The sequence below is a fragment of the Rhinolophus ferrumequinum genome, chromosome 20 (genome assembly GCF_004115265.2).
Source record: "Rhinolophus ferrumequinum isolate MPI-CBG mRhiFer1 chromosome 20, mRhiFer1_v1.p, whole genome shotgun sequence".
In the NCBI taxonomy this organism is placed as follows: domain Eukaryota; kingdom Metazoa; phylum Chordata; class Mammalia; order Chiroptera; family Rhinolophidae; genus Rhinolophus; species Rhinolophus ferrumequinum.
Window position 1 is genome coordinate 19,892,320 of NC_046303.1, and position 144,179 is coordinate 20,036,498.

General features: G+C 35.9%; 2 protein-coding genes across 8 annotated transcripts; both read left to right on the forward strand.

Moving 5' to 3' along the window:
• The first annotated feature begins 12,584 nt into the window (after window positions 1–12,584).
• Window positions 12,585–75,779, forward strand: TMEM196 (transmembrane protein 196). 6 transcript variants are annotated; one of them, XM_033088552.1, is made up of 5 exons: window positions 12,585–13,602; window positions 67,078–67,134; window positions 71,273–71,527; window positions 72,673–72,746; window positions 75,456–75,779. In XM_033088552.1, exons 1-5 carry the CDS (start codon window positions 13,438–13,440, stop codon window positions 75,460–75,462), a joined length of 558 nt encoding a protein of 185 aa, XP_032944443.1. In that variant the 5' UTR covers window positions 12,585–13,437; the 3' UTR covers window positions 75,463–75,779. The 6 variants fall into 6 exon arrangements, with proteins under 6 accessions (XP_032944443.1, XP_032944444.1, XP_032944445.1 ...); XM_033088553.1 differs by having other exon boundaries at window positions 12,585–13,584; XM_033088556.1 differs by lacking the exon at window positions 12,585–13,602 and adding an exon at window positions 63,078–63,137.
• A 13,511-nt stretch (window positions 75,780–89,290) lies between these two features.
• On the forward strand, window positions 89,291–101,823 carry POLR1F (RNA polymerase I subunit F). 2 transcript variants are annotated; one of them, XM_033088008.1, is made up of 5 exons: window positions 89,291–89,567; window positions 94,479–94,620; window positions 97,597–97,805; window positions 99,141–99,794; window positions 101,693–101,823. In XM_033088008.1, exons 1-4 carry the CDS (start codon window positions 89,314–89,316, stop codon window positions 99,565–99,567), a joined length of 1,032 nt encoding a protein of 343 aa, XP_032943899.1. In that variant the 5' UTR covers window positions 89,291–89,313; the 3' UTR covers window positions 99,568–99,794; window positions 101,693–101,823. The 2 variants fall into 2 exon arrangements, with proteins under 2 accessions (XP_032943899.1, XP_032943898.1); XM_033088007.1 differs by having other exon boundaries at window positions 99,141–99,563; window positions 101,693–101,821.
• The last annotated feature ends 42,356 nt before the right edge of the window (window positions 101,824–144,179 follow it).

Sequence of the window (144,179 nt, forward strand, 5' to 3'; positions counted from 1 at the left end):
TTTTAAATAATCTAGTCCCTGGCTACCTCTTCAATCTTATTTTCAACTACTTTCCCCCTAACTCACTAGGCACTAGCCTTTCCAGAAATACGCAGTGCTCCTTTCTGCCCATGTTACACTTTTCCTCAAGTTCTTCCTCAGGTTCATGCACCCATTTCATTTGGATCTCTCTGATCATGTATCACCTCCTGGACACTACGCAAAATACCCATCTATCACTTCATTCCCATACCTTGATTTAATTTACTTCACTATCTGAAATTGTATCATGTAATTATGTGTTCATTTGTTATTGTATGAATGCCCCACTGAATGTAAACTGCTTTAGGTCAGATATTCTTCCTTATGTATAGTGTATCACCAGTGGCTAGAATAGTCTCTGGTACATACTAAACATTCCATGAATGTTAGCTATTATTCCACTTTAATATTATCTCATGGATCAGCGTTATCTTGTCCTCCTGTTCAGAAAATGTTCCAGGTCTGAGACCATACATACAACCCCAAGTCCAGATCTGGTGTGTGGATGAGGATATACTAATTAGAATAATTCAGAAGAAAAATTAATTTAATCAGACTTGCTTTTGATAGTATGTGATATCTCTCTTCTTAACCCAAACCCCCCAAAATAAAGTTGGACCTACTTCTTTAAATCTTCTATTGTTATAAACAATGCAGCTGTCCAGATAATCAATAAACCTAGATTTCCATTTGCCATTGGCTATATAGAATTGAACTAAGAATCAGTCCTGAGTTACCAAAGAAATGTAAAAGCTATTTTTGTTCCTCAAAATTTTACTAACTGAAGATGCAGGGAATGAAATAAAATACTAATCTTATTTGTGTCACAGTGACCTGCAAAAGTGAACAGAACTTCTGGTTTTTCTTATTTACTCACAGCAATTGTCACATGTACTGAGAAAATATAACAGTGGCTGAACAGAAAGGGTTTCCTTTGAAATCTCAGAAACTCTATGCTTACTGAACCGCTGTGGCTTATGATCTACTGCAGTTATAGCCTAGCACTGGAGAAATCAATCCTTCTATATTATTGGTTTTTTTATATTCCTCATTGCAGAAGAATGCAGTTTTTTAAAGCTTCAAGATTGCTCATTTAAAAAAAATATATTTTTAAAACTTGTGATTTATTCCCCTGGCTTAACTTAAGCTTGGAATATTTAACATAGTACAACTTTAATTTCCAACTATTATCATTGTTAACTTAAATTTTAAAATTAAATTGGAATATAATAATGTTTTCTGGAGGTATTGATATCCATAGGTATTTTCTTATGAACACTAATTATCACTTTTAAATAATTATTTGCCAGTCCAATGGGAGAATTAACAACCAATTATGCTTTTTGTTTACTCCTGAGTCTGAACATTTTTAACATGTTAAATAAACATTTCTAATGTTTGGGGGGCTATGAAAATTGCCTGTTCACACATTGTGTCCTTTTCAATCAGGTCTTTTCCTTTCCAGTTTGAAATAGCTATTTATATGTGAAGAATAAAACTTTGTCATAAGTGCTTCACATTTTTCCAGGTTGTTATTTGCCTCTTTCATTTTATTTTTAAATGAATCAGTGAAGAAAGTGAAGAGATGAATCACCATGCTTATTTGATTTTGTAACTAAATATAAGTAGTTGAAGAAGTTGAAGTGGGGAAAGTCTTGAAAAAGAACATCTTATCTCAGTTTTTCATCAATTCTTTTAATTTTTTATATATTTGTTCGACATATTTATTAAGTGTTCAGTGAGTTTTTAAATTAGTGTCAACTCAAAATGGGAGAAATAGCACTGACATAATGAGACATATACAAAAGTCTCTAGAATATGTAAGATGAGTCCCTGGCCAAAACTTTAGTTGTAAGAGAGATGAACTGGACAGGAATCTCTTGAAACCAAAATTCTGATTATAACTACAAGTTCCACATTTGAAGGAAAATAAAAAGATAAAAACCATTAAATCTTGTGCTGGCCCAGAAACTACTCAGATAAGTATATATTTTGAGGGAAATGTAAAAAGTGGGCCACATACATGATGAAAAACCCTAGAGTGGCAGGAATCTGAAATACAGAGACAGAAAAGCAAGAGGCATAAATGAGTAGAGGCTTGTTAAAAATGCCAAAGACGATACAAGTGACATTTTTGGAAATGTTTAGAACAAGAATAAGGACAGAATAGGCCCACTGCTTGGGGGCATATAATGTAATTCTGGAAGGAATAGCGAATGCATTGGATGACAGAAAGGGGATTCAAAAAGATCTCAAAAGGAAAGAACAAATTGCTAAAGCTAACTAGATGAAATCAAATAGTGATAAATGAATAAACCTGCCCTTAGGTTAAAAAAAAAAAATCAGCTGTACAAGTACAAGATTGGGGAAATAGGAAAAATACTTTAGAGTTTTCATTGATTAAAAACTCAGTATGAATCAGTAGTTCTGAGTGTGGCCAAAAATGGCCACAATCATTATAAAGCACATTTACAAAAATATTTAATTACAGAGGTAATAATTCTGAGTACTTGGTCCTAATCAAAACACCCCTATTGTACTTTACACAGTTATATGAGTGTTTTTACTTTAGAGAAACAGGGACAAGTTAAAACTCACTAGTATCAATGAGTGGACCATTTTATACGATGTCTAAGGGACTTGGAAATTTCTCCTGTAAATGTTGGACTCCTCATGAGGCATGAAAATTATACAATATTTGAACAACTATGATAATAAAAATAGTTTTTACTTGTTCTCTGTTGTTACAAAAGATAGAATTGAGTGCAGTGGATGGAATTCACAAAATACAGATGTTGGTTTAACATTCAGACTTTTTTTTTTTGATGCAGTGTTTCTGGTCACTACAAGAATTGAAGAAGTCAGGAATGTTATACTTTAAATTTAAAGATAGGATGAAATCTCACAAAAGGGATTCTTATGGTGCTATCAACTCTACCATCCTATGCTGTTCTACTTGTCATATTTGTTAATGCAACCTAATAGCTTGTTCTCATCAATTTGTTTCTGAAATATTATATAAATACTCGTTAATATATAAATACTAGTTAATATATAAATACTAGTTAATCAATACATAGCAAAATAACTATGAAATACCTTAGCACTTATTTTTTAAAGTGTGCAAGAGAGTATCAGAAATCAGCAATGGGTGTGTAACCTGTCTTTTTCTAGTGTAAGTATTTGCACAGAACACTCCATTTCACTGAACCTCAATAGTCAGTCAGCTGATTCTTTTTAAGGTAGAAAGCAAGTCTCAGCAGATATTGTTATCCCTGGTTTATAGATTAGGACACTTGGTTAGTAAAGTTATTAATTTCTTCTATGGCTTTGCTGGGTTTTTTTTGCTTGTTTGTTTGGTTTTTGTTTTTTGTTTTTTTCCTCTGCTTGATCTACCAATTGGGTATTAAAAATCTCCAAATATAAGTATGGAATTTTCCATTTCTCTTTTAATTCTATTAGCTTTGGCCTCATAGGTTCTGACATTCTGTTAATAGGAGGTTCCACATTTATGATTGTTATATTTTTGTATTCATGAGTCTATTGCTCTAGAAAAAGTTATGCCAAAACTTAATGGCTTGAAGAAACATTGATTATCTCACAGTTTCTGGAGATCAGGTATCCAAGTGTGGATTAGGTGGGTCCTCTCCTGCAATCAGGTGTTAACGAGGTCTGCAGTCACTTCAAGGCTGTCTGGTAAAGATCTGTTCGCAAACTCACCTAGTACGTTATTGTTTGCAGTTCGCTCCCTCATACTGTTGTTGGACTGAGGGTGTCCATTCCTCATGGACTGTAGGTCTGAGGCTGCTCTCAGTTCCTTGTCTTGGCCTCCCAACATTTCAGCACGTTTTCTTAAAACATACAATCAGAGAAGGCAATAGAGATGACCATAACATGGGAGAGTCTTTCGTAATCTAATTGCAGAGATCACATCCGATCACTTTTACCAAATTCTATTAGTCAGAAGTGCTATATTTTGCCATGTATAAGGCGCTTCCATGTGTAATACACACCCATGTTTTTGGCCCAAACTTTTAGGGGAAAAAAAATCTTTTGCTTCAATTTTTTTAATTCAAATGATTTATTTGTTTACATTTAGGTAATCAGTTTTTTTGTATTATAAATTAATTTTAGCATTTATTTTTTAACATATTATGGTACAAGAAATTTTATGCAACTAATAATTATGAAACACAAATACAAGGCACAAGAAATTTTATGTACTGGTAACAAATTGATGATATTTATGCACTATAGAAGGCCAAGAACGCTTTGTCATTGCAAGTTCGTTGTAAGTTCAACAAAACTTATTATCATATTCCAGAAGATTATTTTGCTTACCAATATCGTTATTGATTTCTAGAGTTACACTTTTAACTCATAAGCATAAATAAAAGAATTTAAAACATTTATATAGATATGGAATTAGTACTACCCATGTATAATACACATCCTTATTTTTCCCTCACAAATTTGGGCAAAAAAGTGTGCATTATACACAGCAAAATACGGTAAGTCACTAGGTCTAGTACACACTCAATTATACAAGGATATGTACAAGGAATTATACAAGGATACCAGGAGGCAGAAATAATCATAGTTAGAAGCTAACTACCAGTCTATTTGTTTAATTAAATTTTTATTCTTTTATGTTCATTTCTATTTCTGGTAATAATTTTGTTTTGAAGTATATTTTACCTTTTATTAATATAGCCACTATTTGCATAAAATATTCTTTTTCTTCCATTCACCTTTAAGCTATATGTATTTTTATTTCAAGTGTGTTATCTTGTATACAACATATAGCTGAGTCTGTTTCCCTTCTATTCTTTCTGACAATCTTTGCATTTTAGTTGTAATGTTTATTTCATTAATGTTTAATACATTTAATTATAGGTACTGTTGTATATTTATGTGCCTTTCTTTTTTTTTTTTTTTTTTTTTTTTGGTTTGTTTTCTACTTGTTTCCTCTATGTTTTGTTCTGGTGTTTCTCCTTTCCTGCCTTTTAGTTAGATTTTAAAATATTTTTTAGAATTCCATTTAAGTTTTCTATTTAGCTTTTTAAATATATTTCTGTGCTTAGTTATATATTTTGCATTTTGTTTTTGTTACTTCAAATTACAATGCATCCTTAATTTTTCATAGTCCACTTATAGTCAATTATATATTACTTTATATAAATATAAAAGGCTTGCAAACATATAGGACTATATTTCTCATCCTTTATATTATGGTTTGTTTTATATATATATATATATATATATATATATATATATATATATATATATATATGGTTTGTTTTATATATATAGTAATCCTACAAGATGATGTTATGATTTTTGCTTTAAAGTTATATGAGGTCTGACAATTGAGTTCGTGAACTCATCCTAGAAAAAGTGCTACATGCCTCCTTGCTGAATATCACTATGGTCACCTTCAAAGTACTCCCCATTGGGAAGCTGTGCACCAATGCCAGTGCCTAGTCCACCATTCAAAGCAATTTTGGAATTGCCATCAAAGCCGTTGTTGTATTACACTTGATGTACTGAATGTCATCAAAATGCCTTCCTTTCAATATTTCCTTTATCTTTGGGTAAAGAAAGAAGTCATTGGAGGCCAGATCAGGTGAGTAGGAAGGGTATTCTAATACAGTTATTTGTTTACTGGCTAAAAACTCCCTCAGAGACAGTGCCATGTGAGCTGGTGCATTGTCATGATGCAAGAGCCATGAATTGTTGGCAAAAAGTTCAGGTCATCTAACTTTTTCATTCAGCCTTTTCAGCACTTTCAAATAGTAAACTTGGTTAACTGTTTGTCCTGTTGGTACAAATTCATAATGAATAATTCCTCTGCTACCAAAAAGGTTAGCACCATTGTTGCAACAAGTTCGCGAACTTAATTGTCAGACATTCTATAGTTTATAAACAAATTAAGAGGAAAAGGGGGAAAATGTCTTTTTTATTAACCCAGATATTGACTATTTTTGATATTTTTTGTTTCTTTCTTAAACTCTGGTTATCATTTTCTTCAGTTTGAAAAACTTGTGATTTCGAGTAGTTTGTATCTGAAGGAAATGAATTTTTTAGTCTTTATCTGAAAAGATCTTTATTATGCCTTTATTTTTAAAGAATATTTTAGCTCTATATAAAATGCTGGGTTGAATTTTTTAAGCCCTTAAAATACGTTATTCCACTGTCTTCTGCTTTCCATAGTTTCTGATGATAAGTCATTGATTCGAATACATAATATGCCATTTTTTCTCTATTGCATTTAAGAGATAATCTGTAGCTTCGGATTTTGACAGTTTAACTTTGCTTTGTTGTACCTTATTTGTAGCTTGTTTATTTTCTCTGCTTTGTGTTGATTTACTATCTCAAATACGTGAATTTTTCTCTTTCATAAGTTTGTAAAATTTTGGCCATTATATTTTCTAATAATTTTTTGTCTAATTATCTTTCTAATTCTTCTTCATCTATTCCAATTATATTTGATTATTTGATATCTCTTAACAGATCCCTGGACCTCCTTTCATTTTAAAAATATTTATCTTGTTTATTACAATTATTAATTTTTATTTATTTTTATTTTTTAAATTTTATTAAATTTATTATGGTGACATTGGTTAGAAAAATTATATAGGTTTCAAGTGTACATTTCTATAATACATCATCTATATATTGCATTGTGTGTTCACCATCCAGAGTCAGTTTTTCCATCACCATATACTTGACCCCCTTTTCCCTCTTCTACCATCCCTCCTCCCTTACCCTCTCGTAACAACTTAAACTGTTTTTTGTGTCAATAAGTTGTTGTTTCTTTATTTGTTTGTCTTGTTCATTTGTTGCTTTCAGTTTTTTTTTTTTTTGCTTTCAGTTTTATATCCCACATATAAGTGAAATCATAGGGTTCTTGACTTTATTGTTCTAGACAAAATAAGTCAGACAGAAAAAGCCAATTATTAAGTTTTATTGATCTATCTTCAAATTTACCCACTCTTTCCTTTGTCACATTGATTAAGCTAAGTCCTTACAGTATTTTTTTATTTCAAAAATTGTATTGTTTACTTCTAGAATTTCCATTTTTTTTTTAATCCTCACTAAAACTTCCCATTTATCTACTGAAAGAATATTCATTGGTCAAAAAAAAAAAAAACATTCCCCTGTAGTTTAGTGGGGATAATTATAATTACTGTCTTAAAATACTTACCTGTTAGTTCCAATATCTGGTTTATTTTGTAGTTGGACTGGCTTGACTTTTTTTTTTTTTTTGGTCACTTCAGAATATTCTCCAGTAGGCATTATATTTTTTTGATTTTGCTATTAATTTTCTTGACTCTGGTAGAACTGCAAACTCTGTTTCTTACATGGCAGTTCATGTCATGCATATCTTTGTCTGTTTGAAACTAGACCGAGAAAAAATATTGCTTACATTATGTATCATTATGATGCTCAGCATTCTTCTGTGTAGACCCAAGCTTCCTTCTGGCATATTTTAATTCTGCCTGAAGAATATTTATTTTAATATTTCTTATGTTGAAGATCTTTACTAAGCAAATTTACTAAGTAAATATTCTCAGCTTTTGCTGGTCTGAAAGAATCTGTTTTGCCTTCATTTTTAAGGTATTTTTGCTGGGTATATAATTCTAAGTTAATGGGGTGGGGAGGTTTGTTTTTAAAATTCCTTAGTTTAAAATGACATTCACTTGTCCTCTAGGATTGAATAATGTTAGATGAGAAGTCTAGAATTCTTGTCTGTTTTTCTCTGTACATAATGTGTCTTTTTTCCTCTGCCTTCTTTTCATTTTTAATTGCTACTATATTCCTGGTTTCCAGCAACCTGATTGTGATATGCTTTGCTGTGTTTCTCTTACTGGCAATTACTTATGTTTATTCTACATGCAGTTTATTGAGTTTCTTAGATATGTGGGTTTGTAATTTTCACCAAATTTGGAAAATAATTGGCCATTATTAATTCATATATTTTTATCCACCTCTTCTAGAACTTTATCTACCTCTTCTAGAACTTATATTGTCTCACTTGTTCAATTGTACTACAGGTCACTGAGTCACTGTACCTTTTTTTTTTAATCTTTTTTTCTGTATGGTTTAATTTGTATATTATTTTTCTCTCTCAAAAATTAATTTCTATTGTCCTATCTTAATGTTCACTGATCTTTTCTTCTTAATTGTCTAATCTATTAATCTCAGATGTATTATTTTTTATTTCAGATATATAAGGTCTGACAATTTCACGAACTTGTTGCAATGCTGTTGCTAACCTTTTTTGATATCAGAAGGAATATTCTTTATGAATATGTACCAACAGGACAAACAGTTAATGAAGTTTATTATTTGGGAGTGCTGGAAAGGCTGTGTGAGAAAGTTTTTGCCAAGAGTTCATGGCTCTTGCATCACATGGCACTGTCTATGAGGGAGTTTTTTGCCAGTAAACAAATAACTGTATTGGAACACCCTCCCTACTCACCTAGTCTGGCCCCAAAATGACTTCTTTCTTTACTCAAAGGTAAAGGAAATAATGAAAGGAAGACATTTTGATGACATTCAGGAAATCAAGTGTAATATGACGACAGCTCTGATGGCCATTCCAGAAAAAGAGTTCCAAAATTGCTTTGAAGGGTAAACTACGCACTGGCATCCATGCATAGCTTTCCAAGGGGGGTACTTCAAAGGTACCTGTGGTGATATTCAGCAATGAAGTAAGTAGCACTTTTTCTAGGGTGAGTACATGAACTTGAACATCTGACCTCATATAATTTTTCATCTATACAAATTATATTTTGTTCTGTTATATCTTCAATTTATATTCTTATTACAGTAATGTTTTTCTCTTCATCTTTGAACTATTTCTAATAGGTATAATAAAAGATTTAAAGTGTTAGCTAATTCCATCATTTCTAATAACTTAGTTATGGATCACATTTTCCTGCTTCTTTATATTTCAGTTGTTAATTGAATAGCATGTATTGTGAGTTTTGCATCGTTGAGTGATGGTTCTTGTCATCTTCTTAAAGATATGTTAGATTTTGTTAAGTTGCTTAAAGAACAGATACTGTGGAGGTCTGTTTTAATGCACTTTTAAGTCCGATATAGAGTTACCTTTACCCCAAACATAGTTTAGCCGCACTACTTATGTGTGCCAAACCTATGTTCTCTACTAAAGGCTGAGTGTTCAACGAGGACTCTTGTTGGCTATGTAAACATGAACATTTCCCAGACTTCTTGTAAGTTGCAGATTTTAGTTCTCAAATCATTCCATTTCGAGCCTTGTGCAGTTGCACCCTATGATTGTGTGGATTAGAATTTAACAACAAACGCAAGGGATCCCTATGGATAATTTTGGAGCTCTTTCTCCACTAAACACTCTTTTCTGTAGTACTCTTTCCTGAAAATGTTGTCTGTCTCAGCCTCCAAGAAACCTGCTATTTGTACCATAAACTCTGTAGGACCACTATTCTCTGCTTCATAGCCCTCTTCTTGTAACCCAGTTTGTTAAGTGCCTCTAAGTCAAAAGACCAGACCAGAAAACCTTGCTCGTTTCTCTTTTCCCAGGGGTTACAGTTCTGTGCTGCCTGTTGTACAGTATCTAAACACTATTTATTTAAATGTATTGCATATAGTAGGAGAGTAAGTCCAGTTCAATTTACTCCAGAATGGCCAGAAGTGGAAATACCCACACTCTTTATTAAAGAGTAGAAATCAATATGAAAGTATTTGATTTTTTTCATTATAAAAGCATTTGATTTTTATGTGTTTAAAATTCATTAATATTCAAGACATTTTAGACATAAATGGAAAATTGGAATAAATATAGTACTAGTTGCTATATTTTGTCTAATTTGGTGAAGCGCTGACATTACTTAGATATATTATCAATAGAAGATGAAAAAGTCAAAAGGTACTTTCATGTCTAGTTATCTCCGCTTCTTGATCTTTAAATTTAAAAAAAAATCCTCAAAATGTTGTTTTCCTTTTTCCCTTTTTTGGCTGAATCACATTATCAAACCCTAGCTAGGTCTTTAGATATAATCATTTCTAACCACACTGACAAGAGTACTGAAGTATTAAACAGACTTGTAGAACTTAAAAACTCCTAAATGGTTTGTAAAATTTTGTGATTTTTCTTTTCCTTAATGCTAGATTGGTCATTCAGTCCAGTGCCTTCACCAAATAAATTTAGTTTATAATAGCTCGAACACTTTAAACCAGATCTCAAAAGTAATCAGTTTAAAAGTTTGACTTTTTCAGTTATTAACCCTATACTAGTGATTGGATTATTTCACTAACTTACTTCATTATACTAAGACATTTGAATAGCTCTTTCAGAGTACAATGACTTAAAGAATATTAAACCCTCTAATTCTGGAGCCACTGGTATTTAGATAGCAACATACCTTATTTAATTTTTTCTTGATTTACTGTTTTATCCTGTAATTCCTTCTCTAACAAACAGTTTTAAGAGATATAGGATGCCAGTTTGAACCTATCTTTTGCTCTGATTTCCACAATGAAGAGTAAATGTTAGCTGCCCTTGTGTTTACTTTGTGGGATTCTTTACGACATTTAAAAGGTCATGCAATATATACTTTGTCTCCCAGAACAGGTAATGTAATATTCTTTTGAAAGTTTAACAACATTAATCTTCATGTTTTTAATTTCTTCTGTGGCTAATTATTGTTTTTATTTCATTCCTATAAATATTTCCATTTTAGTGTGACTTATTAGTAGTCATTGATACATGAAGATGAAAATGAATGTATTTGATTTCAGAAGTTTTAGATTTTTTTTACCAATAACTCAAGATCAATCAAGGTTGGTTATATTTGGGCATATTTTTAGGCTTTGAGGTATTTAAGTAAACATATTTCTTGCTATCACATTCAGAGATGAAAATTCAGCTATAATACATGATTTGCTCATTTCTTTCTCTCTGTGAAATTCATCTATTGTTAATAGTACTTCCATGTTCTCTACAAAATTAATTTCCCTTCCTATAAATTATATTCCTTCTTATATATCTGCATTAATCATTCTATTTTAACAATAACTATAGCTTGTTATTCTCTTGCTAATCAAGAAGAATTAAAAAAAATGTGGTGACTAAAAACAAACCAAAGTTAGGTAACATACATGCTTCTTGATTTCTACATGTAAATTAGATTACTTAGATGAATACTATATGATTTAAATAAAATAAACTATTCATTAAAGCCAAAAACTCTTTTTGAAGGGTGCTAATGATTGACTGCTTGGTGGACTGATTTTTCTAGAAGTAGAAAGTGAATCACTAATTATACAACAGAAATATTTGAGTTGCTCTCTAAATAGCACAACTGAAGACTCTTTAAAGCCTAATAACTTATGATTCTCCCTTCCTTGCTTTTTTTATTTTTAAGGGAAAAGGGCTCAATTTTTTTTTAAATGCAGAATATGAATATATCATAAGGAAAGTAAATTACAGTGTAGAATTAAATTTAAAATATGAAACAAGCCATGAATCAAATTTAAAAGAACTGAAACGGGAACTTCTGCAATCTCTTGCATGTCACTCAGCTTTAGTGTTTTTAGTATTGAGGCTTTAAAAAAAGAAGGTTCTAATCAGAAAGGTCATCGCCCTGCACTAGTCTGCATGTATGCAGAGGTCAAGAAGACCTGGCCTTGTATAATGTGCCCTAACTCTATCCTCCTTTCTTTTATTTTCCTTCAATCCATCTCTGAGGAGGCCAGTTTTTGAGAAATACAATCCATATCCCAAACACCTTCTCATTCCTTCACTTCCTGGGTCTTCTTGATGGAATACCTTGTGATTTTTCATGAGGTAAAACTCAGAGACATGAAAACAGGGTCCAGACAGCGACTTGCAGACTTCTAGTGTCCCATATGCATCAGACTACAACACAGAAATACCCAAGCCGAAGAAGGCCCCTGCTTTAATGATTCTGGAGAGGGTAGACTGTCATAAAGAATTTTGCAATGAGCCAGATTTTTTTAAAATAATGTCCTTTCCAATAGTACTTAAATGTACACCTCTTGAATTTGAGCGAGAACATACGGTCCCAGACGAGCTCGGTCTGGCAATGGATCCCAGAACGTGTAGTAGCGCTTCTAGAAAACAGCAAGGATCTGCTTGCTGGCTGGGGAAGGATCGCGGCCACATCCCCACAGAAGTGTCACCCCAGCCAATTGCGTCTTCCCCCAACCTCAGACAAGGAAGGTGACAGGTCGTGACAGGGGAGTGGACGCTCCTTACTAGCAGGCTTGAGTCTAGGTCTTCTAGAGAAGGGAGTTCCTTGGTGAGGGTTCTTCAGAGTCCTAGTGAATTTAGGAGTCTGGCCTTTCTCCATCCTCTGTGCTCTCTGCCTTGCTTTACCCACTGCGCCCCCACCCCCATCCCTCCAATACGCAGAAGAAAGTTTTACACAGAATGAGCCCAGCGTTGACGTAGGCACTGCTTCCCCTCCCATCTGGATAGAAGCCCAGAAGGAAGCGAGTGGGGGAGATGAGGAAGTGGGGGTCGCTTGAATCGCTGTGCTTAGGGTCCCGAGGCGGGGCCAATCCTTGGCCAGCCAAGAGTATTGGTTCTAGACCCACAAATAGATCAAGCTTTTCCCTCCCCCACCAGCCTCTTAAATCCCAATGAGGTCACTGCAATGAGAGAGAATCAGATCCAGAGAGAGGGGGAGGAAGAGGACGACGAGGAGGGAGAAGAAACCCAGACGGAAAAAGGCCATCAGACAAGGTCGCTTTTTCTGGCGACACAGCAACTGCGAGGAGCGTGGTGCTGAATATCATCCGCCCGCTCAGCCTGGGGACCGAGGGACGCGCAGAAGCACTTTGTGGTACCACGAAAACAAAGGAGAGGAGACGAGCGGGAGAGACAGAGGGAAAGAGACGCTCTGAGCAGATCCGCTTTGGATCTCCGGGAAGCAAAGCTCATCTGCTTGTCAAGGAAAGAAAGGGAAGCCTAAAAGGGACTGGGAGGTTAAAGAGGGAGCCGGGTTTCCCTGCGGAGCCTTGGGACGCGGCAGAACTCTGGACAGCGCCTCGCAAGCGGGACTCGGAGCTCAGCCGCTCCTCCAGGTTTCTAGCTCCTTCTTGAAAGCCCTGCTACTGGTGGACTCTCCTCTCCTGGTCTCTGACCACCGAACCCAGGGAAATCCTTCTACGAGCCCTGTCTGAACGTGCCAGGGGGTGGAGCGGCTCTTTTGCCTCTGGCTGGGTCAGGGAAGAGGGTCTCCGGTTCTGGAAATCCAGTCCTTGTGGATTAAACTTCACTGGTGAAGAAAGAAAAGTTTTGGGGTCTGGTAGGGGGCGGAAGGGGTACGGAGGATCGTGGAAGAAAGAAGGTGGATGGTTGGTTTCCCTCTCTGATCTGGAAGGAATGATGACCGAGGAAGGATGTGCTCCAGCGGCCAGATTATTGGGAGCCTCTTGCTGCTCTCTGCGCTGGAGATAGGGCTGGGGGTGTCCAGCGTGGCCGTGGGGGCGGTCAGCTTCAGCCTGGCCCTCCGACAGCACAAGCCGCAGCTCGGAGACTCGTCCCCGGTATGGAGCGGGGTGTGTGTACGTTGAGCCATTTCACTCTCTCTTTACCTCTGTAAGGTGATGGTCAGTGTGCCTGCGTTACTCACTCCCTCCCTTGGGGGGGGGGAATCATATATCTCCTCTGACTTGCATGTAGGTTCGTGTTGGCAGGCTATGCTTCTTGACACTGTTCTTTTATTTATTTAGTAGTTGTTTCCTGGTTATTTTTTTTTCTTACCTGGACTTACCACCAAATTAAATGCCTTTGTTTAAAGTTGGGGAGGAGGGCAGTTTTCACTAGCTGAATCTGCAAAAGACTGCCCAGGGGTGCTGACTGGTGGGTCACACCTGTCAAGGGAAGATTCACTTAGCTTCTGGTTTCTTTTACAAGGAAAATAAAAATGAGTGTTACATCATTTTCTTGTACCAGGAACAAGTAAAGATAGAGTTATGCATTTATTTCTGGGTAAGTAACAGTCCCCGAGGTACCCTAAGGGCAATACTAATATGCCAAAAAGAGAGAAGCGTGGTGTGTGAAAGGAGCGTTTTATCCCAGAAAACACTGCTCTTAACTTTCCCTTGCTAGCTTTCTGTACTTCACCTCTAAAAACTCTTTTGTAAGTTCTAGACAATTAGCTAAACAACAAATGATATAATATTTAGCAACATTGTTATTGGAGACTAACTCATCTCAAACAGGACCAAATGCTCAAAGAAAATGTCATCATTATCTCTGGGTCAGATGGCAGACCCAAAAAGCCTCTTCTTCATATACTTTAGGTGAATCTCCATGGAAGTCTTAAAGACCCATTTCTCCCACCAAGAATCAATAAAATAACTCAGCACTATTCCTAGTATGGGACTAATTGTGAAAATCAACTGTTCTTCTCCTTTAAGTTATATAGCTGCTATATCTTTCTGGGTCTCTAGCTTGATTATAATTTAATAGGATGTTATTCTATCTCTAACAACCAGTAGGTGTAATAAACAATCATGGCTTAATTACTTGAGTTTTAAGTTACTTAGAAAAACATGATTATGAGTTCAAGAAAAATCTTTCCAAAGTAATTCATTTTTTGAGGGAAATTCTAGCATTCCTAAAACTGGTATGATTCTCCTTTGGAAAATTAGTTTTTATACTTTAATTTTTCAAGTAATGTGCATGTTTTTAAATTGAAGAAGTTAGAGAAAAAAGAAAAATGGTGTTCAATCCTAATACTGAGCTCCTCCAAGAATTCTTGTTCTAAATTCAATAACAAGTTACTACCAACCTCTGAGTAAATTACCAATTTCTTTATCATGTAATTTTTATGAATGCCTTTAAATTTAAGTGTGAATGTCTAAAAGGCAAATCTTAAATCTGATTTTACATCTTAATATGTAGTAATGATTATTTTGAGATTTTTAGTTATTATTGTTATTATTGTTATTTAACAGAAATAGTCAGACTCTAAAACTTCAACCAGACAATTGTCAAAATGAAATGCAATATCAACACTTAAAGCAAGGGGAAGAAAATATGATCTTTTGAGGGCTTATGAGGAAGAAACCTAAAACACTTCTCAAATCACTTTCCCTCTGAAATTTAAGAGACTGAGTAAATAAACTTAGGTTTCTCTAAATAGTATTAAAGCATCCAGTTTGTCTTCAGGAAGTAAAAAATGGTTATATTTGACATAATATAAGAAAAATAAATGATTTTATCTTTCTTCGCAAAGTATTTACTATTTTCTCGATGAGTTGACATATGTGTATGTACAGAAAATGAAAATTTTGAATAAGCTCAGTGAAAAGCAAATAAAACAGTAATATATCTTGTTACTATCATAAAGCATTATTTTCATTTTAACTGGTTCTTTAGAGTGACCCGAATTCACCTATAATCCTTGACTAATAGCTTGAATTCTATTGTCTGATTCAGTAAAATCGAAAAATAAATGTGATGGAATGAACTGACTTGAAACTAGAATGCCCAAACAGTTGGTCACTTTTCTAATCTCAAGTTAAAAAAAAATCAAATTTGTGAAGAAATAAACATCCGAACATTATCACTGTTTATCAAATTATAGGCTTGTTACATTGATTTTTTTCAATTACTTTTCAGAGGTCATTTGTGATGCAGTTTGAATTATCTCTTAATTCTGTCAATAATGAAGTGATCAAACCAGTATTTATGGAGAGCTTACCACGTGCAAGGCATTTTAGTATTTAACACAAAGACTATTGAGTTGAACCAGAATGCCTCATAGAGGAAGCCAGATGGGTACATCACTAACTTTTATTAGTGGTGAGACATTAGAGTTTCACCTCAGACAGATAGAGGGGCAGATAAAGGGAAGGGGTTGGGGTGGTCAGCAAAACATCCATTGGAGAACTATAATTTTTCTCTTGATGTTGTAAGTTTATTTGGACTGGAATTAATGTATCACAGTGTTAAGTAATGTACCACAGTGTGAAATCTGGAGTCTACCTGGGTGCAAATCTCAGACCTGCCGTTTACTATCTGGATGACTAGCCAATGTTTTTTCATATATTGTAAAATAGGGTTATTAGAAGGCACAAATGAAATAGTGCTCTTAGTAAAAAGTACAGCATGTAGTCAGTACTGAATAAATGTGAGCAGCTAATGCTTTGTAGACAGACTGACAGTAAAGGACGTGAGAATGGAACGTCTTTTGGGCAGCATGGATGAGGACAAAAAACTGGGACAGAGTGGGTTGTGTTCCAGGAGGAATAGGCTCTTCTATATTTCTGGGGCTTAAGTGTGTGAGGGGGAGATAAGGGTGGAAAGAATGGATGGAGCTGGACCATGGGAGGTTGTATGCCAGTGCAAGGCAATAGATTTATTTCCTTATATTTTAATGATGATGATAATAATAATAATAATAATAATAATAATAATAATGCCAATTCTTACTTTCCAAAGATACTCCAGGGAGATGCAGAGGAAAAGTAGATAGAAAATTATTAATCTCTTTGGTATTTTATGAACACAAGATGGGATTTTATAATAATTAACCTGTCAGGGTAACCACAGTCTCTAATCAGAGTGTGTTTTGATTGGTGCCATGAAGGTTTTTTTCAACACAGTAGTATCGTTATTACAAGATTTCTGAACTAAGTTTTAGAATTCAATGGAAATAAAACTGTACTATGAAAAGGATTACTTCTTATATATGGACCCCAACATCATAAGCTTTTTATCTAGGCCAAAGGCACTAAGAATTCAAGCAACTATTTTGATATTTGGACCCAAACATACAAATGTTTTTAAAGGTAGCTTAAACATAAAATAGTACCAAGATAAATGGCTTAAAAATCCATGAGATGGGTGCTTATGAAGATTATTTCCAGTTACTGTTTCATAACCAGGCAAAGAGTGCTTCTGCAGTCAGTCTAAAACATGTGGGCATTTAGAAGGAAAAAAAATCATTTAACCATAGTATCATAGAGAAAGCTATAAGTGCCTTTATAGAATTTTTCTTCTTCTTGATTCTTTGTTACAGCAGATACAGTACCTTACTGAAAGCATAAAAGAAAAAAAAAAAGACATTACTCTTGCATAACAATGAATGAACCATTGAGTAAACTGCTTTGGAAAAGACATGGTCATGTGAAATATAATTGATGTGTAAGGTTTATTGACAGGAAGTTAAATAGACAGGGCTATGTTTCCAAGTTGCTGTGTGATAGCCACTTTTCTTAGCCTTCAGTGCATGCTTTATAATGGGAATGGACTGTGTTTAGTAGTACACAAATTCATGGATCCAAGAGAATTTTATTTTGTTACTCTAGGTTGACACTTGGATAGTGGTGTCCAGAACAACATCTGATTCTGAGTTGTATTTGATATTTACTATGCTAACTTCCATCCATGTATATCTGATAACCACCCTATAAATTAAATATATTAAAAGAACTTTTCTGAGCCTTATATGCCCCTCATATAAACATAGTCTTTTACAATATTTAAAATTTTTGTTATCTAAATCGTATAAAGTTTGACTAATATTTACTGCTTATTTTTCTGGAGCATACTTGATTTGTGTTTCTTGCCTTTATCTGCTTAATAAATCTGATAATTTAGGTGAGTGAATATTATAGCATAGTCAAGGCACGTACCTGTTATGTTGACTCCTGATTCACCATGGCAACAACTCAGCCAATTGTAAGATTGTATTAAAATTCACCTACTATACATTCTGATCCATACCACAGCAACATAAATGAGATGCTATATATAAATGGGAGTTGCTCCAAAGTATTATTTTTAATATTTAAATAGGTCTGATTCATTTAAGGAAAAACAAACAAACAAAACAATAAAGTAAACTTCAAATGTACAAAATTTGAAGCTCAGTTACTTCAAATGTACAAAATTTGAAGCTAGTGTGTCTATGACCAGGTAATATATCATTTTTCTCCAGTCAAAATACATAACATAAGGAATTCATATCCATTAGCATGAAATAAAAACACTGCCCCATCCTAAGAAAAAAAAATTACAAATGTACATTTATACTTCATTTTAAAATCATTTTACTTATGCAAGTAATTCATGAATACTCATTTCAAAGGGTTAAAAAGAAGGATCAAAACTGAAGTTCTCTTGCCTACCATATCTACAAAATTAGCCACCCTTGCAAACGTCATGCGTAATCTTGTAGATACTTCTCCATGCTTAAACAGTATTGTTTGAACATATAGGACAATTTTGATCAAGTTTCTGGATATAATAAAGACTATTCATGAACTCTGTAGAGCCAGGTAAAGAATCTCTTCCTTTTCTTATTCACTGTCTTATTTTCAAGTGCTACTTGTTACCTACTGGGGTTAGGACAATTAGATAATTGGCAATTCAATAAGTTAGACAAGCTGAATTACTGGGAAATGTAGTTACCAGTCAAGAAATCTTTAGTCACTTATTTGTTGACAATTTGCTAAATACAAACATAATCTGAATAAAGTCAAACTCTTTTATCTGGCTAGTTTTGCCTAAAATGTTCAAACTGGCTGTCTGCATTGGTTTAATTATTGGTCAAATCATCCAACCTGTGCTTTAAATATGGCCAAGCAATTTGACTTTTTTATACAGTCACTTAGCCCTCAGATAATATTTCATTTTATTGATAGATGGGGGACATAACATAGCCCAGTCATCCAACCTGAAATGCTTGTTTTTAAAATTAAATAAAAATTGGAATAGATTTTGGTGAGTGTATAAAGGAGAAAAAAATAACAATTTTATTTTCAAATGATGTTGGGTCATTCACTTGTGAAGTGAACAAACTTTCATTTTACTACTGCATAAATATATATATATATATATATATATATATATATATATATATATATATATCCTATTCAAATAGCGTTTCTATACCTAAATAAGCCCAGAGTTGTTCAAAATACTTGATTTTATTGTCTAAGTAATATAGTCAAATTACCAGGTGGTCACTGGTAATAGATGTTTATTTCAACGTGCTAAATGGACAATGCCAGAATAATTAATTGATAGTACATGCCAGAATAATTCATTGAAGACTCTCACTGATCATCTCTCCAGGAGAAAATGAGAGACACAGAGGGAGAGAGAGAAGAAACTGTGTGACTATTTTCTTCTGTGATGTTCAAAATCAGGCAGTCCTTCTCGTGAATGAAGAATATTTTATTCAAATTGAATGACACACCAGATTCATACATCTCACTCAGGAGAACTATGGCACTGGATAACTTATGTTTCTTCACTAAGTCAATGAGAGAAATATCAGCATCTTTTCATGGGTTGCTAGGAAGTTGCTGTGAAGTTAGGAAGACTATGATTACAAAGTGGTCAGAACCAAGACTGGCACAGAGTTAAGTGCTCCGTGAATGTTAGCTGCTCTTTTTCTCTACTGCCTTCATGCTGTTCCTTGACTGCCTGGAACCTACAACACACCAATGGTGTGCTGGTTCTCAACATTTTTTCAAAACAGCTGTACTCAACTATAGGTTGACTCATCCTTTTGTGTGTGTGTGTGTGTGTGTGTATGTCTAGTTAGCTTTTGACTTAATTCAGGTAAATACATTAGCAACTACAAAAATATACCAAAATATCTACATCAGAGAGGTCATGTAAATTATTCAGCTTAAAGCTGAATGGGGAATCAGCTGCAGCTATGAGACATCCCTCTTTGAAGTGGAAGGGTGATAGAAACTCTATCATAAAACTTTCAGTAATCAGATAATTAGACAATTATCTAAATTAGGCAATTCAAACTGTGGGGATATCATAACTACTATTTATATCAAAGTTCTCAAAAATATAAAACGATGTAAGTTTTTGTCATAAAATGAAAATAAAAGTACAAATTAATGTTTTTATTAACAATAAAGATACTTAATATCTTGGAGGTTGTATAATTTTGCTTAAACTATCCAAGTAGCTTTTGAATCGGTGTTTATTCCACACTGTATTATTAAACAGATGCATCAGTGAAGTATCTAGATTTCAACAATGATTATTTTTTAATTAAATTTTATTGGGGTGACAATTGTTAGTAAAGTTACATAGGTTTCAGGTGTACAATTCTGTAATACATCATCTATATATCAATGATTCTTATAATGTGAATTAGTTCCCATGATCTTTAGCACCTGTATTAAGAGTCCTGAGAAGCAATTTTAAGTTCCATTAGTTCATGTTCTATTATTAAATATTAGACAAAATTATGTAGTGAAGGCAAAAATAAAATATTAGTGGTTAAATAAATCACCTTGGGAGACATGTTGCCTAGAGCCCTTTATCCTGTAGAAATAATGCTAGACATGATTAATTGTTAACTATGATTCAGGTGCTTTTGTATACATTATTATTGCTAATTCTAACAATTTTGTGAAGGATGTAAAATTTTGTAAAGTTTATGTAGAAAAAAGAACTTACCAAGTGTCCACTGTTATTTCATCAGCTGAGCTGGTTTTTAAAGCCCAGGCAGTCTTGCTTCAAAATCTGTATTTTTTCTGTTGCATTGTGTGGAAATTTTTCATGAAAAAGCCATTCATTCACTGAGGCCTGACCTCATTATTTGCTCCCACTCTTGAGTATATGAGTCAGGCAGGAAGGTGTAAAGGCCAAGTCCTGATTGCTGTTTATATCTATTTTCCAGAAGATATTGGCACAGTCAACTGATCAACAAGCACAACTCCTATGTTCTCAGAAGAGTGTGAGATATTAGACTAAATTGTTCCTACCCTTAAAGTTTAAGCTTTAGCCTTGAAAAATAAAACTTATGCATCGCAATGATTGTTAAATATTATGAGGGCAAGTCAGGAAGGCACAAAACAATATATTTAAACATAGTTCAAAATGTGAGGTACCGTAAGGGGTCAAGGATGACTTCCTCATGGAGGGAGAACTTTATATCCAGGACATGGAGATCAGTCAGGTTTCCAGTGGGCAGAGAAGAGATGAACTAAGCAAAACGATTACCATGCGCAAAGCCATGGAAAGAATAAAAAAATGGAGGGTTTGTAGGGGATTGAGGAGACCAGGCTTGTTAAAGCAGACATGTTCACATAAAATCTGGTAAGTGAAGATCTACCTTATTTAAATAGGATAGGATCTGCTTCCAAAGGTTCTACAAGAATGACAAGACTAGTCTGCTCTTGATTCTCAATGATGAGCTCTGCTGGGCAGAACTTGATGATTAAGAGATGAAGGCAGCTGAGCCGGGTATTACTGCTACATTTCAAGGGAAAACACTAGCCCTAGGTTCCAAGACATGTATCCTGAATCAAAAGAAAGATTTGAGGGAAATCTTGTAACTTGAGGGAAGCACCAATCTCCCATCACAAACTTCAAGTAACTTTCCTGTTGATGGTGGATTTGTAAGATCATAAGTGCCTTTGTTCAATTATTCATACAGCTGCCTGACATATAAAAATAAGAGTCATTTATTTAATTGGAGGTGTCAGCATGACACAAAGAAATGAAAATTGGTTTTGGAGGTATTAAGACTTGGGTTCAAATTCTAGCTCTAGCATTTTCTAGTTTTTTGAGTGAGTGACATTATCTCGCTGAGCAATGAGTTAACTCATCTTTAAAATAGCAATACTCCTACCTATCTCATGGAGTTGTTCTAAAAATGAAACGTGATACTTACGTGAAGGGCTTAATAAATATTAGGTATTCAATAAGTGTGACTGGCCCACAACAATGACTACATGCCTTTGCCATATTTCTAGAAAATTCGTCTTCTGTACGTGGTTTCTATTTGTGTATTATAGACATTCTACTGTATGCATTTCTGGAGGGGAGCTTGTTGTAAGACCATTGATGAAATTGACCTTAGACGCAAGGCTTGGTAACATCTAAGTCATACATTCTGTTAGATAATATGTGCTTGGCATAACTGATTTTGAGCACTAACAGTTAATTGTGATTTAGTGTGCACGTCCAAGGGCCCCAGGAATATTTTCTAGGTCAATATTTGGATAAAGAGGTATAATATTGATTTACCAAATAGAGTTGTGTGCTTGATTTTTGGCTGGGCTTTGGAATTCTTAGTTCTTTCTCTACTTGTTTCCTGCCAATTATTTTCCTGCATGGGTCACTCTGAGGAATTAACATAATGATGACAATACTTACAACATTAATAATAACAGCAAAGGCCGCTTATATTTATAGTATATTACATAGCCTACGGATTCCAACAGCTTTTGCTATACCATTTATCTCAGCAGATGAGTTTCTTCACTCAGGGATGAGAACCCTAAAGGATTTAGGGTTTAGTGATTTAAGATTAGAAAGTGAAATCAGTAACAGGAGTAGGATAAAAATCTGAATCACCCGAAGAAAGAAAGAATGTGTGTGTGTGTGTGTGTGTGCGCGCGCGCGTGTCCATGCCTGCACTCATACATGTGTGGGGGAGATGAAGAGATAAGTAATTCTCCGGAGGATGTTGACAATTGTCATTGATATGCAATATCAGCTGCATTTGGGTTGTTAATGCCCTGACTTGGGCGCATGTTCACGATGCTGTGACTCTCTACTAGCAACAGCTTCTTTCCTCAACGGGCCTTCCAAAAACTGCCAGGGATGTTGACGGACACTCATTTGTGGTGTTGACAATTCTTGGGAAGATCACAACTTCTATTCTCTAGTCCCCTGGAGTCCCTGGCGATTTTCAGCTCTGTGAGGACAGGTCACAAATCATAGATTCAAAGCTGGCATGTACCCAAGGGTGTATTCCTTTTTCCTTTCCTCCTCATCAAATCCGTCTTCTATATTTTAAACACTGTTATATTTTCACCATGTATCAAATTGTGAGCATTATATTTAAATGTAGCTTAAATATATTAAAACATCTAAGTTGGATTTACTCATATATAATAAGAAGGAATCTTAAACATGAAAACATTTTTAAAAATCATGCAAATTGGGATAACCCTCATTAATGTAAAACTACCTTAAGTTATATAAAAATAGTTATTGAATTTTTATTATGAAATATAGCCTACAGAGGTCCTGTGTAATGTATAAAAAATGTTTAGGTTACTTTAATGAATAGAATGTTATTGACAACATTATATATACCTGGATGTTCAATGTTTGTTGCATCTTTCTTTGCTTCCTTCCAAAAGTACAAATCATTACCTTAAGTTTTTATATGTTTGAATTTTAAAATTCATTTATTTATTGTATTTAGCTACAATAACAAAAATTTGGACTCAGGGGATAAACTCTTCTGATTTTGTTACTGCTATCTAGGAGATAGTTTTATCTTGTTTTGTTTTAAGGACAACATGAATAATGACGATACCTAAGATTTATTTGGACAACTGACATTTAAATATACTGCAAATTCAAAGTCCCCCTTACCCAAATTCACAAGTTTAGTTATAATTTTCCTTGCTACCATTGGAGCAGAAACAGCTCTAACATCTAAAAGCCCATTTATTTAGCAAACTCAAAGTATTCAACAGATTATTTTTTTAAAAAAGAAAAACTATCACAAAGCAGAATTGGAACAAAACACAATGCATAATGCATTAAATACAAGAAAGACTGCATTACGTGAATATTGAGGTGGAGATGTGAAGGAATGGCATTCTGAAAATCAAGGCTGATTCTTTCTGCACAATGAAGGATTTGGGTATTAGGCCAGTGGAAAGTTTCTGAGATGTTTAGACATGGATTCTCCCTTGAGTGCTTTTGGTTTCATTTATTTGCTTGGTTGCCTCTTAGACCATGCTGTCTGTTAAGCGACCGAGATGGCCTGGTGCTAATCGAGAACTGCTTATCACATCAACATGTCTGTTGTGTATTTTATCATCTTGGTAGTTTATTTTTATGTGAAGGTTATTATATTTGTGAGAGGCCATGGCTCTATTGATAAAACTGTACATTAACCCTTTTCCAGTTGAACTTCTGAAAATTTTTACATTTTCTGAAGTGGAAGAAACATGGTACGTATATGGATCTATGTACCTTGCTTTATTTCGATGTTTTGTTTTGGGGTCGAAAATAAGAAATTGGTTCTAGCTTAAGGGAAAAAAGAACACTGCATAATTGGCAGAGTTTTCCAGGGACTAAGAAAAGAAAGAAATATAAGTAGAAAAGTGACTTCTTTTAAAGATAAACATTATGCTGAAATTGCAGAAGAAGGGCGAGAGGAGAAAGCGGAGACCATTCAGGGCATCTGTAAATCAAATCAAGGCAGATCAAATGCAAGGAGCCGAGTTATGAGATAGCACAGCTGAGGTACTGGGACCCCCCCACCACCACTACCAAGAGCTTAGGCTTATGAAGATGAGGTCAAATCAATGCTGAGACCAATGGCAGAGATACTTGATAGGCCTGACCTACCTTCCCTGTACTGGGTTGGGATGAGGCAAGAAGAGAATGACAGTGTGGTGTGGAGGAAGGACAATGGGAAATCTGGAAAATCAGGTTTCTGTTCCCGTTCTTATGAGCCAGATGTTCATTCCTCTCAGTTTTCTTTCCTATTAGATTTAGTCAACAAGTATTGATTCCACAGCTACAATCTATGCTTGGAGTTAGGGTTTGAGGCTCTAGCAGTGAATAAAATAATCATGATCCCTGCTCTACTGAAGTTTAATTTAAACAAGAATATAGACAATGAATAAATAATGCACAAATTAACAATAAGAGGCGGTGACATGTTAAACAGGAGAAATATAGGCTTATGAAGAAGATAACTGTTATTAATAATAAAAGAATCAGAAAAAAGCATCTCTAAGGAAGCAATATTTTCTAAAGGATGATGAGGCTTTACCCAGATGAACAGGGGGAAAAGCATTGTTTCAACCCGAGGGAACAGCATGGGTAAAGACCCTGAGATAGGAAAAGTTTGATTTGTTTGAGGAACTGAAAGAAGGCCACAGTGACTGGAATATGGCAAGTGAACAGGAGGAGTTAGATGCACTGGGTGAGGTGGAGAGACAGATGTGTGTGTGTGTGTGTGTGTGTGTGTGTGTGTGTGTGTGTGTATGGGGAGGAATCAATTAAGACACATATTACAAGGTTTTTATTTTCCCCGAATTATAATAGGAGCCATTTGAGGCTGCAATTTAGAAACATTTTGGAGTCAGACAAGTTAAGAAGTCAAAAGTCTAGTTAGGGGGCTACTGGGATGTATGATATAATGGTTACATGGATGAGAATGAAAGAATAAAATAAAAATTGAGGAATAGATAATTGAGGAACAGATAATTGAGACACAGAGACAGTAAGATTTGACAAGATGTCATTGTAAAGTATTAAGAATGAGTCTCAGATTTGTGGATTAAGCAATTGATATGATCCCACTTACTGTTTTGAGAATTAGATGATTAGAAAAGGAAAAGTCTGTGTGTGTGTGTGTGTGTGTGTGTGTGAGAGAGAGAGAGAGAGAGAGAGAGAGAGAGAGAGAGAGAGAGAACAGGGGTCACTGTAAGGTGGGCATAGATCATGGATCTATTTGTCATCTGTTAAGTTATTGGTGCCTGTGAGATATCCAAATGGAGAGATGCTGGGGACTGTTACATGAGTCTAGAGTTCAGAAGATAGGACTGTGCTGGAAACCTGAACACGGGAGTAGTTTATAAATACATTAAATACATGTAAAGGTATTTAAAGTCATGTGACTAGTTGAAACCACCCAAAACAAAGCCTTTAGTTGCTATAATATTTAGAAGCTGGATAATGATGCAGAGGTAGAAAAAAAAATGACTGAAAATTTGTGACCAGAGAAATATGTTAAAGACCAAGAGAGTATGGTATTAGAGAAGCCTAAAGGAGAGCTTTTCTATGTAAGGGAAGGACTAAAACATGGAAGTTACGGCTTACCTCAGCAGAAGCAGTTAAAGTAAAACAGTAGTGTATAAACCAGCCTGAGGTCTGCTAAAGAGAGAATGGAAATAGTTAAGTGGTGAAGGGAAAATGTGTAGAGAGATAGAACAGCTGCTACAAAAGGATTTGGGATCTATGAAGGTTTATATTTTTATTATTATTTTCATTTTATTTTTTTATCAATTACAGTTGACATTCAATATCATATTAGTTTCAGCTGTATACCACAGTGGTTAGACATTTATGTAACTTACAAAATTATCCCCCCAATATGATGGACATAAAGAGTATTATTCTAAGGGCAGTAAGTCAGACAGAGAAAGACAAATATCATATGATCTCAGTTACTTGTGGAAGGTTTTTATTTTTAAGAGATATTTTGGAACACTTTTGCATTCTGATGTAAATAATGGAGTAGAAAGGAAACTATAAATGAAGAGAAAGTCTTTGAGTAGACGAAGGGTGATTGAATTTAGAGCTGCAGTAGAGGTTTTGTTGATACATTTTATCATCATCAGTTGTAAAAGAGAGCGAGCAAGACAAATAGGAATGAAGATGCAGAGTTTGTGACACAGTGTTGAATGGTGGGAGAAGTCTCTGACGGCTTCTGTGTTTTCTGTCTAATCTGAGATCTGAGAATAGCTAAGGGTAAAAAATAGATAGAAGTTTGGTTTGAGGAGCCCTGAGAATGGCATTAAAATGTTTTCTCTCCCAGTTGTCTGACAATTATGATTCACACATATAAGCTGGATAGAGACATAGAAATAATTTATTCCAAATTCATCATTTCACAGATAAACAAACGGAAGCCCAGAAAAACTGCTGGATATAGAACCAGGAAAAGAGTCCAATTCTTAGTCCAACACTATTTCCACAGATGCCTCAAAATATTAAGTATCCTTAAAGTAAGTGCTCAACCAAAAGGAAAATGCAGTTATCTGGCGACTGCCCCAAACTGAACAAGAATAATCTGAAATTATTGGCACTGCTAAACTATTACGGAAACAGAATGAGCATTTTATTAGGTTGTTGGGGTTTCCTCCCAACTGGGAGTTTCCAAGAAACAGCTTTCTACAGAAATAGTGCTGTGTTTTTAGTGGTACTTTTTCAAAGCTACTGAGAAATTGAAGCTCATATTTAAAAGTGAGCAAATATTTCCAAAGCCACAAGAGCTAGTGATCGATTTAGGTAAATAAGTGAGTTTCCTTCAAGAAGCCTTTAAAAACAGATTCTAAATCTCATTGGTTAAGCTGTATACATTAGGAGAGTTTGGACAGGGAATATCAAAGTCCTGTAGCTCTGAATATTTTCTGTCTGTTTTCTTCTTTAACTCAAACATATAGGAATCAAAATGAACAGATTTAGTACATAACTTGCCTAAAGTGAGTAGAAGCGAATACATTTATATATAATATGACTTCATCTAACACTTTTTAAAATTTTCAGAATATTTTATAAAGATAGATACCTTTAAAGGACCACATTAAAGAAAAAGGTACTCTTTTCCATAAAAGTATCTTTGGCCATGGATATCGAAGAATGTACTTACTAGTGATAGACTGAGCTGAGTTTTCTATCATGACATTAAGAAATTAAAATATCATTATGAGAAATAAGCAGAATTCACCACCTTTGTATCCCAACCAATCTTCAAAATGGTCTTGTAGAGAGGATTTTATGAACTATTAAGTTGAAAGTATCTGCTGCACTAAAAGTTGGGCTACAAGTTTGGGAATCATTATACAATGAATTATTAGGAAACTAGAGCCCCAGAGAGTAAATAGAACTCACACAGCTGAAATTAGCCAATTTAGGACAGCATTGGATCTCTTGGTGGTAGGATATTGTGGAGGAAACTCGTTTTTCTTTGACTTGTGTCCATTAGGTATCATCTAGACTTACACAGTCAAATAGAGTAGCCACTCATGGCACTTGGAATGTGGCCGGTTTGATTTAGATGCATTGTAAGTACAAGATACACACTAATTTCAAGGACAGGGTATGGAAAACAAGGATGTAAAATATCTCGTTTTTAAAATATTGATTGCATACAGAAATGATTATCACTTGAATATATTTAGTTATAGTCAATAAATAAAATATATTATTAGAATTTTCACCTTTTTGTTTTTAAATGTCACTATTAGAAACACAAGGGTCCATATGTGCTTGCAATTGTGGCTTACATTAGATTTCTATTGGACAGCTCTCATCTAGATACACTTTTTAGCAAAAGAAATAATTAGCTGGTCAGGAAAATTGTCATGCTTTGTTTACCTAAGATATGAACAATAGATGAACAAAGGCTTTAAGACAATTTGAGTTTTAATGAACTAGGAAAGATGAATTAGCTTAGTTGGCAGGTAAAGACACAGAAATAGCTGAGTGTTACATACAGCATTTCCCCAAATGGACAACTAAGTTACCTGCTCCTGTGACCCAAGTCTTTCAACCTTTATTGTTTTAATTGTGAAGCCAGTCTCTGTGTGACTTTTTAAAAAGGGATTTTAAGTATCATTTTGCAAGTACCAAAAGTGTTTGGGAGAGGGGAGGAGAGGCTTTTTCCCATTTCTCTAACTAACCTGAAATTCATTCATTTATTTATCCGTTCAACAAATATTCACTGAACTTTTTTGTATATGCAAGGTCCTGCGTTAGTGCTAAAGTTTTGAAGATTTAAAAAAAGAAAACAAAACAGAGTCAAAACTTTTGTAATGAAAGGTATAAAGTAAATAATGAAAAATATGATCAATGCATAAAATGTGATCAATGCATCAGTGCTATAATAAACACGAGTATAATATATTTTGTTAGGTTCTGACTACTAATACATAGAGGAGTTGAAAAGAGCTTCACAAATAAAGTTAATATTTATACTGGATCTTCACATTTAAAAAGGATTTTCCAAATAGAAGGAGAAAATATTTATTGCCATCTGCCATGTCCCACAACCAAGGCTAAGCATTCTCACATGGGTTCCTCTTTTAAAATCTATAGTCATGTTATATTCATATTTGTCTCCTCATTCTTATAAAAGGAATGGAGAACATCATTTCATTATAAATGATATATTTAGTGTCAGAGAGCTGTCATATATATGTCAGAGTAGATACTGGAAAAATATCTCCAAAAAATGAGTGGGAAGAAATAGGGCCATTTAAATCAGTGATCAGAGAATGTCGGGGCAGAGAGGAACTTACAAATTCATCCAATCCAATTACCTCCTTTTGAAGAAGAAGCCCAGAGAATTCAATTGGCTTATCTCATGTAAGTAAATGCAAAGGAAGACTAAATGGGAGTTAGGGGTTCTGCTTTAAAGTGCAATACTGCTTTCTCAATAGTCCATTGCCACAGCCTTTTAGCCCATAACTATAAAAAACGATTCCATCAGAAACTGCACTTCGGTAACAGCACATGTCAAACCCTATTCATCATTTACTGCAAGCTGTCAGATTGTACAAGATTCCTTTCTGTATTCTACTATTTAGAATTGCAATTATATTATTGACAATTTTATGACATAATTTCCCCTTCTTTGAAATTCTGACGATTTTCCCTCTTCTATCCTTGCTTTCCTGAATATTTGTTCCTTTAACCGGACTGATTTTATTGAGATAGTTATGGTAATATAAAGCCTCAGAATATACAGGATCCTAGAGCTTCTAATTTGCCAAATAATTAATGGTCTAACTTTAAATGAAACACTTTGCTGAGAATTTGAAAACAGATAATACACTGGACTCTGAATCCAAGGTTTTTATAGCTGGTGGAGAAAACGATCTTGCAAACACAAACAGATGTTAAGCACTTGAATTCTTCTAAGTGCTTTACACCTGTTACATTATCTAATATTTGCAGCAATTCTATGAGGAATATATTCTTATGCATCTGATTAAAGAGAACACTGTGGTAACATAATTTAAGAAGTTTCTCAAAGTCACCCAGCTGGAAAATGATGAAACCATGATTCAAACCCAGACAATTTGACTCTTAATCTGTCACTCTTAATCACTAACTTCTACTACCTCCTACTAAATATAAAATAAATAAAAAATAGAGTGTGTGCTAATCCCATGGATGCGCAAAGGAAAGTGAAGAGGGAGACAGATGATTTCATGGAGGATGTGTGTTTGGGGACAAACTTGGAAAACTGAAGTAGGGATTGAAGGGAGGTGAGGAGAAAAAGACACTGAGGGCTGGTAGAGGTATGATTCATGGAGAGCTTGAGAATGGTAAAGAGAATGTTGGTTTCAGAACGCAGAATGCACAGAAAAAAGACAGCTTGAAGAGGTAGGCTTGACTTAACTGTGAGGAGCTTGAGTACTATACTATGGAATTTAAATTATATACTTTTTAAGAAATGAACACGTACTGAAAATGTTTTAAAGGTTTTGAGGATAACAGTAACATGAGTCAATGTATTTTAGGAATAATTACCTGGCCAGCAGTGTGGAGAATTAGAGCCAGGGGGATTATGTACATCTTTCATGTTAAAATTTTGAATTAGAATGAAGGTAACTCCAGTGGGAATGGAAATAAAATGGGTACATGTGAGAAACTTTATGGAAGCACATTCAACACGACGTGGTGGAAGCAGGCTACAGAAAATGAGGATGGTAGAGACTGGAAATTACAGCTGACTTTCTGCCTGTATTAAAGAGATTGAGAGAGTATACTGAGATCAGAAAAAACGATATGAAGGCATGTCTTAAGAGCAAAAAAACAAATTAAGTTTTGACAATTTGTGTCTCTTTGATTCGTTTATTCATGAAATATTCATGCATCAGTTATATAGCAGACATCGTGTTATGTACTGGGAATACAATAAAGAACAAGAAGATATTCTCTCTGCCTTCAAGACACAGTCTATGGTAGGGGAAAAAACATTAAACAAACAAGTTTACAAATAAGTATTTAATTACAATGCTACAAAGGAAAAAGAGTGCCATAAGAGCTTAAAATGGGAACTCAGTCCAGAAAGATAAGGAGGCCTTCCACGAAGAGGTAATATTTAGGTAATATTGACATCAGGAATAGGAGTTAGCCAGTCAAAGAAGAATATGACTATTTTAGGCTAAGGAAATAGCATATGCCAAGTCCTTGAAGTGGGAAGGATTTAATGAGTTTCACAAAGTTAAGAGAGAGATCAGGGAAGGCTGAGGCTGTAAAAGAAGGCAGATCATGAAACGTTTTATAGACCATGCAAAGATTTTGGATTTTTTTCCTTAAAAATAATAGAATAACATTGAAAGATTTGAAACATGGAAGTAACAAGTTCAAAAAAGAGTGGATTTGAGAAAGGCAGGTGTTAATTTGGAAGCTTTTGCGGTAGCACTGATGAGAGATGATAGTGGTTTGGAATAGAGTGGGAGCCCTGAAAGTGAACAGAAGCAGATCTATTTTAGCTATATTAAGGAAACAAAAAGGAGAATACTGTGTGGTTCACTGACTGCGGAACATGGAAGTAGGAAGGAGGTGTCAACAAGGAGTCCCAGATGTCAAGGATAAGAACTGAGTGGATGGCTGTGCTATTTCCAAAGTGAGAAACATTGGAGGAGAAAAACATTTTCTGGGAGAAGATGACAGTATTTTCAGGGGAATATTTTCACAATGTTTTCAGGGGAAGATGATCAGAACATTCTGAGTGTAAAGTATTTTGTGAGGCACCTCAGTGCCTTATTCTTCTAACTGGCTATAGTCTTAATTTTCACACTATGATCCCCAGTAGTTCTTAAGTCATACCATCACCATACCTAGGCCAGTAAAAAAGAGAGTCCACTTCGCTGACAGAGAACAACGTTTCTAGAATGTATTCTCTTTTCCTCTGACTAACCTTATTTGTGTCTGTTGTCATATCTGAAGCAATCACTGTGACAAAGAGGATAGGGCATCTTAATTAATTAAACCTTGTTTTCAGGGCCGCAGGAGATGGGAAGCACATGACTAATAGTAAGAAATAGATGGCTTCCTCAGCAGAAAAATGAGGTATAATATCCAGAAGATGGATAAATAAATTTTGAAGAGCAAAATAACAGCTTTCTACCATCAACCATAATAATTGCTACCATAGATGTGAATAAAAGAAAGATAAAAACAAACAGTTTGAGACATGGGGCTGTGGAGTATTGATGTGAAAAAGACAATTGGATTTATGTTTCTGAATTCAGAGAGAGAACAGTATTCCATATATAGATGTAAGAAGTTGTCGGCAGAAAAGCAACAGTTAAAGCCACAAAGAGCATAAAGAGAAAAAAGGGAACTTCTGAACTGAAGCTATACCAACTTATAACATGAGTAGGAAAAAAATAACCCAACAATAAGGACCAAGGAGTGATGGGCACAAAAGTGTCAGGGCGATCAGGTGAGTTCAGTGCCATGGAATCCAACAAGGCGTCTATTTCAAAAACAAAGGAATGGTCAATAGGTGTTCAATAATCTTTTTTTACTAAATTTATTGAGGAGACATTGGTTAGTAAAATTATATAGAATTCAAGTGTGCATTTCTCTAATACATGATCTATATGTCCCATTGTATGTTCACCACCCAGAGTCAGTTCTCTTTCAATCACCATATATTTGACCCTTTTACCCTCTTCTTCTATAACCCCTCCCACCACCCCACCCCACCCCCCGTAACCACTAAACTGTTGTCTGTCTATGAGTTTTTGTTTGCTTGTCTTCTTCATTTGATACTTTCAGTTTTATATCCCACATATCAATGAAGTCATATGGTTCTTGACTTTTTCTGTCTGACTTATTTCACTTGGCATGATAATCTCAAGATCCATCCACGTTGTTGCAAATGGCAGTATTTCATTTTTTCTTATGGCCGAGTAAAATTCCATTGTCTATATGTATCATATCTTCTTTATGCAATCATCTATCAAAGGACACGTTGGTTGTTTTCATGTTTGGGCCACTGTGAATAATGCTGCAATGAACAGAGGGGTATATATATCTTAAGAGATAAATGTTTTCAGATTTTTTTAGTAGATATCCAGAAGAGGGATTCTTAATTTTTTGAGGAAACTCCATACTCTTTTCTAAGTGGCTGTACCAGTTTACTTTCCCACCAGCAGTGTACGAGGTTTCCTTTTTCTCCACAACCTGTCTAACACTTGTTATGACTTGTCTTGTTGATAATTGCCATTCTAATGGGTGTAAGCTGGTATCTCATTGTTGTTTTGATTTGCATTTCCCTAAGAGGTAGTGAGGTTGAACATCTTTTCATATCTCTGTTGGCCATTTGTATGCCTTCTTGGGAGAAGTGTCTGTTCAGGTCCTTTTCCCATTTTTTAATTGGATTGTTTTGTTGTTGTTTTGATTTGTATGAGTTCTTTATATATTTCGAGTACTAGCCCCTCATCAGAGGTATTATTTGCAAAACCTTCTCCTGTTCATTTGGTTGCCTCTTTGTTTTATTGATGGTTTCTTTTGCTGTGCAGAAGCTTTTTAGTTTGATAAGTCCCATTTATTTATTTTTGCTTTAACATCACTAGCCTTTGAGGTCAAATTCATAAAATCCTCTTTGAACCCAAGGTCCATAAGTTCAGTATCTATGCTTTCTTGTATGTAATTTATTGTTTCAGGTCTTATGTTTAGATCTTTGATCCATTTTGAGTTAATTTTCGTATATGGTGACAGCAGTCTGGTTTCATTCTTTTGCATATGGTTTTCCAATTTTCCCAACACCGTTTATTGAAGAGGTTTTCTTTTCTTTATTGTATATTTTTGGCTCCTTTGCTGCACATTATCTGCCTATATATATGTGGCTTTATATCTGGGTTCTCAATTCTGTTCCATTGGTCTGTGGGTCTGTTTTTCGGCAAATACCATGCTGTTTTGATTATTGTCACTGTAGTATAAATTGAAGTCAGAGAGTATGACACTTCTGGCATTGTTATTTTTCTCAGGATTACTTTGGCTATTTGGGATCTTTTGTGATTCCATACAAATCTGATGATTTTTTGTTCTATCTCTTTTTTTAAAAAATGCCACTGGGGTTTTGATGCAGATTACATTAAGTGTATATGTTGCTTTGGGTAACATGGCCATTTTATGTATGTTGATTCTTACAATCTGTGAACATGGGATATGTTTTCATTTCTTTGTGTTGTCTTCAATTTCTTTTAATAATGTCTTGTAATTTTTAAGTGTATAGGTCCTTCATATCCTTTGCAAAATGTTCTCCTTTATTAAGTTTTTTCCTAAGTATTCTATTCTTTTTTTTTTTTTTTTTTTTTTTTTTTTTTTTTTTTCTTTTTTTTTTATTCTTTTTTATTTATTGGGGTGACAATTGTTAGTAGAATTACAAAGATTTCAGTTGTGCAATTCTGAATCACATCATCCATAAATCACACTGTGTGTTCACCACCCAGAGTCAGCTCCCCTTCCATCACCGTACATTTGATCCCCCTCACCCTCATCCCCCACCCCCAACCCCCTTACGCTCTGGTAACCACCAAATTACGTTCCCCAGATTAATTTTCAAACCCCGTGGCCATCCTGTGGTCACCGACTGCCCTCCAATCCCCTCACCTTCCCCCCCACCCCCCACTCCCCCCGCCCATCTAGCAACCCTCAGTTTTTCCTCATTGTCTCCCAAACAGTTTCTGATTAGTTCATTCACTTATTCTTTTCTTTAGAATCCGCAAATAAGTGAGATCATATGGAACTTATCTTTCTCTGTCTGACTTATTTCACTTAACATAATGCTCTCTAGATCCATCCATGTTGTTGCAAATGGTAAGATTTCTTTCTTCCTTATGGCTGCATAATACTCCATTGTATAAATGTACCACAGTTTCTTAATCCAGTCATCTACCGATGGGCATTTTGGTTGTTTCCATGTCTTAGCTATTGTGTATAGTGCTGCAATAAACATAGGAGTGCATAGAGATTTTTGAATTGAAGTTCTGGATTTCTCCGGATAGATACCTAGGAGTGGAATTACTGGATCATAAGGTAGTTCCATTTTCAGAATTTTGAGATACCTCCATACTGTTTTCCATAGCGGCTGCACCAGTCTGCAATCCCACCAACAGTGCACAAGCGTTCCCTTTTCTCCACATCCGCGCCAGCACTTGTTGTTTGTTGATTTATTGATGATAGCCATTCTGACTGGGGTGAGGTGGTATCTCATTGTGGTTTTTATTTGCATTTCTCTGATGGTTAGCGAGGTTGAGCATTTCTTCATATGTCTGTTTGCCATCTGTATGTCCTTTTCAGAAAAATGTCTCTTCAAGTCCTCTGCCCATTTTTTAATTGGATCGTTTGTTTTTTTGGAGTTGGGTTGAGTAAGTTTTCCATAGATTTGTGATATTAATCCCTTATCAGATATATCACTGGCAAATATCTTTTCCCATTCAGTAGGATCCCTTCTTGTTTTATTGATGGTTTCCTTTGCTGTGAAAAAACTTTTTAGTTTGATATAATCCCACATGTTTATTCTTTCTCTTAGTTCCCTCGCGCGAGGGTGTATATCAGTAAAAATCTTACTCCGGGTAATGTCTGAGAAGTTTCTTCCTATGTTTTCTTCTAGGTATTTTATGGTTTCAGACCTTACATTTAAGTCTTTAAGCCATTTTGAATTTATTTTTGTATATGGTGTAAGGAGGTGGTCCAACTTCATTTTTTGCATGTGTCTGTCCAGGTTTCCCAGCACCATTTATTGAATAGACTGTCATTACTCCATCGTACATTCTTGCTTCCATTGTCGTAGATTAAATGGCCATATAGGCGTGGATTTATTCTGGACTCTCTATTCTGTTCCATTGATCTATGTGTCTGTTTTTATGCCAGTACCATGCTGTTTTGATTACTGTAGCCTTGTAGTATAATCTGAAGTCAGGTATTGTTATACCTCCCACTTTGTTCTTATTTCTCAAGATTGCCTTTGCTATTCGGGGTCTTTTATGGTCCCATATAAATTTTAGGATTATATGTTCTATTTCTGTGAAAAACGACGTTGGCAGTTTGATAGGAATTGCATTGAATATGTATATTGCCTTAGGCAGTATGGACATTTTAACTATATTAATTCTTCCTATCCATGAACATGATATGTGTTTCCATCTATTTATATCTTCCTTCATTCCTTTCATCAGTGTCTTATAATTTTCTGAGTATAGATCTTTTACTTCTTTGGTTAAATTTATTCCCAGGTATTTTATAGTCTTTGGAGCGATTGTAAATGGGATTGTTTTTTTAATTTCTCCTTCTGATGTTTTATTATTGGTATATACAAATGCAACTGATTTCTCAATATTAATTTTGTATCCTGCCACTTTACTAAATTCATCTATCAGCTCTAATAGCTTCTTGGTGGAGTCTTTAGGGTTCTCTATATATAGTATCATATCATCTGCATACAATGATAACTTTACTTCCTCCTTACCAATCTGGATGCCTTTTATTTCTTTTTCTTGTCTGATTGCTGTGGCAAGAACTTCCAGAACTATGTTGAATAGAAGCGGAGATAATGGGCATCCTTGCCTTGTTCCTGATCTTAGGGGGAATGGTTTTAGCTTTTCCCCATTGAGTATGATGTTAGCTGTGGGTTTGTCATATATGGCCTTTATTATGTTGAGATAAGATCCCTCTATTCCCACTTTCTTAAGGGTTTTTATCATAAATGGCTGTTGGATTTTATCAAATGCTTTTTCTGCATCTATTGATATGATCATGTGATTTTTATTTTTCATTTTGTTAATGTGGTGTATCACATTAATAGATTTGCGGATGTTGAACCACCCCTGCATACCAGGAATGAATCCCACTTGATCGTGGTGAATGATCTTTTTAATGTATTGCTGAATTCTGTTTGCTAATATTTTGTTGAGGATTTTTGCATCTATGTTCATTAAAGATATCGGCCTGTAGTTTTCTTTTTTTGTGGTGTCTTTGTCTAATTTTGGGATCAGGGTGATAGTGGCTTCGTAAAAAGTGTTTGGGAGTCTTCCCTCCTTCTGGATTTTTTGGAAGAGCTTGAGGAGAATTGGTGATAATTCTTTTTTGAACGCTTTGTAAAATTCACCTGTAAAGCCATCTGGTCCAGGGCTTTTGTTTGTTGGGAGACTGTTGATTACTGATTCAATTTCCGTGGTGGTAATCAGTCTATTCAGGTTTTCTGTTTCTTCTTGAGTTAGCCTTGGAAGGTTGTACGCCTCTAGAAAATTGTCCATTTCTTCCAAATTGTCAAATTTGTTGGCATATAGTTGCTCATAGTAACTTCTTAAAACTCTTTGTATTTCTGCAGTGTCCGTTGTCACTTCTCCTCTTTCGTTTCTGATTTTATTAATTTGGGTCCTCTCTCTCTTTTTTTTAATGAGTCTGGCTAATGGTTTGTCGATTTTGTTTATCTTCTCTAAGAACCAACTCTTGGATTCATTGATCTTTTGTATTGTTTTTCTGGTTTCTATTTCATTTAATTCTGCTCTGATCTTTATTATCTCCTTCCTTGTGTTCCCTTTGGGCTTATTTTGCTGTTCTTTTTCCAGATCCCTTAAATGTGAAGATAAACTGTTGATTAGTGATGTTTCTTGTTTCTTTAGGTAGGCCTGCAAAGCTATGAATTTCCCTCTTAGGACTGCTTTCGCGGCATCCCAAAGATTTTGGGTCGTCGTGTTTTCATTTTCATTTATCTCGAAATATCTTTTGATTTCTTCCTTGATCTCCTGCTTGACCCATTCATTATTTAGTAATAAGTTATTCAGCCTCCATGAATTGGTGTGTCTTCCCGTTTTTTTCCTGTAGTTCATTTCTAATTTCATAGCATTGTGATCAGAGAAGACAATTGGTATGATTTCAATTTTCTTAAATTTATCAAGACTTGTTTTGTGGCCTAACATATGATCTATCTTGGAAAATGTTCCATGTGCGCTTGAGAAGAAAGTGTATTTTGCAGCATTGGGGTGAAATGTTCTGAAAATATCGATTAAATCCAAGTGGTCCAATGTATCATTTAAGGCTGTTGTTTCCATATTGATTTTCTGTCTGGAAGACCTGTCCCTTGTGGTCAGAGGTGTGTTGAAGTCCCCGACTATAATAGTGTTACTGTTGATCTCTGCCTTTATGTCAGTCAGTACCTGTTTTATATATTTAGGTGCTCCTATGTTGGGTGCATAGATGTTTACTAGGGTTATGTCCTCTTGTCGGATCGATCCCTTTATTATTATATAGTGCCCATCTTTATCTTTTAGTATGTTCTTCATTTTAAAGTCTATTTTGTCAGAAATAAGTATTGCAACTCCAGCTTTTTTCTCGTTTCCATTTGCATGAAATATCTTACTCCAACCCTTCACTTTCAGCCTGTGTGTGTCTTTTGTTCTGAGGTGAGTCTCTTGTATACAGCATATACAAGGGTCTTGCTGTCTTATCCAGTCAGCCACCCTATGTCTTTTGATTGGAGCATTTAATCCATTTACATTTAAAGTGATTATTGATAGGTACATAGATATTGCCATTTTTAAATTTGTAGTTAGGTTGTTTTAGTATTCTATTCTTTTTGTTGTAATTGCAAAAAGGAATTGTGTTTTTTTTTCATTTCTTTTTCTGAAATTTTATTTTTAGTATGTAGGAATACAATGGATTTTTGTGCTTTGATTTTATATTTTGCAACTTTATTTGTTTATTGTTTCTAAGAGTTTTTTGGTAGAGTCTTTAGAGTTTTCTATGTAAAGAATCATGTCTCTGTAAAAGGTGACAATTTGGCTTCTTCATTCCCAATTTGAATGCCTTTTATTTTTTTCTCTTGCCTGATTGCTCTGGCTAGGACTTCTGGTACTAAGTTGAATAACAGTGGTGAGAGGTGGCATCTTTGTCTTATTCTTGATCTTAAAATAAAAGCTTTCAGTTTTTCACTATTAAATATGATATTAGCTTAGGGTTTGTTGTATGTGGTGTTTATTATATTGAGATACTTTTTTTCTATACCCATTTTATTAAGTGTTTTAATCATAAATGGATGTTGTATCTTGTCAAATGATTTTCTGCATCTATTGGTATGATCATATGATTTTTATCCTGTATTTTACTTATGTGGTGCATCACATTCATTCATTTGCATATGTTGAACCATCCTTGCACCCCTGGAATGAACAAACACCACTTGATCATGCTATATATATCCTCTTTTAAATGTTTGTTGTATCTGATTTGACAGTATTTTGTTTATGATTTCTGCATCTGTATTCATCAGAGATATTGGTCTGTAGTTTTCTTTTTATCTTATCCTTACCAGGCTTTGGTATCAGGGTAATGTTGGCCTTATAAAAAGAGTTAGGAAGTATTGCTTCTTTTTCAATTTTTTGAAAGTTTGAAAAGGACAGGCATCAAATCATCTTTGAATGTTTGGTAGAATCCACTAGTGAAACCATTTGGACCTGGACTTTTGCTTTTGGGGAGATTTTTGGATGACTGTTTCAATTTCCTTATTGTTGATTGGTCAATAAGATTTTCCAGTTGTTTGTGATTCAGTCTAGGAAGGTTATGTATTTCTAAGAACTTGTCCATTTCTTCTAGGTTATTGAATTTTGTGGCATATAGTCTTTCATAATATTCTTATATGATCCTTTGTATTCATTGACACTTCTCTTTCATTTCTGATTTTCTCTTTTTATCTAGTGAGTCTAGCCAGGGTTCTGTCAATTTTATTAATCTTTTCTAAGAACCAGATCTTTATGTCATTAATTTTTTCTATTACCTTTTTGTTCTCTATTTAATTCTGCTCTAATTTTTTTACTATTTCCTTCCTTCTGCTGACTTTGGTTTCATTTGTTTTTCTTTTTCTAGTTTTTTAAGACATAAATTAGGTTGTTTATTTGGAATTTTTCTTGTTTCTTGAGAGAGGCCTGTAGTGATGTAAATTTTCCTCTTATTACCTCTTCACAATATCCCAATAATCTTGATATGTTGTGTTGTCATTCTCATTTGTCTCTATGTATCTTTTGAGCTCTCCTTTTATTTCTTCTTTCACCTACTCACTCCTTTTAGTAGCATGTTTTTTAATCTCCACATATTTTTGGTTTCCTCTGCTTTCTTTTTGCAGTTGATCTCCAATTTTATGGAATTATGGTCAGAGAATATACTTGGTATGATTTCAGTCTTCTTAAATTTGCTGAGGCTAGTTTTGTGTCCAACATATGGTCTGTCCTTGAGAATGTTACACATGTACTAGCGAAGAATGTATACTCTGGCATTCTGGGACGAAAAGGTTCTCTAAATGCCCATTGTGTTCATTTGGTCTAATGTTTAACATAAAGCTGATATTTCCTTACAGATTTTCTGTTTGGATGATCTATCCATAGCTTTCAATGAAGTATTTAGGTGCCTTAATATAATTTTGCTTTTGTCAGTTTCTCCCTTTAGTTCTGTTAGTAGTTGCTTTATATATTTTGGTGCTGTCTGATTGGGAGCATATTGATAGATATTATGTCTTCTTGATGTTTTGTCCCCTTTATTATTATGTAATTCCATTTTTGTCTCTTGTTACCTTTTTTTAAAATAGGGAACATTGGGGAACAGTGTATTTTTCCAGAATCCATCAGCTCTCAAGTTGTTGACCTTCAATCTAGTTGGGGAGGGCGCAGCTCAGCTCCAAGTCCAGTCGTTGTTTTCAATCTTAGTTGCAGGGGGTGCTGCCCACTATCCCATACAGGAAATGAACCAGCAACCTTGTTGTTGAGAACTCCGCTCTAACCAGCTGAGCCATTCTGCCATCCCACTGGCAGCTCAGGTGCAGCCCGTTGCCTTCAGTCTAGTTGTGGAGGGCACAGCTCACTGGCCCAAATGGGAATCAAACCAGCAACCCTGTTGTTAAGAGCTCGCGCTCTAAGCAACTGCCATCTGCCTGCCCCTCTTGTTACCTTTTTTATCTTAAAATCTATGTCGTCAGATATAAGTGTGGCTACACCTGATCTTTCTCAATGCAATTTGTTTAGAGTATCGTTTTCCATTCTTTCACTTTGAGTCTATATTTGTCCTTGCTGCTGAGATGTGTCTTTTGAGGGCAGCATATGATTTGGTTTGTTTTTTGATCCAATCGGCTACTCTGTGTTTTTTTATTGGTGAGTTCAGACGATTTACATTTAGGATGATTATTGATATATGAGGATTTCATATAGCCATTTTCTCTTTTGTTTTCTGGTAGTTCGGTGTCCCCATTGTTTCTTTGCCATTGTGTTTCTGTCTGTTATTTTAGTTTGGTGATATTTTATGGTATTTTTCCTCTGTTTCCTCTTTTTTATGTTGCGTGTCTCTGATGTAGGTTTTTTCATTGGTGATGGGGGTTACTATTAAGTTTATATAAAAGAGTGTTTTATGTATACAGTACTCCTTTGTCTTCTGCATGCATCTTATCTCCATTCCCCTGTGCAACGTCAGACATTTACCCACTCCATTTTTGTGTTTTTGTTGTCACAAATTATCCCTATTTATGTTCTGAGTTCATTTCTGAGTTTCAGAGCAATTAATCTTCTTCTCTTTTACTTTTTAATGTTTTTAGTTCTTTTAATCTTTATGTTATATTTACGAGTATAATGCCCTATTCTGAATAGGGGTTGCTACTTCCTGCTTCTGTCTGTCTGTTAGTCATCTTACTCATAGTTTTGTATTCTTTTGTCTTTTTGTTTACAGGTAGAACAACCTCCTTCAGTATTTCCTGTAATGCAGGGCTTTTGGTGGAAAAATTCCCTCAACTTTTGTATGTCTGGAAAGTTTTTATTTGTCCTTCATTTCTAAAGGATACATTTTTCTAGGTACATTATTCTTGACTGGTTATTTCTCTCTTTAAGTAATTTGAATATTTGATTCCAGTCCCTCATATTGTGGAGTTTCTGCTGAAAAGTCTAATGATAATCTAATGGGATTTCCTTTATGAGTTTTTTTTCCAGAACTGCAATCTTTTCCCTGGTTTCTTAATTCTCTCTTTGTCATTAATTTTTGACAGTTTTAATACAATGTGCCTTGAAGAGGGCCTTTATTGATTCAGATAATTAGGTGTTCTGTTTACTTTTTGGATTCAAGGATCCAGATATTTCCATAAGTTTGGGAGTTCTCATTGACTATTTGTTTGAATAGGCTCTCTTTGCCTTTCATCCTCTCTTCTCCTTCTGGTACGGCTCTTTCTGATGGAGTCTAGACTTCTTTCATTTCTTTTAACTCTCAAGTTTCTCTCTATTTCTAATGGTGTCTTTTCCAGATTTCTATTTTCAATACCAGTCATTCTTTCCTTCATCTGATCAGCTCTATTTCCTAATTATGTCATTATTCATCTATTTTATGGAGTTCTTCAGCTCCAGAATTTCTATTTGGTTCTTTTTTCAAATTTCTATCTCTTTGGTAAATTGTTCTTTTTTTTTTCATTGAATTTATTTCTGAGTTCATTAAACTGCCTATATGAGTTTTCTTGCATTTCTTTGAGTTTTTTCCGAACTGCAGTCTTGAATTCTCTGTCATTTAAGTCGCATATTTCCATGTCTTTAAGTTTACTTTCCAGAGATTTTTCATTTTCTTTGTGAGCCGCTTTGTTACCTTGATTGTTTATGGTATTTGATGGATTCTTTCTCTGCCTAGGCAGCTATGGGAGTAAATTCAGCAGGTTAATAACAAGAGGTCTTTCTTTGTTTTCCAGTAGGTAGCACAGGAGTATTTTATTTTCTCTTGCACTGCACCAGTTGGATTTTTGGATATCTGCTGGACAGTGGGAGATCCCCTGGGGAGGTGAGTGTCTCCTCTGTGACCAGGTTATCTCAGTCTCAAGGAGATCCCTGTGGGAGAATGTGGTGGGTGATGGGGTTCTGAGCCCCTGGAATCCCAGGGTTGCCTCTGCAGCCAAATGCAGTGCTGCACTGCCTGAGTTGTCCCAGGTGCCTCCACTAGGATCACCCTCGAAGGGTGGGGGCGGGGTATTTGGGAGAGGCCACTGGTGTGTTTGTGGCTTTGTTCTCCTCCTAGTAATGGCGACTAGATCACAGCTTCCTCACTTCTATATCACCACTTTTATCACTGGAATTAGCCACAATGTGTTTCTGCCCCTCAGAAAATGTCTCTCCAGCTCTCAGGGCTATAGATATTCAGCTCTTTAATCCAACCATCTCTGCTATAGTTCCTTCTGGGGTTTGCTGCTAGCTCTGTGAAGGGAGGTGGACAGGCTTCATGGCTTTGTTTTCTGCCAGGAAATGATGGCTGCTAGAACCCAGCTGTCACACTTCTGTATTCAGTCTCTGCCTTGAGGTCTCTTGCCCAATCACCTCGTTTAGCTGTATTGTATGCTGATCCCTCAGGTGTATGCTTGGGACCATGGAGAGTGCACTTGCAACCTGACTCCTCCCCTCTCCCAAGACCTGCAGTGAGCTTTGGGCTGCATCGTGGCATCCTTCTCTGACCTTCTGCCTCCCTTCTTCCCTGTTTGCTGCAATTCACCCACTTTCAGATGTTTCATTATGTGGATTTCTCAGACATGTTTCTATGCTGTGCAGGGAATCCTTTGTTGGATTACAGCTGTTTAACTTGTTGTAAATTCAAGGGGAGAGATCAAGGGGACCCCTCACACCGTCATGCTTCTGACATCAGTCTTCATTCTGGCAATTAATAAATGTGTACTATAAACCAGGGACCATGCTAAGTATTCTGGTTAGGAGTAGAGTGCTGGTGGTAGTTATAAATATTATTAAAAAGATAATCTCTTCCTTAAAGAGCATAAGGTCCAGTGATATTATAATAAACATTTATATATATATATATATTTATATAAATATATATATAATTTATATAAATATATGTATTTATATTTATATAAATTTATATAAAAATATTTATATAAATGTACTATAATATGAGTCAAAATACAATAAGGTCCATAAAAAGGCACACATAAGGTACCAAGAGAATACAGGAAGAACATATGGAATTGCACCTTGTTAGAAAATTTGAGATGAACCATAGAGAACAGGTAAGAATAAGAAAAAGACTTTGCAAGTAGAGAAGTGGACATAAGCAAAGATGATTAACTGAGAGTACACAGAGATTATTAAGGCTACTTTGGTGTAGGCTATCAGCAGGAAACCAGTTTGCAATTGGGTTGGAACTATCCATTTGGGCCCAATTACAGACCAAGAAGTTTATAGAGCCATTGAAAAAAAATTGAACAAAGAAATGAGATGCTAAAAATCATGCTTAGAATGAACTTAGAATGACATTGGAGAAACTAAAGGCAGGGAGACAAGAAACCTCTTAGGTAATCCAAGTGCAGGCTGGTGAGGGCCTGAATGAAATAAGATGTTCACTGTAGATGTAGAATTAATGACACACAGTATTTGATTGATGGGAATGATATGGAAAAAGTGGAAAATGAAAAGTGCCTCTGAGAGAATAGTAGTAAGGATGATAAAAATAGGAAAGTAATGAGTAGAAGCAGATTTGAGACTTATTTTGTGAGTATTTGGCGCTGACCATATCCCTGCTGGATCTATTCATTGACTCCCATGCATCTGGCTGTGAGCACACTGAATTCAGCATGATTGTAGGCTGACCTAAAAATAGCCAAAGCCTTCATGATGACCAAAATCCTGTGTTATTCTCTAGTCTCTTGGAACATAGATCCACTTTAGATATGACATTTTTCTGTAAAATATCAGAGGCAAGTATTATTGTCAACACTTAGAAGACTTGCCTTGTGTCAAATAGAAATTAATACATTTGATAATTACTGTCTAGAAAGTAGTCCACTTATAAACCTTAAAATCTTGTTAATTGCAGCTCAGCATATCATGGCCAGAAGTTGGAAGAGAATAATAATACCCAAATCCTTGAGTATATATTGATTTGATTTTGGACAACCCACCCACATAAAGGAGGGAACATGAGCAAATATTCAGTTTGACAAAAGGCAAGATTCTGTGAATGAGAAAAAAAATGTATAAAATATTTTTAGTAATGTCTGTCAGGATTTCAGACAGTGGTCTATACCCATTGGATGCTCAAAAATATTACACAGTGTTCATAATAATTATTAATAGGCCCATTTAGTTATGGTTTATTCAGTATTAGAAGTTATACCAAGCTCATCATGATCATTGTCCCATTAATCCTTGTAATAGCACAATAAGTATCGGGATACTTGTAGTAGTATATCCATTTTTCAGATGGGGAAGTTGAGATTCAGAGAGTTTAAGTAGCTGGTTTAAGTCCCACTAATATATGGCATAGCCAAATTTAAATTCCATGCCTTACTAACTCCAAAGTCTGTACTTTTAACTGTTATACTATGCTCCATTTCTTTTAAGCTCTGGCTGTAAAAAGCAATGCTTGTTCTATAGCTCAGACCCTAGTGGACAGATTAACCTTTTCCCAGAGTGAGGAATGTCCTGAAGCATACATATGGCTCCTCTAAGATTTCAGAGTACCCAGCAGCTCAACATGAAATGACATTGTAGATACCCTTCTCCCTCTTATAATCTCAGCTGTTCATTGATACACAACCATCATGCTATCTATCTTCTGAGAGGAAAATGGTTACTTTCTCTTCCAATATTTATGTTTCCTCTTCATGTCATTGAGCAGGGGGAAAAAATGCCAACCTGCTTTTTCCTAGTTCTGCTCTAAAACCCAAAAGAACCACGATGTCCTTTTCCTCTAATCAGAAGCTTTCCTTATTTTTATCCCAGAAATCAGAGTAAAACTTAAAACTGCATTACATGTTTAACCATTACTCTCAACCTATTCTTAGTATTAATAGTTACTTCTTCTAGATAGATGCCTTTGGAAACAAAACACTATTCAAGGAAATGGCACTGGGAAATTGTAACCTTTAAAACAACTATGTAAAAAGACATAATACTTGATATTTCCTCCTTCAGAGAGTCTGAAGTTGCATTTTCGATATAAATTGTACAAGCCTTACTTTATTTCTGAGAGAATGATGTTAATTTTATTGAGTGCTGTAGAGAACAATCAGTAAAAGAAGCTAATGTTTGTTTATAGACTTCTAAACATTGTAGATCCCATTTTTTAAATCTCTGTTGTCTTATTTGGGAGTAGAAAATGGTGCGGAACAAAGAACACCAGAGGGCCACCGCTTAAAAATATCTACCACCCAACAACAAATTTCCACCAGTTTAAGACTGACACGTGTTAATTCTTCTGAGATACAAATACCTGCAGGGAAGGGAAATGTATGGACCAGACAGGTGGTGACTAGGGACCTCAACATCTGGAAGTTGGCCAGCAAGTTATCTTCTCTTGAGTAAAAACAGGTCTGCCAATTTCTTGATTTGCTTTCCAGGCAATTCCACAGCTGATACTTCTTTTCTTAAAGAGATAGAGAGAGAAAGAGTACTCATGAACATGGCTGAAAAACCAGAACATGTTTGTTCTAGAGAAAATACAGGGTCAAGGGTTTGCTTGTCTTAAAATGTGGAAAATGGGTAAATGCCACAAGGATGAAGGCTTCATGAAAGAAAGAATTTTCTGGCAATTAAGGTGATTTAAAGATGAAAACAGCTGCCTCTCATCATGGACAAAAATTGATCCTAAACTGTAAAGACTCTTGTCAACCTAGAAATGCAAGTAAGACAGAGATGTTGGTTACATTTCGATTGCATGATTCACTCACATCCCAGTTTACACTACAACAGGCTGAGTTTTGCCCCGGGGAGGAGGAGAATTGTTTGTGAATGTTGTTTATTTGGAAGCAGGAACAGGGAGTAAGAGAAAGGAAGGGGTATAAATGGAAGAGAGGAATCTGGAAGAGCTGCTAACTCCCAAAAGACTTTGACCTTCCCTTTCATTGAAAACAGAACTCTCCAGGACATGTAGCACTGCTGTGGATTATTACCAAGGGTTCTGACATACACATAAAGCAGGAAAACGGTGTTTTCCCCATATGGATACTAGCTTTTTGTGTCTAAAACCCATCCAAGTTATATGTTGGAATTTAAATTGATGCCCTTTGGGGATTCTGTGACTTAATTCAAATATATATTCACATGGTGGGAACTTAAAGCCAGAGAAGGAAATATTTTTATTAGCTCTTTTCATATTACACTTTATAAGTCTTTTCTGTTTTTAAGAAAGATTGCCTGTGCTGGCTTATTTTCCATTTTGTTCATATTCATTAACTCCTCTAAATGCTAAAGCTATAGACCAATGGCTTATATGATATGATCAGAACAAAATTCTGCAAATATTAAATGAAATTTCCTATTATTTTATGTAACTTTGCTGTAGAGAAATGGGAAAATATAAAAGCAAAATGACATTTTGAAGTCACCAATAATCCCACTACTCAGAGATAATCACTGTTTATATTGTGATATATTGCCTTAGCTTTGTATGTATGAAAATAATTTTTTCAATATAAAAACAAAATATACATAAAGTTTTTTATTTTGTTGCTTTGTTAAACTTAAAATAGCATTATAAGCATTTCATCATGGCCTAATATACTCTAAAAAAACATGATTTTAAGGACTAAATTTTAGTTATTTAGTCCAGTTTTCTGCTTTCAGATAGTTCCATACAATTATTTACGAATAACATTATCTATACCTCCTAAAAAAGATGTGCCTTAGCTCCTTTTGGTAGACAGCTCCAACTTCCTACCTGACTTCAAAGCTAGATATACAAATGTATTCTTTATCAAGATAAACTCATTTCTTTTTTTCCTCTACATTGAGAGTTGAGCATCCTTAGAATTTTGATATTTTCTTTTGAGCTTGAAAATTAGAAGTCTTTCATAACTATTTCTTTCCTTAGACATGATAATAATATTATTAGAGAGTCAGTATAAGACAGTGGGGAGGGAAAATGCTGTACAGTCAGACAGTTCTGGATTTAAATATTGATTCTGCCATATATTAATCGTATACACCATTGAAGTATATCTTGGACAAGTTCATTTCCATTTCTCTGAAACTCAGTTTCTCCTTCTGTAAAATGGACTGGTTTTGTTGTTTGAGACAACATGCTTGAAGTTCCTTGATTATTGTAAACCAATATTAGTAAGTTAATATTCAATGATTGTAAGTTCCCTTCCATTTATGGTTTGATAAGACCTCCTATGAATTCTTACTGAGCTCTGTCATCACCGCATTTAGGTCTGCCACACAATGAACGCCTCTAAAGGTTGAATGGAGGAAACTTTTCTATTGTAATTATGGATGGTCTTTATTCTAAAGGAAAATTAAAGGGCTTTAACTCGAGAAGTAGGAGGGCATTATCTGAGTAATGTTCAAGACATTACCATCGTCATAAATATACATGGGTGAGGAACCGGTAGAAATAAAGGTATTACATGAAAAGGTTGATTAATTGAAGGGAGAAATCTTTGTTCAAAAAATCACTCCCAGCTAGAGATAAAGACCAACATTTTTGTAGTAAATGGAAAACAATCCTGTAAATTAGTTGGTAGCTAGTGCCACCAAGTGGTAGGAAAATACTTCTTTCGAGACTAGAATCCAATAGCCTTTAGGGGGAAAAGCTTCCCTTGTCACAATTTAGTAATTACATTGTGGACCCAAATGTATTCTATCCCCTTTTCTCATTGCTTCATAACCACCCAAAATCTGATCTTCATTAAATGGCAAGCTGTCTTTGATTTCTATTACCACACTATCAAAATATCCTCCCATCAAAAGAAACTTTTAAGGCTAATTTTGAAATTTGCCTCAGGAGCTTCCTCTAAAACAGAAAGGAACATAACTGCAATGAATGCTGAGAGAGTTGGGGTAAAAAACATGACTGGAAAATCCTAATTTAGTTTATCCTCTAGAGTTAGAAAGGCCAGGTCTGCCACTTAACCAGCTGTATGATGTGTAAACATTGGTCTTCGGATCAGTTTTCTCTGTTGAAAATGAAGATTAAATTAGATAGTGTATATAAAATGTTTAACCCAGAGCCTGGTCTCCAGCAAGTGCTCAACAAATGTTAACCTATTCTTTTTATAATTACGCCTGTTGCACTATATTTCCCTTCCTTAAACCTAAATATTTATTGTTGTTACAACTATTATCAATATAATTCAACCTAAACCTAAAGAAGTACAAGTTAAGAAAGTAAAATCACTGTAACAGCAAACTTTGCCAACCATGAGAGGGATGTTCCATGACTTCTCTTGTTCCAAAGAAAGAACTAAGGAGAGAAGATAGGAATGAAGAAATCCTCTAAATTCTAAATCTCGATCTGGCAATAGTTCCTTCTCACTGAGGTTCTGAGCAAGGCAATCGGGTCCCCTTTCAGCTCCCCTAATTCACATGGTACTCAAAAGAATATGAATTAATTATTTTTTTGGAAAGTTGCCTATAATATAAAATCCTTATGTGCATGCCAATTATAATTTTATACACTAGGAACTATAAAGAGTCATCTATTATTAACCTTAAATAAAAAGAAAGGTAAAAATAGGAAGGCTGTTTCTGCAGTTACAGTAAACTATTACCTGCCATTGTATATTCACCGGCCTCAATTAACCAACAGATCCATACATTTAGACATTGTCTTGACTAATTTATGGTCACAGCAATAAATAGCTCAGGACACTAAGGAGCCTAAAATGTCTTCTGTTTCATCAGAGATAGATTGCATAGTGCTATGTGTTTGTCACTGAACTCCAGTTCTTTTGTTTGTCACTGAACTCCAGTTCTTTTGTTTGTCACTGAACTCCAGTTCTTTGAAAATTGGTCATCTAGCCTTGTAGCAAATCACCCTCAACCAGAATGTCAGTATATTTCATAGGCTTCTACTTCAACCCCTTGTCAGAATTGTACCAACCTGTCCCCTCCACCCCAAGAGGTGATCATTGAGTCACTCCTGAAACATTTCCAAAGAGACCTCATTAATGTTTTGAGAAAGCCCAAGCCACTTCGTGGACAGATCTATTCATTAGAAAAAAATTCCTGGTAATAATTGGAAATCTTTCTCCAGATAACTCATACGCATTATTCTTGATTGTAGAATTTAAATCCAAAAACAATATGCAACATTTGAGACTACCCCTATTTCCCAGGTAGTGCAAAGAACAGAACTTTTGGTAGTACCAGCTTCATCCTGTGAATTGGTACATCCTGCAGCACAAAATGTACCTGTTCTGTATAGCTTATCTTTCAGCAATCATGTAATCTCACAGACAGATATTTTTATGGTATCAGCACTTTAAATAAATAAAAATAAAGATCCTTGAGGTATCTGAGTTTTAAAAACCTGGATAGAAATCAGAATGAAATGGAAAAAGGTCACCATTTTTGTTAAATCAACTCACAGAATATTCCAAAGGATGATTTCAGTTGGAAGCAGATGACCATGGAAAAATGGCCTCCGGCTCTTTGTCTCCTATGGTTTGATATCCTCCTGGAATCATCAGTACTGGGTCCTTCCAACAGGATGTGGGATGGAACACAGCCTGCATGTTAGATGAGTGATGCACCTGAAAGGGGACCATTGCCATGCATCATACAATTTCTTTGGTAATTTTGCTATAGTACCCCTTTGTTTCCTTATCAAGTTCATTTTAAGATATTAGCTTATTTTTGTTGTGTTGAAAGGATAAATAGGAAGGGATTTCTTTTTTTTAATTAAAATTTATTGGGGTGACAATGGTTAGTAAAATTACATAGGTTTCAAGTATAAATTCTGTAATACATTATCTATATCTCACATTGTGTGTTCACCACCCAGAGTCAGTTCTCCTTCCATCACCATGTATTTTGACCCCTTGTACCCTCTTCTATCACCCCTTTGCCGCTTACCCTCTTGTAACAACTGAACTATTGTCTGTGTACAGGAGTTTTTGTTTATTTGTTTGTCTTGTTTCTCTATTGCTTTCAGTTTTATATCCCGCATATCAGTGAAATCATATGGTTCTTGATTTTTTTCTGTGTGACTTATTTCGCTTAGATAAGCTAAGGGATTTATTTTCTGTTAGGTTTTATTCACTATTGGGCTAGAGATATAGCCAGGAACCTGAGACTAAGTAAGATATCAACTGTGAAGAAAAAGAGAAAAGAATTTCAAGGAGAAAGTTAAAACTAAGGTGAGATTTCCCTCAAAGCTTTTCATTGGAAACATTGTATGACTTGTCTGTGAAAAAGAATATATTTTGGCAAGATGTTTCTCATATACTTAGAGCTATTGTGAAAATAAGCAATGATTTGGAAACCCCAATCTTCAGTTCTCATTGAGCTTCTGCCACTAACTTGCTATGTGATTTTGGGGGGAGGGGGATATTTTAATTCCTGTATCCACAAAATGGAAATATTAAATAGTTTTTTTTCCAGCCTTCCCAGAAATACTGAGAGGAAAAACCCAAATAGTTAAGTGTTGCAAACTTTTGAAAAAGTAAACTATGGAAGTTTGAGAATTGATCCCAACAGAATACTTGAGAAAGTGTTTCCGTTTGAGGTCCTTTAACAGGAATCAAAACAAAGGAACTGGATGATGAAGGTAAAGTTCCATTTGCTAAGGCATCTTGTAAACTTTCTTCCAGTAAGGCAAATAATCTTTGTGCTGAAGGATATTGATGGAGAGTGCAGTGTTTAATATTTTCTTCAAAGACCATATCCAAAGTGGTTTTTTTTTATACACCCAAATTCTTTTTGCCACATTATTATTTCTTTCTGCAATCTTTGGGTTTTTCAGTAAAAACATACCTTAACTCCAGGAAATAGAAAATCTGTCAGACTTAATATTTTTGCTTCTTTAAGATCCAGCACCTATTGTCTGGCACTGTTGAGAGTATGTTATTTTTTATTCACTGTAGTATTATCTTATAATACTACAAAGTTATGTAAGTGGCTGTGCATAATAAAGTTGCTGAGTAATGAAGAAATGAATCTGTGAAAGGCTGGAAGAAAGGTTCAAAATTATCTTATGATGGTTTTTTTTATCCAGAGAAAACTGAAAGCCAGCACGTTAATAACATAAATCAATGAGGCTCAGAAACCACCATTCAGAGCTATTCTGAAACAATTCAGAAACTCAACTTCTTCTCTGGATCCTTTATTAGCTTAAGTTTATAAATCGTCTGCGCCATTATTCCACTTCAATTACAATGGTTCCTTCCAAAATTTGGTCCTCAAAACCTCACTCTCCAGATTCATTTCCCAGAATCTTCTAGTTTCAACTGCCTGATTCGTGTTCTTGTAAGGTCTTATTTTAATTTTTTTAAGGCAATGAGTTATTTATAATCAGTTTTCAATTTTATAAATTTTCCAATGACCTCTTTTGAGAATTGACTTGCAATTCTCTCTATTTGCCTTGTCAAGGTTTTAGGGCTCTCTGGCAATCTAACTGAACCAGGTATGGAAAAGATTCAATACATGTTATGGTTGTTTAAAACCAGTTTGAAGTTAACTAAATAGTTAAGTGGAAAGAAGGGACAGTTCACCCTCAGGAAATTGCAGGTGAGTTATAAATAGTGCTCTGCAACTTACTGGTTATCCCTGGAGTTTGGAAACACCTTATTCTACTATCCTCTTTCTAACCTCCTGGTTTTCACAGTCCAATTATGTATACGGACAGGCTCTAGAATAAATATATTCAAGAAGAAAACTATAATTTCCTCCCTGATCCAAAAATATTCATTATAAGAACTGTAGTGAACAGAGAAAGCCTGGCTAAATAACATAAACTACAATACTGGACCACAGAGTGGAAATAAAATAATTCTTCTCTGTGTTTATTTTGCAAGATTTGAATTAACTGGTCCAGAGTCTCTTGAAAGAGAGGGAAGCAGACAGAGAAAAATATGAAAAGAACAAGTTAAACAAAAAAATTCCCCTTGGAGAAGCAATCTTTTCATTCCTGAGAGTCTCTACGTATTAATAGACTACTAATAGCCCCACCTTTGCTTCAATCTTGCTGTTCTGATCACCAAAAATGATTCCTCTTCATGGGAAACAGAAAAGCAATTAGCTTAAAGGATCTTAAAAGCCCAAATATACCATCAGTTCTTTATTGAACCTGTCAAAGATAAACCACTTAAAACTTGCCATGCAAAGGCATAAATCTTTACAATAGGATCCAGAAAAAGTAACATCGGCTTCCTTACCCGCTGTGGTTGATGGAGATAAGTATGAACCAAACACTCTTACTTCTGCTAGAGTGCTTCTGACAACTGACTTAACCCTGGGAATAGAGAAATAAATGTTCTCTATGAGAGTGTAAACCCTTCAGGGAACAAAAGAAGCCTGGTTCATCATATAAGCCTAGTCTTCAGGGTCTGACATTAGATGTCCACTGCTGCTCCCCTCAGGGCTATCACTCCTATGGTAGGTCCCACCTCTAGCCAGCTCCTGGTAGGACCAGCTCATCTAAGCCAAACTAGAGAATTAAATCAGTCCTGTGATTCTACAGCTAAGCTTCTCACACTATAGGGAACATAACAGTTACTTTGGAATTTATCCAAGATGCTGATTCTTGGATCACATCCCATCAAAATGGAATTCAATGGGAACCCATGACTCTGCATTTATAACAACTATCCCCATGTCACTCTGCTTTTAAAAGAATGATTTATGGATGTCATTCTTTGAAAAATTCTTGTCAATGCGTTGTAACTCAGGGCATTTGGGCTAAAGTGAGTCCAATTGTTAAACTAGCCAAATGCGTATTCTCAAAAACTATTCTGGGAGAAGAGAAAGGGAGATAGCATGAGCAACTTTTATGCGTTGCCTAAAGCCCGAGAGTGTTGAGGGAAATCTGGTGAATTGAAACTGGATGGATGTATATTCAGATAGAATTATTGTGTGAAACACATATCCTCAAATGAGAAAAGACTGCTTCACTTTGAGACCTTACAGAGGATTTCAAATACAGTCCAGAAAGTCAGGAGTATTATATTTGTGACATAAACTCTAATGGTTTGATGAAGTTATTTTTAGGGACCCTATTCTGCCTACTATAATATTCTCTCTCCCCCGCTCCAACCCCCTCAGAAAAACACAGAAAGATAGTAAGTACCACCTAACTTTAGTCATGGCCCTTCCAGGACAGGCAGGCCATAACTTATAATCAGAAAAGGAGGTACTCGTCTTTTGCCTTTAGAATCTCTACTTTCAGACAGGAGTGGTTTGCCAGATATAGTACCTGATGGCGTAAAAGAACCTCAAAGTAATGAAACAATTAACTCTATGTTTTTTGCTGTTGTTTTTTTTTTAAATTTGTGTTCGGATATTTTAATGTGCTGAAGCTTTTTGTGATATACTTGGATTGTTTTCACATTAATTGATCTTGACTGAATGTAAAGTATCTGAATTTTTTCTAGGAGCTAATTTCTGAATGGGATTGGGAAAGTATGTGCATCAAGGTTAAAGGGTTATTAAAGGGGAGATTGAACTGTAATCACTAAGAACAGTTTACTGCAGAATAGACCAGCCAATTTGTAGGTAACACTACTAGGGAGAGTGCTCAAAGTGACCAACTTCCAGTTTCACCAAGGCGGGGAAAGCTAATTCGTGTCTATTCTGAAGCCAAGCCCAGTGTTCTGAGAGAAAAATGAATCAATAGCTGGGATATATACTCATAGATTACTTTCCCAAATCATTTTCTGTCTCACATAATTAAGAGAACATAAGCTAATAATGTTATATGTCAATTATACCTTCATAAAACTTTTTAATAAAAAAATTAGTTTAAGGCTATAACGTTTTCAAGTTTGGGAAATGACTTCTCATCTTTAAAAAAAAAAAACTTCTGGCAATTATTACTCAGTGCCAAGGTAATATGTTTTTCAGTGATTTTTGTGTAGAAAGGTCTACTTATGCTGACGTATCAAGAACATCTGAGGTTTGAGAAGGAAACTTTTGAAACCCACAAAGCTGTAATTGTGATACTTAAAAGGTCAGCATCATTCACATTATTTTCAAATGCTACCCTTGAGAAGAGAATTAACCTAATCTGACCAATCATGAGTGTTTTTTTAAAAAAAAATAAGTTAATTGGATTTTATTCAGTGAAAAGTCTAATATACCGAGTTATGTGTCTTAAAATTGGCTAAATTTGATTATTTTCTGCTCCTCCCCATACATACTATAAATACATTCATTCATCCATCTACTAAATCATTCCTTTAGTTTGAAATTCCATTATGTCATCTAGAAACAATTTCAACAGCACAGCTTTGTCTGAGGTGCTATGGCAATGTTGGATATAAAAATAGGTGCTCTCTCACCCTAAGGGTACCAATAATGGCAAATGATATAATACACGCAATTCCATTTTGGAATAATATGAGGTTCAAAACTGTTTCTTTGCTCCATAATTTCTTTTCTTTATTGACTTGCTTATCATGGAGCAAAATTCCTTTTTTAAATTTTATTTTTAATCCATTTTTTTTCCTAGAGGATTGAGAGACTATCAAAATACTTTACAAAATAAAAGCTGTATTTTAGCTACTGTCATGAATGTGTAGAACAACACAATTTTTTCTACCTAAAGATGAAATATAGTAGTCATTGAACATGAGGCTACATCTACTGTAATATGTAGTGGTTTAGGGTTTGTTGTATTTAACTGAGAATACAACCACATTCAGCCTTCAATGTCAATTTTCCATAACAGGCTCCATTTCTTTCACAAGGACTGAACTCAATTCTTGTAAACTATTCTGTGGAACTTTTGGATTTGTGCGTGAAAACTCTGACCATAGCAGGTTCCAAATTCAATTCAATTCAATACGCAAAACCAGCCATGTGTAAAAGCAGACAATATGATGGCCTTAAGTATTGGGACTGAAGAAACATTAGCAGAGCTTCCTGACTCCAGGTTGTGGCCTGCCATCCTCCTTTCCAAATACACATTCTGGAAACTTATATATTGGAGAATTTTTATCAGGTTTTTTTTCTTGTAAATACTCTTGTTTTCTTTTAAAAGGAGCATGGCACTTTGAGTCATTCACTAATCTGTGTTTTCAAAATGTGTACAGCAGGATAGCAGCCCATATTTTGGCATCAAGAAGTTCTGCTGGTATTTCTTCAATCATCTTCCTTGACGATTTACAAGGTCAGGAGTCATTCACTAGTAAGGATGAATCTTAATAAGCTATTGTTTCCTAATACATCAATAATACGTTTGCCTTGAGCAAATAGAAGTTTAGTCACTTACCTTTTTGAATAGCAACACCTGCCCATGGCTCAAAAATAAATAACCAAAAGTATTCAGTGGAATCCTAGCCCCCTTCTCCAACACAACTAATCACAGCTGTTTGTTTCTTATATGTTTTTCCAGAATTACTTTATACATGTGAGAGCAAATATGGACATAGATTATTATATATTTCTTGCCTTTTTTCACAAAAAGTAGTTTATTACATACACTTACATGATGGTGCAGCTTGCTTTTTTTTCACTTAACTATATATGTTGTACAACTTTCCATATCAGTGTATAGAGAAATTTCTCGCATATTTTAATAGATGCAGAGAAATCCATTGAATTTAATCAATTCTCCACTGACTGACATCTGGGATTGTTCCTCTTGTGTTATTAACAATTCTGAAATAAATAATTTGACACAGGTCATTTTGCACACTTGCATCTATGTCTGTTGGATAAATTCTCAAATACAGGGTTGCTAAGGCAAAGGATATATATGTATATACATATATATATAATTTTGAAAATTCTTGCTATATTCCTCTCAATAGATGATGTATTGATTTATCTTCCCATGAGCAATGTATGATAACCAAGTTCCCCATATCTTAATTTATTATCAAACTTTAGGATTACTGCCAATCTGATAGATGAAAAAAACATATCTGAGTTAGTTTGAAATTGCATTTCTCTCATTATAGAAGAAATTGAGCAGATTCATAAATAGTTCTATATGTAACTATAAATATTAAGCTAAGAATTAGTTCATAGTGATATCTACAACTCTAATCCATTACCATATGGATCAATCTAGCTTGTCCTCTTGCTGATCTATAAACTCTCACTCTAACATCCATCCTCTATTTAATTTTCTTGTTCAATTTCAGTATAAATGTATAGCAGTGTCAGAATTGTTCATCAGTAATCCTCTAGGAAACAACTTTGTCAAATCGAGTATAGTGCTTATGTACAGTTACTTTTCCAACATTATTTGGGTCAGTGCCTTTTCACCCACGTCCTTCAGTGAAACCATTTCATACATTTGTTATTCAGTTGGATTGTTTTGTCACATTCTGCATTCTATCCTGGGATTTCCCTGACCTGTTAAATCTTTTTTTTTTTAATTTGCATACATTAAGGTTTATCCTTTGTGCTATAAAGTTCTATGGACTTTCACAAATGCATTGTATCATGTATCCACAATTACAGTATGATGGAGAACAGTTTCACTTAAAGATATCCCTATTCACCTATTCAACTCCCTCTACCTTCCTCCAAATGCTGGAAACTACTGATCTTTTCACTGTCTCTATTGTTCACTTTTTAAAAAATATCATGTAATATGGCCTTTTTAGACTGATGCTTCTCATTTAACAATATATGGATATTTCATTTAGCAATACATGTATATGTACGTATGTCTATTCACATATATGCAATATATGTGAATTTCATCTGCTTATTCGAGTATCATGAACTCTCATTTATTTTTTCACTGACTAGCATTTTATGGTATGGATGTACCACAGTTTATCTGTTTACCTATTGAAAGACATCTTGGTTGCTTCCAGTTTTTGTCAGTGATAAATAACACTGCTATAACATCTCAAATTAGTTGAGTAAATAGCTAAAAGCACAATTGTTGGATCCTATGGGAAGACTGTTTAGCTTTATAAGAAACTGCAACACTGTCTTCCAAAAGTAGCCGTACCATTTTCCATTTCCATAAGCAAGGAATGGAAATTCCTGTTGCTCCACACCACCAACAATTGGTGTCACCCGAGTCTTTTGTTTGTTTGTTTGTTCGTTTGTTTGTTTTGTTTTAGCCTAATAGATGTGTAGTGGTATTTCATTGTTGTTTAAATTTTATAATTTTTAATGACAAACAGTGTTGAATATCTTTTCATACTTTTACTTGCTGTCTGTAGATCTTTGGTTAGGCGTCTGTTCAGATCTTTTGCCCATATTTTAAATCAGTTGTTATTTTCTTATTATTGATCTTGTTTACTTTCAATCTATTTCCTTCCAATGTTTTTTACAACAATGATTATTTGTATTACTGTCTTTTTTATGCCTATGTTCTCAAATTCCAATATAAAATTAGTCAAATTCTTCCATACAATAGTATATTACACCCAAGTCTAGGTCTAGTTAACTAAAGCAACACAGAAAATTTGAAAAAATATTCTGAAAACATTAGGGGCTTAGGGGAAATTTTTGTTAGCAACAACGAAAGGCACTGGGTAAAATAAGTTAGAAGGTAATGAAAAAATGATCTCTATTTCTAAGATCCGTTAGAGACCATAGAGTTCTGACATTTTGACCTTGTGTTATAGACAGGGACTTCATGTTTCTCCCTTGAAGAGTCCTTTATTTGGCTCATGTTTGTCCGTATCTCACTGAGAGTAATTAAGGGGAACATCAGAGCTTCAGTGGAAAGCTCTAAAGTGAGTAGATCTGCTGATAAAGCACTTGTGAACACCCTGCATGCAATTCTGGACAGTTAAGAACACATTGAAATCACCTGGGGAGATTTAAAAATACTAATACTTGAGTCTCAACCTAGAAATTCTGGTTTTTAATTGGTCAAGGTATCGGGAATCTTAAAAGCTAATACACAGCCAAGTTTGAGAATCACTGCCATCGGGCAGGCTTTCCAACGTGATAAACTTTCCCTGTGTTACACAGATGGTTTATACTGGAATCACTAGGGAAATGGGATCCCAAATGGAATGAAGTCTATGACAGAGAAGACAGCCTTATAATTCTAGCCCAGGTATCATGTAAGAAAATGATAATCATATCAGCACAGCATCAGCAAAAATAGGAATTGCTTATCATATTAGCCTTTTGTGTGATAAACTGCAAAATAATCCTTTAAACGGGTCCAGTTGTCATTCTTTAATTGGCAACTGAAGTACTCATAGAGTGAAACTATTCCAGAACTGATGGAAGCAAAGCAACACATCAAACTTTTAATCCAGGCAGGAGGAGAGGTACACTGTTGAACCAGAGACAGATTTCTTTCGAATTAATTTCTCAACATTTAATGTTTCTCTGTGTTTTCCTGATAATTCTTCTATATATTTTTTAAAAACTGACTAATTTTGATGAAATTGTATAAATCTTCAAAGGTTACCAAAGTATGAAGTTCAACTTGTGGTTCCGCTCATTATCTTGAGGAGAAAAATTTAGTGCCATTTCTATATTCTACTGAGTGTATCTGTAATAGTGAATTTCAGTGAAAATTATGTCATCTGAGGTGGTTAAATGTTATGTCGGAAAAAATTTCAATAAGCTGTCTTAAAACAAGATTAGCCCACTGTCTTTTATAATCCCATCTGCCCAACACTTGTTTGTTCTCCTGGCCAGCTGATAGAACCTCTGCTTTCATCTGCTTCCATTTCAACCATGGTCCAAAATTTTCCATTACATAATTTAAACTCAGAAATTCTGCAATAACCTATTTTGCTCTTAGTCCTTTCCCTAAATAAACTTTCCTGGACAGAAAGAAATACTAATAAGGAACTCATTAACTAGCACCTAGGTCAGTTCTAAGAGAGCGTGAGAAGAGAGAAAGAGAGAGAGAGAGAGAGAGAGAAGAAGGAGAAAACTGATAAGGGAAGAGAGATTTTCATTTATTTGGGGAAGGTTTTAACAAATCCCTTTTCTTTACCTAGCAGAGAGTCTGTCCTTCTCTTTCTTTTCTCTCTAATTAGGAAAATTGAATGCATTCACATTTAATCTGATTGCTTATATTATTGAAATTATACCAACTTACTTTATAGCTTCATTTACTTCCTTTCATGTTTTTAACTTTCCTGTCATCTGTTGGTTCAATCTTTATTGCTACTATTGTGTTTTTCTCTTTATTTTCTGGTCTATATTTTAATGTACACATTTAGAGTTCTACTTTTCTATCACTATCTAGAACTAGTTAAGTCCTCTGTTTTTCTGCTAATGACATAAGAAGCTTAGAACAGTTTATTTACATCTTCTTTAACCCCAACCCACCTTCTCTCATGCCAAAATACCTGGGATATTCATTCTAAACAGATATACGTTTCCAATCAATATTTTTCAATTTAAACGATTTACTGTTCTGTTTTATTTTGTACTTTTGCTGCTATCTTCCTTTTTTATCTCATGTCTCCCCTTATTTATTTTTCTGAAGAACAACTTCTAGTAATTCTTTTAGAGAAATCTTGTTTGGGAGCCTGTATTAGTTTCCTGTTGCTGCTGGAATAGATGACCACAAGCACTGTGGCTTAAAGCAACAGAAATTGATTCTTTCACAGTACTGGAGGCCAGAAGTCTCAAATGCATCTGCAGGACGGCATTCCTTCTGGAGGCTCCACTGGAGAATCCCGTTTCAGGGTCCTTTCCACTTTACAAAGACCATATACGTGCTTTGCTTTATGGCTCTCCTCTGCATCTTCAAAGACAGCAGTGTAACCTTCTCAAATCTCTTTCTATCACTTTGTGTCTTCGTATAGTCCTCTGTCCCTTTTGACCTTCTTGTCTTCCTCTTAAAGGACCTTTGTGATTACATATAGGGGTGACATGGATAATAGACAACAATCGCCTCCTCTGGAGATTATTGGTTTAATCACATCTGCAAAGCCTTTTTGGCCATAGAAGGTAACATCCATAGATTCTGGGGATTGGGACATGTATATCTTTGGAGAGGCCTAACTTAGCCTACCACAGAGCTTTTGCCCAAATGAGCACGTCTTTTTTTATCATCTCTAGTGTGAATGAGAGTGTGGCTGCATGTATGGCTCAAAGTTCAAAAGTCTTTTTTTTCAGAACCTTGAAAGTGTTTTATCTTAATTCCTTCTTTTAGGCTGTTAGCGTGAAAGGTGGAGTCATTGTAGTAAGGAGTTGATTCTGACTGTTAAAATAATTATCTTTAGTGCACCATAGTCTTCAAATTCCATTAATGGTGAACTGTGGTTGCCTTAATAGTTTTCAATGTCAGTGCCTTGCCTTCAGCTTCCTTTGTACCTGCTCACCTCCACTACAGAAGAAGTCTCCTTCCACACTCTTTCCTTTCCCTCGGTGTAGATTCCGGTTGCTTGCTACTCCCACTGGTTAGGCTCCTAGTGGAGAACAGGTGGGAGTGAAAAAGAAAATTCTTTGTTGTGCTAGTCCAGTGTCAATTTAGGAAAGCCCAGTGATCTGGCCTCAGGGGCAGGACTTTCTGAGTATTCTGTGCCCTACTCCTTGAGACAGCCAAATTTGGCATTGTATCTGTGGTTGGTTTCGTGTAGAAGCTTCCTGCCTCTCCTTCAGTGGTTAACGACTCCCCTTTATTATAGGCATAGTATGTTGGGCCCAAGATAAATTTTTGTCCCTCCCCATATATAAAAAATTTTTTCTTCTACTTTTCCTCCATTTTCAGTAATAATGCATATGTACGAATGCCGTGGAAATTACAGGTTTTGCTACCCTTCTGCCAAGGGCGTAAAACATTTGATTCATAAGAGAGAAGGCCTAACGAAGGAACAAGGCTTTGCACCCCTCCTTCCACCACACACACACACACACACACACACACACACACACACACTTGTAGGACAACAAGCATCTCCTCCTGCTATCTCTACAACAGGTTACATAGTTTATGTATTCAGACTCTTTTTTGGAGGAGCATATTGTTCTTTGAATTGCAGTTATTCCATTGCCTTGGAAACTTAGCTCTCTGATTTACTTGAGAAATGCTGTCAGTCTGTAGTTTACTCAGTTTTTCTTATTGTTAAGGTGGAAATAACACCTTTGGCATTTCTATATCCTAAGCAAAAGCAGAAGGCTCCATGAACTTTCATTAAGAAAATTCACTCAAGAATATAGAATGCTATCTCTATCAAAGCTCCATTTCATCCTACAGTGAGTTCACAACCTTAGTTATTTATTGAATTTAATCTAAATTGGAATCAAATGAGTGCTGCTTGGAGGACTAACTAGTTTTATTACATAGTTGCACTTAATACCTTATCTTTAGGTTGCTTCATTTATATAATTTCATAGAGAAAAGCAAATAACTCTCCCTGGATTTAAACAACCCATCTTCTCAGAAATACATATATCTGGCCATCAATTTTACTTTTTTTTAACTAAATTGTTTTCCACTTGTTTCATAATTTACATAATGTGGGTGAGTGCTTTGCATCCTGGATAAAGCTATGTTGAGCAAAAAAAAAAAGTAGCAGCTTGAAATAGTATAACCAATTCTCTCTATATAATAAGGAAAACTTAATTTTAGACTGTGATACAATTGACTAAGCTTATACTTATTTTTATTACAACAATTAACAATGGCAAAGGCAAAGGAGAGCAATTATAGATGATCAGGTGTTCATTGAACACTGCTGGTTGGATTTTCTAGAATAATGCACACTGCACTAGCACTGAAAAATCCTTTTGAAAAGCATTTCCATTAGAATTAATTAATTTAGACACTTAATTAAATCTTTTATTATATGTGTGACTTGTGACCTTGATGTGTGACCTTGAGCAAGCCACTAAACCTGTCTGGACCTCTGATTCCCCATGTGCACACTGTGCACATGGTAAGTAAGGCTAAAGTAAGTCGTCTTTTAAGATCCCTTCCAGTGCTATGACTTGGAGTAAAGATAACCAATGAAAGAAAACATCATTTGCTGCTTTTTTGTGCTTATCTTCTTGATGAACTGTGATGGCTAAACTTTATCCAAGATCCCTTAAAGCCTCCTCAGAAATTTCATGATTTTATACACTTCTGGTTACATGGGTCTATTTTTTCTCAGATTACAGGTTTTCGCTAAGGAATGTGGATTTTGGACACCCTAACAAAAGTAACTCTTGTGAAATATTTATACTCCAGGCCTGATTGAGAGTGGAAAAATATTATTTGATGCCCTCCCTACTCTACTTCCCCCTCCCAAGCCCTGAACTTCCTTTTCTTAGTGGGAAAATAGAAAGAAACAATTTTATTGCCACCTAGGTGTTCTAACCAAAATGAGATGGAGAACTCTGCATATTCTCCTGAGGTCCCCTTGGGCTTTGCTGTAAAGAAATAATGGCAATGTTTACAGATTTGAAAAGAGATCCAAGGAACACAAAACTACACTACTTTCAAATTATTTTAAGAATGAGTTCTGGATAGATGGACTTTCAGGGTAAGTAATGGGTTAGTCAGGGAAGCCAGGGGAGGACATGCTGAAATTTGATCTGAAGCTTGAAAGCACTGAGAGGTACAGAATTGGTCCAAAGTGGACTGGCTTGAGCACAGCCTGGAAAGATGTGAGATGGGATCAGTGCTAAGAAAGAGTCCATATAAATGAATACAAGATCATCTAGACCTAAGACACAAAGGGGGGTGAGAAATGCTCACTCAGCAAAAGCTTTTCAAGACTGCTGAAAATTATGCAAATATGCAAGTTTTATCAAGTTCTGAGTTTCTATCTTCTCATGGTTTTATGGTATTAAAATTATTTTGTTAGATCTATTTATATAGTATGTTGACCCTTTTTGTCTGTTAAATGCTTTCTGAATATAATGCCAATTTATTTTTGCCTTTGTAAGTTATGATTTTTGACTACCAAATTATAATTTTATGTGTTAATATTTGTAAGTATTTTTCATTTTGGTCTACGAATTTGCTGCTATGTTTAGAAAGTCCTTCCCACTCTTCTAAAATTATATAAATATTTAACTTTATTATCTCTTATTACATTTATACTTTTCTATGCAATTAAATATTAAAACTGTTTCATAGACATTTGGCTATATGATGTTAGGGAAGATTAACAAATTGTCCTAATTCTATTTATTGAATGAATGAGCCTGGTATTTTCCCATGAATTTGAAAGATCACCTATGTTATATACCAAATTCTTATATATCCTTATGTTCCCCGATCTAACTGTCTTGCTGCATCATTGCCTGATTTATAATCATTTCATTCTGTGATATGGAAAGTTCCCTTACAGAGGGAAACTTAACCTTACCCATTATTTTTTATCAAGCTTTCTGGGTACTTCTCACATGCATATTATTTATTTTAGATAATCCTTAAAACATTTTGATGTGTATATTTTAAAATCTATCCATGTGTGAAATACTCAGTTAAAACCATTTAAATTGTTAGTTTTGACTCAAGAAGGCTAAATTTAAAAAGAAAAAATCAAGTGAAATTGAGTTTACCCACAATCAGAGCTTTCTTCCTTAGTAGGCTTATTATTTATTAATGAATGTATTATTTTATTTATATGGTTTACTTTCATCCAGAATTGTGTGCAAATGTACATTCAAATGGCCATAAATGTTTCTATCCAAATTAAACAATTTACCATTTTCTGATAACCAAAATATCTAATAATGTGTCATTGGTAGATGTTTTGACGCAGCTACTTTTGCAAAGCAATTAGGTAACAAATGTGCTTACTTGCAAAGAAATTAGATGCTGTCAATACAGTAGTCTTCCCATTATCCGCAGTTTTGCTTTCTGCTGTTTCAGTTACTCCCGGAAAAACTGGTCTAAGAATCTTAAATGGAAAATTCCAAAAATAAATAATTCATAAGTTCTGAATTGCACACCATTCTGAGTAGTGTGATGAAATTAAATAAACTTTTCTAGTATCCTAGTGCTTGTTTTCAAGTAACACTTATTTTGCTTAATAATGACCCCAAAGTGTAAGAGCAGTGATGCTGGCAATCTGGATATGCCAAAGAGAAGCCATAAAGTGCTTCCTTTAAATGAAAAGGTGAGTACAGTACAATAAGATATTTTGAGAGAGAGAGAGAGAGAGAGAGAGAGAGAGAGAGAGAGAAAGAGAGAGAGAGAGAGAGACCACTTTCATATAACTTTTATTACAATGTATTATATAATTGTTCGATTTTATTATTAGCTATTGCTGTTAATCTCTTACTATGCCTAATTTATAAATGAAACTTAATCATAAATATGTATGTATGTAGAGGAAAACATATAGTGTGTATATAGGGTTTGAAACCCTGCAGTTTCATGCATCCACAGGGGGACTTGGAACATGTCCCTCACAGATTAGGGGACTATTGTAGCTTCATCCCCTTGTCTTCTTCCAGCATGGCCACAAGGACAGAATTTCCGGTAGAATGAGGAGGTAGCCATTTTACTTAATATCATTTGAGAGGTATAAAGAATGTCTCTATAGGAAAACTTTATATATTTTGGATATTAGCCCCTTACCAGAGGCATTGTTTGCAAATATCTTCTCGCATTTTGTTGGTTGCTTCTTTGTTTCGTCGATGTTTAATTTTGCTGTGCAGAAGCCTTTTAGTTTGATACAGTACCATTTATTTATTTTTGCTTTTACTTCCCTTGGCTTTGAGGTCAAATTCATAAAATTCTCTTTGAACCCAAGGTCCATAAGTTTAGTACCTATGCTTTCTTCTAAGCAATTTATTCTTTCCAGAATGAAACAACTCCATTTTGAGTTGTTTTTGGTATATGATGACAAATAGCAGTCTAGTTTCATTCTTTTGCATGTGGCTTTCCAATTTTCCCAACACCATTTATTGAAGAGTCTTTCTTTTCTCCATTGTTGTTTTTGGCTCCTTTGTCAAAAACTATCTGCACACATATATGTGGGTTTAGTTTTGAATTTTCAATTCTATTACATTGGTTTTTGTGTCTGTTTTTCTGCCAATACCATGCTGTTTTGATGGTTGTTGCTTTATAGTACAAATATATAAGGGACTCATACCATTCAAAAATAAAATAAATAAAATAAACAATTTAATTGAAAAATGGGCAGTGGACATGAACAGACAATTCTCCAAAGAAGACATACAAATGCCCAGCAGATATATGAAAAAATGTTCAACTTCACTAGCTATTAGGAAAATGCAAATCAAAACCACAATGAAATATCACCTCATCCCAGTTAGAATGGCTATTAACAAGACACATAATAACAAGTGTTGGAGAGGCTGTGGAGAAAAAGGAACTCTCATACACTGTTGGGAGGAATGTAAATTGGTACAGCTACTATGAAAAAATAATATGGAGGTTCCTCAAAAATGTAAGAATAGAATTACCATATGAACCAACAATCCCTCTTCTGGGTATCTATCCAAAATTTCTGAAAACATTTATCTGTAAAGATATATGTACACTGATGTTCATTGCAGCATTATTCACAGTGGCCAAGACATGGAAACAACCAAAGTATCCTTTGATAGATGATTGGATAAAGAAGATGTGGTACATACACACAATGGAATACTACTTGGCCATAAGAAAAGATGAAATACTGCCATTTGCAACAACATGGATGAATCTTGAGATTATCATGCCAAGTGCAATACGTCAGAAAAAGTCAAGAACCATATGACGTCAGTCATATGTGGGTTATAAAACTGAAAGCAGCAAACGGACAAGACAAACAAACAAAGAAACAAAACCTCACAGATGCAGACAACAGTTTAGTGGTTACCGGAGGGTAAGGAGGGCATAGTAAAAGAGGGAAAAGGGGGGTCCAGTATATGGTGATGGAAGGAGCACTGACTACGCGTAGTAACACACAATGCAATACATGGATGATGTATTATAGATTTGTACACTTGGAATGTATTCAATTTGGCCAACCAATGTCACCCCAATAAATTTAATAATAATAAAAGCTATGTCCCTGTCTGATGCCTTATTTTTTCATTTGTGCTAAATCCCTTACCTATAGTATAGCCCACTGATTTCTAATTGCTTAGTATGAATGCATGTATCACACCACTTTTCTCTCTGAGAAAATAGGAAGGGACAAGAAAGCAGTGGATGGAAATAGGAGGAACAAAACTCTAAACTTATTTACTTCATAATTTTGTGTGGTGGTAAAACTGATACAGTTTTGCTTAAACACCACAATTACCTATATCAACCTTGCAAAAAACAAATTTTTGTTAGAGTTTGCATTTTTATTTCTTCCTATTCTGGAATGAAGTGTTTTCATTTTTAGCTTTTCATAGGAATGTAAAAATTACAAGATTCCCTGAAGCAAGTGTCATGAGTGAATTACAAGCTAAAAACTAGGTGTTGTCTTATCTTTGGATGTGAAATAATTGTTCTTCTTTTCCTTTCAGTTTCTTCTTTGTGGCATATGTGGAATATTGTGCGCCAAAAAAAAATCTGGACTTGTCGTAAGTTTCTGCCTTGTTTGTGTTGTGTATTGAAATATTTGAAATGTAAGAACTCAAGAATGGAAATGGTGACTAGCCAACTTTCATCTGCTGAATGTTACTCATTTAGGATAAAAAGAAGACTGACAAATAAATCCTGGCCTTTTTATTTTCAAAGAAAACTATCAAGGTTATCAGCGACTATGACAAAAAAAAAAAAAGAAAAGAAAGGAAGGAAGGAAGGAAGGAAGGAAGGAAGGAAGGAAGGAAGGAAGGAAGGAAGGAAGGAAGGAAGGAAGGAAGAAAGAAAGAGAAAGAAAGAAAAGCTTTGATATACTTTTTAAATACGTGAATGACTTCTATGGATGACAGTTTCCACTTTTCCAATTTATAGACTCCCAAACATTCACATGACTCCTTCAATAAGCTGAAAAAGATATAACTTGAGTTCCTGGGAAATTTAACTGTTTAAATATGGAACTGAGCCTAAGGATTACTGGCTTTGTTTGACTGTGAAGTTAATTTTGCAAAGCAGCAAAACAGCTGTGTTGTTATAGTTACAGTTAATTCCCAAAGATTTTTTTTATTTAATTTTATTTTATTACTGTGAATGCAAATGTAAGTGTTTTCAGATGTTTTATGGTACTATCGTGGGTTTCAGGGGTATGGAACATGCTCCCCGTTAACTCTGACAATGGCTGGAAGATAACTTCGGCATGCTGAAGTGTGGGTTCCCCCAAGGCCTTCCACATCATTTTATGAGAGTTTTGGAAAGAAGGAAAAAAACGTGGTTTATTTTATTGAGTACAATAGGAAAGATCATAGATCTTTAAAAATTTGCAAAATTAGTATGACACATGGACCCTAACAAGTGGTCTTTGAGCCTCAAAAGCTTTTTCCAAGGGAAGACCAATTATTTGATGAGGGCAAGGAATGGGGAGTGGTGTAGTTATTTTTTTAACTCCTTTTTGTAATCATGCCTTTCTCTGTGAGAATATCTATTGAGACTAAAAAGACGAAGTCTCCATTGCTTTAGACATATGATATGTAATATTTTAAAATTACATACAAGGAAACTTTTGGATATTTTTTTTTTCTTCCTGGAGGCTTGAAATTTGCATCTATGATTCTCCCATTGATCTTTTGACACGGACTTCATTTTTTTCTACACCTGTCTTCTACAAAGACTCTTTATGGCTATGTAATAACAATTTCTTGGAACTTGGGTGAAAGAAAAAGTTGTGGGGAGAGAAGAGAAAGAGAGAGAAGGAAGATCTCTTAGTCTGCTGGAGCTGCTATAACAAAGTACCATAGACTGGGTGGCTTATAAACAACAGAAATTAATTTTCATGGTTCTGGAGACTGGAAGTCCAAGACCAGGGTACCAGCAGAGTTGGGTTGTGGTAAGGCCATCTGATGGCCTTGCAGACTTTGGCTGTTCCGGACTTTGGCTGTTTACTCACAGGACAAAAGGGAGAAGATAGCTCTCTAGAGAATTTTATATGAGCACTGATCCCACTCGTGAAGGCTCCATTGTCATGACCTAATTATTTCCCAAAGACCCCACCTCCAAATGCCATTGTTTTGGGAATTTGGCTTCCATTGGGAATTTTGGCTTCCAACATATGAATTTCGGAAGGACAAAAGAATTTAGTCCGTAGCAAAAGGAAAGGGAAGGGAAGGGAAAGAAAGAGAAGGGAAAGGAAGGGAAAAGAAGGATCTTTTTATAAGCCACTAGGGTCTTTTTTCTGTTTTTCTAATTCTCTTACAAGTTAGAGAACAAAAATCTGAACATCTGAATTTTTTACGATCTGTCATTCATTTCATCCTGCTGTACCATCTGGGGTTCCCATAGATGACATTTATCTATCAAGGATTCTCTACCCTTCAGTCAAATTGTGTAAATATTTCTCCACTCCAAATACCTCTGGCATCTAGAATCTCCAGCCTTCTGAGATTTAGAAATAGTATATGGTTGTAAACTTGGGTATGGATTTCACATTTTAATTCCTAGCTGAGAATGTTGTCTGTACACGTTAATGAAGTGCCATGCCTTGAAAGAATTACTGAGAATGACATCAGAAGAGATACGTGTTTTCCTCTAATAGTCAATTAATTCGTCATCTTTTTCTTAATTAATAGTAATTAATTATTTGAAGGCTAAAATGTATTCCGTTTTCGTATTTTCTAAGAATAAGTAAACATCAAAATACATTCCCAAGAACTTGCATTCCATCTGAATACACTTTAAAATGAAATATAACTGGTTGATTCTACTTAAAGTTGGGAGCTACAAGTTCCTACTTGGGATGATTTAATTATTTGGTAATTGATACTCAGTATTCTATTTAATCAATTGTAAAAAAGATTTTATTCATCCATTACTGGATTTTCAGCCTTGGTGATAAGTACTATGAGACAGACACAATAAGGAATGCTGAATTAAGTTGGAGAGATAAAAGGAACTATTTGTAGTTCTTTCTGCCCTTCATGCTATTTCATTGTGCTACTTCATACATCCATGGTCTCATCCTTTGCTGGGAACTGCATGCACTTTGCTTGGACGACATGTTGTCAAGGAAGTCTTGTGTGAAACCTGTGTTTGGGCTAAGTTCCTCTCCTCCTTACTTTGAGGGAAACTCATTCATCCCTCTTTCCTAATATTTGCCGTGCCATGTTGGAACGGGGGATCTTCTCTCACACAAGACTGCAATGTACTCAAGGGAGATATTAATAACTATGAGCTATTGATTTTTGTAACACCAACTGCTAGCTGACTCAGGGCCTAACAGGTGCTAGGTGCTCAATAAGTGCTTGCTAAACTCAACTATCAACAACAAATAATACCTGATAATGTAGAATTAAATGCTACAGTAAGTTATATATCTATTTACCCTGTGGAATTGTGCCAGAGGAGGAGATCAGCAAAGTCCAAGAAGTCTTTTTGAGAAAGTTAGGACTAGATTTGGGCCTTCCATCTAAGGGTCCAAGGAAAAAGCAAAATTCTTTTCAGGAAATAAAAAACATTGTTGAGATGGGAATGCACAAGCTGTGTTGATGGACAAAAGAGGACATAGGAGCCGAGACGCTGTTCCAGAGAATGATGGAAATATGTGACATTGTTAAAGTAGTATCATACGATAAAGTATCCTGAAAACCTACAAGAGAATACAAAATAAACTTATTAAAGCTATTGAAATATTCAGTTAAATTTATTAAATATTCACAGAATATTTACTATACAGTGTTGTGCTTGGTTCTGCCAGAGATCCTGTGATATTTAGGTTGAGTGAAAATCCTAGTTCTGTTAATAGAGACGCAGATCAAGCCAATAGTAAGATCAAAAGCAAAGCCACATATTGTGTTTCTCCAAAACAACTAATACAGCAGTAGTTTTGGAGTATCTATTGTGTATGCTTCACTGCCATACCACATAGTAACAAAAGATTTGTAAAATAAAAGACCAATTCACAGCGAGCCCCTAAATCTCCTGTTAGGGAAATGTGAATCAATACACACACACAATAAAATGTTTATAAATTTTTTTTAAAAAAAGAGTTAGCTATATTCCCTAAGATCACAAAGCTAGAGAAGTATGAAAATTTGAAGCGTGGTGAAACCAGTGGCAATTCAATGAGAAGATATGTAGATATTTGAGGGGTTGGGGATTAACATAGTGAAACAGATTTGAAGTCAGAAAATCTGAGATCAGTCCCTAAATTGAGCATTACTTGCTCACCTTTTATTTTCCAAAATGTGTACTATCATCTCTCTCAGAGAATTGCCGAATGGATTAATGGAGACGGCATCTGTCGAAGTTCCTAACAGAGTAGCACGCTTTAGATACCAAATAAATATTACTTAAATCTGAATCTACCTAGAAGACAAATTTTGCTTATTTCAGAGTTTTGATAAGATGCATCCCTGGCCTTTATATAGTCAGCTATTAGTTCCTGAAACACTATGGGGTATGCCCTCTCTATTGAGTTGGATTACATAGAAACTTGATGGAAGGAGAGCTCCTGTCCTGGAGGAAGCACCAAAAGCATCTTCTCCTTACTGTAGCTCAGCCATTCTGGATGCAACAGGCAAGACAGTGCACTGTATTGGGCCAGCTTTGCTTTCTCAACTTTAACACTCCCATTCTTTTCCTTTTCAGATGATCCTCTTTTCTGCCTGCTGCATCTGTGGACTCATTGGGGGCATCCTGAATTTTCAGTTCCTTCGGGCGGTGACAAAGAGGACCTCTTCCCTCTATCCTCTGCATCTCGCCTCCATGTCTCTTGCGTGCATCGGGATCGGCGGCTGCACCCTCTCTTCGTGGCTCACTTGCCGACTAGCCAGCTATGAACAGAGGAGGATGTTCTCTGAAAGGGAGCATTCGTTGCATCACTCCCATGAAATGGCTGAGAAAGTGAGTCTTGTACCTTTCCCTCTCACGGCCCTTGTGTGATTAAAGACTTGTAGTCAAATCTAGGTGAATTAACGTGCAGCTTTAGAGGAGAATGTGAGGAATTAGACTTTATAAGTTTGGTCCTACTGGATTAAGAATAGGAATTTATTTTTTTCTTTGCAATTCTGGGTACACCTATTTTCAACATAATGTGATAGCCTTTCTAGCTACACAAAAACAGAATTCCTAAAACAGCATTTTTTAAAATACTAAATGCACTATAAATATGGACTTTAACGTATTAAGGAAAAACACTAAATATACTCTCCACTCAATAACAACAGTTTGAGAAATCAGATGAATTTGCCTTTTTAGCCCCCCTTTTGTGCTTGTAAGTAGATGCATTTGATTATGTAAATTAGATTTTCAAGCATAAAAGGGCCTTTTAATAAGGCAACAGAAAGCCTTGCCTATCAGTGCAGAAATTTCAATTCACATAAAGGTTTGTTTAATTCGCATGTAAACTTCATTCATATTTGGGTAACTATGCCTGTATTTTAAACAATGTTCCTTGCATAATTGTTTCATAAAACCCATTCAAACAGGAAGTTACATTTACCTCATAAAAGAACAAATGATGTAGTGAGCTGTCTATGTTTCTACTACATTTTGCACATATTTTTAAATTTAATTCCTGCTACTGAATCTATTAAGAAAACTATAAACAGCTGTGAAATAAACTCACTAAGATAAGGCTACATCGTATTTTCCTTGATATCATGGAAGTAAAACTGCATAACCACAGTAGAAAAAGTATCAAGAGTTACCACTGCATATTTCTGTACAATGTTATTTTAAAGAAAAACATTTATTCTGTTGTGTTATGTGTTTCCATTTTTTATACAATCTATACATTCATATAAGAAGAGTAAATGCTCTTAAATTGTTACAAAAAAGCAATTTTAAACAGATTTACATGTGTCCTTCAAAAAAGTTAATAGTACAAATAGCAGAACTGGTAATTTAAAGAAATGGGTTGTTAAAATTAGATTAACATTATATATTTGGAAAGTGGTTCTTTCATACTCTACTTTTATACTAGTGATTTAGTTTTTTGTGTATATGTTTGTGCAATATTTATTGTATAATTGTTATATTTATATTAGAGATTGAGGGCTATTGAAATAACCGACTTGCCCAGCTGCCCGGTGGTGCCCCCGACACCAGAGTTACCTACAAGGTACGCTGATTTTTAGGGAGTTACCATGTTGTAATGTCACTGCAGGAAGTGCCTCCTCGTCTAGGAAGCCATGATGTCAGCAGATCAGTCTGGACTGATGCTGAATGTTGTTTCTCAAAGTATCACTTTCATGAATGCTACTTTGAGGGATTGACATAAATCTACATGGCAGAGTCTTGCAGCTTGAAAGTTGGTTGAGTATTTAAAATATTCAGCCTGCCTATAAGCATCCAAACACATTTCTGCTTGGATGATTCATGACTCCTTTATTTTCTGCTACATCATGATTCTGAGTCAGTGTCATCATTCACAGACCAGAGTTTTGTTTTTAATAAAAGATGTATTTGATAAAGGCAAACTATATCTCCCTTATACCAAAAGTGCACGAGGAGATAAGCCAAGTCTGACACTAATACAGTAAAAATTCTGTATGAAACCTTTCTTTTTGTGAAATTATCTGATGTGATGCATTTCAAATTTATTTCCCATATTATGGATTGCTGAAAAGAAATAGTCGCCACACTTGCTTTGGTTAAACAATATAATTGGAAATACAGAAAGTCACGCAGCTACTGTGGCTCAACTGCAGCAAGTATGTCCATTTGCAAATACTGGTCAAAGTTAAAATATAATCTTCCTGTTACATTGGACATGCCTACTTGCAAATAAGCTGGAGATTCTCCTTCATTTAAAAAGGAATTTTCACTGTTATGTTTTTATCAGTGATTTGATTGCATCTATGTTAGAGTGAAGTTGATTAAGAAAAATTTTTAAGATTTTTAAAAACTGGATTTTTTTATCCTGCAATAAAAGATTACACATTAGATTAGTTTTTTATGATTTTTAAGCTACTTTTTGAATGCAAAGTCATTTTAAGAAAAGAAAGGTCACCTAAGAAACTTCTGTAAACTCATTAGGAAATTGGGTTTCCTTGTCGGAGGAATAGGAAAAGATGTATGAGTAAATATCGTTAAAGATCATTTTGGAAGGATTATTTCTATTTGTCTTGCCACCAACAATGAGGTCTTGAATGAAGCCTCAAATCAGGTTTTTTATCAGTAAACTTAACCACAGCCCAATAACCCCAATGTACTCTTTAGACTTATCTTCACTTCATATTTCTCTAGCAGAGCCAGCCTCTCTGTTAGACTGAACCATCACCAGACCATGAGGCAGGCTGCTGGCAATAAAAGATATTCTCAACTTCCTGTCAATGGCTTTACTCTAAAAGGGTTTGCGTTTTCAGGGTTTTTTTTATTTTTTTCCTTGTAATTTTTTTTGCACCTTAGTAGGGGAGATAAAATGGATATCCAGGGACATGACGACCAACCCCCTACAGCCTGGAAGGAGCCAGGGCACTTTGCATGGACAGATGGTTCTTGATATGAGAGGAAAGGTCTCTACTGCATATTGTCTCCTTTCCCAAAATTTTCTTGGAAGAAACTCTATCCCATCTTCTAAAAGACAGTAGTTTTCAAAAGCAAAGTTCAAAAACCAGGCCAATTCCTACCAAGTCACTCATTGCTCCTCCTAAGCAACTTCCAAAACCAACCAATACAAAAAAAAAAAAAAGCAAGTGTTTTCCTTCTATTTTAGCTTCTGTATTGAATTTTCAAAGAGAAGAGACTAAAAAAATAAGGCATGGGTAGCTTTTCATTTTCAAATAAATATTTGGAAGAATTTCTAAAGTTTATAAAAGCAAACACAATACTTTGTAATTGCTAATTCACCCAAACAGAAAGTAGATATAAACTGATGGCCAAGAAATAATTGAGAAAGTGATTTCCATCTGAATTGTTCTTCACTGCTCTGTTGCAAATAGGCCTGTGCAAGTGTGGAAAGATGTCGTCATCTGTTTTTAGAAAGTTTTGCCTAAATACTATTTATAATATGATGCACTAGCCATTATAAATGTGGATGAGACTCACATCTCCTCATTATCTTTTTTGTGTGTAGGGAAGAGCTTAAAGTTTAATAAAACATGAATTCACAGCTTCTAAATGTTTCTTAAAGTAGCGTATTTTCCATCATTGCAAATGGAACTTTTTACGTTAGGTCATCGTTTGTATTTAAATTTTCATTGCATTCCCATGTAGTTTTCCTTATTAACTTCTTAGTAATTGATTCCTTAAAAAACATGTTAAGTGATTTTTCCTTTTTTTTTTTTTTTACTGTATGAGTGACAGCGTCATGAAAAATAATCTTTTCCACTGTGATTTGTTAGTGGACTATAATTACAAACAAGCAATGCTCCCTGTGGGACTTTTTCAGTTCTTAGCAAAAAGGCCACAGACTTTTCAATAGAATTAAGGTAACCTCTACATGGCACTTGTTGACATGCTCAGCAAAGGTGCCTATGCATTGGAGAAACTGGGCATAGAACGATCTTTTTTCTAGGTAAGGTCTTTCCAAAATAGAGTTGCGGAATGAAAGGAGAAACTCAGGGCTACTGGGGAAAGATTGAACTGTTTTTGTTCAATCTCAAAGAAGACTTTGGTCTCACAGGCTGTCACTTCAGCAATTTCATGTGCTCCAAGATGCCATGAAATCTCATTTCCTCAAATGCAACACCAATATCAATCCTCGTCCTTCCCCCAAAATCTGCAAGTTTTTCAATGGCTTGAAATTTCTGTTTTGCAAACCCATTAACCAAATCAGTGTCTTCCTATAAAGGAAATTGTTAATTAATTCATGTTATTTTCCTAACAGGAAGTGACAGACGGCATGAGCAATGGAGGACCACAACTGATATTTAATGGAAGACTATAATCAATGTTTTAAAGAACTGAACATTTTTTAGGATTTTCATGAGGCAAGGAAATACCAAAGGACTAGGAGATAAAACTACATCAGTCCTCACATTCACTGTCATCTCTCCTGAACACCCACTAAATTATACTTCCTCAATTTTGCCTCACTTATTTCTTCAGCTATTTTTATTGGGTGAAAAACTTTCCAGAAATGTTCTAGTACAATAATTTCAACAGACTTTCCAGATTGTTCTAAAAAAGACTTTTCAGAAAAAAAAAAAAAGAGAAACAGGTAAAACATAAAGATTCATATTCTACACAAGCACTATTTGACTAGCATGAGTGTTAGATTTATAATGACACATTTCATATAAGTAATTAAAAAGTACAAATATCAAGAAATAACAATAATTTAATGTCTTTGTTTTGAAAGACGATGGCTTCAAGAATGCCACGGTTCAAAACCTCAGCAATGCCTTGTTGTAAGAACCTTGTAATTATTTTCAATTTGTGAATGAATTATATTTCATAATTGATTTGTAAATGACAAAAAACTTAAAGCATAAAAAAGAGATTTTTTTTTAGAGAGAGAATACTAATCTGTTTGATATTTTTGCATTCTCGCACAAAAGTGAAAGTTGTAAATGAATATAATTTAAAATAAATAAACATGTATTGATCAAACTGTGCAGATTGATCTGCATGTTCATAATTGAGCCTAAGAATAAAGTATGCGTGTGTATGTACCTATATACGAAAGTCTGACAATTAAGTTCGCGAACTCATCCTAGAAAAAGTGCTACATACCTCATTGTTGAATATCACTACGGTCACCTTCCAAGTACTCCCCTTGGGAAGCTATGCACCAACCCCAGTGCCTAGTCCACCCTTTAAAGCAATTTTGGAACTCTTTTTCTGGAATTGCCATCAGAACTCTTGTCATATTACTTTTGATGTACTGAATGTCATCAAAATGTCTTCCTTTCAATATTTCCTTTATTTTCGGGTAAAGAAAGAAGTCATTGGGGGCCAGATCAGGTGAGTAGGGAGGGTGTTCCAATACAGTTATTTGTTTACTAGCTAAAAACTCCCTCACAGACAGTACCATGTGAGCTGGTGCATTGTCGTAATGTAGGAGCCATGAATTGTTAGCGAAAAGTTCAGGTCATCTAACTTTTTCACACAGCCTTTTCAGCACTTCCAACTAGTCAGCTTGGTTAACTGTTTTTCCAGTTGTTACAAATTCATAATGAATAATCCCTCTGATATCAAAAAAGGTTAGCAACATCATTGTAACAAGTTCATGAACTTAATTGTCCATCCCCATATATATATATATATATATATATATATATATACATATATATGTGTGTGTGTATATATATATATATATATATATATATATATACTGTAAATATTGAAAATATATAGAGCATATATTTATAGTATTCATGAATGTAAATAGGTAGTAGAAAAGAAATAGTGATGCTGTGGGAATATTATCAAGACTCCATTCCCACAGAGACGGGAAAGCAATTGTTCAAGGCTTTTCTATGCCCACAAAATCACATATTTAATTTCTACTAAATTTGTTCATTTTTATTCTTTTTATTATGTCTGCTGTGTGTAAATATTGTAGCTGATATTTATGGAGTTGAGTGATCTGAACAGTGTAAAGATAAATTACTTAATTATTTGTCTATTTTACTATTATTATGGTATTTATGTAATATTAATTATTAATACTGAATTATAAAAATAACTTTAAATCACATACTTCCACATTTATAAATATATATAATGACTTATGATTATTCATATTTATATTTCAAACAATTTACAGCCCTATTAATTTATATAAAAGAACAGATGATGTATACCCAAAATATGAAGTTACAATTAGCTTTGGTACAACTTAATTTAGTTTTTTGTGTTACAGTTCACATGGCATAGTAGAGACAAACCATTTTTAAGTAGGCATATATCCAAAGAACCTGCAAGAGTTCTCTGTAGAGGAAATAGAAAGATAGGCTTGCATTTATACAGCAAGATTCAATCCTTTTCTTCCCTAATGGAATGTTAAAATAGCAATCTATGACAATAGATATAGGCAAGAAAATAGCATGGTCTTTGAAAATATTGATGAAAATATAACCTCTGGCAACAGATTAAAACAGTCTAATATTTTTAAATATATAACTCTCACTATTTTGTATACTTTTATTTTTCCCCAAAGCCAATCAATTTTCAAGTCATTTTTTATGAGTTACTTACTGAACCATAGCTAAGTTACCACCTTTAATATGCAGTATGAGAACATGTTATAATTGTGCTAAGAAAATAATAATTCCAGTTACTGGAAATCTAAAGGTCTTTTAGTTTTAGAGCACCATGTCATCACCTACCATATTTAGTCACCTCATAATTCTGGCTGTATATAGTCAAAAGAAATAACTGAACTCTGGTTTTTTGGTGTTCTTTTTGATGTCTCCCAACTCATTATCCAGTAGATTAAAGAAGTTGCCCATAAATTTAGATAGTGAATTAACATCATCATTATTCATTTGATGCCACAAGCAGGCATAATTTTTGTCATTGAAAATCTAAACTATATAATGCAGGTATTTTGTGTGTACATGGTTCTATTGAAATTTTCCAAGGATGTAGTTTTGTACTGAAAGAATGGCCACTGACTCTAATTTTAGATGGCATTTCTTTGTAGACTTGTTTGTGCACTACAGAGTTATAATACATCATTAAGATGGTTTAATGCCCCTTGAAATAATTTATGAAATCACACTTAACGGACAATAGTAGGCATATCACTGCTTTGACATAGAGTTAAGAAATGAAACCATCACAATTATCCAAATAGTCTACAGTGTATTTGACAAAACATAGCTATATCTTTAAATGTAAATTATTTTATCCCAATATTTTCAGGACTCAGTTATTTAGAGTGATTTATTTAGGATGTGTAATAATTATTTTTGAGATATGTAGTTGAAGATGCTGCAGTACTTGAAAATTTAATTTTCACAATACATTGAACTATGAACTACAATATTTTAAGTGACTACGTTACAGTTTTAGTATGACCCACCCTTGGGAAAAAGTAATATAATACTAAATTAGAAAAAATATGTGAAACTCGTGTGTTGATGTGCTATAGAGACTAGCTACAAAAAGGTAAAGTTATTATAAGCATAAAAGAATACAAGTGGACTCCTCTTGGAAATTTTAAATGTATGTGTGTACACACACACACACACACACACACAATTGTTTAGAAGTGGAACATGGTATGATGACTCTATTGATATGCCTGTGTAATAAAATGGTGTGTTTTGAAACTATATATGGTATGGGCTTTCTTTTCATCACAGTACAAAAATTAATTTCCCCCGATAGCTAGATGAATAAATGTGCTGTTTTGAGATTGGCAAGGGACAGGATGCTGTGTATGAGGAGGCCTCCGCTAGAGGATATGGAATTAAGAAAAGGTGTTATTTGAGATAGGAGAGATTGGAGTGTGTTCAAATAGAGAGAGAGAGTGGATGAAGATAAAGGACCAAATGAGCATAATTAGAAAGCGGTATCCCTGAGGAGGCAGCAGGAAATAAGATACAGATCACAGGAGATAGAATGAACTATACATAGGCCTGAGGTCACTGAAGAGCTCACAAAATGCAACCATAATACAGATGGTCCCTGACTTTCAATGGTTCAACTTTTGATGTTTCAACTTGACAGTGCTGCGAAAGCTATGCACCTTCAGTAAAAACTGTACTTCGAAATTGGAATTTTGATCTTTTCCCCAGCTAGCGATATGCGTACAATACTCGCGTGGTGCTGGGCAGTGACAGTGATCCTTAGCTCCCAACCAGCCACAAGATCATAAGGGTAAACAACCGGTACCCTACAGTGTACTGTGATACCAGTGTTTTTTTGTATATTGTGCTTTGTGTTTTTGCATCCCATCATGTCTACAAAATGCCCATATGTGTCTCCTGCTTCTGATGAGAAGAAGAGGAAGGCAATTACAGACGCTCCTGGACTTACGATGGAGTTATGTCCTGACAATGTAAGTGTTCTGAACACGTATAAGGTAGGCAAGGCTACTCTATAACCTTCAGTAGATTAGTTGTAGCAAATGCATTTTCAATTTACAATATTTTCAACTTATGATGTGTTTATCGTGATGTGACCCCACTGTAAATCTGTATTTAGAGAACTCTGCTAACCTATGTGGGGTTGTCAAATTGGTTGCTCCTGGAATTTGAAGTGGACAATAATTCATTGTGCAGACTGTCCTATGTACTTCGGGCCATTAAGCATCGCTGGGCCCCACCCATAAAATGCCAGGTGGACACCCCAGTTGTAACAACCAAAAATGTCCTAACAAATTTTCACCTAGTTCTTTTAGTAGAGAAGTATTGCCCCCTAATTTAGAACCATCAAGGAAAACCCTTGAACATGAGCCAATATTAATGCTCCCCTCAAGTGTAGACTTGAACTTCTCAGGGTCAAAAGGTCACTGTTCCAAGGTCTACCTAGGATGTGATAGAGTAGCTACTATTTTATCCACATGTGGATATTTAAATGTAAATGCAAATTAATTAAAACGAAAGCAAATATTCAGTTTCTCAGTTGAACTAGCCATATTCCAGTGGCTGAATAGCCACATGTGGACAATAGAGATAGAATATTTCCATTGTCTCAGAAGGTCCCCTTGGACAATGCTAGTCAAAAGCACATAGCGGGGAATTGCTTCCTAACCCTCAGTACTCATACAGGTTCATCCACAGTCAACCAATTCGCATTATAATAGAACGTGTGAAAAGAGTTGGTTACTGCTGCATGGAATTTGAAGTTGATGGACCAGTTAAATCCATGGACTGAGCAAAACTAGAGAAAATACAGGTAGGCCAATCCCATAATAACAATTACGACGTTCCTTTAGAGATTTCATGTTTTACAAACATTCTGTTCATGAAAAGATTTCACTAAATTATTAAATATTTTCTGTTTGACAGGTAAAATGAGATGTTTCATAACAGCTATTTTTGAAGAAATTTACTCAGCCTATAACCATGCGTCAATGAAAAATTCTACATTTCTTGTGCCTGAGAAGGTAAGAACAATATGCTGCCCTCCACGTTTCTCATTGATTTAACTCAAATATGGCATGTTTAGAAACCTTATGTCCAAAACCACTTCAAAAATTCTTTAAAGAATTTGGCAAACACGTTTCAGAAACTTAGAAAGAGCATCTTAAGTACTATTTGGTTAGAACACAGTTTCCAAATAAAGTTTCAGAACTTGGCATCACTTCACTCTTTTCTTCTTTAAATCAGTTTCCTGGAAACATACGTAATATTTCTGACTCAAAGAATATGACAGCCAAGAAATTCAATTATTCCAAATCCATAAATCACAGGTTGTCAGTTAGTCATAGCAGAGGAAACCAATTCAGAAATTGCTTGGAAATGTAGATGCCTAGTAAAATTATACAGAAGGATTTTTTTTCACTCTTTTTGCCAGGAATACTCTTTTTACTGAATACAAGTCTTTTACTAGGTATGTATTTCCCAAGAAATATATTATAAAAAGTCAAACCCTAGATCTAAAAAAAAAAGTTATTTCAATATTTAGCAGTTCAATATTATTTACATCAACTAACTATAGGCAGAAGCCTTCATTTAATTGGAAATCTTTAAGAATTAGGATTCATCTTTACTTTCCTTCACATCACCTACTAATTATTGATTTCAAAGTTTTTTCTTCACTGATATCCAAAGGCTCTAATTCTTTGCCACACAATACATTGCAAGCCCTACCCCAAAAGTCAAATTGTATTGTGTTACTGAAAATTGCCAGAGAGACTCTAGAACTTGGCTTAAGCTTCGTAGGAAAAGCTAAAATATTGTCAAATTTTCATGAAATCCTTATGTAATCTCAAGGAATCAGGACTCATGGCCGCTCCTTACTATTAATCAATCAGGATATTGGTCCCCACCTTACTCACTAGGACAGAGGTGCTCCTCCAATGTTATTCCAAGATATCCTGAAGGAGGGCTAGAAGAAATGCCTTGGGTCCACCAAAGTCACAGAGGAAAAAAAAAGCTACATACTTCTTTGTGGCTGGCTTTACCAGCCGACACTATCCCTCACTCTGTCCCTCATTATAAATAAGTAAAGAGGTAGCACTCAACCTTATCATATAAACATACTCTAAAGGCCCTACACTGTCTAGATATCCACTGCCCTCATTATATCCAAAAAGTCTTTTGAGATTTGAGCTTCTCTGTCTTTTCTGTATTCTAAGTATATTAATACTTTTATATCAATCTCTGAGAACAAAATAAAATTTTAAAAGGGTCCTCTATAATGAAACTATTGTTGGAGAGAATGTCAAGTTTCCAAGTGATGGAAGAGTTGAGTAGTGGTAATTTTAGCCTGTTGCTACCTATCAGCAAAAAGGATGGCAGTACAGCAGGTAAAAGATAACCAATTATTAAATGCTATTATAATGCACATTGTCTATGAAGGTGAATATTCCTTTATCATATTAATATATTTATTTAATATGAAATACTGAAAAAGTAGAAAGACATCAATATTTCAGATAAAAGGTGAAGTCAGTTCTGGCTGTCGCCATGAGTCTTAAAGCCATTCAACAAAACCATGCAACTTGTATACACTTAGGTCCAAAAACTAAACTACAACTCCATCTTATATGAACCACTCCCCTTTCCTTGTTCTGCTTCTTCTGATTTCAGATCCAAATTTCTGATTCTGTGGTCAAGCCTTGCTTTCAGTTTCTGGCCCCTGCACTTGAACCTGAGACTTTATCTTTCTAGTTGTCAAGCTTTGATCACCACACCCATTCACTTCACTCTAGTCATTCAGCATTCATTAACAGGAATCCCTACTCCACATCAGCCCGTGAAATCCAGCCTTGGTCACCGAGCCAGAAACATCTAGTGACAGAAGCAGCTTCAACAATATTAGTCACCTGGCAAACAGGCATGTGCTCAAATTGGAAACAGGAACTCAAAGAAAGGATCTCAGCTAACTAAAGAGAAAACTTGAGCTCCCAATGTACCCTGAATGTAAAAAAGTTTGGTAAATCTAAGAGGACAAGCAGGAAGCTGTCAGTTACAAACTGGGGCAAGACAGTTTTTATCCTCAGCTTCATAATAAGGGGATTGGGTCAGTAAGCTAGAGAGAAAACTAATTTTGTCATGAGCAAAATTCTTCCTTTATATGTCAGATATGTTTATTTCTTGTAGTACTTGGTTTTTTTGTTTGTTTGTTTGTTTGTGGTTTTTTTTGCAATTCTAAGTTAACCTACTCATCTGCACAAATGAACATCAAAGGCAGAGCTTTTATTCAAGCAGAGCTAACACTGTCAGTATCACTCAAAAGCCAATCTGGTACACGACAGCAGAAATCACAACAACAAATGTCAAGGGAAAGTGAGACACAGAGGGATACAGTTGCTTTCGTTAGTCATACGTCCTCCTCACCTAAAAATGTTCGTTTCAGTAAGAATTTTGGAGTTCCAGATTTTTATGACAAATGTGGCTTTCATGTAGGGTCTTCCCTTGTAAAGTTCTGCGTGCTGGTGCATTCTGGGAAAGTCCACTTTGCCACTGGATAAAGATGAATTCATTACTGTAATAATTCCCAGAGCACGGAAGTATTAAGAACACCCTGCGGCCTGTTACGAGCGAGTCTAGAATATGACCCATTAATATACATTTTGTTTAATGACTTGAGAGTAACTTATAGCAAAATGCACCATGTCTACCTTGTATTTTTATCTATTTTCCACCCTCAAATTTTCTATAGCATGTTCTTTGGAATATATTTAATGGCATAGATCTACGAGTTCACACTCACACAAACTCTGCAGCCAGCAGGTGGTTTATTAAACTATAGCTTTAAAATAATATTCAAAAAATTAAAAAGGAAACTCTTTTCTATTTTTGTTCTGTAGTGAGCTAAAGACAGATGGAAGTAAATGAGAATTTTCACAGGCACCCCTGAAAGCACCACAGTTAGTTTTATTGGCCACATTCCCTGGGTTTTAAAACCTTGAAAGATGGGTATTGAAACGCCATTGCAGTAAGGTCTAATTGGGAAGGAAATAGGGTCTTGGAAGAAATACTGATCTTTGTTTTCATAAAAGGACAGAAAATTATATAAAGATGGCATTATAACCTAAGAAAGTAGCCCCGCCCACTTTTGATACCTTCATTACCCCTCCCCAACCATCATATATGCTCATATTACACATGCACAGACACAAACATACATCCCAACTTAATGCTATTATTTATGATAATCCTTTTTAACTAGAATCTTTCACCCAAAAGGTCTATGATGTTGTCTTCTTGATAGATATCTAGACAGATACTTGCGTCCTCATGTAGAGCTAAAAAAAATTGGTAGGCATTTTATCTAAATCCATATTTTAAAGTTCAGGTTCTATCTATCTATCTATCTATCTATCTATCTATCTGTCTGTCTGTCTGTCTGTCTGTCTGTCTATCTATCTGGAGAGAGAGAGAGAATTCTGACACACACATTCGTAGGTAATATTCGGAACATCTAAACAATGGCCAGGAAATAAAATCCAAACATAAAGACCAGGGTGTTTCAACATTATTACATCTAGTTACTACAAAGTGAGAAAGACACAAATAATCACATATGTAGAAAGAGTGAGAATACAATAATTAACATGTTCTTTGCTCTTATTATTACCCTCATAAGCACCTAATGTTATTTACAAATAATCCATTTTTTAAGACTGTGTAAAAACTACTTCTGCATTATGGACAAGAAGAGAGTTTGCCTCTAGACTGAAGAATTGAATAAACACGACCATAGGAACTGGTAGTTTATGTATTCTTGGAGAAATTCTGAATGAATAAAAAAAAATTCAAATAGTAAGATAATTGAGGCAAAGTAGTGTTTAGGATAAAATTACCACATAGATAAACAATTGTTCTGTACTTTTTCTTAAATGAAAATGTGGCCTGAGTGCAATTTGTTGTTAATTTCAAATGGTTGGGCCTCTTATTTCAGCAACAGAAGAATTGCAGGAGGATGCAGCTATGCCTAAAAGAGAATGGAACATACGCGTGTACTAATACAAATAACACATATTTGATAGAGAATTGTTTTCCTTCCTGAAGATTGTTCTATACTCCTTGGAAATAATCATATTTTAACTTAGTTTTAAGTTTTCTCATTAGTTAAATTCCTATGCAAAATTTACCATAATGTTATACCTTGCAGTATAATCCAAAAGAGAACATAAAGTGAAATTCTTCATTCGGTATGAGAAATGTGTGATAATTAAGAAATGGCATTCTATCTTTCCGAGTCTATAGAAGTTGTATACTATTTTATGTTCCTTATTTTGCGAAATTTACTCTGTTGGCACACCGAACCATATGAAAGAAATAATCAAATACATTATTAATGAGCAGTGCATTTACATCAGTTATGCCTGAATAAAAACGATCAATTCAGAGCTTCTCTCCTCTAAGTCAAGCTTCTTTAGAGGCACTGCTTCTCAAACTTCAGCAGGTATTATAATCACCAAGAGAGCTTGGTAAAACAGATTGCTAGGCTCCATCCCTAGAGTTCTGATTCAGTGAGCCTGATCCGGGGCCTGAGAATTTGCATTTCTAACCGCTTTCCAGGTGACGCTCATGCTGCTGGTTCCAGCAGCACGACCTGACTTTGAGGACCATCAAGAAAACATAAACTTATGAAAGAAGCTGGGTCTTAACTTACAGGCAGACACATTTGAATCCTTTCATTTCTATGTATTTGTAGCAACAGCACAGCTTGCAAAATATGAACTCTATTCTGTTCAATAAAATGTAATAGAATGTGCTGTTATTTTTTTATTCATTGCAAGCGTGGTGTACATTATCGATTTGTTCAATCTAATAAGAAAGTAGAAAGGGCTATCAAACTCAAAAATTGATCCCAAGTCTTCTTTTGAAGGACTGAGGTACAAAAAAGCCGACCACAATAGCTGCCTTGATTTTTGCCATCCCTGCAGTTCTTAGGGCTAAGGCGAAACTTTACAAACTGAAAGCTCACGCTTGCCATCTGCTGACATATCTGTGAATTACAAGTGGTCTGCATCAACCAATAGCTGGTGAATCTATATTGTGTTCCGATTTTTGTTTGCTTTTGTTTCTTCATTTCCAAAACCCATTAGGCAAATTTTAAACATGTATTTTCCCCAGCAGCAGTGTATTTTACAATTTATTCAACTACTGAAAGAAAACTACTATTTCCCAAACTAAACTCATTTATTTCAAACAAGTGGTTTGTATTGTATCGACTTTAATTCTTCCTACTGACAAACGAAATTGCAAATTTGTTTCTCAGAGTATCTAGTTCGTACCTAAAATTGATTTTATCAATAAAACGTTTTAAGAGGATACTATATTGAAAGCTTTAATTTGTTTTAAGCTGAATCAAATGCTTATGTATATAGATTGTTTATAATGGCAGTGCATTGAAGAGGAGGTGCTAATAATCATTTTAAGAACTCCAAAACAAAAGGATCATTCCCAGAGGTGAGGCTAAGGCATTCTCCAGTTTTTATTCATTGTCTAATCCAAATTTTCCTCTTAAGGCCAGGGCTCTACCTCGCTCTTCATCCAAGAAAGTTGTATGCTCCTGCTCCCAAATTCAGCTTTAAAGGCTTAATTAGGCTGAAGCAAACATATTATAACTGAAGTGTGGATTGTGGACTCAAAAAAATATTATTAAGTATTTAACGTAGGCTAATCCCTGTGCCTAGTATTGAACTGTCATTATCTCTTTAATTCTCACAACTTCTCAATACCATCATACCTCTACTGTACAGATTAGGAAGTTGAAGTTTAAAAAGACTAGGCAAGTTGTCCAAGGTGACCGTGCCGACGACACCCAGACAACCTGACTCTAGCACCTGGCTCCTATCAGACGTGTCATATTGCCTGAATTATTTTCTGCAAGACTGCCCACACTCTTACTTTGGCCAAAAACGGTGCTTTTTTGAAATGTTCTCACGTCTGCTAAAAGGGTAGTATTTAGGGTTTCCAGGCGGGAATTCCCGCCCGTTCTTAGGAATTTTTTTTCGTTTTCCCCTTCCCGAATCCCGAGAAAAGTTGGTTGGGAAATCCGGAAAAATCCGCTCCTTGAACCCAGGTGTTTGGTAGTATCAGCTGTCACTTTGTGGAAACGATTCATCGTAGAGAACAGAAAAGAGTTTGTATCTCGGGATTTAGGAACGGGAAAGCGAAAAAAATTCCTGCGAATGGGCGGGAATTCCCACCTGGAAACCCTAGTAGTATTTACCAGTTTGACGTGATTTCCACCGTAACACTTTTTAGAAATAAGCCACCCATTTTCCTGACTGTTGTAATTTCTTCCTTTATCAGCTTTGGTTCTGTGTACAGGAAACATGATGATTTTTAGTGATTCTCAGCCTGAGCTGTGGAATAATTCATGTCTGGTTTAGATTTCTTAATTGACAAACACCTGTGTCTTCTTCTGCAAGTCATTCATTCATTCATTCACTCAAGAAATATGTGTGCGGCCCTAGGCTTGTAGCTGTTAACAATACAGATGGGGTTGCCAGCATCACGGGGCTGACATCTTCCAATTTTCCCTAGAACCTAGTCTCCTCATCTGTAAATATGTATAATAAATATAATAAGTAATAAGTGCATAAGTACCTATGAAGATTCTGTGTTGGTGATTTGTATAAAGCAGGTTTGTATTGAAGCTTAGCTAAGATGATGACGATCGTGGTAATTGTTACAAGGTTGATGAAATCGCCACTCATTCTGCCAATTTAATAAAATCAACTCTTAAGGGTCGTGAAACCCTCCCTGCTAGTAGTATTATTATTACTCTATATCCAGAGGGGCTTCCAATACCCCATCAGGTGAGGTGTATGACAGAAGTATCCTCTGATGCTCTCTCAGGCAAAGGACAAAGTACTTGAGATCAGAAGCATTCCATGAACTGGATTGCTCTTGTGTAAGTTCCAGAATCTAGGCAAGAGGTGGTGTGTGCTTCCCCCGTCCCTCAGGAAACTGCACGGCCGCCAAGAAAGAAAGCCCACTCTAACCTGCTGGAGGATGAGACACATGGAGTCACATCTGACCACAGCTGAGCTCAGTCCAAACTTGTACCCACAGAATTATGAACGAAATTAGCAGTTATTTAAAGCCACTAAATATGGGGGTGGTTTGTTGGGCAGCAAACGTCAACTGATGCAATGGCATTTTTTACCTGGAATGCCTTTATATGAAATTCTTTTCTTTAAGCCTTTACACATAGCTCAAACTTTCTAATTTCATCCCTTCGTTAAAGTCTACCCTAATAATTTTAGCTTTCAAGAAAAAAGAAAGAAATATGCCTAATATCACACATCTAGTAGGTGGCAGAGTCAGGATTCAGACTCAAATGATGTGACTTTAGCACTCAGAATCTTCACCTGGCCCTATATGAAACTGTGTAAAAATAGAGGGTTTCTTGTAACAACCAAACTCTTCAACAATAGGGATTCTTTTGCTCATTAAGTTTCTGATTGTTTTTTTTTTAGTATAAAACAATACACATTCATTACAATAATATATGAAAATTTGAATGAGTAAAAAAAGCCTTAAACCCACCCTCAAGAAATACCTAATATTAATACATGGTATTTATACATAGATTCTTTTCTAATCATATGTGTGCATATTTCCTATAAAAATTGGAGCACCTGGCACAAACTACTTTATAATTTATTTCAGAAAAGCACAACTTATTGTATATTTAGATTGTTACAGAGATTCTTTGCTGGGAGAGGGAGAGGGAGAAGGCCAAAAGTGGATCAAGGACCATGGGTAGTGGCTAGCGAATAATGTGAAGTGTGATGAATGAAACTACTGGGGGCAGGTCATTAAAAAGTACGGTGGACCTGCAATTTAAGAGCCATATTAAGGAGTCGGTATTATGCTGAAGAAAATGGGGCACCTAGGTGGGCTTTGAAGGGCAAGTCATGTTCATATTTGTGTGTTCCGAGAAAATCTGGCTGCTCTAGTGTCCTCTTGACCACTGGGCTAAGCTTCCACATGCAGTCTCATAGTTTTGGAAGCGAGGATGGAAAGAAGTGTCCGAAGAGATTGGTGTTTTGGCTTTGGCACCATAGGCCTTGGGGCCGATTGTTATTTGGGGGTACAAAAGAGGCCCGAGTATGACAGCTGGACTGAGCTATTCGGACAGCGGCGGTACAACTTTCTGAATCAGTGATTACAGAGCGAGAAAAGAAGACGCGCTGAAGAGAGATGATGAGTTCGTTTTCAGATGTGTGGCATTTGAGGCATTTGGGCTGCTTTTTAGGATTGGGTTCCCTGCGGAAAATATATTCCTTACAGACTTTTTAAATTTATCATCGTCAAGTCCAAGCTTGGAAAATCTACCAGACCACCTTACTGTTGGCAATGATCAAAGTGTACCCCTTAGTCAGTCTACATACTACATCCAATGAGGACATTAGCAAAAACACAGGTTTGCCCGCCCGTAAGAGACTAGGTGGTTGCAGATCTTCGAGCATGCTTCGTAAGGAACCTCAGGGCGACAAAGCGGTTGCCCCCTGCTGGTCAGAATTGCATAACGCCCGCGAGGAGAGAGATTTCCTAGGGGCGTGGTCGCCGGCGGTGACGTATAAAGGGCGAGTCCGGCAACGGGCGGTGATGCTGGCGTCAGTCGGGCGCGCCGCGGGGAACCTGGGGAGCCGCATGGCTGCCGGGTGTTCGGAGGCTCCGCGGCCGAGGGCGGCCTCCGAGGGGCCGGGCGTGGGAGCGGCCGGCGTGCTGCCTTGCCTGGAGCTGCCGACGTACGCTGCTGCCTGCGCACTCGTACACAGCCGCTACTCCTGCCTGGTGGTGGGGCCGCACCGCAGGCACATCGCGCTGTCGCCACGCTACCTTAACAGGAAACGCACCGGGATCCGCGAGCAGCTCGATGCGGAGCTCCTGCGCTATTCTGAAAGGTACCACTCTTTGAGCCATTGTCTTCAACTAGCGGGCAACGCCACGACGTAGCTTGCCACCCCTTCTTGGGGTACGGGAGCGGGCCTCAGGGGGACGTGCTGATGGCGCAGGAGAAAAGGGGCTCGTGGGAAACGTCGCCCCGGCCACCCTGAGCTGAGTCCCGAGGCGTCCTGGACTCGTGATGCTCTCTCGAAAGGCCAGTACCTCCTTAGACAAGAAAGAAAACGTAAAGGTGACTTGGCGGAAGAAGCTCGCTCGACCACCCTCGTGTAAGGGTACGAATAGGCCAGGGGTCTGGAGACCCGTTAAACCCGGTTCTGTAAGTTTCTCATTTGGCAATGAAAATTGGGAATGAAGTACTTCAGTAGATTCTCTCTCGTTCAATAGAAAACTGCACATGGAGCATTAGTACAATTTTTGTTTGTAAACCATGAAGGACGATTTTATTATTTTTTTGTTTGTTTTGGCCCTGGTACTTGCTCAGGGATGAGAGAAGTACTATGAGTTTTATTTTGTTTTGTTTTTAAGAACAGGCAGTTTATTTAGTTTGACTGGCCTGCCTGTTGCTCTTGAGGGTGAAAAAACCTGGTGCTTTTAAATTGAGATATTCAAGAGTCCTTAAACACTCTGCGAATTGCAAGGGTAGAGGGTTAGGGAGACAGGGCAGATAGATGTACCTTGCTACTCCTCTAGACTACTTGGTTCAAAGGCAAGGGTGAGTGGGCTCCCTAGGGATTCGTTGTTACCCTCCAGGAATTTCAGGAGTCCCTGGGAAATTGCAGGAATTTCCTATGCCAATTTTCTTAAGCAGAGTATACAAAGCTTTCATCACTTTCTCAAGGGATCCTGAAACCTACACAAAGTTAAGAATTCAAATAGAATGTTCAACTTCCTCCAAGCACCAGCACACACTTGTTGTGTGTCTATTTTGTATACTAGGGACTTGGGGTAGGAAAACAAAGAAAAAACAAGATCTGTACCTGAAGGAACTTTAAGCTCTAGTAGAGATATAATGTAAGCCAAATCCAATAAAATGTTAAAAATTCATCAGAAATCTAAATTATAAATAAGAGAAGGAGTGGTGATTTTAACCTTAAAACCTTTGAGAACAACTTGATCGGAGGAGGGTACCTGGAGATGGTAACCTTCCAGGCAAAAAGAGTGACCTAAACAAATGGATAGTAGATGTACAATAGAATGCTTTGACCCAAGAATTTTAATAGGTGGATAAGGTTTTGGTCAGAAGAAAGACAATGGGTGCAGTTGGGGCGAGTGGGGAGTGTCCTGATGGGGGACAACTCAAAGAATGGCCATTCTGCTCGTCCCTTCCAGCCTGTGCCCGGTTTTGCTTTTCTGTTTTGTTTTGTTTTCCTTCAGCTGGGTTAGCCCAATACCCTCTGACTCTGAAACTTGGCATACTCTTGAGAGAGTAGTACATATCCCTGATCTCTGTGACATTATCAAATCTGCAGTTTAAGAAACTAAGCCGCAACTCTGATTCTGATTTGGAAGAATTCAATGATGGTTTAAGGAGGGTGAGCTAGTAGTTAGGAGACCAATTAAGAGAGGAGACCAATTATAAGAGTGTTATAATTGCCCATGAGAAAGATGATTAGAGAGGAAAAATTCGAGAGGTTTAAGGATATATGAGGTGCTCATAAAGTCTGGAAACATAGGCAATTGTTTGTATTTTACAACTTTCTGTAATCAGTTAATGCCTCCACTGACAGGTTAGAGCAGGGGTGTCCAAACTTTTTTCAACGGTTTTCACCAAGGGCCATATGCGGTAAAATACACAAAAGGCCGGGCCACTCACTCGAGGTGACGTACGTATTGCCTCACCTGGTTTATTTAAGTAAACTAAATATATTTCTGGAATTTGCTGCAGGCCAGTTAACAATGGATCACGGGCCACATTTGGCCCGCGGGCTGCAGTTTTGACACCCCTGGGTTAGAGGAAAGTCACCACAGTGTCTCCAATAGGAGGGGGCCATTACACCAGAGAGACTAGGACTGATTGAGTGGTAGTTTCTATAACTGAATTAGGCAATGTGGCCACGCGGAGCAGCTTGCACTCTGAACAGATCTGGACTCTCCCTACTCCCACACTTGTATCCTTTAATCAGTGCAACTTTAGCACCACACATTGAGCTGTGCATTACCAGTGAGACACAAAACATTGAACATAGCAGGAATTGTAATCTCAGTCAATTGTTTATCATGTGTAGTTGTTTATGTTTGCAGACTGGGGCCACCCTGTAGAATCAAGAGGACTTGCTTCTCTTTGTTTTAGAAATGATGAAAAGGGAGAAACTGGTAATGGCTCCTATATCAGTGTCTGGGTTATCTCAACAGCACTCCCTATTTGACAGACTTCACCTTTTTTAAAGATAACCTATTTCGATTTTGAAAAGCCTGCTTAAAGTAAGTAGTTTTCTAAAATCACGTTATTTTTGGACTAAATTATATCTTTGAGAGGCCATCAAGAAAAAACAAGTCTTATTTCTCTTGTATATGACAGCTCTTAAGTTTTTTGAAGGTGGCAAATATGTTCCCTCCCACTAGTTCTATAGAAGCCTTAAATGTGCAATCTAAGCATCTCTTAAACTTGATTTAATTGTTCTGTAAATATCTTAAGTGAGGCTACCATCCTGACCTAAAACCTACTTAGGATGGTTTCAGAAAAACAAAAAAGGGGAAAAGGTATATAGTGTTGAGGTGTTTGTAAATCTGATGACTTTTGATATGTTTTATGCTTTGAGTTGCTTTTCCCAAGGTCTGATGTATTTACACAAATCCTTTAAGGCTTAGGCTCTGGTCACATTCCCTAGACAGCAGTTCTAAACCCTACAGAATCCAATACCTCTCCCTCTTATAAATTAGTTGGCAGTTCTGTCTTTACTATCGTGAAAACACTTTTTGCTGAAAGGAAACTTAAAGATAATACGATCTACGTACACAATTGCACAAACATATCTGTGTAGTGCTCTAATCCAATGCAGTAAAATGCTCAAGCTTGACTACCTGGGAAGACTAAAGTAGTTAGATGCCTCCTGCACCCATACCCATTCCAATCCTTGTGAATGTGTCAGTTACAAATGTGGATTGAGGCTGGGGTTTTGAGTTCCCACCTCAGATAACAGTGTCTCTGATGGTGAAATGCTTTTCTGAAATCATGGGGAATTCTTGGTAAAGTTGCACTCAAAACAATTTATCCTTGAATTTACATATTAGCCACATTCCTAGAAATTTTAATGCATATTAAAACCATGCATAAATGACTGTTAATATGTTGTTTTTTTTAAGTTAGATTCTATGCCCAGATATTTATAAATACTTATTCAAAAGTATTGTAGAATTAGGGGCATTTCTTCATTGTATAGGACTGTCCTCCACATGACAGAGTGCCTCCCATCCCTGCCCTTCGCCAGTGATTGTGACAACCCTGATTAGTACCACAAATCCCCAAAGAGCCCCTAGGGCACAGCAGTACTACCCCCACTTGAGATGCACTCTCTAATAGTTGATCAGGGGAAACAAAGTTTTAATTTTCTTTTTCTAATGTGGCAGTTATTCTCCCCCACCTCCACACCCCCTTCTTGCTCTCTGTTTTCTGTGCCCCAATACCATCTTAGTGACGCATAGTTCCTGCCTAGGAAAGCCACAAGCAGAAATTAATAACACAAAAGACTGCTTTCCAGAGTGGGTCTCTGAGTTTATGGATTGCCTAATTTGGTGGTTATTAAAGTTCCTTTCCAGTGTCTTGTGGCTGTTAGAGATAAATTATTTCGTTTATTCTATGTGAATTGTTGTAGAAATTTAATTGAGTTCAACAAAAATGTTCTCCGCTCTCAAGGGCCTTAGCATCTAGTGTGGAATCCAAACATACAGAGGGTGCCAAAAAAAAATGTAGACACATTTTAAGAAAGGAAAAAACTGTATTAAAATTGAAATATTCAATATATATGAATAAGAAAAGATGAACTGCAAGTCATGTGTATACATTTTTTTGGCACCCCGGTATTCAGATAGATTCAGTGAAATGAGACTAAGAACACACTGTGCATGGAGTCCTGTAGGAATAGAAGAGGAGTGATTGGTTTCAGCCTTGCCTGATGGAGGGAGTCAGAGAAGTTTTCTGGAACAAGTAATGGGTGTGGGAGTGAAGCCACCAGGTCTGTGTCCCTAGTAGTTATAATTCCTTAAGAACTTGAAAATGACATTTTTGCAATAGTAGTTCCCCCCAGTGCTGACTGTCAAACGTGTAAAGTGTCAGAATCAGTTCTCCATAAATGATATAGTTGTATTTCTTAACATTTCCATTTATTAGCAACAGTTGCAGTTTGGGATTTTTCTCTATTAAGTCATTGGCTTTAATATTCAGGGCTTCAGCTTTGCTGGATGTTTCCTAATACAGAAATTCGAAATTCGGTAATGGTGAATAATACCAGAATTGCTTTAATTCAGTCATACTCACAGAGATAGGCAAGGTATTTTTCTTGCCAAGTCCTATTTTTGTCTCGTTCTAGCATGACTAGAATCCAAATGAGGAGCAAATACTGAAGAAGGGTCAACATTTTTGCTTATGAATAACTGGATATTTCTGGGTACCTGTCTTAAATAACGACTTTAAACTTAGCATATATATATATATATATATATATATATATATATATATATATATGTATATATTAGCCAATATAATACCCTTTGGTGAAATTAGACTAGCGAAGTTATTACAGACTAAGCACATGCCGTAGTGTTTTGGGCACGGGTGGTTATATTTAGGAGAGGTATACTTTTTGGACTCAGAATATCTAATCAGTATGACAATGCCTGGTTTAAAAGAAGATTAAAGACACCATTTTTTTCTTCCTTTTCTTTCTTTCCTTTTTTTTTTTTTTTAACAGCCTATTAGGTGTTCCCATTGCATATGATAACATCAAAGTAGTGGGTGAACTGGGAGATATTTATGATGATCAAGGACATATTCATCTTAACATTGAAGCAGATTTCGTTATTTTCTCCCCGGAACCAGGGCAAAAGCTTGTGGTATGTATATCTTTTTTCCCCCCAGTTTTCTATGTGTAGTTATATAATTATGTAACTTGGAAAAATTTCAGAGAGTATACATACACCTTGGACTTAAATGGATTGTTATCGTAGGTAACTAAAAATTATTTTAAAAGAAAAGTTAATTTGCATCAGCTCAACCTACGTAATTTTTTAAACTCCATCCTCCTTAAACTCACACGCGTGTACAGGGTATGTGTCCATCCAGTTTGTTCTTTTCTTTCTATAGCACCAGAATAATCTTAAGGTGTAAAAACTCAATTTTTATTATTTTATAATTTCTCAATTATACAGAAATACAACTTCTTATAAGGGATTCAAACTATAGCAGTGTATAAACAGGAATTCAAATTCAAATGGTTGTGGGACCTGGCAGGTAATGAACATAAATGAAGGATGAGGGTTCAGGGTACCTATACTGTGCCGTGAGAATAAAGACCCTGTGGGGAAGGTCTTTTAGTATTTCAGTAGAAGCTGGAAATGCAGAAATTGATGTGAAATCGACTGAACTGTATCCCTTTATCTTCTTCACTTGCCGCCTTCTCCCACCAGCAGTTCTGTGCATGTGTGTGTTCATATGTATTTGTATGTGTATATATTTTTTCTTTAAAAAAATTTATAGGAATTGCTTACTCTCAGATAATAAATGTTGACTACCCCTTGATATTATTAAAAATATAGGTCAGATTTCAGTATGACAAAACTCTACAAGACATTTCTAATTAAAAACATTTTTTCCAACATCAGTTAAACTGGTAGAAATAGTATTCTTGGCCTGCCTAACGGGGATCCTATAATTCATACTATTAAAGTTGCAGTAGATTTGTACTTTGAAATTCCAGTCCTTGAATACATTTGGCCAGTTTTTTCCAATTTTTATTTTTAACAAAATAATATGATATAATTTACATACAATAATGCATAGATCATAGTATGGAGTTCAATGAATTTTGGCAAGGTCATAAACCATCCTGTCTCCTTAGAAATTACCCTTGTGCCCTTTCCCCTCTCTCTCTCTCTCTCTCTCTCTCTCTCTCTCTCTCTCTCTCTCTCTGTCCTAAGTATAACCACTGTTCTAATTTCATTTATCATATATTAGTTTTGCTTATTCTGTAATTCCATATTAGTGGAATTTTTCATTATACACTATGATCAGACTTCTTTTGCTCAACATATTTTTGAGTTTCCTCCGTGCTGTTGTTGCATGTACTAGTGGTTCCTTTTTGTTGCTCATGGTATCCAATTATATGAATACATCACAATTGGATTATCTGTGTTACTTGATGGTCATTTGGGTTGACACTCTGGAGCTATTATGAATAAAGCTGTTGTGAAATATACATTTTCATTTCTTCTAAGGAAAAAACTAGAAGCAGTATTGCTAGATCACGGGTGGATATGTGTTTAACTTCACGAAAAACTGTTAGACCAACTTCCCATTCAGCACTTCCAGTTGCTGTGCATCCTTGTCAATATTTACTGTTGCCAGTCTCTTAATTTTACAGGTGAACATATAATAGCTTCTCATTATGGTTTTAATTTGCATTTCCTCATTAGCTCTTTTTCATGTTTTAATAAGAAGGGCTTGTTAAGTACTTTGCCCATTTTTAATTGGGTTTTTGTATTGTTGTTATTGAGATGTAGTAGTTCTTTTTATAGTCTTACTTCAAATCCTTTAGCAGCACTCTTTGTGTTCACTCTTTTAGTTGACTCTTTGTGTTTAGGTTTTGACAAATGTATAATGACATGTATCCATCATTAAAGAATCCTATAGAATAATTGGTCACGGCCCTAAAAATCCTCTGTGCTCCACCTATTCATCCTCCTTCCCTGCCCTAGAAACCCTGGCACTACTGATATTTTTACTGTCTCCATAGTTTTGCCTTTGTCAGAATGTCAGATAGTTGGAATCATACAGTGTGTAGCCTTCGTTTTTTTTTTTTTTTTTTTTTTTTTCAGATTGGCTTCTTTCACTTACCAGTATGCATTTAAGATGCCGCCATGTCTTTTCATGGCTTGATAGCTCATTTCTTTTTATTGCTGAATAATCCATTATATAGATATACCACAGTTTATTCAGACCATTCAGAAGGTACCTTTGTGGACACCAGTCTCCTGATAATGACAGATAGGAAGTTTTATTGTCATATGTATAAAAGTGGCTGACATTAAATAGCATTATATACATGTTAATATTTATATTTCTGTAATTCACAATATACGATTTTAAAAAAACATTTCAGGTTTTCATTCATATACCTTATCTATATTGACACCTAGGAGAAGAATAGAAAACTAAGGGGTTTTCTTTTTTTTGCAAATTTACATTTTAAGCATAGCACATACTTTTATTTTAGTTTTAAAGCTTGTAATAATGTTTTGTGATTTAGTCAAAGTAGCCATGCTCAAGATATAAAGAGTAAGCTATCTTCTAATAGGACTGCTTACATCATGCTATATGTAATCGTTAAAGAATGCTCTTTAAGCTTTGAAATTCAGACTGTTTATAGAAATACAATGTGGATACTAGTTATTAAAAGCATATGCTTCCTGCCTTGAGGTCTTTTCACATGTAGGTCATATCAAAGAGTAATTTCTGCTTGGTTTCAATATGATTATAGAGTGTTCTACTCCCCATGGAATCTTGCAATGGAAGCTAAGGTGAGTTTTTTGGAGGGTAAAGGGGAGGATGCTTATTTATCCAGTTAGGCAATTGATATACAATTACTTATTTAATAAGGTTGAGCTTTCTAAAAACTCTCCAGTGTTCTAAATAGATGTTTTAGTGTAACATGTGGAAAGTTTTAATTCGGGAAAACTTTTTCCATATTGAATTATACCACTATTTTGATGTTTTCTCTTTGAAGATCATTTTGAAGCTTATAAAGTTTGAATCACCTTTTAATTCTTTGGATCTCTTCCTGATGTTATATTCTTTTCTTTTTTTCTTCTCAGGGTACAGTTAATAAAATGTCTTCCAGCCACATTGGCTGTTTAGTACACGGGTGTTTTAATGCCTCCATCCCTAAACCTGAGCAGATGCCAATTGAGCAGTGGCAGACCCTGGAGATAAACGTGGGTGATGAACTAGAATTTGAAGTATTTCGTTTAGACTCGGATGCTGCTGGAGTATTCTGCATTCGAGGGAAACTAAATATCACTAGGTCAGTTCCTAATCCCATTATTATCATTTTGATATTAATTGTTTCTATTTAATTCTAAATTTAGAGAACATAAATCCCTCTTAAAAAATAATTTTGTTTCTTTCATGTGCTTGCTTTCAAACCATAAAGTCAATGTAAATAGGAATCCTACGTGCTATGACAATGCATTAAATATTCTAAAGCTCTACATCTGGCTAACTGGTCTGTATTTTGCTAACTGGTCTGTATTTTAATAACTCAGTTTTGCTGAGTACTTTCTGGTTTGTTGTTAATTTTTTAAATAGTTGATCCCAGAGCTTGATACTACTAAAAGCTTAATCATATTGCATAACTCTTAGCCTGCTTTTATTTTTACACAGTTGAAACAAAAATTGTTTTAATTTTTGTCACAATTGTTACAATTATGCCAGCTAGATAATTTAATTTCCCTATTTTTCTATATTGAAATTCTTATAAGAAATTACTCTGAGCTTGAGCTTGTCTCCATAGAAACCAACTTTAATGTGGGAAAGAAAGAAAAGTCTTGAAATACTGCTGGTGTTTACCATTTTTCTAGAGCCTGCCTTAATAAGTAATAACAGTATGGGCTAAAGTTCCAGAGCAGCTCTCCAGTAGAACTTTCTGTGAGGATAGAAATGTGCTGTACGTGTGTAGTTCCGTAGCCTACCTATGGAGCCCTTGAAATGTGACTAGTGTGACTGAGGAACTGAATTTTTAAAGTTATCACATTGAAGTTACTTCAATTTAAATTGTTATATGTGCTAGTGCTACTGTACAGGACTGTGCAGTTCTGGGAAGAAGGCTACTTCATTGATCCTTGTTTTTATTTTCTTAGTAGAAAATAATTCACAACAGTGAAGTAATACTGCTTCAGCATAGGTTAAGAAGAACGGTGAACTTTTATTTGAAACAAGGATTGAGACAGTAGACAGGAAACTCCATTATTTGATAGCTTCCAGAAGTACATTTTCTCTCTATCCTATGTCAGTGGTGAGGCTAATAAGTTGGGTGTCTGTGATGCTTAGTGCTCAGTGACCAAATTTTCTGAACAAAACCAAAATTTAGAAGCCATGTTTTGACACCCTTTTTTATGTCAGTTTTACGTGTGAAAACAGTCTGGGAGGAGTACTTTGGTAACTAATTTTAGCATTTCCAAGACATTTCAATGGGCTGTGTAATAATAGGAAAGAATATTTGAAATTTATACCATAGTTATGTATCTCATACTGCTGTCATTATTTAGAAATTCTTAGCATTTTGGGATAGTCTTGATTTCATTTTGTTCTTTTAATTTTGCTTATTGCTCTGTAAATTTTTTAAATTGTTAATTTATAGTTTACAAACCAAGTGCTCTGGAGTTTCTGAAGAAGTAACAGAAACTGGCACCAAAGAAGCTGTTGAAAAACCTCCAAAGAAGAAGAAGAAAAAGAAGAAAGACTCAGAGCCGTATGATGAAGTGGAAGGTGGCATCACAGACCTAGCAGATTGTGCAGACGTCACCATGAAGGAAGAGACAGACCCGCAGATTAATAATAATGTGAACGGCCTCTGGGAGGACGAGCCAAAGAAGAAGAAGAAGAAGAAGCAGCAGCAGCAGCAGGAAGCTCAGGAAGCTAAGGACCCGGACCCTATTGTCCAAGACAGTAACTCCAGTGGTTACCAAAGTGACCATAAAAAGAAAAAAAAGAAAAGAAAGCACAGTGAGGAGGCTGACTTTACCCCACTCTTGGAACACTCACCTAAAAAGAAAAGGAAAAAGTAATTTTCTTTAGTGTAAATACGACTCAGTTTTTAAAAGATTGTTTTATACACAGTGGATGAATAAATGTTTGAATGATATGAAAATGCTTGTGTGTTCCAGTAGTTTTCAAAACAGGAAACATTTGTTTAGGAGTTAGGTTTTTGGTGCCAAAATTGCAAAACTGATAATTAATTTGGGAAATGCCAATAATTATGAAAGTACCATTTTACAGTATACAGAATGAAAAGGTAAGAGCTGCTCTCACTTTCAACTCTTTAATTCTTTCAGTTTTTACATTCTAAATAAAATTATTTCCATAATTTCAAGACTAGCAAAAGGATATTATAATGCCATGTTAGCATATCATTAAAGCATGAATTACAGGACATTTTGTTTGACTTTTTTAAAAATTCAAGGCATTTACCAGTTTCAGATTTTCCTTCATCGTGGCTCCTACGGTATTTCTGTTGTTTAACTTAAAATGGTTTGCCAAAGGAGTTTCTGAAGCTTCCAGATCTGTTAGGAAACATGTCACTACTGATTGTGCGGTAGGAAAAGATATTTCCTGTTCTTTCCTTCCAGGAGCCTGTGTGGTGCTTTCTTTTCTCACTAAGTCTAAGAGCTTGTCGTATGGAGAGGGCTGTTCTGCTTTTGTTGAAGCAGGAGGATCTGATGAAGGACAGGATAAATGTGATTCTGATTAGTGGGGAATTTCCCAATTACTTTTTAATAATTGGGTTAGGCTACTAGAAATTGTCCTGAAGAGAAAACAGCTGTTGACTGCTTTCACTGAGAAAATGTGGAATATTCCTTAACTATTAGAAAACTCTGAGTAGTGAAATTATAAGCTGGTTCAGGCTGATGATCAATGCATGGCAGTATTCACTTACTTAACACGTATTTGAGCATCTACTGTAAGAAACACATTCTGCTAAGGTCCAGGGATATAATGGCAGACAAAGAGACGTAGTTCCTTCCCTCAGGGAATGTCAGGAGAAACAGATGCGCGCGCGCGCGCGCGCGCGCGCGCACACACACACACACACACACACACACACACAATATAAGTAAGAACATGCAGAAAATTAGTAATTGTGGTACAAAGAAAAAGAAAATTGTCCACTCACTGTTAGTTTTGTAAATGGATGAATGGTTGAATTGAACTCCACTGGGCAGAGCCATTTCTGTAGTATCAGAAATAGTACTGATACCACACTTTTATTTTTGTAAAGGCATAAATTTTGCTAGTAGTATATCTTGATCCAAAACTTTAATGATAGAATATAGCTTTTGCAATGTTTGTCTACAAGCATATGTGCCAGAAAATAGAAAGGTGCAGGCTAATGTCTTTCTGTACAATTTACTTTCATGTGGATTTTGAGCCTGTGAAATTTGGCTAGTCCAAGTTGAGGTGTGATGTCAGTATAAAATACACACCCGATTTTGGAGATGTACAAAGAATGTAAAATATCTCAATTTATATAGTGGTAAAATTATATTTTTTGAATAGTGGGTGAAATGAAAAGTTAGAATTCATCTTTTTTCAATTTGTTTTACTAAAAGATTAAAAATTACACGTGAGGCTCACTTTATCTTTTGGATAGCACTGGTTTAAAGGAAGGATGAACAGAAAAAGGTAATATAGCTTTAAAAAAAGGTTATTGTAATGTAGCTTTAAAATAAGCCATATTCTCAGGGTTTAATATAGTGGCACACCCAGAAAATGTTTTATAAATGCTTCCCTAAACATTTTAAATTTGAATACATGTTATAATCATGTCTGACTTAATATAGAAAATTAATTTTTAGTGAAACAATTCTCTAATTAAATACCAAGGAAGTTGTCAAATTTATGCTATGTGTGGAAAAGTACATCATGGCTTAGCAAAATAAACAAATTCCCACATGTTTAAATAATTTTCATCTTTGAAGAAAAAAGCATGCTGAATTTGAAACTAGATTTATTCATGCTTTTTCACAAGGTGCGGAGCTTTGAAAAAGCAGGTTGTGTCACTTGCCTTGTCTAAAATGCAGTGACCTTGTGTTGTTTTCATCTGATACAAAATCTGATGATGATATCCTCCATATATTCTTCAAAACATTTGTCACGTGCTATACTAACTTAGTTTTTATCTTTTTATCTCAGAATTTACTCAGTAAAATCCTCTAGCCGAGGGGCAGCCTGATGGCTCAGTTGGTTAGAGCGCAAGCTCTTAACAAGGTTGACGGTTCAAGTCCCGCATGGGATGGTTGGGCTGTGCCCCCCGCAACTAGAATGAAAACGGCGACTGGAATAGGAGCTGAGTGGCGTCCTCCACAACTAGATTGAAGAACAATGACTTGACTTGGAGCTCATGGGTCCTGGAAAAACACACTGTTCCCCAATATTCCCCAATAAAAATAAAGTCCCATAAGCTATTTTCACTTATAAATAAATACAAATAAAATCCTCTAGCCGAGCCTAGACTGCTTGCCCTCTAATTCCTATCATTCAACTTGGCAAGGCACCTCATTAATCATTTGACATAAATAGATGGTGAAATAGATGATGAAACGGTTTCTACTCTCAAAGCACTTAGAAATTGATCTGTGAGATACACAACAGAGTGTAAGTCAATGATAAGTTCGAAAGGCATGAACCAAGTGTAGAAACAGTCACAAGTAATGCCAGTTTTGCAGGTCAGGGCAGACGGTAATGTTTGAGCTGGTTGCTGCATGAGTAGCAGTTTGACAGAGAAGGGAAGGGGGTGTGGTATCCCAGGGGGAGAGCCTCGCAGAGGCCCGAGACAGCCAATGCAGAAAACCATCCCAGGCACTACATTTTATGTAGTTTTTTCACATTAAAGTGGGTAAATGTGCGTGCTTTGTAATAATACTTGTTTTTTAGTTTTTTTGTTGTTTTTTACTTGTAGCACTCTTGTAGCATTATTGTTTCAAACTGTTCACCTGTTTATAGAGCATGTCTCTCGATCAGTGTGTCATGACCAAATAAGATTCCTGAGGGCTGGGAGTATGTCTTAACTATATCTACACTGTTTAGCAGTGGTTCCTTTGTACAGTGAAAGCATCAACAGATACTTTTAAGTTGATGAAGTGAAGAGCATGGTTTCAACTGGTATCCCTTTACCTCTGATGGGATGTTCTTAACATTTTCATACATTTCATACATTTTTTCCCCCAATAATTGGATTAAGTGCTTTGCCTATATGCATATATGATGTGATTTTCAATTATCCCATCAGTTTGTCAGTGTCAACTTAGAAAAGGTGCAGATGGTGGAAATGGAGTCTCAACTTGCTTATACATTGACTACAATGATCTTTTTGGACATATTTCTTCCAAAAAGACATTTTGCATTACAAAATTAATATGTATTCATTTTTTTAAAAAAGTTTAGAATCCAACACTATGCCCTACCCTCCTAGTCATTGATCTACCTCCCCAACACTCCTGCACTCCCCACACACACACACCCACGTGACAATTCTACATCCCGGAAATTACTATTGTCAATTTCATGTATAGTTTTAGTTTTGTTTTTAACTGGATTTTAAAATATTTTAAAATACAAATGCAAACTACTCTTTGAACCTACTTTCATTTGACATAGACTACTTTCCATATGAATATATAAAGGTATTTACTGTCTAGAATTTCAATGTATAGATAATTTAATTTTCTAATGGTGAATATTTAGGTTGTTTATATTTTCCCTCTTAAACATTGAGCACACATTGTAGACATCCTTATTTGAATGATAAGTCCTAGAAGTGCAACTGCTGTATGAAAGGGAATAAATAATTTTACTTTTTGACATAGATTGTGAAATTGTCTTCCAGGAAAGTTGTACCAATTTACAATCCTATCAGCAATGTGTGGTTGGCCACGTTTCCAATATGGAGATTATCAGTCATTTTAATTTTTTACAATCTGATAGACAATCTAAAAGGTTATATTGTGTAATTTATATTTATTTGGTTTTTAATGAGCTTGAATCACTTTATGTTTATCGACTGCATTTTTTCCTTGAAAATTTCTCTTAATTTGATTATTTTCTGGGAAGTTTTCCCATTTATTTTAAAGAACACTACATATCAAAGATCATAATGCTTTTTTTCTTACTGTTCAAACAATGTATTTAAATTTTTAATCCATCTGGAATGGTACACAGTTAGAAACAGGATTTTTTTTTTCCCCAAATTGAGGTTCGTATGTCCCCAAACTATTTTCTAATTAATGTATATCTTCTCTATAGATTTGAAGACCTATCTTAGCTTACACTACATTTCACATACTATAAATGGTTCTGTTTCTCTTCTTACGTTCTTACGTATTCTGGTACAGGAACACACTGTTTATTACCCTAATGTGGTAGTCGGAATTCTTAGATGGCCCCTAAGGTTTCCCACCCCAATCCTCATAACTGAAGATGATGAATTTTACCTCCATGATACATTTATATTATAGTATAATTGTGACGTGGTATAGTTGGCTTAAGATAGAGAAATGATCTGGGTGGACTAACCTTAATCACATGAGCGCGTTAAAGTCAGAGTTTTCTTCAGCTGGTGGCAGAAGTGAGAGAGATTTGAAGCATGAGAAGGATTTGACTGGAGGGAGAGTCTCCCTTACTGAAGATGATGTGTCAAGGGTCTAAGTAACGGAGACTTACCCTGGCCAGTAGGAAAAGAGGGGCCTCAATCCTATGTCCAACAATGAACTGAATTCTGACAATGATCTTGGGAGCAGATTTCCGCCTCGATCTTCTAGATGAGAATTCAGCCAGCTGACACCTTGATTTCAGTCTGGTAAAATCTTGAGCAGAGAATCCACCTACACCTGTTCAACTTCTGCCCGACAGAACTACTGAATGGTTGTTTGAAATTGCTAAGTTTGTGGTAATTTGTTAAATAGCCATAGAAAACTGATATGCATATCTTTAAGGTAAATCTTGATATTTGGTTTAACTATCTTTCATTAGTTCACTTCCAAAATTGTATTGGCTCAGCTCTTACATATAGTCTTCGGGGTATACTTAAAAATCAATTTTGTCAAGCTAGAAAAAAGCTTTTTGGGGATTTTGATGGAATTGTTCTAAATTGAGAGGTAATTAAAGGGCAATTGAGTTCTGTATCATACTTAGTTTTCCTAGCCAATAAACATATTAGGTCTTCATTTATTCAAGTCTATTACATCCTCCAGTAGCACTAAATTTTTCTCTATTAAGGAAAATTTTTCTCTAAATTTTGTTATCAGGAATTTTATACTATTTCTTGCTTTTGTTAATGGGATTTTTAAATATTACATTTTTAACTAGTAATTGATGACATATAAGAAAGTAATTGATTTTTTAATTTTTTACTTAAGTATAGTTGGTATATAACATGTTGGTTATATTAGTTTCAGGTGTATAATATTGTGATTCGACATTTCTGTACCTTACAATGTGATCACCCCCCTAATTCTAGTAATCACCTGTCACTTTGCAAACCTATCACAATATTTTATATACTAACCTATGTAGCCAGATAGGCCAAAGTTTTGTGTATTTTATTGACCTCAATTCACCGCTGGTTTATTTACCAGATTTGCCAATTTTTGTTTTGTTTCTTAATTCCTACAATTCGCTAAATACTATATTTTGGTTTACATTTTCTCTCCTTGGCTTCTTAAGTTAAATTCTTAGATCCCATTTCATTTCAAGCTTTCTCACTTATTAGTGGAAGCATTTGACCCTGAAATCTTTCTCTGAATTCCATCTTGTATGTATCCTGCAGGATACATATGTAGTGTTCGCATTGTTTCTAATGTCTATATATCTCTGAATTCTTTGATCCAAGATTTATTTAGAAATTTAGAAGGGTACATTTAGAAGGGTTAAAATTTCTAAGAGGTTCTATTGTTACTGATGATGTTTATTGCTATCTTTTAATTGTTAGTTTCTAGCTGTTTTATGTATGATGATCTTCAAAGGTACGTTGTGATTTCTACTTTGGAAATTGAGATTTTCTTTGGGGCCCAGTCTATGGTCAGTTTTTATAAATATTCTTTAGACACTTGAAAATAATATTTATGGTTTTTTTAAACATACAAACCACTTTTTGTACAGCATTAGGAATAGAGACTGTGGAAATGTCATGGCTGTGTGCGATGTCAGATGGGTAGTAGGTGGGGGGAGGGGGCTATCACTGTGTGAGGGATATAAATGATAAATATCTAACTATTGCATTGTTTTGTACACCTGAAACTAATAAAAAAATAAAAATGAATAGTTTTAATATACTGTACAGTGAGAAGAAAAGTGAAAAATAATGGATAACTGCATGATCTGGCTTTTTGGCATTTCTCCTGAGTAATTCATGGAAAGTTCAAGAAATGTTCAATTCAGTATGGCACTGACTCTCTTTACGAAAAGCAAAGCTGTTCAGATATTTCATCTAACCTGCTTTCTCATTCAAATCTCTGCCTTGTCAGCAGTGAAAAACTTCATGGCATTGTTCTTTTTTCCTACTACTTTCAAATAAATATTTAGTACACTAGATCACCTTAAAACTCAGTTGTCTTTCGTCAGACATTAGACTGATAAACCTGTTCCCATTTATTCACATTAGTTTGATTACTTGTCCTGAATTTAAAAATTTTTAGTAAGGCAAAAATTTAGTAAGTTATAAAATTGGAATAATTAAGAATAGAAGAGTGCACAACCAGGATTTCAATGGCAAATAAGCTGAGTCTGAATAGTTGTAGGTAATTAGTTCCACATTTCCTGGACATAATTAGAAAATGCTCTTGTAGTTACTGACTCAAGGGAAAACCAGGACAAATAAAATACCTTGCCAATTCTCGTCTTAGTAAAAAGTTGGAAATACAAGGTAATAGAACCATTAAAGAGGACCGTACTTTAGAATTTAAAATTAGACAGTATTAGTAAATAAATGACCTAGAAATTTATTAGATTATGCATAAGAAAGGAAAGAAATCTAAACATGATGTGTCTAATACGTGAAAGAAGTTCCTGTTAATTCTGCGTCCCACCATATTTTGTTACAGTCTAATGTCTTTCAGATTTGGTTGTCTGCAGTCCAGATAAACAGTTAAAGAAGATTCTTATAGGCATCAAAAGACATATTTCGTGTAAGTGTGAGAATTCATGCATATGTGCAAGGGAGCCTGAAGAATACTAAGCCTCCAAAATGAATAATTGGTACAAAAATATTTCAATATCTAGTGTTGTAAAATTTTCATATCCAATTTTTGTATTCATTACTTTTAACCTTTATATGTTAAGTGACAGTGACTTAACCCCATGAGGGTGTAGTAAAGCAAATGACAGTGTACCTGATTCTTATAATTTGTTACTTTGAACAGTTTAACTTGCCTCTCTAGGGTATGTTCTTTTACCTGTAAAATGAGAACATTAAATTGGGAGCTAAGTGATCTAGATTCAGTTATAAAATCCTGAATGTCATTGATACTGCTGTCTATTATAAATAGTATAATACATCTGGAATCTTACTTACTTACTGCATCTATTAAGAACTGTAAAAGAGTCCGAGATTAACCTGCTTGCAAGCTAACAAGTTAGTTTGCCACAAATTCATGGATGCTGGCATAAGACATGAGATTCCTATGTCAGAGACACAGGACTTTTATTACTCACAGTACGTTAAGTTGCTGGAGCTTCTTTATGTTAGTTCCCATTGCCCTGCAAGTTCCGTGGGGATAATGCTGAGGGCCTGAGGTAGATTCTGTGCGTGATACAGGCTTGCGTCACAGCCATGCATAAGTCACCCTGTGCTTGAGGACTCTATAATCATTTATAATGTACAAGCAAACTTGCCCAACGTTTGCCCCAGAGGGAGACATTATTACACTGGACAGTAAACAAACGTGACCTCTGCTGTGGACGGAGACACTTTTATTTCCAAGGCTTTAGCTATGTAAACATCATTGAGAAGGTAATCTGAACCAAAAGCTGTGAGTGCCTCTTTTCACAGGATGTGCAGAAATGCAAGAAACTTGTGGAAAATTGTCTCCAGACGTCACCTCATCCCAAAACATAAGGTCAATTAATATCCTCTGGATTACACAGCAACCTAGAATGCTTCTGCTTAACCTTCTGGGTCAGACTTACATTGTAGACTGACAGCTTATCCTATCTTCCCCAGTTCCCATTTTCTCTCAGAGGCATTTTTTCCTAACAAATCGTCACATTTTTAATTATGTTTATGTGCCTTTTTCTTGGAGAACCCGACTAACATAGATACCAGCTGCAGTAAGATCTAATGGTGATGGTGAGTATTTGACTGTTATGTGGCATGAACCTATTGAGAATCAGGAAAACACAGGACAATAGCGACAGGTGGAGAGAACTGATAACGTGACTCTACAACCAGTCAACCTGAAGCCAGAATCATGTTGGACTTCCATAGTCCATAGACCAGGAAGCCCCCTCTTTTCTCCCTCTCCTTTTCCAGGAGGGGGAACGTGGCCTAGCTCCCTGCAGGAGAGCAGAAACAGTTGACCAGTTGCCTCTGAATCCCAAGCACTAGTACATTGTTGGTCATATAGTTTGGTACTCAATACATATTTGTTAAACGAATGAAAAAGTTACACTTTTTCTGCTTGTAACCTCTAACCACTGTAAGGCTGGATTATTATGGAAGTATAAAAGATGGCCATGGAGCGAAGTGTATTCCTGTAGTCCAGGAGACTCACTGGCCAAATCTTTGTCCTGTTCCCTTTCAAATGCAAGCAAAGTCTCTGATAAATCACCCTTAGGAGAGAAGAGCACTTCTTAAATCTAATATTACATAGTTCAGAAAGAGGCTTTACTCTAGAGCTATGTGCCAATAATATTTTTTTTTGTTTTACTTTGTTCTTCAGAGCTACATCGTCTTACCCCATTGAATTAACATTGTTTTACCTTGACGGGCTGTGTTGGAACCAACAAGAATTTCAGACAGTACACTGAGTTATCTTCCCATACTCCCACATTATAATCTAGAATTATTTTTTCCCAAGTAAATGAAGCCAACTAGTGAGATAGGAAAGTCAGGCAGTTAGGGACAGGACTGCGATGGAGGGCACCAAGGCCCAGACAAACAGTCTCAAAATGAGATGGGAAAATCATGGCCAGTCAGGGATGCGCCACGGAGGACCTCGCAGTAAGGCCAAGAGAACAGCAGCTGGCAAAAGAAATTAAATGTAGAAAGGGAACTAGAACGGGAGGGGCTATCACGTCAGACTGCAAGAGTCAGCCAAGATACCAGCCCAGGTGCAGAAAGGGGGAGGCGGGGGTAGCCCAACCAGCTCCTGGTAAACAATTTAAACATTACGGATCCAAGGGCATGTAGTCTCTGCTGACTGAGCTTAGTATGCGGGGGTATTCCGTTCGGATCCTCCCTCTCTTTGGAGAGCTGTACCCTTGCACTTTTCGCTCTTGCAATAAAACTATATACTGCTTCAATTTACCTCTCCGAGTATTCTTTCTCCTCTTCAAGTGTGTGAGCCCACGCACTCAGGGCACCAGGCATCAGAATCCTGTTGCCATTGGGGGCTCACCCTTGGGATTGACGGAGAGGTAAATACTATCTGTGCCTTTCTAATTGCCCACTCTAGTGACCTTCATCATTCCTGTCTCTTTCTCCTATCACACAAATGTTGGGCCTCCATCAGCCAGTGAAAGGCACTAGCATGGCTGCCAATCTCTAAGACTCGGAGGACAGGTCTCCCCGGACCAGGGGTGGCTGTTCCCCCCGATTTACATTGGGAACGTTGCCATCTGCCGCTGGGCTTCTCTTTCTCCGCGGGGAGGGGAATGTCCCTGGCACTTGGACTGTTCCCTCCCGTACTGTCGCTATCTTTTCAGCCTTTCATGTTTTTGCCATTTTGTGGGACGTTGGTCCAGGTTTTTCCCCGTTAGGCCACCTCACCTGCCTGACACCTTATTCCCAGGGACGTCTGAGGGAAGAAAATGGACCTTTGCCTTGACCGCACTTCCTTACTCTCCAGGGACCTTCTCTTCAAACATTTGACAGAATTCCTCCCAGAGCCCCACTGGGAACTCCTCCAGGCCCTCAATCATCGGTGGCGTTGCCTGAGGTTCCCACCCAGCACCTCTGTCCTTTCTGTTCCCTGACCCAGTCCTGCCACTCCAGCACCAGCCCTTGCCTGGTGGCCCTGGTTCACTGGGGCCTCCACCCAGGGGGGCCTGAATATTTCCCCGCCTTTCTCCTACACCTGTTTTTGCCATCCCTCTGGCAGAGTCCTCAAGGTCACCCCCCCATATCCCTGACTCTCTCTACGTTAAGGAATCCTCTTTCTTTGAGGCCTTTTGAGGCTTTCGCCAATTTACCTCAGCCCCTATTAGGAGAGGGACTCTCTAGAGTCCCCCTCCCTTAGACAGGTTCCCTCCCTCCAGGCCTGGGCCATTTACACTCATCACCATTCTCTTCAAATGGAGTCCCTTTTACATAGGTTGCACCGTCAATTGCAGGGAAGCCCAGAGTCAGGGCTTCCATCCATCCACCCTGAGATGGCCCATCCTCGGGAAGGCATTATATAGGTCTCTCTCGAGGGGGCAGACAAGCACTCACTGGGGCCTGGGTCAGGCGGCCCAGGTAAGCATGACTAATCCTGGCAACCCGTGGCCCCCCACTGTCTAGCTCCTGGTCATGCAGAGGGTTAGACCCACAGGACTAGAGGACACTCTAGGCATAGTAGTGGGAAAAAAGAGCAATAAAGAGATGCCTTTTCGTCTTCTTCCTCCCTTTCAGAACGGGCAATCAGCCCCCAACCACCTACACCCCGCTGAAATGCATCCTGAGACATTGGGATAAATTTGATCCCCAGACCCTGAAGAAGCGGCATATGATATTCTTTTGCTCTGAAGTGTGGCTCTAATACAAATTAGAAGATGGGGAGACCTGGCCTCCTGAGGGAATTGTTAATCACAATACCATAAAACAATTAGACCTATTCTGTAGATGAATATGGGAAGGAAAATTCTGAAATTCTATATGTTCAGGTTTTTTTTTTTTTTGCCCTGAGGGATGATCAAAACTTATGCAAAAAGTGTAATACTGACCCAGCCCTTCTGGCCCTGGTCTCATGCTCCCCCTCACTGAAGCTTTCTCCTCCAGACAGAACACTTTCCCCCGCTCTTGAGGACGGGCTACATAACCGCCCAGAGGTTTCTCCTCAGTCCTCTCATCTCTCCCTCCTCTCCAGGGCTGACTTGTCCCTCAGCACCTTCTTTCAATCCTCATTCTCCCAGACTGCATGTCTGAGGCCACGACGCCCAAGGGACAAATATCTTGCCGTTCCAATAGCTGCCAGGAGAAGTTGGCCTGGTCTGGGTGTGGGTCTCTTTCTCCCCACAAGACCTCAAACAGATAAAAGGGAGACGTAGGAAAGTTTTCAGATGAGCCAGACAATACACAGAGGCTTTTCAAAACTTAACTCAAATTGTTGAACTCTCATGGAAAGACACCATGCTAATCCTCGATCAGAGACTTACCAGTTCTGAAAAACTAGTGGCTCTACAAGCCGCCAAGCAATTCAGGGATGATCAATTTTTAGAATATCATGATGAACAGACAGGACAGGATCTTGCCAGGGAAGCTTTCCCCACAGGAAAGCAGGCAGTACCCACCAATGATCCCTAATGGGACCCCAAGACCACCATGAGAAACTGGCAGAGGAAGCACTTTCTGGCATGCATTCTGGAGGGCTTACGAAAGACCCGTGCTAAGCCTCTCAATTATTCCAAACTCTCTACCATCAGTGCGGGGTCAGACAAAAAATCCCTTAGTCTTTCTAGAGAGTCTCAGGGAGGCCCTGAGCAAACACATGCCTATCAAGCCAGACACCAGGGAAGGAGACATAATCCTTAGAGACAACATTGTAACTCAGGCTGCCCCAGAGATCTGCAGGAAGCTACAAAAATTAGCTATGGGGCCCGATGGCACATAGAACAATTGGTTAAGGTAGCCAACACTGTGTTTTATAATCGAGACCAGGAGGAGGCACGGAATAGAGAAAAAAAGATCAAAAGAAAACAGAGATGCCCATGGCAGGCCTTCAGGCTGCTGCCCCACAGGAGACCAGAAAAGAAAAAAAAAAGCTTTACTGTTATCAATGTGGACGGTCTGGGAACTGGAAAACCAAGTGCCCCCAGAGACTGCACAAAAACCACCTCGACCATGTCCCATCTGTAAAGGAGACCACTGGAAATCGGAATGCCCTAGGGGTCTCAATTCCCGGGACAGCCACGCCCCGCCAGACCCCACACAAGACTGAGGGGGCCCGGAGCTCTTAACAGTTGTTCCCTCGTCCCATTTGCCCATAAGGACCCCTGAGCTCCGGGTACTTCTGAAAATAGAGGGGAAGCCTGTTGACTTCCTCCTAGATACAGGAGCCACTTTCTCTGTCCTCCTCTCTAACCCAGGGACACTCTCAAGTCGCTGTGTCACCATCCGTGGGGTAACCAGAAAGCCAGTCACCAGATATTTCTAACAACCCCTAGGGTATTTATGGGTTGACCTATTGTTTTCTCATTCCTTCTTGGTTGTACTGGATAGACCTACCCCCCCTGTTGGGAAGAGATCTCATGACGAAACTAGGGACCTAGTCCTTCTGGCCCCTGGACAAATTCCCAGCTGCCTCCCAGACATCGACCCTGAGGTCTGGGCCGAGCCTGGAATAGTCGGCCATGCTCTAATGGCCACCCCAGTCCATGTTTACCTCAAGGACCACCCCCACACATCTCCCTGCAGGAGGCAGTACCCCTTAAAACCTGAGACTCGACAAGGACTAATCTCAGTTATTAATAACCTTAAAAAGACAGGGACCCTCAGGACATGTAACAGTCCTTGTAACACCCCGAAAACCCAGTGGTTGGTGCAGGACCTCCAGTCCATGAATGAGGTGGTCTCCCCATACACCCTATGGTCCCAAATCCTTACACACTTATAGTTCAAATACCTAAAGAAACTAAATGGTTCCCTGTCTTAGACTTAAAAGATGCCTTCTTCTGCATACCCTTACACTCTGAGTCACAATACCTTTCTGCCTTTGAGGACCCCGAAAGCCAGACCTCGCAGTTCACTTGGACGGCCCTTCCCCAGGGGTTTAGGGACAGTTCTCATTTATTTGGACAGGCCCTCTTGAAGGACCTGTCTGACTTTTCCTCTGACCAGTGTACCCTGCTACAATATGTAAATGATCTCTTGTTGTACGCTCCTTCTGAGAGCCTTATAAGCCACGGAACAACTGCCCTCCTAAACTTCCTGGCTACAAGCGGTTATAAAATTTCTAAGGCCAAAGCCCAGATGTGCCAGACCACAGTCAACTATTTGGGCTTGATGCTTTCAGAGCAACAGAGAGTCCTAGGGTCAGAAAGGTCCAACGCATTTCTACCATATCCCCTCCCTGGGATTCTCAGGACTCTCAGACAACTTAGGGGTTTCCTTGGCATTATAGGATATTGCCGTCTGTGGATTCTGGGCTATGGGGAAATAACCAGACCTCTGTACCAAATAATCAAAGACATACAAGAAGCCAAGACACACCTGGTTCTCTGGAACCCCAAGGGCACACAGGTCTTTAACCTCCTGAAAAAGGTCTTTACTAACTGACCCGGCTTTGAGACTCCTGACCAGGGGGCCCTACAGCTTATATATCACAGAGAAAAAGGAATAGCACTGGGAGTCTTAACCCAACAAAAAGGGCCTGCCCAACAACCAATAGGATTTAAGCAAAGAGTTGGACTTAGTAGCTCACAGGTGGCCCACCTGCCTCCTTCGGTTGCAGCAACCCCCCCTCCTAGTACCCGAGGCAAGACTTCACAGTACACATCCCATACCACATTCAGGGGTTACTAATACTGAAAATAGCCACTGGCTCACAGATGCTCACCTTTTAAAATACCAGGCCCTGCTGCTGGAAGGCCCAATAACACAGATCAGGACGTGCTCTACCTTAAACCCTGCCACCTTCCTCCCTGAGGAAGACACAAAACACGTGCATGACTGTCAACAGGTATTGGCACAGACCTATGCGGCCAGATGGGACTTACAAAATATACCCCTAGACAATCCAAAATGGATGCTCTTTACTGATGGGAGCTCATTTATAGAAAATGGGGCCTGCAAAGCTGGCTATGCCATAGTCACTTTACATGAGACCATAGAAGGAAAGGCCCTGCCCTCTGGGATGAGCGCCCAGCTAGCTGAACTCACTGCTCTCACCTGAGCCTTGGAACTAAGCAAAGACAAGAGGGATAACATATTCACTGACCCCAAATATGCCTACTTATGCCATGGAGCCATCTGGAAAGAAAGACATTTCTTAACAGCCACTGGGTCTTCCATTAAATACCATTAGGAGAACAATTGGTTACTCTGATCAGTACACCTCCCCAAAGAAATAGATGTCATTCATTGCAAAGGACACCATAAGGGAAACGATGAGGTTTCTGAAGGTCACTGTCTAGCAGATCAGGCAGCCAAAAACGCCGCCGAACTAGCTCCTACAATGGCTCCCCTAGCCTGGGACAGCTCGGCAACACATATCAGGCCCCAATACTCACAAGAAGAACAAAAGTGGACAAAGGAGAGGGGCTACACTTATCTGCCTACAGGATGGCTACAAGGGGAGGGTGGCCATCTCCACCTCCCAGCAGCAAATCAGTGGAAGGTCCTCCAAACCCTATACTGGACCTTCCATTTAGGGCGGGACAAAACCGTACAGATGGCTTAACAGGTATGTACAGGAAAGACGTTCATAAAATTATAAAAAAACACCCTTGCCTCCTGTGATGTTTGCCATAAAAACAATCCCCTAACACATTCACACACAACCCTGGGAATACAAAGACAGGGTAAATATTCAGGGGAGGACTGGCAATTAGATTTCACCCACATGCCCAAGGAAAATATACAAATAGCTCCTCATATGGGTAGACACATTCACACATTGGGTTGAAGCCTTTCCCTGCTGGACTGAAAGAGCTATAGAGGTAGTTAAAGCCCTAATCACAGAAATTAAACCCAGGTTTGGTCTCCCCAGGTCCCTCCAAAGTGACAATGGACCCTCTTTCAAATCCGCAGTCACCGAAGGAGTCTCTAAAGGCTTGGGAATAAATAACCATCTCCACTGTACGTGGAGACCCCAGTCCTCAGGCAAGGTAGAAGAGACCAATGACTCTATCAAAAGACATCTTCAAAAACTATCTCAAGAAACTAGCCAAAGATGGACCACCTTACTCCCTATAGCTCTCCTTCGTATTCAAAACACCCCAATAGACAGGGCCTAAGCCCTTTTGAAATACTCTATGGTAGACACTCCCTAACAAATGACCTACGAGTAGACCGTGAAACCATAGAATTAACCCAACATGTGACCTCTCTAGCCCAATTCCAACAGGCCATCCAACAGATATCGAGATCACAAACCAGAGAAAAAGGTCCCCTCCCCACCGTTTTCTCCAGGGGATGAAGTTCTTATTAAAACCCTTCCCTCTTTATCTCCTAGTCTAGGCCTGGTCTGGAAAGGGCCCTACACGGTAATCCTCTCTACTCCCTTAGCTGTAAAGGAACCAGAATTTGACTTCTAGATCCACCATTCCCTGATAAAACAGTAGAATCTGGAAGAACCGGCATCCTCTGTGGGTCCAGAGCCTGTGAGCCCTTCAACAGAACCAGTCAATTACTCCTGTGAACCTTTGAAAGATCTAAAGCTTCTCTTCAAAAAGGCTGCCAACAAATCAGATAAGCTATGAGAAATAACATCATCCATATACATAAACCTTCACTTCTAATTCTTACAACAATTCTCCCAAAAAGATTTTCAGATGTCCTATGCCCTTCCAAAAAGGTGAAAATGTTTGGGTTTACTTAGCCAAACATGTAATGAATGTATCTGATTTCTGTCTCACCAGAGGAACCTAAGTAGAACAAACCTTTACCTCCTGCCTAATACGAGTTTGCACCCCCTTAAACCGTATAAAAAACCATACTATCTTTCAGTTTATTGATAAGCCCATTTCTTACTCTGACATCTATAATTGGGGATCCATCAGTTCCCTAAAGGACAGGAGCATGTTTTCCTTAAAATAACAGCTGTATCCCTGACAGAAAAATGTGTCAAATTCACCGGTTGTTCTAACCAATGTTTTAATCTTTCAGCCAATATCAGCTTAGACTGCAGCTCCACCACCTCTGTAAGTTATGCCAATGCACATGTCAAATTACCTGCTGGATGGTTTCTTATTTGTGGAAAGACTGCTTACCCCTATGTTCCAGCTTACAGCACCCAGCACCGGGGGGAACGTTGCTCCCTCGGGAGGTTAACTGTCTTTTTACCTCAAAAATCTCATCAGGCTAGACACCACAGGAAACTTACTCTGGACTCCAGCTGTCATAGTGATGTACAATTGTTCAGCCCAGCTGAATATGTATCATTATCTCTTTTTGTAGTATCAGCTATGATTATTGCCTTAAACATAGAGATTAGCCAAATAGCCTGTTCCATGGCAAAGGCCCTAAATGCTACTGCACAGGCCAGCCATGCCATTGGACAGGAGTTAGGACAAGTCAGAAAAGCAGATCTTGAAAACAGAGCTGCCATAGATTGTTTACTCTTGAGACATAACCACGGATATGAAGAATTTAAAAGATTATGTTGTTTTAATCTCTCTGACAACTCACAGTTAATTGAAGGCAGAGTTAAACAGATTCACGACGTAGTGTCCAATATTAAACAGAGAGAAGGGCTTTTTGGCTTTGATCTCTCCTCCCTTACTTCCTGGCTTCCCAGCTTGACGGAGCTAAAGGAGACATTTCTCATTTTTCTCTTATTCCTTGTTATAGGGATTACATCGTGCTGTTGTTTACGACGTATCTCAGCTTGCAGATCGGTTCAAGCATCTGCAACAACTGGGCCATAGGATGGAGACCACCCAGCTCCAAATAGTCCTGAATATAAAATCTCATCAAAATTCACCCATCTACCACGGACCGCTGGACCGCCCTCTGACCCATGCTCCGCCCCTTCTCAGTAGGAAGCAGCCAGAGCGGTCTACTCCCCCTTTCCTTAACAGCAGTTAGGGTTACATCTTCAGAGGTGGGGGATTGAGATAGGAAAGTCATAGGCAGTTAGGGACACAACCACAGTGGAGGGCACCAAGGCCCAGACAAACAGTTTCAAAATGAGATGGGAAAATCATGGGCAGTCGGGGACACACAGCGGAGGACCTCGCCTCAAGGCCAAAGAGAACAGCAGCTGACAGAAGAAAATAAAATGTAGAAAAGGGACCTAGATGGAGGGGTTGTCAGGCAGGACTCACCTCCCGCTCCCCGCACAAGAATGCAGGACATGGTGAGGCCAAAAAGGAACACCAACAGAGCCATAGATAGGGGGTTCATACCACTGTATTCTCGCTGGCAGCTGGGTTGGAGATACGGGAAGCAGGAGCCACACGGTCTGCAACCCGCCGTCTGCTTCTCTGCCAACCAACCCACCCCCCCAACGCAGCCACGGCACTTATATCAGTGGCCAATAGCTAACTGGTGACAGCTGATGGCCAACTAGTCACAGCTGATGTCCATCTACTACCTGAGTCAGCTCCTTCCCACGTGAGGCCAAAAGCCTGGAAACTGCTCTCTGGGACTCTGTCCTACAGGGGCTATCACGTCTGACTGCAGAGTCAGCCAAGATACCAGCCGAGGTGCAGAAAGGGAAGGCCGGGGGGAGCCCAACCAACTCCTAGTAAACAGCTTAAAGATTACGGATCCAAGGACATATAGTCTCTGCTGACTCAGCTTAGTATGCGGGGTATTCGTTCGGATACCCCTTCTCTTCGGAGAGATGTACCTTTGCGCTTTTCGCTCTTGCAATAAAACTGTATAGTGCTTCAATTTACCTCTCCGGGTCTTCTTTCTCCTCTTCAAGTATGTGAGGCCACAAACTCAGGGTGCCGGGCATCAGAATCCTATATCACTAGAATTTACTTAAAATTTTTAAAAATATATAGAGAGTGGGAATAAGAGTTGCTTTAAAATTCAGGGCTGCTATAGGAATTCCAGAACAAGAATGTAGCTGGACTCAAAAAATATTAGAAGTTACTGGAAAGTACCAATAGTTTCTCTTGATCGCTCATAGGCTTTCCCTACAGATGTTTTGCAGCCCCAGCCATATGGAGAGAGGTTCCTTGGCTCTCAGTCCCAATGGCAGACTCTTAGCAGAAAGAATGGGGACCAGTCTGGAGATGGGGTCCACTCCTAGCATTAACATGGCTGCCTGGCACCCAGACTTGTGAGAACCTGTAAGGACTTGTAAGAACAAGTCCCCCAAAGGGGGATCATTGTTATACGGCAGATACTCCAAGAGCTAACTTCTACCTCTGGTACTCAATAAATATAATATTTCATCTTAATAAGCATTTGAAATGGGGAAATTTTGTATTTTTTCTTTCCCCGAAGAATTCTTGACTGACTTGCATCTTCTATGCAGTGAAAAAGGCACGAGAGGGAAGTAGCAACATTTTAGTCATGGAGAATCATCTTAACCCATATATTTATTATTAACATCTGAAGGTACCAGCAAATCACAAGCTCAGGCTACTGCTAAATGAATCAGTCAAGTTGGGAACATACAGCTTTGAGAAGATGTATGTTCTGTTTTTATAACCCAGCGGTAATATGCCTGTGTCATCCCAAGGGGTCATAAATGGTGGGAGGATTAAGTGAGGCACTTATAAATTTAGTAAGCTGTAATTCTGGATGTTTGTAGTCTATTGTATGAAATACATGGCTCATTTATTTCCTCCCTTCAAAAATCATAAATTTAAAAAAAATGGGAAAGAATCCATTTCGTTTTGAAGTCCCTCTTTAGTTATAGGCAGGCCTGGGGCGGCAGTTTATTCCAGTCTTCCCATTCAATTGTTTGATTCTGTCTTCATTGCCCCGGAGGCTGTGGCTTGCGCACTGGCACACTGTTTATTGTTCTGTGCAAGAAAAACAAATGAAAACATAAAGAGGGCTGCCAAAGTGCCTTTGTGGATGCAGTCAGCAGATTAAAGAAAAGCTAAGAGACGTATTGTTTTCATGCAGCCAAATGTTGGAGATTCTGTATATTTTACCAACCCACATGTGACAGGGAGAGAGAAATATGTGCACACAGCCTAGATTGGGGTTCCTTTGTTAACTGTCTCTACATTTGAGTTTGATTTATTTCAAAATATGGAAAGCCTGTACTGCCAACACATTTAAGAAACAAATGGTGAAAACTTCTCTTGGTCTCCAAAATGTCCAGAATGAACACTTCAGAGGCAGACTTGGACTAGACATGACTACAGCTCAAAAAAAAAAAAAATCTATGACCAGCTTTATTTTTGGACAAACTCTTTTTTTGTCTCGAAAGTGATTATGTATCGAGACAAATTTTTAACATGTATTTTCTATGCATATATTTCTCAATCTATTCTATAAGCTATAAGAATCTCACCTATGGTTTAGAGAAAAGAGCGTTGAAGTAATAAGTAAGACTCCTCCACCTATGTTTTAAAATGGACTTTGAATTTTTTTCCAGATAGAGTTTATAGACTGAAACAACTCAAATCATAAAAAGGACAGCTTTTCTTTCAAATGGAGATCACTGTAGTTTCACAAACGATAACTGAGGAGTTTCTATCATTTTCTTGCAAGCATTACTGGGATTTCTTTATAATCCCAGTAATATTGAAGAGTTTTGCATTTAATTTGACATGTAAATATATGTTTTTTTAACTAAAAACTGTAATTTTGATTTCAGGCTACGTATCCCAGATGATATCACTTGATGGTGTACCATAAAGCCAAAACCTAGCAGTCTCTTGTGGCCCCAAGTTACTTTATGAGGCTGAATGTGAATATACCCATACCTTAAAAGGCCTTTTGCTTTGTATATATTTATTTTCTGGTTTTTATTTTTCCTCTAAGCCATTCAATCATGCAACCACTATTTAGTGGATACCTACTATGTGACAGACTCTGACCTAGGCACTGCAATTAGACTGGAGAACAAAACAGACACATGTGCCTGTCAATGGAGCTCATGTTTTAGTTGCAGGATACAGAAAAAAGTATCAGTAAGTGGGTAGTATGTCAGAAGATGACAAATGTTATGGGGAAAAACGACAGTGTAGTGAGGGTTACAATTGCAATTTTCAATAGGATAGTGAATAAAGGCCTCATTAGAAGGTAAATTAGAGCAAATACTGAAGGAGATGGATTATGGAGGTAGAGAATTTAAAATTCTGTGGAGGCCTAAACATAGGAGTGCTCTGGGTTTCAGATTTCTGAAAGATTTCCAGACCAAGGATACCTGTGTGGCTATACCAGAGTGAGCAAGGTGGAGAATGAGACATGAGTTAAGATAAAGTTACATCTTTGTGTATTTGACATGATGTAACCTTGGTCAACAACCTAGAGTAAAAAAAAACTACTTTGAAGGAATTAATGGTGTTTCCTTAATTGTTTTCATATCAATTATATCAAGAATAACTGAAGACCTGTAATTGGGAAACATTAATAAAATTTTAAGTGTCACATGAAATATGCTTTATCTGTTTTGCTTTCCAATTACAAAAAAAAGAGAATATATTCATGGTTTTCAACTTGTATATAATCATTAGCTCAAATAGCATTACTCTTGTTTAACAGATGATATAGGAGCTTCCAGATGTCAATTTTTAGTTATTTGTAAGTTTAAATTATTGATTCAAGTATGCTTCCTTTATGTACTTAGTAATATATACTTAGGCTTAAAAGTCTGTAAAAATACCAATTGCAATGAAACCATATGACTTAATAGCATAAGGAAGTGAGTGTGTAATTAAAATCCTCATCACAAATAAGTGGTAAGAGAAATGCACTTTAGGTATAATTAGAAATGAAGTTCCTCTCTTCCCATATACATCCTCTTAATCCAGTTGAGTCTGGTTTATAATCCTGATAAAGGCAGCCTTTATATCATACAACTACAGGTTCTTAGCCACATTGATTTGACTGGGGATAGACAATGATTCAAGCTGCAATAGTCATCTTCTGTTTAGGATATAGAAACAGAGATTGAATCAGCATATTATATGAAGCTTTGAGTTGTAAATTCATGGAGATAATGTCAAAAAAATAACCAGCTACATTCTGGTGCAAGCCAAAATTAGTGACAAGCAAAAATTAGGACCTTGCAAAGAGAGCAGGTTTTCCGTGAGAAGATGATAGATCGTACTCATATGTCCCCAGAAGGATAGAGTTTGACAGACTGGCTGCCAGCCAAATTTCTACCTCATGCATGGCCTGGCTGTACTTCCTGCTGTTGGCTTCCATGAGAGTATTCTTCTCTTTACAATAAACATCCTTTAATCTGAACCCTTTTGAAGGGGTTCTGTTCTTGCAACCAAAGAGCCCTTTGGTTAGGGACTGGTTATTGTAAGGATTTGACTTATGTTAATTAAGTAAGCTTGTTGCATTGTTTAAGCAGGCCTTGAAAATATTTAAGTATGATAGAAAGTTGCTCAGATTTCTGATAGACACCCCATAACTGAAATAGATAAGGCATCTCTCTTCTCTTTCCTCATTCAAATAAAGTTGAGTTTAGTGACTACCTTGTTGCACTTGGGCAGTTACACTTGTAAAGTTACACGTGTGGATGTGTAGCGTGTGCACTATTGGGGGGGAGTATCTAGACTTTTAAGTACCTTCCTTTAGATATGAATGGGTCTCATCAATAATTTGAAAATACAATAACTTGCCTTCTAACTTTTTCCCCCTTTTCCCTCTATTTTATGATAACAGAGTTACTAAAGTATATAAAGAACATTGATGAGAAGAAAAGCTTTGTACTACATTCAATTTTTAAAACTTTAAAAGTAGTGTATTAAAAGGTTACTATTTGCAGGTTTTATGTTAAGTACAAAGAGAGCTACAAATGGGATTAACAGGTGGTATCCACATTGTTCCTTCCCCTATAGAGGAACTTCTGAACTAAAGAAAATCTTTTAAAAGGCAATGGTCTATGTTCTGGATTGTGTTACTATAATGCAAACTTTGTTTACTGTGAGGGCCAAATAATAGGAATCAATTAACATTCTCTTATGGTGGAGAACCGTCGTTAGAAAGCTGATAATGTCACTTTTCTCACAAAATGGGCACAATTTGTAGGATAAATCTGAAAGTCACTATAAGATTATTTTTATAAAGCATTTAATAAATTTTTCAAAAAACCTAAGAAACTCTTCACCCAGTATCAAGATTTAGTTTACTCTTTTAAGAACTAAAACCAGATAAAACATGTATGTATGGCAGAGAGAGAGGTGATTAACAATGATTTTAATCATCAGTCAGTCAGCTATTGAATCAGCAAATGATATTGCAGATATATCATTTGCTTAATGATGTGAAGGATTAATGAGTTATTTTGTAAGGTGAAACAATGTTTATAGTAATATTTACCCTCACTTTTGTTATATTATAACACTGTAAGATAGTCTGTAACATTAAATCTCAGGTCTAACTTTTTGTTCAGGTTGCAAATCTATGATATGAATGTGGGAGGGAAAGATATTTTGACCTTTGTTTTGACAATTATATATTTTTTCTAATGCAAACTATATCATCCCTAAAAGTCGATGTGAAAATGATCTTTAAAACTTTCAAGGAGTTATTATAATTAGAAATGAAAGCCATGCTGTTATGGTGAAAAGTATACTACTATATATAAAAGATATGGATGCCGCTAGCAAACTAAAGGTTATTTCGAGAATAAAAAAATTAAGGATGAGAGAGATTTGTGCAAGATTAAAATAATAAGAGTACTTAATTACAGTTAACTGGATGACAAAGTAATCACTACAGTAATTTGAACGTGCAAAATTTAAGGCAGAAGTAAAATTGCTTACAATAGGATAAAATTGGGCCAAAAACTTTCATGACACATTAGGTAAAAGCATAATAAATTTAACTGGACTGATAATCATCTTCCAGACGAAGTGATTTTATTTATGCAAAGTCAACTGTGTTTTGTCATTTTTAAGATCTGAAATAATCTGAATAAGACAACATCTCATAATTTTTCTTGAAGGTAACCAGGAAAACAAGTCCTAATAGCTCGTGTTCTTCTGCGAATGACATCAAAGAAAGAGAAGTATGCTTGGGTCCTCCCAACACTACCCGTGAGTGGAAATGAGAGAACATTAATAGGATCTTTAATTTCTCATATCTGCACTTGAGAATGCATTCTGTTATTTTTGTTTTAATTTTTCTTCTGTAGAGAATTTAAAGAAACATTCCAGTTTCATAATTCCCAGGATATAATAACAACACCTGTTTCCCACTATTCTTGTCTCTTAACTTCTCTCATTCTCTCCTATGCTTACACTGATACTCTCTTTTGTCATATCAACCTCACCCCTCCTCAGATTTCCCTTCACCTCGTGACTTAAATCTTTTGCATATTGGAAATAATCATTTCTATAGCAGATGACCCTTTGAAATCCCCTCCAACTACTAACCTACAATATAATTATGTCTTCATAATGTCCTCCCCATTAATTTACTCCTTCTCATAAATGTACTGAAATTATGAGAAAAGTAATCCAAAGAACCTTAAAAATCAATAAACACATGGAAGACTTCCAGGGCTCTGGAAGACTTCCAGAGACTGGACACAGCTGAGCAAAGAATCTCTGAGCTTGAGGATATATCAACAGAAAACTCCAAAACTGAAAAGCAAAGAGAACAAAGACTGAACACAAAGAAAACCAGAACAGAATATCCAATGACTGTGAGACAACTATAAATGTATAACATCTGAGTAATGGGAATATCAGGAGAAGAAGAGAATAAAAGAAATATTTATAATGACTGAGAATTCACCCAAGTTACCATACATTAAACCACAGATCCAAGAAGCTCAGAGACACAAAGCAGGGTAAGCGACAAAAAATAACACTGAGGCATGTCATTTACAAATTACAGTAAATCAAACAAAAGAAAAAAACCCTGAAAGAATCCAGACGAAGAAAACAACTTACCTATAGAAGAACAAATACAAGAATTACATTTTATTTCTCTTCAGAAACCATGCAAGTAAGAAGAGAGTGGAATGAAATATTTAAAGTGTTGGGAGAAAAATGCCACCAACCTAGAATTCTGTACCATATGAAATAAACAGTTTATGAAACAAAAATTAGGAGAATTTATTGCCAATACACCTGCCTTGCAAGAAATGTTAAAAGTTCTTCAGAGAGAAGGAAAATAATAAAGGCCAGATACTCAGATATTCATAAAAAGGAAGACCACTATTATTTTACATACTGATGAAAGACAGAATGCTTTCCTCCTGAGTTTCGAGAAAAGACAAAGATGTTCACTCTGACCACCCCAATCAATATGATTGCAAGGAAGAGAAATAAAAGACATACAAATTGGAAAGGAAGAAATAAAAATGGTCTCTTAGAAATGTGTGACTGTCTGCATAGAAAATCCTTAGATTTTTTTAAAAAGCAACATAACTAATATTTGAGTTTACTATGTCACAGGATATAAGGAAACATTTCAATCCTATTTCTGTATACTAATAGTGAAAAATGAAAAAAAAACAATTCTTATTTCTCCAAATTGATTTGTAGTTTAATGCAACCCAATCAAAATCCTAGCAGGATATTTTTGAAACTATAGGCAAGCTGATTGTAAAATTTATATGGTAAGATAAAGGAAATACAATAGAAAAAAATAGAAAAGGAATAAAATTTTTGGAGAATTGACACCACCCTGTTTACTATTTAATATATAATACAGTAACCAGACTATGTGGTACCGAAGAGATAACTCAAAATCAATGGGAAATAACAGTCTAGACATAGAACCACACAAATCTGGCCAGTTGTTTTTTTTTTTTTAAAAATCATAAACATTTATTTTAGAACAGAATAATTGTGAAGATAGAGACTTCTCACATAACCCCAGTCTAGTTTTTCTTATTTTTAACACCTTATATTAGTTTAGTATATTTGTCACAATTAATGAACCAATACTGATATGTTATTATTAACTATAGTCCACACTTCATCAGACTTTCTTAATTTTTACCCAACATTTTTTTTTTTTTTCCGTTCCAGGTTCCCATTCAGGATAGCCATCATGTTCCCTTGGGATCCTCTTTGCTATGACAGTTTTTTCAACTTTCGTTGTTTCTGACGACCTTGAAAGTTTTGAGGAATACTGGTCAGGTATTTTCTGGAATGTGTCTCAATTGGATTTTTCTGACGTGTTTCTCATGGTTATCCCAGGATTGTGGGTTTTTGTGCCATTGTCATCACATTATATCAAGAGTACATACTGTCAACATAATTTATCACTGTTGATACTGACCTTCATCGCCTGGCTGAGGTAGTGTTTGTCAAGCTTCTACACTCTAAGTTACTTCTCCCTCTCTCCCTGCTCACTCCTGCTTTCCAAACTGTTCTCTTAAAGAAGTCATTATGTGCAGCTCACATTTAAAGAGTAGGGATTATGCTCCACCTCCTAGAAGGTGGAGTATTTTCATAAGTAGTTTGGAATTCGTCTGCAAAAATTTGTCTATTCCTCTTCATTAATCTACTTAATTGTTAATGATCTCAATATTGGCTGCTGGATATTTATTTAATTATTTGGTTTGTATTTCAATATCCTTTAATTATTTGTTGCTAAAATTGTTCCAGATTTTGCTATTTTTCATGTAGTTCCTATGTCCTTTTGACATGCTCTCACTGTTCTTTTTAAAGAACTTTGTCACTGTTTGTTATTCTGCCCTCATTTTAAATATTTTGTGCTCTAAGAATTAACCATTTCTCCTACTTAGGAAAAGGAGCCCCATTTCCTCCAATTACCCATGGTGTTAGAAGCCAGATCTGGGGGCCAGGTGTGCTCCCTGCTTCTACCTTGTTGTTGCTTTTAGGCCTTCTCAGCTGACAGACCTAGGAAATACCGCGTATACTAACCCATGTATAGGCACAGATCTCTATAAATATTTACATCTGTATCTATATTAAGGCAAATAGGGATTCCTACTCATGCTTCCAATTCTAACCTGTTACCATATGGATCATTCTAACCTTCCCTCTTGCTCTTGTATATCCTCCCTCTCCAATAAGACAGACATGGCTCCACTGTCCTTTTACTTCATTGTTCAATTTCAGTATACATATAAAGTACATAGTCGTCTCAGAATTGTTAACCCATATCCTTGTAGGAAACAGCCTTGTCAACTAGAGTATGGTGCGTACTTTCAGCTTCTTTTGGATTTAGTGTTTTGGGCTCCTCTCAACTCCAGAGTTACGTACGTCCATGCCTCTTCCCCCACTCCCTTCAGTGAAATGGTTTCATATATTTGTAATACTCAGATTGTTTTGTCACATTCTGCATTCCATCCCAGCATTCCTCTGAATTCCTAAATGCCTTTTAAAGAAATTGCCATAAATTAAGCCTCTCTCTTTTTACAGGTAAAGTTCATTCAATTTTGAGAAATACAATGCCACATACCCACCATTATGGCATCTCACAGAATAGTTACACTGTAAAAAAAAAATAAAAATCCCTATGCTTCCCTTGTTCAATCTTTACCCCTAAACCTCTGATCTTTTTGCTGACTCTATAGTTATGCCTTTTCATGAATGTCATGTAACTGGAACCATACAATATATAGCCTTTCAGACTGGCTTCTTTATTTAGCAACATGCATTTAATATTCATCTATGTCTTTATCATGGCTTGATAGCTTATTGCCTTTTGTTGCAAAAGAGTATCCACGGTATGGATGTATCATGGTTTGTGTATCCATTCATCCTTTGAAGGATATCTTTGTTGCTGATACTTTTATACTTTTTGGCAATTATGAGCAACGCTGCTACAATATTTCCATTCCGTTGGGTAAATACTTTCCAAAGTGTGATTGCTGAATTGTGTGGTAAGACTATGTTTAACTTTTTTATAAGAGACTACCAAACTGTCTTCCAGATAGCCGTACCATTTTACATTCACATCGGCAATGAATAAGAGTTCCTGTTGCTGAGCAGCCTCGCCAGCATAGTACTGTCAGTTTCTGGTTTTATTTGTTGATTTTTTTATTTTAGCCATTCTTATAGGTAGGTAGTGATGTCAATTTCACAGTATTTAATTTGAAAATGTTAGGGTCATAAAAATTCTATTGTTGGAAATGTAAAAATTCAATACATATTTCTTATAAGTTTTATTATCTTTCTCTTTTTCCATGCACTATTTTAAATAAGAAAAAAATGCATGTAGTGTTTTAAGATATTCAAATTCTCCACCAGCGAAAGAATTCGTGAATATGTGTTTGTGTATAAAATATATAAAATTTTGTAACTCCCCCCCCCTTCTTGTGACCCTTTTCTGCACCATTATGTGCTCCAAGAAATGTGGTTTGAGTCTACTGCCTAATTTTATGGGTTCAAGCACACTTCTTTAAAGTTCCAAAATCACATCTTTCATAGTGCAATCAAGTCTAAACTTACCCCAGTTTAGGAGACTCTTCACTGTTGAGTTAAATAATAATAATAATAATAAAATAAAATAAGGTTTTCAAAACCATTCAATCAATATTTTTTTTCTTTATGTTCAATTTGAACTGATATTTACATGTTTCTTCAGTTTGACTTCCAAGGGTTGATTTTTATGCTAAGTGGCTTGTGGGTATGGATGATTTTACTAATAAAGTGTCGTCTCTACTATATTCTGTTTAAATTCATTGTTAATTAAAAAAACAAGGCTTGGATACCAGCTCTTTGAGTGAGGACTATGAAGACCCCAGGATTGTGGATTGTAATTTTCCTCATTTGTAAGAGAATTCTTCCTGCCTGGAAAAGCCCCTTTAAAAGCAGATGGCAAATAAATTTGAATACTTTTTTATAAACTGTTTAGAACATCTCCAAAGCACTTTTCTTTCAGCTTCTTTAAGAGTAACCACTTTATAAAAATTAAGGAACCATAATGCTTTCCCTAAAATAGATATCTTTTATCCTATATCATATTTTTGACATGTTTGACAATTTTGATAAATATGTTGTTATCCTGTTCCCTCAGTAAAGTTATGTCTCCACACATCAGCTTTTCCTCTTAAGTGCTTTACATTTAGGTAAACTGAGTACCTGCCAGTTACCTCAAGATGTAATAACAAAGTATTTTCAGTCCATAAATAACTCCTGTTGGATCTTCCACAATTTGTTCACCTAGATTTTCATCACTATACTTAAAATCATACCTGATTTTAATAAACAGCTAATTTATCCCGACCTAAGGTGAAACTCTTAACTCTTGCATTGTTAACACACACACACACACACGTTCAATTCATACATTGTCTAATGTATACTTTTATATATGCATATAGCCCATTTTTAAAAACTTCTTTGACAATAGCAGCATACCCTCTGTCATTCATTGTACATAAATGTAATGCTGTTTCTCATTTGTAAAAAGCATTAATCTTCACATTATTTCTAAAATTTGTTATAAATGAGCCACTTTGCCTTCACCATACAAATGGAAAGGTTATTTTGGGAGTGGAAAGGTTTGAACTCTGGCAGAATTTGGTCCAAATCTTTAGGCAGATTACTAACCTGTAAGCCTGTTTCCTCATCTCTCAAGTGGGACCATTAAGATTTGTTGCATAGGGATATAACAGGTTTAGAGATAGTATAGGAAAAAGACCTGACCTATTGGCTGACAATGGCTGCTCACAATTAATGGCAATTATTTAAAACATGAATTATTTCTTGCTATGCACAGATTTTTTTTTTTTTTCCAAAAGAGAACTCAGCTCTCTCAACAGATATCCTTTGGTTTATCACCCAAGAAAACTTTGTTCTTGCAATATGTATTTACATACTTTAGAGATTTTCTTTCTTAAAAAGCCAAAGAAAAAAATGCTATATGGAAAAAAGTACACCCTTAAAAATCTCAAGATAAAATACTTTTTTGTTACCAAACATCAAAATGATTAAGATTAGATTTTAAATGAAAAACTGTAATGGTTATACAGATTTTAGCATAACATTTTTTTTGCAGTTCTTTTTTTTAAGCATTGGGTTTCTTTTCACCATAAATATAATGCTTTTGTGATCAAATGTGCTTTTTCTTATGGTGTAATCATGATATATTATATAAAATCATTTATATTATAAATGTATGTATGTATAACATACATACGTTAATCTTAGTTTTAAAATTGAATTTTTCTAATACTTTTAGAAAGTCTCTGCCTTGTTTCTTCATTAAAAAACCCATCATCTCTATTTTAAATTAAAAATTTACTTTTATAAATATATGCATATTAAAATTAATCTTCCCAAAAGTCTGTTTTCTCCAAATCAGATGGAAATTTTGCTTGTCAATGATCATTATTTGAGAAGTCATAAAAAAGCTGTATATCTTCTGACATTTTCTCCAAAGAGGAGTCAAGGGAAAAAAAGGCCCCAGTAAACTTTAATAAATAAATAAATAGACAGATAGATAGATAGATAAGCTACCAAAAAAACAACAACAACAGTCCATTTCCAAGTCATTCAAATTGCAATCATTTCTTTGTTGAATGGATTTCTATGCACTTTTTATACTCTACCACAAGGTGGAGTATTGCTTTAAATATGGGACCTTTTTTCACCATGCATTCCTAACCAGATTAATGCTATTATGTAGGTAAACAGTAAAAGAGAGTTTTAATGAATGTTGATGAAATTTTGGGTACTAATATTTTTAGCACAATAGGACTCATTTGAGTTACTACTCAGGTATAATTAAGAACAAATATTAAACATAAATATTTCATTTAATGACCCATCAACAGAAGAATGCAAAGGAATCTGTTCCAATCCTGTGGAGATGTTATGACATAGGGACTTGAAATTGGATTTAATTTTCATTCAATTGTGTGTTTTTTCTTCAAAGGCAGGAGTCATGGAATATGCTACTGTTTTGATGATTTATTTATATTTTGTGTATATATACACAAATCACATTTTGTGATTAATATATATTTTGTGTATATATATTTATAATTGTGATAACATACAGTTTGTGTTGAAAAATATTTATTGAATTACGTTGCATTATTTTGAAAATATGGCTGTGCTACTGATTACTTTAGAATCATCATGTTGAACACTTGACTTATGAAAACAAAGTCTGTTTATTGACATTAAATAATTCCTAGCTGAGATACTACAAAAGTAATCTCATTTCAGTTACTCAATGTTGCTTTTAACTCAGAGCAAGCAAAAAATGACCTCCCTGGAGCTAAGGCTACTGGGGCAATTCTTATGGAGCTGACAGTCATGAAATTACATGTCCATGACACTTCTCTGCCTGATCCCTGTTTGTCACTTAGTAGGTTAAGGGCAGGGCTATGATTGAGCAGCAACACAGATATAATGCAATAACAAATGCCAATTATGTGTGAAAAATGAAGAAAACATCCTTAAATAGTGTCCAGTGACTCACATCTCAGACCAAGGAGAAGACCACTCAAGTGTTGGGAGTGTTACACTTGACTTAATCCAAAATATTTCAGAACACCCATCTAGACATATCTATCTTTTCAAAATATTTCAACTTTTGAGCATCAAAAGTAGCTAATAAAAGAGAAAAAAACAATTTTCCTAACCCCCCACCTCACCCTCAGCATGTTTGGAGCCAAGATTCAAAGAATAATATAAGACAAATTCAAATTTGGAAAGAGAAAGATGACATTTGAAGCCATTATTTCAGAACTAAAGAGTGGTTTAATTTTTCTTTTTATAATTGTTGAGAGGTAAGAAACCAAGCATTTATATGTTTACCCCAACAACTTAATTTTTTATTAAGATGTAATCCATATAATGAAAAATTAGCCATTTTATAGTGTTCAATTCAATGGCAGTTCATGCATTCACAATGTTGTGCAACTACCATCTCTCTTGGTTTCAAAACATTTTGTCACCACAGAAGAAAACCCTGTACTCATTAAGTAATCACTCCCAAGTCCCCACTCCCTTTATCCCTGGACAACCACTAATCTACTTTCTCTCTCTATGGATTTGCCTATTATGGATAGTTCATAGAAAAAGTATCATATAATATAAGAACTTTTATGTCTGGATTCTTTTACTTAGCTAATGTTTTCAAGGTTCATAACGTTGTAGCACATACCACATTTCGTTTATTCATTCATCCATTGGTGGGCACTTGGATTGTTTCCACCTCTTGGCCACCACAAAAAAATGCTGCAGTAAACATTGACATACAAGAATCTGTCTGAGTCCCTGTTTTCAATACTTAGAAATGGAGTTGCTGAGTCATATGGTAATACTGTTTAGCTTTTTGAGGAGATGTCAAATTGTTTTGTGCAATGACTGCACAATTTTACATTTCTACCAACCATGTATGAGGGTTCCAAATCTCTCCACATCCTTGTAAATACTCATCTGCCTTTTTTTTTATTAGTTTCAGGTGCACAAAACAATGTAACAGCTAGACATTTATCATTTATATCCCTCACACAGTGATAACCCCCTCTCCATATCCACTACCCCTCTGACATCGCACACAACCATAACATTTCCACTGTCTCTATTCCTAATGCTGTACTCCGCTTCTTGTAACTATATATATGTGTGTGTGTGTGTGTGTGTGTGTGTATACACATATACACTAAAATTTTATATATATATGTGTATATATGCATATATATATATAAAATTGTAGTTGACATTCATTATTGTTCAGCTTCAGCTTCAGGTGTACAGTGCAGTGATCAGGCATCTACATCTTCTCAGAGGTGGTCTCCCTAATGAGACAAGTGTCCATCGGATACTCTACAAAATCTTCACAACATTGATTACATTCCCCAAATTGACTGTGGTAACCCCATGGCAATCTTGTGGTTACTGGCTGTGCTTTCTAATCCTCTCACATTCCCCCTTACCCCTTATCCCCACCCTCCTACCCCCGTTTTTAATTATGGCCATCTTAGTAGTAGTGAAGTGGTATCTCATTGTGGCTTTCGTTTATATTTTCCTAATAACTAATGATGCTGAACAACTTTTCATGTGCTATTGGCCATTTGTATATCTTCCTTGGAAAAATGTTTACCCAAGTTCCACATTCATTATTAATTATACTCTCTGTACTGTGGAGTTTTAGGAGTTCTTTATATATTCTGGATATTAAATCATTATCAGATAGATGATTTCCAAATATTTTCTTCTATTTTGTAGGTTTTCTTTTCACTTTTCTGATAATGTCCTTTGATGCACAAAAACTTTTAATGTTATGAAGTCTAAATTAATTATCCATTTATTTTTGTTGTTTGTGCATTCGGTGTCAAATCTAAGAATCTATTGCCAATCATGAGGTCATCAAAAATTACCCTATGTTTTCTTCTAATAGTTTTATAATTTTAAGTCTTATATTTAGGTTGTTGATCCATTTTGAGTTAATTTTTGCATATGAAGTGAAGTAGGAGTCCAACTTTTTTTTTTGTATAAATGTAATTATCCAGTTGTCTCAACACTATATGTTAAAGAACTTTTTTCCTCATTGAATAGCTTGACACCCATGTCAAAAATCAATAGTTCATAGATGTTTGATCTATTGATTCTATTTCTCAATTCTATTTCATTGTTCTATATTTGTATCTTATGCCAGTACCACCCTGTTTGTAATACTTTAACTTTGTAGTAAGTTTTGAAATCAGGAAATGTGAGTCCTACTTTGTTTATCTCTTTCAATGTTGCTTTTAATTAATTAGCACTTCTTGAAATTCTGTGTGAAATTTTGGACTGGCTTTTTCATTTCCACACACACAAAAAAAAGCAATTGGAATTTTGATAGGGATTGCAATGAATCTGTAGATCACTTTGGAGAGTATTGCCATCTTAACAATATTAAGTCTTCCAGTTCATGAACACAGAATGTGTTGCTTCCACTTATTTAGGTCCTCTTCCTTTTAGCAATGTTTTATAGTTTTCAGTATGCAAGTCCTTCACCTCCTTGGTTAAACTTTGTCCTAGGTATTTTATTCTTTTGGATGCTAATGTAAATGGGTTTTTCTTTATTTCATTTCAGGTTATTTATTGCTGGTGTAAGAAATATAACTGATTTTTGTGTATTGATTTGGGAACCTGCAACTTCACTGAATTTGTTTATTAGCTCCAGTAGGGATCTTTTTAGATTCTTTGGGACTTTCTATATATCAAATCTTGTCATCTGCAAAGAGAGATAATTTTATTTCTTCCTTCTCATTTGGATGCTTTCTATTTCTTTTTCTTACATAATTACTCTGGCTAGGAGTTCCCGTGAATAGTGTTAGTGAAAGCAGGCATCGTTGTCTTGTCCTTAATCATACAGTGAAAGCTTCTAGTCATTCAACACTGAGTATGATGTTAGTTTTGAGTTTTTCATAAATGCCCTTTATTATGTTCAGAAATTTCTACTCCTAGTTTACTGAGTGTTTTTATCATGAACTGTTGGATTTGGCCAAATATTTTTTGATTTTCTTTTCCTTTTTTCTATTAATGAGGTGTATTTCATTGATTGGTTTTCTTACATTGAGCCATCCTTGCATACCTGCGATAAATCCCACTTGATCATGGTATATAAACATTTCATTGTCCTGTTGGGTTCAATTTGCTATTATTTTAAGGATTTTTGCATTTATTTTAGTAAGGGATATTGATCTGTTTTTGTTTGTTTGTTTTTAGTAATGTCTTTGTCTGGCTTTAATAGCAAGGTAATACTGGCCTCATAGAATGTGTTAGAAAGTGTTCCTTGCTCTCCTATTTTTTGGAAGAATTTGAGTAGGCTTGTTAATTCTTCTCTAAATGTTTCATAGAATTCATCTTGTGGACTTTTCTTTGTTGGAAGATTTTTCATTACTTACTGATTCAATGCCTTTGCTAGTTATAGGTCTGTTTAGATTTTCTATTTCTTCTTGAATCAGTTTTGGTGATTGTGTGTTTCTAGAGATTTGTCCATTTTATCTATATTATATATATGTACTCTACAAACATTCATGGTATTTTCTTATAATCCTTTTAATTTCTGTAAAGTCAGAAGTAATATCCTCATTTACACTTCTGATTTGAGTTACTTATGTCTTCTACTGGGGGTGCCAAAAAAAATGTATACAAGCAGACACTTTTGTCAATATTGCTCAAGAAGTAGTTTGCCATAATACAAATGTCTGGACACTGATGGTAACTACTTTAAGCACATCTTGTAATTGCAGAAGTCAAACATGACTTGTATTCATCTTTTGTTATCAGTATATATTGAGTATTATAATTTTAATACAGTTTTCCTTTCTTAAAATTGGTATACATTTTTTTGGCACCCTCCGTATTTTCCTTATTAGGAAATTAAACCGTATTAGGCTTAATTAACCGTATTAGCCTAACCATATTAGGCTATTAAACTGTATTAGGCTAGCTAACGGTTTGTCAATTTTCTTGATCTTTTGAAACAACCAACTTTTGGTTTTACTAATGCTATTGTTTTTTTTATTATTATTATTTATTCTCTTATTTCATTTAATTCTTCTCTAATCTTTATATTAATATATACTTACTTCTGCTTGTTAGGTTTAGTTTCCCCTTGTTTCTTTAATTACTTAAGTTGTAAATATGAGTTGTTAACTTAAAATCTTTCTTTTTTCAGTTTAGGCATATATAACTATACATTTCCTTCTGAGCATTGTTTTTGCTGCATCTCATGTTTTGGTAATTTGTATTTTTATTTTCATTTATATCCAACTATTTTCTAATTTTCCTAATGATTTCTTTTGTTACCCATTAGTTATTTAAGGAGTGTGTGGTTCAATTTCCAAGTAATTGCAAATTTTACAGTTTTCCTTCTGTTATTGATTTCTATCTAATTCTATTGTAGTTGGAAGAAAACATGATTTCAGTCTTTTCAAATATATCAAGAATTGTTTTATGATCTAACATATCTTCTAACTTAAAGAATGTTCCATGTGAACACTGATTTTGTTCTGTGAAGTGCTCTGGATATGACTGTTAGGTCATGTCTATATATGTTAGGTGATATATCACTGTTAGGTTCAGCTGATTTATAGCAGTGTTCCAGCCTTTACTTCCTTATTAAATTTCTTTCTAAATGTTCCATCCATTATTGAAAGTGGATTATTGAAGTCACAGACTGTAGTTGCCGAATTGCCTATATCCTCCGTTCAGTTCTGCCAATTCTTGCTTCATATATCTGTGGGCTCTGTTGTTTGATGTGTATTTGTTTACAATTTTTATATCTTCTTTATGAATTGACCCTTTTATTAATATACAGTTTTCTTCCTTGTCTCTTGTAACAATTTTTGACTTTAAATCTATTTTGTCCGATATTACTGTAGCTATAGTAAGTCTCCTTTGGTGACTATCGCTATGGAATATCTTCTTCCATCCTTTCACCTTCAACCTATTTGTGTCTTCGGGTCTATAGTAAGGCTTGTAAGCAGCATGTCATTGGATCATGTTTTGTTTTTTGTTTTGTTTTGTTTTCCATTCTGCAAATCTTTGTGTTTTAACTGGCAAGTTTGATTTACATTTCAAGTGAATACTGATAATGAAGGGCTTACATCTGCCATTTTGTTATTTGTTTTCTATATGTCTTATGTTTTCTTTGTTTCTCATCTCCTCCAATGCTACCTTCTTTTTTGTTTGCTAGATTTTTTTTCTGGTAAACCATTAGACTCCCTATTCACTATATATATATATATATATATATATATATATATATATATATATATATATATACATACATACACACACACACACACACATATATGCATTTAAATCAAATTTATTGAGATCTAATTTATATACAGCAAAATTTACCTTTTTGGTGTATAGTTCTATGAGTTTTGACAAATATACACAGTAATGTTAGCTACCACCACAATCAAGATGTAGAACAGTTTCTTTTCTCCCACCAATTATTCACTTGTGTGCTCTGTAGTCAACCCTCTCCACAACACCAATCCTTCACAAATGATCTCCTCTTTGTCTTTATAGATTGTCCTTGTAGAAGCATACAGTATGTAGACTTTTTCTGTGTGTGTCGTTAGAACACTAACACAAGACAGCTTTTAGCAAATTTTAAAATGTACAGTACCAATAACTACAGGGTACATCCTATACAATAGATCTCTAGGACTTATTCATCTTGCATAACTGAAACTTCGTACCCTTTGACTAATATCTCCCTATTTCCCCCTTGCCCTAACCTCTGGCATCCATCATTCTACTCTGTTTCTATGAGTGACTATTTAGGTTCCTTATATAAGCGGTATCGTGTAGTATTTGTCCTTCTGTATCTGCCTTATTTCACTTAGCATAATGTCTTCTAGGTTTATCAATGTTGTCACAAATGTCAGAATTTATTTTTTTTAAGGCTAAATAAATTCCATTACAAGTATATACCAACTTTTACCTGTACTTTTGTTGATGAACATTTAGATTGCTTCCATGTCTTGGCTACTGTGAATAATGCTGCAGTGAACGGGGAAGTGCAGTTATCTCCTCAAGATCTTGATTTCAATTCCCTTGGGTATATTCCCAGAAGTGGAATTGCTGTATCATATGGTAGTTGTATTTTTAATTTTTTGAGGAACCTCAATATTGATTTCCATAGTGGTTGCACCAATTCACAGGCCCTAAAACAGTATACTAAAGTTCCCTTTTCCTCACATCCTTGCCAGCATTTATCTTTTTTAAAAATAATAACCATTGTAATAGGCTTAAGGTGATGTTTCAGAAAACATTACATCTTAAAGAACCAGATAAAAAAGAACAAATGAAGCCCAAAGTCAGCAGAAGGAAGGAAATAATAAAAATTAGAGCCAAATTAAATGAAATAGAGAACAAAAAGACAATAAAAAATTAATGCAGCAAAAAGCTGGTTCTTTGAAAAGATTTAATGAAATTCACAAGCCCTGCTTTAGACTCATTAAGGAAAAAAAAAGAAAAGATACAAATAAACAAAATCAGAGATGAAAAACTGAAAACATTTCCTCTAAGATCAGGAATAACACAATGATGCCTTCTCTTACCACTGTTTTTCAACATAGTATTGGAAGTCCTCCCCAAAGCAGTCAGGCAAGAGGATGAAATAAAAGGCATCCAAATAGGGAAGGAATAAGTGGGAAAGTAAATTGGTGCAGCCACTGTGGGAAATAGTTTGGAGGTTCCTAAAAAGAAAAATAGAATTATGTGTACCATATGACCTAGCAATCCCTCTTCCAGGTTTCTAATCCAAATATTTGAAAACATTTATCCATAAAGATATATGTGACTCTATATTTGTTGAAGCATTATTCACAATGACTAAATCATGGAAACAACCAATGTTCATTGACAGATGATTGGATAAAGATTTGGTATAGATATATGATAGAATATTACTCAGCCATAAGAAAAAATGAAATGCTGCCATTTGCAACAACATGGATGGATCTTGAGAATATCATGCTAAACAAAATAAGTCAGACAGAAAAAGTCAAGAGCCATGTGATTTTACTCATGTGGGATACAAAACTGAAAGCAAAAATCAAACAAAAACTCATAGACACAGACAACAGTATGGTGTTATCAGAGAAAAAGGGGTGTGGTTGGAGGTAGAAAAGGGGGAAGGGGGTCAAACATATGGTGATGGAAGGAAATTTGACTTTGGGTGGTGAACACACAGTGTAGTATGCAATAAGAATTGTACACTGTAACCTACATAATTTCATTAGCCAACATTACCCCAATAAATTTAATAAATAAATAAATAAATAAATAAATAAATAAATAAATAAATAACAAAAGAAGTCCATAGAGAAACCTCAACATGGTATGTCATTTATGATAAAAATTGATTTTGTTTTTGTCACTGAAGAAAGGATACTTCTTCAAAATGCTGCTGGAAAAAACCATAAGGAAACCCTGTTTCCCATCTTACCACAAAACGAAGTTCATCTGCATTAAAAAGTTAACATGAAAAAAGAAACTATAAAATTACTAAAAGCAAATATAAAGAAGCTTTTATACAATTTTGAATTTGAAATTGTTTTGCTTTTGTTCTGGAAGTAAACTTGGTGGATTTTAAATAAATATGTTACTTATTTAATTAAAAACAAAACAAAACAAAACAGCAAACCTGAATAACACTGTAGCCAAAAGGACCTACCAGACAAACAGAACATGCCACAGCAGAATACACATTTTACTTAAGTACATACAGGACATTCTCTAGGATAGAGCACATGTTATTCCAAATAGCATATCTTAACAAATTTAAGAAGATTGACTCATATTAAACATATTTTCTAATCATGATATGAGATTAGAAATCAGTGACAGAAAGAAAACTTTAAAACTCACAAATATATGAATATCAAACAACATATATACTCCTGATAAAAAGTCTCAGCAAACTGAATATTGCGGGAACGTATGTCAACATAATAAAGGCCATATATGGCAAGGCCACAGTTAATATTCTCAATGATGAAATGCTGAAAACTTTTCTAAGATCAGCAATAAGAAAAGGCCACCCATTCTGGCCACTTTTATTCAAAAGTATTCTCGGGGTGGCCAGTTACCTCAGTTGGTTAGAGCGTGGTGCTAGTAAAACCAAGGTTGCTGGTTTGATCCCCACATGGGCCACTGTGAGCTGCGCCCTCCTTAAAAAAAGTAAATAAATAAATAAATAAATAAATAAATAAATAAAATTATTCTGGAAGTTCTTGTGATAGCAATTAGGCAAGAAAAAAGGCATCCAAATTGGAAAAGAAGAAGTAAAATTGTCTCTGTTTGCACATGACATGATGTTGTATATAGAAAATACTAAAGACTCCACCAAAAAACTATTAGAATTAATAAACAAATCCATTTATGTTGCAGTATACAAAATCAATACACGAAACTCAGTTGCATTTCTATATACTATTAATGAACTATCTGAAAGGGAAATTAAGAAAACAATCCTGTTTACATTTGCACCAACAGAATAAAATACTTGGGCATAAATTTAACCAAGGAGGTGAAAGATCTGTGCATTGAAAACTGTAGGACATTGATGAAAAACATTGAAGAAGACAAATAAATGGAAAGATGTCCCATGTTTGTGTCTCATTGACAGCACAGATGAGTTTAGAAAGATCACAGCAGTCATTCTATGTTAAGCTTGTAAACTATTTTCTTCTGTTTATGACAATCATTAGGTCCTGTATTCACTGATAAGTATTTCCACGTATATAACTTTCACTATTAAAATGGCAACTAATTTCTGGAGTCAGTTTTAATTCGCAATCATACTTCTTATTTCCTTACCTAGAGTATAAATGCACTAAGGTACAGATTTTCATCATATACTCCCCACCTCCTCTGTCTGAAAACAATATCTAACCAGTGCCCAATATTTGATGGCTTCATTGATTTTTTTTTTTTTTCTGAACAGTTTCCATTAGATTTTCCTGCAAAAAGTGGTAGGATTTGTGTCAATGTTCCAACTGCAGGTGGCACTGACTGACTTAATTTGTCAGTTCTGTTCTTAGTTATTCTTTCTTAACCTGGAAGTGAACAGATTACTACACATCATGAATCATGTTGAAGGAAAAACCTGAAGAATAGTTCCTTTGAGGGAGCAGTTTCATGTGGGAAACCATTTTCTCATTTTATCTATTGCACTTGCAGGAATCCAGCCAGGACCACATCTGTTTAGTTTATTTGATATGTCTTAACGTCTAGGATAGTGACGTGAACATGTAGACATTTGATAACTGCCATATCATGATAGTTGAGCCTATCATTATTAGGGCTGTTAAGAAGCCTACTTAAAAAATGATTTGATGTTGTGACTTTATGGTAAGATTTGTTTTGCTTCTAGATTTCTGTTTTAATAGAAGACTCGAATGAACCACATTTGTTTAAACATTCAACGAATCAGAAGGGCCACCGAGCCTATATACCTTATTTTACACAGGAAGAATTTGAAGAATGAGGAAGTTTGACTTGTTCAGTATAAAGAGTGTTGTTAGTTCCAGATCTAGGGTGGGGATAAACAGGTCTTCTGATTCTAAACACAGTGATATTTCTACTATACTAAAACAAGAAGTTGCTTATGCTATTACAAAATGGTAATTTATAGCTTTTATTCAAAATGGTGTTTTTAAAATTATGCTTTAGCATTCACAATGGAATACAAAGAATACTGAAACTAGTTTGATATATTCCTTCCCAATTTGGAGATTCCGATAGAGTGGGTGGGCCGCCTATTCCATTTTATTAGGCATTTATTGAATAGTAATAAAACCCAGAGAAAAGAAAATACAACCTAATTAAGTCTAGTTGGGTAGCCAATTTCAACCTCAGCTGACAAAGGAAACTGGCAGAATTTAAGTGAATAGAACTTCAGGGTCTGTGTTAAAATTGGCTTTGGGGAATTAAAAAAAAAAAAAAAAATTCGAGACTCACCTCCCTGGTGAGATGGCCAGTGTTGAAAGCAAATCTCCTTTAGAGTGATTCAGGTATCGATTTCTGTTGGGGTTCAGGGAATCGACTGGGGATTTTATAATACATAATATCATATGTATTCTGACATTGATGATTTTCATTGGCTGAGGCAAATTGATATAGTATAAGATGAAAATCCTATACTTCCCAAAGTAGGCTTGATGCAAAATGCAGCTACCACAACAAACCTCAAAAGACGTTTGTTCATTTGGTTAATTTTGTGGCCAAATGTTTTATTTCATAATTCTGGAAGTCAACCAATTCCCTGTTCCCTCGCTACATTTCAACGCTGAATAAATACAGTGCTGGACTTGGCCCACTGAAAACGACCTGCTATCACTCATGCAGGCAAAGCCACGAATTCTGAATTGATTTGGTTCTCCTTCTGGGTTGTGGTAGGGAAAACAAATGCACACAGTGACTTATGTCTGTTTCTTCAGGTGACTTTCACCTTCGCTGACTTGATTTGTGCTGCGGGGACCACAGAGAGACCTTCATCTGCCTCCCACTAACCAAAGGTCAAGCTATTTTCATGCTTCTCTGTCTCATTTTCTTCCTTCTGGGACTGATCCTGTAAGAACAGGATCAGTCCTTATATTACTGTCACATCTTTTTTTAAAAAAACACACACAAATAAAACCATTTTCACTTTCTGATTAATAGCAGGTCCCTTTTAAGTATAGTATAAACCTATTTTATTATTTTACAACAGAAGAGTTCTGATGTAGAGTCTTCTGTTTTCCCCGGTCCCAGCCAAGCTGAACCATTTGCTATTCTCCAAAGGCATGAGGAACCTTCATCTTGTGCTTTTGTGTAGACTCCGTCATTTGCCGAAAAAGTTCATTCTTTGCTTCTGTGCCTGGCTGATTTCTATTACCCTTCGAGATTTAGCTTAGCTGTCATTAACTCCAGAGAGCCTTCCCTGTCTCATTCGGTCTGGATTCCGTATCCCTAACTTGTATTTCCTACATTGTACCTTGGCTCATCATTCCACTCACTCTATATTGTTATTGCCATTTCGCTAACCTCATGCGCCTCACCACTACCTCATAAGTCAACTTAGAGCAATCACTGGCTTCTTTTCCTTTTCTATTGTCTGTGCCAAGCACAGGGCCTGACACACAGTAGGTACCAAACACATGATGGTTGAAAAAAAATGGATGGGCATTTGGAAGAAGAATCAGCTTGCTGGACTGCTAAATTCAAGCAGACATTTTATAGCAAATAGTTACATGATATAGATGGAAGAAAATGTGATTTAGAACCATAAGACATGAGGTCTGACCTAGATAAGAATCTTAGCTTCCCTTCATTTCAATTTATACCTCTGTAAAATAAAACTGTTCTGATTCCTACTGACGAAAATTCTTAGAGACAGATTACATTTCTTTTTTTCTTTGTAGAAACCATGCAGTGGCTTGGTGATTTCTAGTTAACTAAACAACTATATACTAAGGCTTTAATTTGTATTTATCACAGTATACAATGTGTAGCACCTTTAAAAATTAATTTAGAGCTGAGCTGACCTATACATGTTCAAATAAATAAATGTTTTAACTTCGACAAAACCTATTTGGCAGAGAGCACAAGTTCATGTGCCAATGTGTATAGGAAAAGGAAGTACAAACTCGGGATGCTTGGGGAGAAGGGCGACATGAAAGGGATTTTACAACTGAATGGATAAGGACCAACAAAAAGCAAGAGAATTTTAGAACTAAATGAATCACCTTTCTCCTCTGATTTACAACAAGTTCAATTGACATTTGATGAAACTGTAGCCAAATCAAAGAAGTCACAGAGTCTTGCCTGAAATTCAGAATTCTCAGGCTGGTGCTCTTTCCACCATAACATCTGACCTCCTGTATGATAGACGGAGGCTAAAGCCAGTAGTGACAGAACATATGCAAAGCCAGCGATAGAAAGAAAAAATAGTGGAGTCAAGGCCTGAGGCGCACTTGTAGACTCAAAGCTCCAGCTAGATATTCTAGACAAAATTCAGAAAGATATTTCAAATGTTACACGAAGTAAATATCTGCTTTTATTTTTCCTGCCCAGCATCATTTTTTTCGATAAGAAAACTCCAGTTTTCCTCAATGAACTGTCTCTTTCAGACTCAGTCCTTGTAAGTTAAATGGAGCCGCTCTATCTAGGACCAACCTTGTTGCTAATCTGTATATTTCTAAATTTACTGCCCAAGAGTCTTATACATTTGTAGAGGAAACAGTAAAAAGCGGTAAAAGAATATTACGTCTAACCTTTGGCAATTCTGAGCTCTGACCTGTTGAAGACTGTCATCCATTCTGCAGTAGTGTGTTCATGCTATATCTCAGTTAAATATATATCGAAGCATTTTTTCCACCTCCCACACTGTGAACCTTTCTCTTTCCCTGCTGAGATCATCTCTAGTGTATTTAAACCTCATTCCCAATTCTCTTAAATGTGTAGGTTCCATCACTAGGCTTCTGCTAGACCCTGTTCCACACAGCTTCTTAAGGTCCACATTCCATATTATCAATGGTAATGTTATGATTTTCTCCTGTCAAGTGCAGTTTTTGAATATTGCCTCCCTATTTACAGAAGAATGCTGGCTCTGCAAGTAGACACCTTTGGGATTGAATGTTGGCTGTACTACATGTTAGCTACGTGACCTGAGGAAAGCCACTCACCACTGCTAAGCATAATTTTGTTTATCTGCACAATTTATAATAATTTCTATCTAACTCATATGATTGTTGTAGGTCTATTGACATAGACTAATAGATATGTCATATGTAAAACATTTATCAGAGGTCATGGTACTTAATACGCATTATAAATATTAGACATTATCATTTTTATTCTTGTTATAAAGCAGTCACTCTGGGTACTCTTTTCCATATATTTGTTCCACTTTTAAGTTGTTAATTTTTTGTAGCACCTTTCAATACTTTGAAGATTGAAAACTTAGTCAGATTTTACTCTAAGACACAAACACACACTATTGGTACTGAATCCTTTACTGGTCATCTGGTGATAAAATAATATTTCTCTCTAATAACTCTAAGCATGATAGATGATAGGTAGATACATAGATAGATGTCAGTGTGTCTATCTCTACTCTCTACCACTAGATCTCATCATCTGTCTTAAGAAAGGACTGAGAACTGGTACATCTTACTGTTTACTCCCAGCTCCTATGGCATAAGACCTGGCACTCAGGAAGAAGAGAGGGAGGGAGGGATATAGGGGAAAGACACCAAACAATTACCCCATAGTAATGCCAATTTTTTTCACTCTGAATTCTAGAAAGTACTTTAAAGTAGATGGAAATTTCATATATATATGTGTGTATATATGTGTATATACACACATATATATGAAATTGTATATATATATTATGTATATACATAATACATATATGTATCTCTATACACATATATGTCTATATGTACAAATACACATATATATACATACGTGTATTATCTTATACAGCTATATTCCCCCATACAATCAAAATGTTAAGAAACTCCAAATTTCATATGTATATATGTATATATAGATATATATACACATATGTATAATCTTACACATATATATTCATCCATATAATCAAAATGTTAAGAAACTGTCCAAATTTCTTATTTAATTAAACTGTAATGTGTCCAGTATTTCTTTAAATGAATGTTCCTATTGATGCTTTTAAAAAAAACTATCAAAATAGAGCTATTACTTTTTTATATAGTTTGTGTAAATACATTTCATTCATTCAGTATAAAATTATTGATCATCTCCTGTGGGATAAGCAATATGCTAGATGCTGGGAATGTGAAGACGAATAAAATATGACCTCTTCTTTCCTACAGATTACCGATTAACAAAGAACAATGATTAATAGGGAGATAAATTGTGATACAACATGGCAAGCGTGTGATTTGATGGAGTTATAAATTAGCATGGATCCTGAGGGTAACAGAATGGGAAACTGAATGGTGTCCTAACACTAGCTCTTGTTTTTTGGTTTGTTTGTTTGTTTGTTTGTTTTTGTTTGTTTGGTTTTTTTTTGGAGGGGTTG

What these genes read in the sequence shown, in the direction of transcription:
- TMEM196 (XM_033088552.1), top strand. Translation starts at nt 13,438, where the DNA reads ATGTGCTCCAGCGGCCAGATTATTGGGAGCCTCTTGCTGCTCTCTGCG. An exon ending in CGGTATGGAGCGGGGTGTGT is followed by an intron (nt 13,603 to 67,077) that starts GTACGTTGAGCC and finishes TTTTCCTTTCAG; the next exon opens with TTTCTTCTTTGTGGCATATG. An exon ending in CCCATGAAATGGCTGAGAAA is followed by an intron (nt 71,528 to 72,672) that starts GTGAGTCTTGTA and finishes TATTTATATTAG; the next exon opens with AGATTGAGGGCTATTGAAAT.
- POLR1F (XM_033088007.1), top strand. Translation starts at nt 89,314, where the DNA reads ATGGCTGCCGGGTGTTCGGAGGCTCCGCGGCCGAGGGCGGCCTCCGAG. An exon ending in AACCAGGGCAAAAGCTTGTG is followed by an intron (nt 94,621 to 97,596) that starts GTATGTATATCT and finishes TTTTCTTCTCAG; the next exon opens with GGTACAGTTAATAAAATGTC. An exon ending in GGGAAACTAAATATCACTAG is followed by an intron (nt 97,806 to 99,140) that starts GTCAGTTCCTAA and finishes GTTAATTTATAG; the next exon opens with TTTACAAACCAAGTGCTCTG.